Source organism: Mauremys mutica, chromosome 12, assembly GCF_020497125.1.
Source record: "Mauremys mutica isolate MM-2020 ecotype Southern chromosome 12, ASM2049712v1, whole genome shotgun sequence".
Classification (NCBI taxonomy): Eukaryota; Metazoa; Chordata; order Testudines; family Geoemydidae; genus Mauremys; species Mauremys mutica.
The window spans coordinates 21,126,108-21,248,003 of record NC_059083.1 but is presented as its reverse complement, the minus strand read 5'-3'; the positions used below and the strand labels follow the sequence as shown (position 1 = coordinate 21,248,003).

The window sequence follows — 121,896 nt, the reverse complement described above, 5'->3', positions numbered from 1 at the left end:
ACCTACAAGCTCTGTTTTAGACCCTGTTCCTGTCATCGAATAAACCTGTTTTACTGGCTGGCTGAGAGTCACGTCTGACTGCAAAGTGGGGGTGCAGGATCCTCTGGCTTCCCCAGGACCCCGCCTCAGTGGACTCGCTGTGGGAAGCGCACGGAGGGGCATATGCTGACTATGCCAAGGTCAGACTCAGGAGGTGAAGCCGTGTGAGCTTCTTGCCCTGGAGACAGTTGCTCCGAGGGAGCGGAGGCTCCCCAGAGTCCTGACTGGCTTTGTGGGGAGCAGTTCTAAAGCATTGCCTGGGGACTCCGTGACAAATTAAAAGTAAGAAATATACTCCTGTTACAAAAACAACCAGGAGTCCGGTGGTGCCTTAAAGACTAACAGATTTATTTGGGCATAAGCTTTCGTGGGTAAAAACCTCACTTCTTCAGATGCCTGGAGTGAAAGTTACAGATGCAGGCATTTTATAAAGACACATGAAGAGAAGGGAGTTACCTCACAAGTGGAGAACCAGTGCTGACAGGACCAATTCGATCAGGGTGGATGTGGTCCATTCCCAATAATAGATGAGGAGCTGTCAGTTCTAGGAAAGGCAAAGCTGCTTTTGTGATGAGCCAGCCACTCCCAGTCCCTATTCAAGCCCAAATTAATGGTGTTAAATTTGCAAATGAATTTTAGTTCTGCTGTTCCTCTCTGAAGTCTGTTTCTGAAGTTTTTTTTATTCAAGTGTAGCTACTTTTAAATCTGTTATAGAATGTCCAGGGAGATTGTAGTGTTCTCCGACTGGCTTTTGTCTGTTACCATTCCTGATGTTCGATTTGTGTCCATTTATTCTTTTACGTAGGGACTGTCTGGTTTGGCCAATGTACAAGGCAGAGGGGCATTGCTGACACATGATGGCATATATCACATTGATAGATGTGCAGGTGAATGAGCCTCTGATGGTGTGGTTGGGTCCTCTGATGGTGTCACTAGAGTAGATCTGGGGACAGAGGCGGCAACAAGGTTTGCTACAGGGATTAGTTCCTGAGTTAGTGTTTTTGTGGTGTGGCGTGTAGTTGCTGGTGAGTATTTGCTTCAGGTTGGGGGGCTGTCTGTAAGCGAGGACTGGCCTGTCTCCCAAGGTCTCTCACAGACCAGTACAGGACAGACAGTCCCAATTTTTGGGGCTTTTTCTTACATAGGCACCTATTACCACCCTCCCCCTCCTGATTTTTCACACTTGCTGTCTGGTCACCCTATCTCCTGGCAAGGATGAATTCCCAGCAGAGAGGCTGTGAAGGTTCCTTCCCGCTGGAAAGAGCAGGGTTGTACTCCGAGTAGAAGGGCTGAGGTGGTTGGTGTGGCAGATGGACAAACCCAGGTGTAGTGGAAGATGCTGGAGTGTGGTATGTGCTATATGTCATGGGATTATAAAGACTGTATGCACTGGAGTGATAACTAGCTTTGGGGCTGTTGTTATGGATTATTTGCATGATGCTTTTGTAAAGACGCTTTAACCAAACACAAGTTACAGGGCTCAACATGGGGTAAAACGCTGGCTCTGTCTTGAAAATGTCAGTGTTCCTGATATTCTTCCCGCTAAAAATAATCAGAATAGATATTTTTTTTTTAAGGAAAGGAAGGGGTTCTCTTTATACATCACAGAGATACAGTAAAGGGCACAAACAAGCTCTATTTTTTCCCCCTTTACAGATCACTTTTCAGTGCTGTTAAAACTTCGAGTTCCTGTGCGGGGCATTTTGCTTTCTCGCAGTATATCCATCCCGTTTGCTGCAGATCCAGCGTCTCTCTAAGCCGCAACTGACAATTCTGGCATAGTTATTGCTCAGATAAACACAGTCACCTTCTCCTTGGATTTCAAACCTGTAATGAGAGGCAACAATTATAATTGGTCAGGGGCTCCCCCTTGCCAATGCTGTTTCCTGAATGGCAGGACTTGGGGAGAGGGGGCAGGCCTCCTGGCTTCCTGCCCAGGGCAGGTGAAGTGTCCAGGGCTGAACACAGCTGCCTGGGCTCCCTGGGTAGCTCTTGCCACAGCCTAGGGCAGTGGTCTTCATATTGTGGGGCACACTCCTCCAAGGGGGGCACGGCGGAACAAGTGTAGCAGGGCCTGGGTCAGCTCCCATGAAGGGTGGGAAGGGAGTGACACGGAGCCCTGCTCTGCCCCCAGTTCTGCCATGGCCCTGCCCCAGCTGTGGCTCTGCTCCCACCCACATCTCCACTCCTGGCCATGGCCCCAGCTGCAGCTCTGGCCCTGTTCCTGGCCCCCAACCACGACTTCGGCTGCCGGGGGGGATGGACTGGGTAAGAGGGGGGTATGGCCAAAAAAAGTTTGGGGACCCCTGGCCTAGGATAACCGTATGTCCCGTTTCGGCTCTGGACGTCCCAACTTTTTTTTGGCAAAACTGGGCATTTGTCCCATTTGCTGTTGCCGATTGATCGTCAGTTTGCAAGAGCAAATGGGACAAATGCCCAGTTTTGGCAAAAAGGGGCTCAGAGGGGTGTGAGTGATGGGCTAGGGGGAGACAAACAACGAGGCTCGGGCTAGCCCTGTGTGGGGGAGGGAGGGCGAGTGACTCAGGCCAGCCCTGCGCAGGGGGAGGGGGGCAATCCGCTCACCCTATCACAGCTGGGCTCTGGCTTCCAGCATGGCCAGGAGGCAGGACCTCGGGGGAAGAGGCAGAGCAGGGCGGCAGGGCCCCAAGGGGCGAGGGAGAGGAGGAGCAGGGGCCAGGGCCAGAGTTCCGGGGCTCCTGCGGTGGACCCCAAATTGGCTGGGCCAGGACCCCTGGGCATGGCCCTGTCGGGCCATGTGTTAATCCACCACTGCAGGGAAGTGTTAGTCCCATTCTACCAGGCACAGCGGTCAGTGTTCACCGCTCCTTCAGACATTGGCAGGCACTCAGCCCAGAGCCCATGATTGGGATTTTCAAAAGAGCTCAGCTCCCACGTCGGCCTCGTCTGTACTGGGTTTCTTTGCACTGATGAAACTACGTCAGTGCAACAGCGCAGTGTAGATGCACTCTTCCCTTACTACGTGGATATAGTGACAAGGGTGCAAATTTCACTAGGGCAGGTAGGGCATTAGGACTTCAGATTTAAGACAGAGTCCCAGCTTAGACAGTCATTCTGGAATGCATTTTCTTACCATCTCTACTGCAGAAACACAAGAAAAAGGACTCACAGGTTGTTGAATTCAGTGCCATTGGGCCATTTCCAGGGCTGCTCTTCTTGATTTCTCCAGAGACCAATCCAGTGGTCAAAGAGGCCTTTATATCGTAACATGAAAACCTTTAGAAAAGCAATGAGAATACGTATAATAGTGTGGCAGTAACAGCACTATAGCAATGGCCCTACTAAATTCATGGTCCATGTCGGTCAATTTCAGTCATAGGATTTTCAAAATCGTAAATTTAATGATTTCACATATTTAAATCTGAAATGTCACGGTGTTGTAACTGTAGGGATCCTGATCCAAAAGGGAGTTGTCGGGGGGGGGGGGGTCACAAGGTTATTCTAGCAGGGTCGTGGTACTGCGCTGCTGCTGTTGGTGTGGTGCTGCCTTCAGAGCTGGAGAGTGGTGGCTGCTGGCCAGGAGCCCAGCTCTGAAGGCAGAGCAGCAGCAGCACAGAAGGATGGCATGGTATGGTACTTCCACCCTTACTTCTGCGCTACTGCCTGCAGAGCTGGGCCCTCCGTCAGCAGTCGCTGCTCTCTGGCAGCCCAGTATGAAAGCAGCAGCGCAGAAGTAAGGGTGGCAATACCACAACCCCCCTACAATAACCATGCGACCTCCCCATAACCCTTTTTTGGGTTGGGACCCCCAGTTTCAGAAACGCCCATCTCCTCTGTGAAATCTGGATAGTATAGGGTAAAAGCACACAAAAAAACCCAGATTTCACGGGGTAGACAAGATTTCATGGTCCATGATGCATTTTTCACAGCCATTAATTTGGTAATTCTCCTCTGTTCTGCCCAGGTAGAGGACTACCCATGGAAGGGAATTACGACTCCCAGAATGCCTCCCGGCCTTCTCTGTCTCCTCCTGTTGAGTGCTTGTTTTTGCTCCACAAGTCAGCATAGAAGGGGAGTTTTCCGGGCTGCAATTCATTTTGTCACCTCAGCGGTCAACTACGACGGAGAGTTCTAGAGGATGTTATACAAGTGCACGCAAATAACTTGTTTAAAAGATAAATAATTTTTCTACAGTGAAAAAATATTTATCATTGTATTCCTTTGTGAGGCGTTACAATGCAAGCATTTGAGTGTGTGACATTAATCTGCGGGAAATGTATCTGAACCAATTCGGTAACTGGTTCACTTGGAACTTGTTTGAACCATCATTCTAAATTAGTGACTGAAGCAGAGCCGAACTGGAGGGCGAGAAAATATTGATGAACCCTAACCAGAACTGAAACAAAATTTTTAATGGTTCAACTCCCTGGTTCTTTGAGCAAGGGACTCCAGAGCTATAGCCTCCACTCCACTGCAGGCCTAGGGTGGTACCTGGCTGTCTCCTTGTAACAGGTTCAGCACAATGTTGTTTTACGGTGAAAGTTGCCCTACCAACTCTAAGAGGCAAATTAATTCAGATGAGCTACTATCAGCAGGAGAAAATTAATTAGCCTCTTAGAGTTGGTATGGCTACTTCCACCTTTTCATGCTCTCTGTATGGATATATATCTCCTCACTATACGTTCCATTCTATGCAGCCAATGAAGTGAGCTGTAGCCCACAAAAGCTTAGCTCAAATACATTTGTTGGTCTCTAAGAGTACGTTGGATTGGCGGGTAGTGATTGATCTATCGGGGATTGATTTATCGCGTGTAGTGTAGACGTGACAAATTGATCCCTGATCACTCTCCTGTCGACTGCTGAAATCCAGCTCCGCGAGAGGCGGAAGCAAAGTCGACAGGGGAGCAGCAGCCATCGATCCCACACCACAAGGACGTGAAGTAAGTAATTTTGATTCGATCTAAGATACGTCGACTTCAGCTGCGCTATTCTCATAGCTGAAGTTGCGTATCTTAGGTAGACACCCCCACCCCTCCAAAGTAGACCAGGCCTAAGGTGCCACAAGTTCTCCTGTTCTTTTTGCAGATACAGACTAACACGGCTGCTACTCTGAAACCGGTCATTAATTCTATCTGGTGCCACTTGACTGCAATTACAAGGAATCTGCATCTCTTACCAGGTCCTGAAAAGTGTCAGTCACAGCCAGGGAGGCGTTAAGTGAAGAGCAGTGGTTCTGGCAGTAGGTCCAGTTCCCTTCGGTCGCTGAGAAATAGTAACACTTCCCCAGGTACCCGACCCAGCCGTCTGGGCAGTTGGGGGCGTCGGGTTCTTTGGCAGCCAGAGGTGAGTTAGATCTTCCCACTAAAATGGAGAAAGATATGGTAAGAGACTGTTCCTTTCCCCCCGTCTGTAGCTGCAGGGCCTGGGGGAACAAGGGAGACTCTGAGCCAATCCCCCCTCCTGAGTCATGTGGCTTTAAATTCAGCCTCACCACAGGATTATTGGTGTGGGTTTAACATTGACTAATACACCCCCTATCCCGCACCCCCCCACACACACACCCAGTCCTGGTTATCTCCCATGCACCCCCCAACCTACACCCCATCACAAACACCCACCCCAAACATACCCCCAGACCCTGCGTGATTGTCCTGGGGGAGCTGGTGCTTTGCCTTCCAAATGGGGCAGGGGACGTGGGAGCGCAATGCTGAAGTGGGGATGTAGAAGGTTAACTGGCATTAGGCTTACTGGTTAACCAGACCTTAACCATTAACCCCATTGGCCAGCCGGCCGTAGCAGCCCCTACTGCATTGGCACAGCCGGCCAGAGGGACCCCAGCCCCAGCGAGGTACCGGCTGCGGCAGGTGGGGCGGGCTGGAGTGTCCATGGCGGGTGGACTGGCAGGACTCCCAGCTGCGGCAGGCCAGAGCGGTCCCTGCCCCGGCCATGCCAGGCTGGCTTGAGCGGCCCTAGTCCTGTCAGGATAGCTTGAATGGCCCCAGGCCCCGGCTATGGCCACGGTGGGCGGGCAGGCGGGACCCCGGCAGGCCAGAGCGGTCCCCGGCCAGGGTGGGCAGGCTGGCGGGACCTTGGCATGGGAGGGGTGAAGCGGCCCCAGCCCCAGCTGTGCCATGCAGGCAGGGCCCCAACTTGTGCACTGGATGTGGTGAGCCATCTGGCGGGACTCTGTCTGTGGCGGCCCGGGGAAGCCCGAGCCATGGCCATGCCGGGGGGACCCCAGCCCTGCAGCCCCTGCTGCCTTCCCATCGGAGGGACCTCGGTTAACCGGTCAAATGATATAATTTTAATTGTTTAACCAGTTAACTTTTTAAACCAATATTTACATCCCTAGTCCCAACTACCCGCATCCCTCTCTGAATGCCAGGAGTGTGTGTTCATCTTCCACCCCACCCGATCCCGCGCTTCCATACAGAGCCGGCCCCACCACCTGATCCCAGATTGCTCTGCTCTCAACCCAGATTGGGGCACCTGCCCAGCGGGAGCCCCCTCGAGGGGAGGAGCACTGCACCCCATGGCCAGGGGGTCCAGGATCGGGCCCAGCTCTCACCTCCCGATGCAGGTCCCCTTGCGCAGGGTGGGCTGGGCAGCACTTCCCCATTCCCACAAGCCTGGCTGTGGGGTTGGTGCTCCCCAGCTGGAGTGCAGAGCCACCTCCCTGCCTGCTGCATCTTGTGCGCCCTGCTGACCGCTCTGCGCCCCTGCTCGCAGCACCGGGTCCGCCTCCCAGAGCTCCCCTCCTGTCTTGGTGTCCAACTCCTCCTGCCCCGCACTGCACCCCAGTTGCTTGGTCACCTCCCCAGTCCCTGACGCCTCACCTCTCTCATCGCTGCCAGCACTGGGGAGTCTCTGCCTCTCGTGGGCCTCCCCCGGGGGGCAGTGCCCTCCTCGCAGGAGCCTCCTGAGCTGATAGCATCTTACACCCACTTCGCTTTTATCTCTGTGCTGCTGTAACTGACTGCACAACGGGGAATCAGGCCCGGAGTCTGGTTAGTCAGGGCTGGGGACTCACCTCCAATAAAAACACTAGCGAGAATTGCTAGCACGAGGACTACGATGCACCCTTGATAAACTCTTTCTTTAGGGATCCTGTAGTTACCCAGCTGGAGATCTGAAAATACAGAGCCAGTTTTAGTCAGACTCCTTGGGTTTTGTTCTTGACATCTCAATGGGTTCAGTGGCTAAGGATCACGTAGGAGAAGGGGAGACTTTGTTAAAGATTCAGCATCCTCATCCCTTTGAAGTGTGAGTTCACAATAAACACTCCTGAGACCTCTCAGAGATCCTCCAGCAAAACCAGACTTGACACACCTGCTGTTCCTAAGCGTCTCTGACCGACCCTCCTTAGTTTGCTCTCAGTCAGGTCAGTTCTTGGACCCTCACCTTCACTGAAGCCTGTCAGCCCTTCACTCTTCGGGCTTGCGGTCACCTGGCTGTCTTCTCGGAGGCAGCCCGGTGCCGGCTGTCACCACCTTCTATCGCAGCCTTTCTGCCTCCTTTTCCTTCTCTGCTTCTTTCCTTCATAGTAGGCTTCTTTCCTCTATTGGGCACAGCTGTGGGCACCTGCCTCCATGACTGGCAGCTGTGTGGGGTTGTGATCAAGCTGCCTGTCTGTAGACCCCATTGCAGCATGTGAAGCCAAAAGGCCAACCCCACCCCCCAGATAACTCCCTCCAAATCCCTGGTCTGGCAACTTTATGGGGTGAGCTGCCCATCTTCTTCTCCATGGCTCAGGCTGCTGTGAGCCCATCCGGCCCACGCACCACTCAGCTCCTGATACCCATTTAAGGCCTCGGTCCCACTCTTCAAAGTGATTAATGAATCAAGCCCCAGCTACATTAAAGACTTAGAATTATGGTCGGTGAGCTGCCAAGACAGCCACACTCCTCTAGGACAATGCACAAATGTCACGAAGTCCAGGACAAAGTGGGTGAGAATGGGATAAAACATTGTCGGTCAAAGGGTCCTGACTGTGGAACTGACCAGCAGAGGTCAGTCAGGTGAATCCAGAATCTGACCATCCCTAGGAAACGCTACAAAACTTTCCTCTTTGAAAATGCCCTTCTGCCACAAGAATGACATTCACCAACCCAGACACCCCCTTCGATCCCTAAACCCCAGCTCATGGCCCCCTTCTACCCAGTAAACTGACCCAAACACCCCTTCGACCGCAAAACCCAAACCAACCTAAAAAGAAAACTCTGAAACAAATCCACTTTAAAAGAAAAGTAAAACCTTTAAACAAATCAATCCCCCTCAACAGAGTTTTGACCCCAACAAGGGAGATGAGGCCGAGATTCCATGCAATCTACTAGGGACTTCGCCATTGCTATCGATTTGATATGGAAGGTGCCCAGATACTATGGTGATGGGAGGCAGAATGAAACCCATGGGTAGCTTCGCCTTTCCCCTCATTCTTTAGCAGTAGGACCAGAAACGCCCTGCCAAGTCTAGTGAGTTTTAGTCCTTCAACTATTTTAGAGCATTCTAGGGTATTTTGGCTCACTGATGGCAGCAGATTTCTGGCTGTGGGTGGGGAGGATTCAGATCACTTTTCTTTACCTGGCTTGTATGCTTTCGTTTTGCTTGGTTTCAGAAAATTCTCCTTCTCTTCATCACACCTATCCAAGGCAGAAGAAAAAGACTGACATTAGTCATCCGACTGTTCCAGACTGTCATTCAGCCAAGGAGAAGGAAGGGGAAAGTTTGAAAACTGGGGTGCCACAAGTACTCCTGTTCTTTTAACAAAACCTCCCACTGCTGGTCGGGAATGGATATGATTTAATATTCCATGTGGAAAAACCTCCTCTACAGTAAGAGATCTCTGAGGCTGCAGCGCAAAGAGGCTGGAAATGGCAAAGTTATGGCTCAAAGGTTACTTCTAGGATCATAACCCTTCAGGATTGGATTATTGTCATGGGCAGAGCTGTCAATGTTGTTTCCCTGTGAAAACTTTCTAAAGAAATGCTTTCAAATGAAAATATTCAGTGAAAAGATTTGACTTTTCAATGAGAAATGAAATGAAAGGGTTAGAGCTTGGTGTGTTTTTCCCCACACTGAGCCTACCGCAGAAAAGCGTAGAGCAGGCAGTAAGATCATATAGCAAATCCTGATATGTAGGACAACAAAATTATGAGTGATTACCAGTCTCTATATATGCCACAGAGAAGGCTTTTGCTTGAGGAATAACTGTTTCTTATAAAAAAAGGGGGAAGTGGAGAGAATTGTCTATTAAAGTTAAAAACTTACAGGATGAAAGTTTTTTCTACACAATAAAGATATAATTGGGGGGGCGGGAGAGAAACAGCCACTCACCTGCTCTTGGTCTTGGGCCTTATGTTAGCCTAAAACAGAAAGGAAGAGAGAGATGCAGTTCTCATTCTACAGAAATATGCCAGGAGTGTAATACTGGCTTAGAACTGATCACCAGTTATGGGGCCTAGTCTATAGACACATGCACTTAATCCAGTTGATTTTACTTCCCACCGTTTGATTTTCTGGAGCACATCTGCGTTCAGACACTTCTTTTCGTGAGAAGTTCCCTATTTCCATTTTGCTTGTCACTTAAAAAAAACTGACCGAAACGTAACCTAAACAGGAAGCTTTTATTCCAGAAGAAGAGTGTCCACACACAGATTTGCACAACAGCCAATGGTGTGAATTAAAATCCAGTTAGTTATTTTGGTGCGTGTTTGAGTGAGGGCAATGGGGGAAGAGGAATACATTGCCTGGATTTTGCAGTTACTGGATACCAGACACTAGTGTAAAAATGTTGCCATTCCCTATTTCTGAATCCTGTTAATATTCCCATCCAAAAAGCTTTGTTGAATCATGTTTGTTAAGTGCTGTTTCAATCCAAAATCAAATAAAAACCCCAACCCCAAAGTTTAACAATTCAAACAATCCCATTCTAAGGGGATGTAAACAGTTCCCATCCTGGTGTTAATAGCTCACGTACATATAACACCGGAATAAACAGAGACATGCTCACTGAGCACACCCAACCAACCTTAACTCTGCCCTGGAAGAACTCGCCAGCAACTCTAAAGGGTACAAGCAGCCTAACCCATCATCCATCAAATGTCTGAGATTGGGGCGGGGGCCCTGCATAGGAGCGGTGGGTGGTGTCTGCTGGAGTCACGGACAAAATGGCTGCACACCATTTAAGGTTCCATATCTGAGATGCAGCCATTTTTATTTATTTACACATGGATTAGAGTTGGGTGAGTTAATATCTGTACTTGTGGGGGAACTGAGAATGCGATATGGGGCCCTTTCCCTTTCAGGAGGCACTGGCTCCCATCCTGGCTCGGGCAGGGGTGGGGAATGAGATATGGGGCCTTTCCTCTCTAGGGAGTGCCAGTGTAGCTGTCAGTTCTAGTTCAGCGTTAGTGTCTGTCTTCTTCATGTCTCCGATTTATTGTCTGTGAAGCTGCTGGGGCCCAGAGCTCTATCTGCTCTCATTTGCCGGTGTCCCCTCCAGTTTCAACTGAATGGGGGTTAATTCTTCCCAGGCCGGACTGCATGTCGCCATCTAAACCTATAGCTTGCAATATCCATTTCTGACTTCTCCTGTCACTATTGCCCATGGGTGCATTGCCCACTCACGGCACACAAGGCCAGTGCCCCCACGTGGGGGGGGGGGGGGGAAGAGTACACTTTACCGGGGCCTGGAGGCTCTGCGGGGCCCGGCCCAGGCTGCAACCCCCATTACCATGTGTGGGGGGAGGGGGCCTGTGTTACAAGTTTGCACTGGGCCTGAAAAAGTTATGCTTGGGTCCTGCCCAAGGTCAATGAGAACACAAGATGCACCACTGGGGATCTAGGCCCCAGACGGTCTGCTGGGGTAAACTGGCACAGCTCCATCAAAATCAATGAACTGCATCAATTTTATACCAGCAGAAAAACTGGCCCTTGGGACTCTGGATCTGCCCCCATCAAAGTGGGGTAATCCCACTGACTGTACCTGCCCCTGCCCTGGAGAAAAATTCTCCACAGGGCCTGATTCTGCGCTGCCCTGGATTGACAAAGTGTGAGGTTGGGGGGGTTGGTCCATCCCTGATTTCCAGGGCCCTGACCCAATTTCCTACCTTGTGATCCTGAGCAGCACCCTCCGCGCGAAGTACAGTGTGAGCTTTGTGAGCCTGGGACTCCCTGCAAACCGCACAGACTGGAATCTGATCCTCTTCACAGAAGAATCTGAACGCCTCCTTGTGTGTTTGACAAACTCCATCGTCTGTGGGTGGTGCTCCCGGGGCTGCGGAGTACAGCCCTTTGGCCTCTTGGGCAGCACATCCCAACTGCGCATTAGGGACTAGCTCCCTCTCCGAACATGCTCCCCTGCACTCAGGGCAGACGGGTTCACACTTGTCCCAGCACTGACTGATACAGACTCGGCAGAAGTTGTGGCCACAGTCTGTAATCACCGGGTCTGTAAAGTAATCCTGGCAGATCGAGCAAATAAATTGATCCAGGAGCCGTTTCACAGTTTCGGGCTCAATGGCGGCCATGGCTGCTCCAGCACAGACAGAAACGTTCTGCAGGCATCACAGGCTGAAAGCAAACGGGCCCGCCCGCTTCCGGCGCCTACAGCTCCGCCAGCCGCAGCCTGCTGCGGGGAGGGTTTGCGCTGAGCAGCCGCCTAATTACGCAGGCGCCATCCGGGAGCGAATTGCAGCGGGGGAGGGGGGGGGGGCAGATCAAATGTTACAATGAAGCGCTCAGACAAGCACAGGAATCCAGGGACTGCTGGGGAGCAGGAGGGTGATCAGGCGACCTGCCTCGGCTCTGCTCCTGGCTCTGACTCTCCTGCACGAGTTGTGGGGGAGGGCGCGAGCCGAGCGGGCGGGCAGTGGGGGGCAGGGAACCGGGGGGGAGGGGGAGCTCTCCGTAGGGAAGTGCTACTGACGTGCACTGAGCATGCTCGGTAACATCTGCTGAAGCCGCTGCCCTTCTCCGCCCTAGGATCCTGCTGACTGCTATTGACAGGGGTTAAAAAGGGGCGAATCGGAGCAGGGGGGTGGCCAGGCTCTGAGCAGGGGGCGGAAATGGGCTGATCGGGAGGGTCAAGCTGCTGGAGGCAGCATTAGAAGAGGGGCTAAGGGCAAAATCGGGACGGGGAGGAGGTGGAGTTCAGCTCGGAGTGAGGCCCGGTCAGAGGGCAAAACCCAGCCCGGGGTAAGAGTTACCCCAGTACACGGAGACACCGGTGCTTGCAAAAATGGTAGGGGGCGAACGGGCTTTTTTTCTTTCCCCTCTCACAGGCAGCACCTCTCAGCATCGGCTTCCCAGGGCTGGGGTCTTAAAGGCACAGGCATCAGTGCCTAGTCACTGCAGCTGCTCTTGGTCTGATCTAACCGACTGAGACTATGTCTACACTACAAAGTTCAAAGCGCTGCCTCGGGTGCCAGTGGTCCTGGTAATCCACCTCGAGGAGGGGACTAGCTCCGAGCACTGGGAGCCGAGTCTGTCCACACTAGCGCTTTAAAGCGCTCAAACTTGCTGTGCTCCAGGGCGGTGATTTTTCACATCCCTGAGCCAGCCAAGTCAGAGCGCTTTAACTTGCCAGTGTAGATAATCCCTGAGACTTAATTCACTGAAACATTTCACACAGATCCCCTCAGAAACAAAGAATCCTTTATCACTGGATCTGATTGCATATAGTCTCCGAGCAGTTTCCCAAGTTGTTTTACCTGCTGCTGCTGGGATTCCCTGTATTGCCTGAATTTTTAAATTTATTTTTTTTCTTCTCATTTTAGAGCTGACTGAATTTCTGACCTAGTGTCAAAACTTTGTTTGGAGTCAATCCACCAATGGGGATTGCATTTTTGCAACTATTGTGGGGACAGACTGGCAGTTAGTCAGGGATGTCGGGGGGGTGGGAAGAGCGGGGCTCTGTCTGTGGGGACAGACTGGCAGTTGGTCGGGGATGTGGGGGGGTCGGGAAGAGCAGGGCTCTGTCTGTGGGGACAGACTGGCAGTTAGTCAGGGATGTGGGGGGGTCGGGAAGAGCGGGGCTCTGTCTGTGGGGACAGACTGGCAGTTAGTCAGGGAGGGGGGGGGTCGGGAAGAGCGGGGCTCTGTCTGTGGGGACAGACTGGCAGTTGGTCGGGGATGTGGGGGGGTCGGGAAGAGCGGGGCTCAGTCTGGGGGGGACAGACTGGCAGTTAGTCAGGGATGTGGGGGGGTCGGGAAGAGCGGGGCTATGTCTGTGGGGACAGACTGGCAGTTAGTCAGGGATGTGGGGGGGTCGGGAAGAGCGGGGCTCTGTCTGGGGGGGACAGACTGGCAGTTAGTCAGGGATGTGGGGGGGTGGGAAGAGCGGGGCTCTGTCTGTGGGGGACAGACTGGCAGTTAGTCAGGGACGTGGGGGGGGTTGGGAAGAGCGGGGCTCTGTCTGTGGGGACAGACTGGCAGTTAGTCAGGGACGTGGAGGGGGGTTGGGAAGAGCGGGGCTCTGTCTGTGGGGGACAGACTGGCAGTTAGTCAGGGATGTGGGGGGGGTTGGGAAGAGTGGGGCTCTGTCTGTGGGGACAGACTGGCAGTTAGTCAGGGAGGTGGGGGAGTTGGGAGGAGCGGGGCTCTGTCTGTGGGGACAGACTGGCAGTTAGTCAGGGATGTGGGGGGGGTTGGGAAGAGCGAGGCTCTGTCTGTGGGGACAGACTGGCAGTTAGTCAGGGATGTGGGGGGTTGGGAAAAGCGGGGCTCTGTCTGTGGGGACAGTCTGGCAGTTAGTCAGGGATGTGGGGAGGGTTGGGAAGAGCGGGGCTCTGTCTCTGGGGACAGACTGGCAGTTAGTCAGGGACGTGGGGGGGTCGGGAAGAGCGGAGCTCTGTCTGTGGGGACAGACTGACAGTCAGCGATGTGGGGGGCTCGGGAAGAGCGGGGCTCTGTCTGGGGGGGGCAGACTGGCAGTTAGTCAGGGACGTGGGGGGGTCGGGAAGAGCGGGGCTCTGTCTGGGGGGGACAGACTGGCAGTTAGTCAGGGATGTGGGGGGTTGGGAAGAGCGGGGCTCTGTCTGTGGGGACAGACTGGCAGTTAGTCAGGGATGTGGTGGGGTCGGGAAGAGGGGGGCTCTGTCTGGGGGGGACAGACTGGCAGTTAGTCAGGGATGTGGAGGGGTTGGGAAGAGCGGGGCTCTGTCTGTGGGGACAGCCTGGCAGTTAGTCAGGGATGTAGGGGGGGGGGTTGGGAAGAGCGGGGCTCTGTCTCTGGGGACACACTGGCAGTTAGTCAGGGACGTGGGGGGGTCGGGAAGAGCGGGGCTCTGTCTGTGGGGACAGCCTGGCAGTTAGTCAGGGATGTGGGGGGGGGGGGGGTGTGACGCGCGGGGCTCTGTCTGTGGGGGACAGACTGGCAGTTAGTCAGGGATGGGGGGTTGGGAAGAGCGGGGCTCTGTCTGTGGGGACAGACTGGCAGTTAGTCATGGAGGTGGGGTGGGGGCTCGGGAAGAGCGGACCTCTGTCTGTGGGGGGGAAAGACTGGCAGTTAGTCAGGGTTGTGGGGGGGTTGGGAAGAGCGGGGCTCTGTCTGTGGGGAGAGACTGGCAGTTAGTCAGGGATGTGGGGGGGTTGGGAAGAACGGGGCTCTGTCTGTGGGGACAGACTGGCAGTTAGTCAGGGACGTGGGGGGGTCGGGAAGAGCGGGGCTCTGTCTGTGGGGGACAGACTGGCAGTTAGTCAGGGATGGGGGGTTGGGAAGAGCGGGGCTCTGTCTGTGGGGACAGACTGGCAGTTAGTCAGGGACGTGGGGGGGTCGGGAAGAGCGGGGCTCTGTCTGTGGGGGGGAAAGACTGGCAATTAGTCAGGGATGGGGGGGGTCGGGAAGAGCGGGACTCTGTCTGTGGGGGACAGACTGACATTCAGGGATGTGGGGGGGTCGGGAAGAGCGGGGCTCTGTCTGGGGGGGACAGACTGGCAGTTAGTCAGGGATTGGGGAGGGTCGGGAAGAGCGGGGCTCTGTCTGTGGGGACAGACTGGCAGTTAGTCAGGGACGTGCGGGGGTTGGGAAGAGTGGGGCTCTGTCTGTGGGGGACAGACTGGCAGTTAGTCAGGGATGGGGGGGTTGGGAAGAGCGGGGCTCTGTCTGTGGGGACAGACTGGCAGTTAGTCAGGGACGTGCGGGGGTTGGGAAGAGCGGGGCTCTGTCTGGGGGGGACAGACTGGCAGTTAGGGACACGGGGGGTCGGGAAGAGCGGGGCTCTGTCTGTGGGGGACAGACTGGCAGTTAGTCAGGGATGTGGGGGTGTTGGGAAGAGCGGGGCTCTGTCTGTGGGGGACAGACTGACAGTTAGTCAGGGATGTGGGGGGGTTGGGAAGAGCGGGGCTCTGTCTGTGGGGGACAGACTGACAGTTAGTCAGGGATGTGGGGGGGTCGGGAAGAGCGGGGCTCTGTCTGTGGGGGCAGACTGGCAGTTAGTCAGGGACGTGGGGGGGTCGGGAAGAGCGGGGCTCTGTGGGGGACAGACTGACAGTTAGTCAGGGATGTCGGGGGGGTGGGAAGAGCGGGGCTCTGTCTGTGGGGACAGACTGGCAGTTAGTCAGGGATGTGGGGGGTTGGGAAGAGCGGGGCTCTGTCTGTGGGGGACAGACTGGCAGTTAGTCAGGGATGTGGGGGGGTCGGGAAGAGCGGGGCTCTGTCTGTGGGGGCAAACTGGCAGTTAGTCAGGGACGTGGGGGGGTCGGGAAGAGCGGGGCTCTGTGGGGGACAGACTGACAGTTAGTCAGGGATGTCGTGGGGGGTGGGAAGAGCGGGGCTCTGTCTGTGGGGACACACTGGCAGTTAGTCAGGGATGGGGGGGTTGGGAAGAGCGGGGCTCTGTCTGTGGGGACAGACTGGGAGTTAGTCAGGGACGTGGGGGGGTCGGGAAGAGCGGGGCTCTGTCTGTGGGGACAGACTGGCAGTTAGTCAGGGACGTGGGGGGGTTGGGAAGAGCGGGGCTCTGTCTGTGGGGACAGACTGGCAGTTAGTCAGGGAGGGGGGGGGTTGGGAATAGCGGGGCTCTGTCTGGGGGGCCAGACAGACAGTCAGGGTTGTGTGGGGGGGGTTGGGAAGAGCGGGGCTCTGTCTGTGGGGACAGACTGGCAGTTAGTCAGGGATGGGGGGGTCGGGAAGAGCGGGGCTCTGTCTGTGGGGGTACAGACTGGCAGTTAGTCAGGGATGGGGGGGTTGGGAAGAGCGGGGCTCTGTCTGTGGGGGGACAGACTGGCAGTTAGTCAGGGATGGGGGGGTTGGGAAGAGCGGGGCTCTGTCTGTGGGGACAGACTGGCAGTTAGTCAGGGATGCGGGGGGAAGGTTGGGAAGAGCGGGGCTCTGTCTGTGGGGACAGACTGGCAGTTAGTCAGGGACGTGGCGGGGTTGGGAAGAGCGGGGCTCTGTCTGTGGGGACAGACTGGCAGTTAGTTTAGGGATCGGGGGAGGGTCGGGAAGAGCGGGGCTCTGTCTGTGGGGGGACAGACTGGCAGTTAGTCAGGGACGTGGGGGGGTTGGGAAGAGCGGGGCTCTGTCTGTGGGGACAGCCTGGCAGTTAGTCAGGGACATGGGAAGGGTCAGGAAGACCTGGGCTCTGCGGAGGACAGACTGTCGGGGACGCGGAGGGCAGGGGGTGACTCTGGCTCGGTCAGAGCCATTGGGCTGAGGGGGGCACAGGTTGGCACTTGGGCTCTCTGGATGAGGAAGGTTCTGGACCAGGATGAGCCATTTGGTGACTGGGAATTGGCCGGGGAGGGGTATGAAGGTTTTAGCAGCGCTGGGGCAGTGGATGGGGCTGGGGGTACGTGCGGGGATTGGCCTCAGGACTCGGAGGTGACGGAGTTTACAACATGCAGCAGGAAATCACAAAGCCCGGCCTGGCGTTATGGTAGCAGCTGAAAAGGCCGATGCAGTTCCTGGCGCCTTCCTCATGTTACCACCACAGCTCTGGGGCGTGTGGGAGTGTTACACAAACACACACACCAGATACCATGTCCCAGTTAAAGTGCCCCAGTTCACCCACGAAAACCCTTTTTGGGCCTCCAGGCCTTCTCCCATAGGGAACCTCACCGGGACCCCACTCTCTGTCCCTGGTCCTCACCCCTCTCTAGCTGGCTCTGGGGAGACCCTCACTCAGCCCTGGAGTAGGTCCGCAGCCCCTTTCCATCCATCCATCCTCTTTGCCCTAACCCAGCCCCCTACCCAGGCTCACTGGCATCCCAAGGACTGGCTGGGATCCCCAGGCTGGACTTGCATCCTCAAACCTAGCTGTGTTCATGGTCTTGATTCTTGTTACTGCTTTAAACTTACAAATCAAGCACCATCGCCCCCTCTGCTGTCTGAAAGTCTGAATTACTGTCTATTGCGTGTCCCCTGTTCTTGGTGCAATATCTCATTACAAAATAACATGGCGGGGGTCTCATTTCCTGGGCAGATCCCTCTCCCTCCAAGGGCTGTGCTGAACAGGGCTCGTCGTGCATCACAGCAGGGATCCCAGAACCTGATCACGGGAATAAGAGACAATAGAGCTCCCCATTGATAGACCAAAGTGCCCGAAGGTCAGGGGGCTCCGTTATTGTCATTAAAACAGTCTTTCCTTTGCAGTAAGAGGAGTTTAAACTCATTAACGGCCTTGTCCCGTGCATTGTGGGAAGCAAACCCACAGCACAGCAGTAAAATGCTCTGAAGCGCTGGAGGACACGTAACAGACGTGGGTGGGGTGCACGGCAGGACGTTTAGTATCAAGGGAAGAAAACACCCTTAGGAAAAGCCCCCTCCCCGCCTACCAGCTTCAACTTTCCAACTTCCTCACCTCAGCGGGTTTGAGTTCCCACCTCTTCCTGACCCCTCCCCCCAGACACCCCTGAATGCCTCCTTCTTGCCGACCCCCTGCCCTAAATGCCTCCCACCTGCTGCTCACTCCTGTCTGCCGCCTCCTGCCGTAAGGGCGAGGGGTGGGTGCTGGAGGGGGGCTCTGCCAGCTCTGAGGGGAGGAGAGTTTCAGCATCTTTATACACTTTCCTTCTAGTTACTGACAGTGTGTCTGTCACTGGTATCTCCCCTTCCCGATGTTTCCCAGTTCTGGTCTCCACCTGTGTCCCTTTTCCCATCGCGCTCTGCTCCCCCCCACCTCCTGGTGGCTCTGTTTAGTGCCTGCTCCCACCCATGCACTGAAAGCAGGTCCATCTCCCCCCAGCCGCACCCCTGCGGCCAGCCCAGAAACTGCCACCCTGAGACAGAGAGAGAAATTAAATCCAACAGCCCAGCCTAGAGGCCCCTTCGTTCACCCTGCCGTGGCTGGTGTGTGGCTCCAGCTCCTCCCAGGCCCCAGGCCTGCGGCCCAGCCCCACTCTGAAGCTCCCTCACTGACTCCCTCACACACTCTGCAACTTTTCTGGGAGGGGAGCCCTGGGGGGACCGTGGCCAAAGGTGTGGGGGAAGGGGTTGCTTTCTCCACCAGACTGCAGCAGCCTGAAGCAAGAGGAGCTCAGGTGTCCCAAGGTGAAGAACAGAATAACCGCTGGTGCTGCGCTTGTGAAACACAACAGCTCAGGTGTCATTAGGCCTGATATTTACACACCAGAGTCTGAATGAAGCTCTCGGGGGCCCGAGCAACCCCCTTGTCCAATGCTCTGTATTCACATAGTCCCTGAGGCTGATCAAAATGGCAGTCGAGGAGGCCCAGAGAATGACAGTTGTAACCCCATGTTAGACAGGAGAGAAGGGACGTGAACCAGGAAAGTGCAGGTTACTTTGGTCCCTGGTATATTTCTGGAGACCATCTGCATCTATTGGGTTTCTGGGACCTGGGCGGGCCCAATGCTAAAGGATTCCCCCCACCCCCAGCCTGAGGGGAGGATCTACAGGCCTCAGAACCCCAAGGTGACGCAAGGCCGCGTCTCCTGACTTGAAGCTGATCCAGGGGGTGGATGCAATGGAGGGAATTCCCGGGGAGCTGCGGGGGGAGGAGGGGGCGGGATGAACTTCCTCTCTGGGAGGAAAAGCCCCTCAGGCCGGCTTGATCCGTGAGGTGGGGTGGGGCAGCTTTGAGCTGGGCCAGCCTCACGTTCCCAGGCATGAGAGCCGGCCAGGGAGGATGCGGCTAGAAGCACTGGTGGAGTGTTGCCCCCTCCTGTCCCCCCACACACGGGGGAAGGGATGCGGAGCCCCGGGACTGGGCTCAGAACCGTAGGGGTTGGGAGCTCCCAGAGCCCGAGTGGGAGGGGTCCGGACTGGGGGAGGCGGCTCATTTGCACCCGGGGCTGCAGTGAAGCCCCTCGCACCTTTGGCCATGTCTGGGCGCCCCCGACTGGCTGGACGGAGCACGGGGAGGGGACAAGCTGCTGCCCCAGCCCAATTTCACCCATCAAACACAAGGGAAAACGTTTCTTAAAGGAGCCATGTCCTTTGGTTTGTGCCCCTGCCCAGCACTAAGGGGGCCCACAGCTGGTTTCTCCTCGCTGGAGGGGGAGACACCAGGGTGGGCTGAGAATGGCTGGCTCAGTCCTTGAGAAACCCCCCAGCCCAAACTCCCCCCAGCAGCCCTCTGGGACCAGCCGGGAAGCTGCCTGCCCATCTCCCCCCTGCTCCCTGCCGAGGCTGCCCACCCCTCCGCAGCTAGCCCAGAAGCTGCAGTGCCCTGGCTGCTGGCACCCCCAGCCCAGCTCCCTCTGCCCTGACTCACACCTGCCTGCTGTGGGAGCCCACTGGGAGCTTCAGCAGCTGCAGGGGAAACAGCTGATAGGTGGGGGCTTCCTGCCGAACAACTGATTGGCTGCTGCCGGCCAAAGAGCTGATGAGGGCTGCTGCGCATGCTAAATAGCTGATTGGAGGTTGCCAACAGCTGATCTCCCTGGTGGGTGCAGAGCACCCACTAATTTTTTTCTGTGGGTGCTCCAGCCCCAGAGCAGCCAGGGAGTCAGCGCCAATACCAACTGTGGTGCTGACAAACCAGCTAAAATGTGTATGATCCTTAGAGGCTTAACGAGACACTGCCATTGTAATCAGGACTATTCACTTGGGTGTGAGAGCTGGACCAACGACGCCGGGATTCCTTGAGCTGGTGCTCGTGGAATTCGGCTCACTGGATCATTAGCTTCCCTGATTGCTGTCAGGTACCGGCGGGTGATGCGACGAGGACGCTGATCCGGATGCGCAGTTACCTGCCGCCATGTGTATCATCTCCAGCCGCCTGCATTCGACTCCACTCCCATGGCTCCCAGTTCTGAGCAATATCGCTCCTCCTCATATCAGATGAGAGGCTGCCACTGGCAAGTTACTGGAGAAAGTACGTGCCAACCTAAGCCTGCCACTGCACAATGACCTTTATAAACCGTCACGTTGCCCATTATGGTCCCATCCGCCACGGCAGGATGTTAGGGTGGAAACACTCTGGCGAGAGGTACAGATATCTGTTATAATCCCCAACCAGTCCCTCATCGCCGACCCCACAATCTGCCCACCTGGGTTTGACCTGCCCCATCACCAATGGTCCCTGTGACAGATGCTGGACATCTCAAGGGGGGTTTCCATATGATCCGTTCATTTTATTTCCAGTATATTGGGTGACAGGCATCATCACTTCCACATGCAACGACTGTAGGGAAATGGCTGACATCTTGACTGAGGGCACTTGAGCCTAGTTGAAAGCAATGGGAGATGCGGCCATATTGATAACGGGCAATTTTCAAGGTTGATGCCAGCTATTGTGAGCTGATGGGAAACATTTGTTAAAAGCCCAAAATTTCACAACACTCACAATTCAATCATAAGAGTTGGCAAGTCTGTTACACAGACTTTCATTTTCTGATTCTCAGTATTTTGAGTTGCAACCAGGGGAAGGCTTATTTACTGGCCGAGTGAAACAAGTCTAACATTCAACTCAACACTCCCTCCTGCATTGCACTTAGTTTGGTGTTTGCACTGTTGTAGCTGGGTCCGTCCATAATAGAGGCCCAACTTCAATGTATACCTCTTATTAAGAAACACGGTAAAAGAACTAAAAAAGAGCCCCCGTGGCTTAACAACCATGTAAAAGGAGAGAGAGATAAAAAGACTTCCTCTAAAAAATGGAAGTCAAATCCTAGTGAGGCAAATAGAAAGGAGCACAATCACTGCCAAACTAAGTGCAAGGGTGTAATAAGAAAAGCCAAAGAGGAGTTTGAAGAACAGCTAGCCAAAAACTCCAAAGGTAATAACAAAACGTTTTTTAAGTACATCAGAAGCAGGAAGCCTGCTAAACAACCAGTGGGGCCCCTGGATGATCGAGATACCCTACCCCTCTGATACTAGAAATAGTCATGCTCTCATCGCAAATATCATGAATATTGTCTGATACTGGAAAGGAGAGTAAAAGGCATTCGCTCGGGCTTACACAATTTCTCTGGGTTGTCAGCTCTTACTTTGATGAATACTGCACACAGAGAACAGTAAAAAATAAGGAATCAAGCAACACAGACAGGAAACCAACCCACAAGCAAACACGTGACAACACTGAAATACGAAGGGAAGGAAAACATCAAGTGGTTGGTGATGGGTATTTTACATGAGGGTCTAGGACCCAGGCTGTGCAATGCAACAGAGCCCTGTAGAAACAGAGGGAGGTGGTGTGTGGGTGTGTGTGTGTGTGAGAGAGAGAGAGACCGACCAACTGACTAAAAAACTCAAGAGTAGAAGCCCTGGAGCACACTGACACAGGGCTTCGGAGTTTGCAGACAGATCCCTGCTTCAAAGAGCTTGCAGATAAGGTCTTCCTGCTCCAAAACACCTAAGCACCACACCTAGTGCTTGGTACCTACGAGTCAATGGGAGCCCTCCGAAGAGCTGGAACTACACCAGATCGCAAAGATGTGGACGTAATGGCTTCCAATACCTCTCCCCAAACAAATTCTAAAACTTCGTGACCATCACCTGTCTGGAACCCAACTCTAATTGAAAGGCCGAACAAATAAACAGCACCCGCGGTAAAGTTCCTCCAGTTTTAACAATTTCCCATGTATTCATTAGTAACATGGGATTTTTTTTTAAAAATCATGAGGATCACAGTTTTCAGCGTCTGCAACACTCCACAAGATTTCTGTTGTTCAAAGAATCTTTTTCTCTCTTACCTTAAGCCAGGAACACGTCCTGTGGAAACCAGGTTTGAGATGTAACCGTGCCAATGTCAGGAGCGAGGCCTCGCCACGTGCTTCTGCTCCAGGATTCATTCACCAAAGCCCCGATCCCGCAAAGGCCAGTGCACGGGAGCCCTGCACAGGCAGAGCTGTTGGTGGGATCAGGATCTAGGACAGAGTCAATAGCGTGAAAGCAGCTTCTTAAAGTGACACCAAGCAAAATACGATCACAGATTTCTGTTAACCGTGGCTTGCTGAGCTTTATCCATCAGATCACTCCCACGTAGCCACCCACCCCCCGCCCATACCCCAAAACGCCAGCAACTCGCCAGAAGTTTTGGCACCCCTGGCAAAGCCTGCTCCCCCCCACCCCACCACTCTCTGCTCTCATCCAGCCTAGCCTGGGGCTGGGACACCCCGAACTGGGACACAGCCTGCAGGGCTCCACTAATTAGGTGTGAGGCCCTGAATTCCCTCTTTGTCCCCCCTCCCCCCCCTCTCTCCCCAGTATCATGTTCTACTGCAGGGGGCTCAAGTTCCCGGCCCGTGAGCCTCCCCAATGTGGCCCGTGGGGCGCCAGCCATTTTGGGGCCGGGTCTCTCGCTTGGCCCCACCTGCTGCCCCCGGGCGCTGCCCCGCACAGGCTCTGCCGGCTCGCTCCATGGGTCTGCCAGCTCCGGGGCGGGGCTGGGCCTCCGTGTGCTGCCCCCACCCCGAGAGCCCCTGCGGCCAATGGGAAGCTGCAGGGCTGGGCCTGGGGCCAGCAGCGCGCGGAGGCCCCCAGACCCGCTCCGCCTTGGAGCCTCCGCCGCCCCCCCGGCCCCCTCCCAGAGCCCGCACCCCCACCCCCTCCCGCCCCCAAACCCGCTCCCAGAGCCTGCACCCCCACCCCCTCCCGCCCCAACCCCCCTCCAACCCCCTCCCAGAGCCTGCACCCCCCAACCCCCTGTGTCTGATCCTCCCTTGCATCTGTGTCAGGAACCACAGATCTCAGAGGGGTTCAGAGCGGTCGCTGTGTTAGTGTGTCCCAGCAAAAACAGCGCGGAGTCCTTGTGGCACCTTAGAGACCAACACGTTTATTGGGCAGAAGCTTTCGTGGGCTAAACCCCCTTCATCGGCTGCAGGGAGTGGAACATACAGGGGGGAGGTATAAACACACGGCACGTGAACAGGGGGGAGCTGCCGGATCGAGTGGGGGCTCAGTGCTAACGAGCCAATTCAATTAAGGTGGAAGTGGCCTGTTCTCAACAGTTGGCGAGACTCAAACGCTGCCCCCCGGGCGCTTAGGAGCTCGTCAGTCCGAACCCCCCACCCAGTGTCCTGCTAACGCAGCTGGAAGAGCCGCTGAAGGGGAGCAGAGGACTCCAGTCCTGGGCTCTGATTGGGGGAACCCTGGGGGGCCCGACGGGTCCCCAGCCTCTGTGCACCCCAAGCCAAGGGGCAGGACGTTGTCTGTGCAGCTGGGTCCTCCCTGCCCAGCTCTGCTTCCCCTGCGACACCTGCCCCTGGTCTCCTGGGAACCTCCCCCGCCTGGCGCCTGGTTTGCCCTCTGGGCTGCCCCCTCCAGCCCCCTCTCCCGCCAGGCCCTCCCCCCCCCGCTCTCCCCTCCCCCCAGCCACTTCAGCCAGGCTCCCCCCTGCTCCCCCCTCCCCCCAGCCAGATCCCTCCCCCCCTCCCTTCCCACCAGCCCCTTCAGCCAAGCTCCCCCCCTGCTCTCCCCTCCCCCAGCCCCTCCCCCAGTTGAGGGGTCTCTTCTGGCCCTCGGCAGGGTCCTTCCCACAGGGGGGCTCCCTCCTTCCTTGGTGGGACCCCCCAACACACTGCACACAGAATTGGCCTCCCAGGAGCACAGAGTCTGATCCTAGAGCGCCACACAGACCTCCACCGCCATAGAGCTACAGGTAGAGCGTCACCCCCCCCCCTTCACCCCAGTCCACCAGGGTCATAGAGATCGGGGGTGGGGGCTAGAGGAGCCGCACACTAACCCCAGCCCGGATGAACGGGCGGATTCTCTCCCCGGTGAAAGAGGCCGGCGGGAAAGTGACGATCGGGTCCCCGGTACCAGCATCGAAAAACGCCACCAGCCCCTGTTCATAGTCCAGATACACCCGGATCCTGCGGGGCGCCCGGCTCGGGGGGAAGGGGATGCTCTGCGCAGGGGATGTGAGAGCCCAGTACCGATCCTCACTGCACCACACAGCCCAGACCCCCTGCTCGGGGCTAAGGCTGATCCATCCCTTCCTGCTCACAGACTCTCTGGCCACCCCCACATCACAGACTCCCCCCCCTCCCCACCTCCACCTCCCAGTAGTGTCGGCCCGAGGTGAATCCCTCACAGCCCAGCACACAGGGCGAACTGTAAAATCTCTCAGGGTTCTTGGGCAGGTGCTGCCGTCTGAGTTCCCATCTCACACTTCTCCGATCCGCAGACAGGATGAGCTCGGGATGGGCCGTGTCTGGATCCAGAGTCACGTTCGCTGCAGAGAGAGAATCAGAGCGTGAGGGGCAGAGCTCAGCCCTCGGGGAGGGTCTGATCGTGTCAGTGACAGAACCTGCCCCAGCTGGGGGGTGAACCAGGCAACCTCCCCCCTCCCGGATTTACCCAGCTCTGCACGGGGAGCAGCGCTGAGATCTCAGCCACGGGCCGGGGGGATTCACACCCTGACAGAGCCAGTTCAGGGACAGAGCGAAAGGATCAGCTCAGCTGAGCCAGGCCCCAGACCCCGAGTCTGAGTCTCAGCGATTCCATCCTTGTGCTGGGGGGGAGACGAGGGGGGTCAGAGGGAGCTGGTTTTAAGCCACCTTTGTCCTTCCTTCAGTCTGCCTGGCCCCTCGCTCCAGGGGCCTCAGGGCTGCGAAGCAGAGAGCAGCCAGAGTGTGATGCCTCCTCTCTGTGCCCCCAGCAGAGCCGCCCCCTGGGGAAGGCGAATCGGGGCGACCGCGCCGGGCCCTGCGCTTTGGGGGCCCCGCGGGCTGGTGCGATTGGCTGGCGCGGTCGGTCCCAGAGGAGACGAATCCGTCACTTCCGCCCCAGACCCCGCACCCCCCTAGGGCCGGCCCTGGCCCCAGCCTGGCCCCAGCCCACTGCTACAATAACGGCTGGGGGCAGAGTTGCTGTGGAGCCCCTGTGCCAACTTCACACGGACGGGGGGGGAAATGGGGGGGGCTCCACTGCACCGGAGCTATTTTCTGGGGTCTGTTTCCAGCACATCAAGGCCCCTTTGCTCTGACAGAGCAGCACGAAAGGGCCTGACAGTCAGGCCCTGGAACCTTTCCCCACCTGCCCCCACCTCTCCCCACAGACGTGATCAGAGACCCTGGCAGCACAGGAGGCTCCCAGCAGATCACAGGGAATCCAACGTCCCCCTGTCCAATGATGCAACTCGTCACAGCCCGTCTCCTTGCAGAGCCCCCTCCCGCCTAGCGATCAGCCAGCTGAGCACTAGAAACCTGCTTTCATAGTAACCCCACCAGCCCCCCATGACTGTGTGTAGCTGCGGGTGGGTGAGGACACCGCACACTCACTGAATGGCTGCTCGGCTTGTGCTGGTCTATCGGGGACTTTCCAAACCCCGCACTGCTGGCCCCACGGCTAAGCAATGGCTAGTACAGTATTGCCGACGTCAAGGGATCAAATCTCATGAGACTGGCCCAACAATCAGGACATTTTAAAGGATTCTGTTGTGGTTTTTAGCTCAGTCTCTTGGTGTTTGAACCCCCCTGGCCCCTCCCCAGGGTTGTGCATGTGACAGTCAGTGCTGCCCACTCTCCCACCTGTCCTGGAGAAGGGGATTCTGGCTCCTGGTGCAGGAGCTCTCACCCCCCATCTGCCCATCTCCTGCCCAGCAATTAATCCTGTCCCCCAGCCCCCATCAGCTCTGTCCCCATCCAACCCCCTCAATTCAGCCCCCAGCCCCCATCATCACCCCCCATCAGTTCAGCACCCCGACCCCACCCCCCTCAGTTCATCCTCCCAGCACTCACCCTCTCTGCTCAGAACCCACCAGCAATACAGCCCCCAGCCCATCAGCCCCCCAATCACTTCAGGCCCCCTGCAGCCCCCAGGCCATAATAAAGCCTCACGGCCCCACCTCTGCTCCTCCCGGGGCTCTTCACCCTCCCTATGCCTGGGGGCAACAGTGGGGGCCCCTGTCCCACTTCCCAGGCTGGCAGGGGAGCAGCCGCACTGGGGTGGTGACAGCGGGAGCCCCAGCCGCGCCCAGGGCAGCTGACAGGATTTCTAAGTAAAATTCAGCCTCGTTTTTAGAGCTCTCAAATATCGGGATTTTTTATGAGCTACAGCTGAGAGTTCTAGCGCGAGATCATGAGTGAGGCTTAATTCTAAATTCTAAGAGAGAAAAGAATCGACTTTTCTGTTTTTAGGAAAGATCTGGGCAGCCACCAGGAATATGTTGCTCAGAAACAAAACCTGAACTATGGTGCTGCCAAGGAGCCACCATAATTCATAGGAAAGTTTTCACTCCCGCTTTGATCCCAGAAATTTGCCTTTGTCCAACCGCAGTCTAGACGACAGTGAGTCTAGAGGAAGAAAATGGGGGAAAAAGACGAAATATCAGGTTGTCGTGTTTAGGGATATATTCACATTGTTAATGTTCTAACACAAAAGCAAAATGAAAAGAAAACAAACTTTATGAAGTTCTAGTGAAGGAGGTTAAGTGCAATTCAGACCAATACAAACCGTTACACACCTCACTAAAAATAACCAGAAACATTAAAAACTAAGGACACAACCTAAGGTGACATGACAGACCCAGAGATGTTTTACCAGCAATTACACAGCTGTGGCTGGCCCATGGCAGCTGACTTGGGGTCGCAGGGCTCAGGCAATGGGGTTGTTTAATTGCGGGGTAGATGCTCAGGCTTGGGCAGAAGCATGGGCTTTGGGACCCTGTGACGGGAGAGGGTTGCAGAGCCCAGGCTCCAGCCCGAGCCCGAACCTCGTGAGCCAGAGTCAGTGGACACGGGCCAGTCACAGGTGTTTAACTTCTCTGAAACCAACACATCATTCACAGACAGACCAATACACAGAAACTTTGTCACTGATTAGCATTTAATCAACTTTAAATCTGCCCCTGAACCATTAGTACTTAGTAAAACTGGGGGTCTCATTCTCTCCAGCTCAGGAGGATAAAAGGTGGAGAATCTCTAAAGCAGGGGTGGGGAACCTACGGCTCATGGGCCAGATCCGGCCTGTTGCTAAATTTCATCCGGGCCGGCAGCCTCCCCCCGCAGAGTTGGAGCCCCGAGTACTGAAGCCCCGAGCCTCTGCGCAGAGCCGTGGGAACTAGGAGTGCGGCGGGTTCTGCAACACCCCCAGGTTTTGTGCGGGGTCCCAGCCGCTGGCCCTACGCCCAGGGTCCCAGCTGGCTGCTGGACCCCCGCCCAGGGCTCTGCCCCTGGCACCGCACGCGGGGTCCCGTCAGCTGGCCCTGCACCAGGGACTCTGCTCCCGCCCCCAGCTGTGGTCCCAGCCTCAGCCCTCTTACCCCTGTCGACATCTCGCCCCCCCTCCCGGAGCCACGGCCCAGTCTTGGCCCCAGTTCCGGGGAGAGGGGGCACAGACAGGGGTAAGGGGGGAGCCAGTAAAAAGTTTGGGGACCACTGGCTTTCAGCGCCCCCCACTGTAAAAATTGTTCCAGCGCCACTATCTCACAAAAGAAGGATAAGAGGAGATATGATTGCACTCTTTAAATATATCAGAGGGATAAATACCAGGGAAGGAGAGGAATTATTTCAGCTCAGTGCTAATGTGGACACGAGGACAAACGGATATAAATTGTCAGTCAGGAAATTTAGGCTTGAAATTAGACGAAGGTTTCTAACCATCAGAGGAGTGCAATTCTGGAACAGCCTACCGAGGGAAACAGTGGGGGCGAAGGACCTCCATGACTTTAAGATTAAGCTAGATAAGTTTATGGAGGAGATGCTATGATAGGATAACGGGCTTATCAATAGGTCAATTAAGTGCCACACTGGTAATTAGTACAATGGGTCAATGATAGGATATTGTTAGCCTTTTTCCAGAGGGTCTGGCTGGAGAGTCTTGCCCGCATGCTCGGGGTTCAGCTGATCGCCATATTGGGGTCGGGAAGGAATTTTCCTCCAGGGTAGATTGGCAGTGGCCCTGGAGGTTTTTCGCCTTCCTCCGAAGCATGGGGCAGGGGTCGCTTGCTTAAGGAGTGGGTGGATAGGCTTATGTGGCCTGCATCTTGCAGGAGGTCAGACTAGATGATCATAATGGTCCCTTCTGATCCTGAATTCTATGATTCTATGATTCTATGATCTCCACACCCACCGTGGGGCTGGACCGTGAGCACCACCTTGACCTGCTGCGAGGGGAAGCCCAGAGCCTTCATGTCCCCTGCCCTCCCGCAGGTGAGTGGCCCGTGATTGATTTTTTTCTGTGGCTCAATGGCCTGTGATAGAAAATAGCCCTGCTCTGAAGCAAGAGAGGGACTGTGGTGACACCAGAGGCCTTGCAGACAAACAATCCAAACAAACACACTCCAGAAACAGTGAATTCAGCAGGAAGCTGAAGCTCAGGTTAAGGTTCACAGCTGCTAGGAAAGGAAACCCCCAGGCAGAGGTGACAGTAAGCGGGTACGGGCCGGTACGGAGGACCAGTAAGAAAAAGTGCAGTAGCTACCGGCAAGAAAATGGAGCATTCTCTCCCTCTCTGACTCCACCTCCGGCTCCAGCAAAATTGAGGGTCCAGGAGCCCGGCTCCACGAATGTCTCCCCCCTGCTGCCCCCCTGCACCTCCCCTGAGTGTGCCCCGGCCCCCCTTTGCTGCCCCCATGCACCTCCCTGGGTCCCGGAGCAGAGCATTTGTCTCTCCCCATCCCCTGCAGCTCCATGCTGCCTGCCTGCATTAACTGGCACCACAGGGTCCTAGTGCCCCCTCCACTACTGCCAGGGCAGGCTGCCTTCCCCCTCGGACCCTTTCATTTTCCAGTGGGACCCTCCACCGGTACAGCCGCCCCCCTGCCCGCAGTCACTGCTCTTCCCCACGCTGGGCAAGGGGCAGCCCCAGTGAGGGGCAGCAGCAGGGGAGGAGGCGCACATGTGATGGCAGATTCCCCCCCCCCCCCGCCATGGCACCCACCACAGGGGAGGCGAGGGGGCTTCCTGGACTTGAGAGGGGCCCTAGGAGCATGTGCAGTGATGGGGGGGGGTGAGTGTGCTGCCGGGGTGGGGGAGAAGGGGGTCCCTACCCCAGAGCTCGCTGCTGCCAGCAGGGAGAGGGCTGGGGGGAATCATTCTCTCTCGCTCCAGTCCCAGGGGAGCCTGTCTGCACCCCAAACTCATCCCCAGCCTGGACCCACCCCAGAGCCCACACCCCCAGCCAGAGCCCTCATCCCCCCTGCACCTCAACCTTCTCTCCTAGCCCTGAGCCTCTCCAACACCCCAAACCCCTCATCTCAAGCCCCAGACAGAGCCCTCATCCCGCTGCACCCTAACCCTCTGCCTCAGCCCTGAGTCCCCTCCCACACCCCAAACCCCTCATCCCCAGCCACATCCCAAATCCACCCCGGCCTCACCCCACAGCCCCCACCCCTGCACCCCCTCACTCCACTACCCCTCTTATCTCCAAGCTCCCTCCCAGAGCCTGCACCCTGCACCCCAGTCCCCTACCCCAGCCCAGGGCCTGCACCCCAGACCTCCTCCCCCACCCAAACTCCCTCCCAGAGTCTTGGGCAGGTGGGGCATGGAGTTTAGGGGGGCAGAGTTTGGGCAGGGGCAGGTTCTGGGCACCACCCAAATTTCTACAAACCTGCCACCCCTGCCGGCAAGAGCTGGTGAGCCATACCGGGGTGGAGCGGCTTCCTGAGGCAGCAATTTAAAGGGCTGGAGCCCAGAGCCCCACTGCCGGAGCCCTGGGGTAGTGGTGGCAGGGCTCTGGTGGCTATTTAAAGGATTTGGGGCTCCCGCTGCCTCTACCACCCTGGGCTCCAGCAGCAGGGCTCCGGAGAAGATTTAAAGGACCCTGGAGGGTAGCGGCAGCCGGAGACCCAGGCCCTTTAAATCCCCCCATTTAAAATGCTCCTGAATCCCAGGGCTCCCAGCCACCTCTGCAGCTGGGAGCTCAGGGGGTGATTTAAAGACTGTTATCAGGCTCCCAGCTGCTGCTACCACAGCCCTAGCCCCGGGCCCTTTAAATACTGATTTAAAGGGCCTGGGGATTTAAAGGCTCCGCCTCTTCTGGTGGAGGCCACGCCCCTCCTCAGGATTCCAGAGTACCAGCAAGTCCTTTAAGTTACTTTCACCCCTACCCCCAGGGAGTCCGAATGCAGCCCCCTAACCCAGTGTGTGTGGGCCCTACTGAGAGCTGGGTAGGGAATTCATAGCTTCCAAATGATTAGCTGACTATCTCCATCCACAATCATTGTCCCCAAGAGATTTCCCCAGCTCTGTCTGTTATCAGTGTAACATAGGTGAGAAAATTCCCCAGGTGACTGGTTATTACCTTTGAATTTCTTCACTATGGTCTCCAGAGATACATTTGCTTGAGAAGATTCCCCGATTCTCCATTTCAGTTCAGAAGAAAAGGCCCCTGGGTTCTGAAACTTCTCCCTCTCGCATCTGAAGAACAACCCAGTGTTACTCGCTGTGGAGTTCGGTCATGTTTGTGTTTTACTAACATGTATTTTACTCTAGTGAATGGCTGTAGCTCAGCAGATCCTGGAGGTTAAATTCTCTGTTGCCCCAGGAACAGGTCCAATCCCAGCTGTGACACTACAAGCTTCCCCTTCATTCTGGTGAGACCGATAGGGGAAAACTGCATCCAGTTCTGGGGTCCCCATTTTAAAATGACAAGGAGTCCGCTGGCACCTTAAAGACTAACAGATTTATTTGAGCATAAGCTTTCGTGGGTAAAAACCCCACTTCTTCAGATGCCTGGAGTGAAAGTTACAGCTGCTGTGGGCATAAATACACTGGCACATGAAGAGAAGGGAGTTATCTCACAAGAGGAGAGCCAGTGTTCACAGGGCCAATTCGATCAGGGGGGATGTGCTCCACTCCCAATCACAGATGAGGAGGTGTCAATTCCAGGAGAGGAAATTTTAAAATGGACGTTGAAAAAGTGGAGCCGGTGCAGAGAAGACCCACAAATCTGATTTGAGGACTGGTGAAAATGCCTCACACTGAGAGAACCCTGGCACTTGAGTGTGGGGTATAAACACCGTCACGGGGAGAACAGACTTGGCACTAAAGGGCTCCTCAGTTTAGCAAACAAAGGCAGAACAAGGACCAATGGCTGGAAGCTAAAGGCAGAGAAATGCCCATGGGAATCAGACAGACATTGTTAGCAGTGCGGGTGCATTAACCATTGGCAGGAACTGCCAAGAGAAGTGGTGGATTCTTCATCTCCGGACAGGGCACCAGAACAGGGGGGCCGTGGCTCCATCACTTCTAAAAGTGGGCGAGCGCTGCTCTCTGCCTTGGTACCTAGGCCCGACCTGGGTGGGGTTTGGAGTCTATGACCTAGAAATGAAAAACTCGTTCTCCATCCCCGATCTCCTGAGGTCTCCGTTCCACCAGCCACACTACAAATAACACCCCTGTCTGTAGGTCAATCACTCTTTTCTCAGGCTGCTCTATTCTGGAGTCTGGTCACAATGACAACAGCCCCGAGATTAGATGTAACGGAGGGAGATTGGGAACCAGCCCCACACTCTGCACTGCTGGGCCGTGGGGAGCCAGGTCTCATGTCTAAAATCCCTTCCCTGCACTGGGAAGTGAAAGGGAGAGTGAGAAGGAGCCACCTACCTGCTCAAGGTGCCTTTGATGTCCTAGAGGGGAGAGAGAAAAGGAAATTCAGTCCCAGCTCTCACACTAAGGATCCCTCCTGCTCTGGAGGGGACTCACTTGGTCTTCACAGTTTGAGGTTCAAAGTGAAAATATTTATTTATTAACACAAACAAAAACTTTGAATGTGCTGCTTTTGCTCCTTTGGAAAAGTGCTGTAAGTTCAGGATCTGGGCCAGGAAGTTTATACATGGAGGCACACTAGCTCTCTGTGTAACAGCAGCTGAATAACCACCCGGCACATGGAATCAGAGGGCTCAGTCTTGTGATGAATGAGGTTTAATATCACTCTGGATACTGTGTTATCCATATCAATGTCTGATCACTTTTTGAGTTTTGCTAAATGCTTGGTCTCAATGACATCCGGTGGCAATGAGTTCCACAGTCTAACTACGTGATGTGTGAAAAAGTGTTAGTTGGATCAGTTTTGAATTTGTCACCTAATTTTATTGAGTATCAGAGGGGAGCTGTGTTAGTCCGGATCTGTAAAAGCAGCAAAGAGTCAAGAATTGGGTTTGTTTAATTTGGAAAAGAGAAGACTGAGAGGGGCATGATAGCAGTTTTCAGGGATCTAAAAGGTTGTGATAAGGAGGAGGGAGAAAACTTGTTCACCTTCCCCTCTAAGGATAGAACAAGAAGCAATGGGCTTAAACTGCTGCAAGGGAGGTTTAGGTTGGACATTAGGGAAAAGTTCCTAACTGTCAGGGTGGTTAAACACTGGAATAAAATGTCTAGGGAGGTTGTGGCATCTCCATCTCTGGAGATATTTAAGAGCAGGTTAGAGAAATGTCTCTCCAGGAAGGGGTAGACAGTGTTTGGTCCTGCCATGAGGGCAGGGGACTGGACTCGAGGACCTCTCAAGGTCCCTTCCAGTCCTAGAATCTATGAGTCCTGTGGCACCTTATAGACTAACAGACGTATTGGAGCACGAGCGTGTTAGTCTATAAGGTGCCACAGGACTCTTTGCTGCTAATTATATTGAATATCCCTTTGTTCTTGCATTAGGAGACAGAACAGAATTTGGAGTTGGCCATTTTTGGAGGAGTCGTCTCCCAGTAGAATTCAAAAGAAGAATCTTTTCATTTAGACTCGATCCAACGCTCATTGTACTCAAGAAGTACATTTCCATTGACTTTAATGGGCATTTTATCAAGCCCTTAAGGAAAAATAATGTATATTGTAGCAATACTGTATGTTCTGATCATTCACTCCTACACTTCAAAAGTGAAGAGTTAGGAGACTTTCTGCCCTGAGAAAGGTTCTGGGGTGTTTCTAACACCGTCTCACCTGCAGGAATTCACTCGCTGGCTGCTGGCACTTCTGCTCCATCTCACTGATCAGGGAACTGAAAGAGGATAGTTCCTCAGACAGTTTGGCAACATACTCAGCCCTCCCCTTTTCAATTTCCTTATTCAGCTCTTCCAGATGGGCCAGCAGGAGTCGCTCTTGTTCCTCCAGAAACTGGTGCAGTTGCTGAAATTCAGCCACAATCTTCTGCTTCTCAGTTTCCAGCTGTTTCTGAAACGAAGAGGTACGAACAGGGAAAGCTCAGGTCAAGAACAGGAACATGCAGTGAGTCATGGATTATTTTATAAAGCCTCATGTATGCACATGGGAGCATGTCATTGCAACCCCACAGAATTTAACTCCTGATATTTTATGGAGAACGTACTCCATGCTCAATAGACAGATGATTTTCCAGTGGATTTTCTAGAATCCTAACTGGTGTTTAGAATAGGAATATATCTTGCATTATTAGGATATTCTCTTATCAGTGGTGTCCAGAAAACCAGATCCTTCAAATAACAGGAAGGACAGCAGGTGTGGGATCCAGAACGGGACAGGCCAGGATTACTTCTGGGGAGCAAACAGTTGAACCCAAACAGTCTGTATTTCAAACTTATGCTGTGCTTCTGGGTGACACCCCAGACAACTTGGTGTCAGCTCTGCCTAGCCTGCTTGATGGCCCTTTAAGAACCATCAGCTGTACAACTGACCCATTGAGGGAAGGCAGACACACCTTGTGACTCAGCAAGGTATGCAGGGACCTGCCTATGGACAGAACTCCGAGGTTTTTCCAGGCCATGGGATGGACAGCTTGTCCTTGGGACAAAGAAAGCAGAGACCACATGGCAAATGACTAAAAAGCTGCTGCAGCTCCTCCATCTGGTCTTCAGTCCTGCTTCTTACCTCTGGAGGGACTTTGCTACAAACGGAAGCTCTCACAAAGGACTGATGGCTCATCCCAGCGGGGGATATACTCCAGAGACTTGCTTTTAACCTGCAATTTATTCTATCACTGCTACAAGCCTGAACCTTGAACTTTGCTAGTACTCTATGTAACTGACTCCATTTAACCAGTTCTAGCTCTCACCTATACATTTTTCCTTTTATGATTAAACCTTTAGATTCTAAAGCATTGGCAACAGTGTGATTTGTGGGTAAGATCTGATTTGTATATTGACCTGGGTCTGGGGCTTGGTCCTTTGGGATCGAGACAACCTTTTCTCTTGTACTGGAGTATCGGTTTTCATAACCGTTCATCCCCATAACGAGTGCCACCGGTGGTGATACTGGGAAACTGGAGTATCTAAGGGAATGCATCCGACGAAGTGGGTATCACCCACGAAAGCTCATGCTCCGATACGTCTGTTAGTCTATAAGGTGCCACAGGACTCTTTGCCGCTTTTACAGATCCAGACTAACACGGCTCCCCTCTGATACCTGGATTATTAAAACTCTTTCCTTAATGCTCCATTTTCCTGTTTATACTCGATTAAAGCAGAACAGTTTTTCTTTACAAGGAGAATAAAAAGCAATAATCTTTCACGGAAGGGAAGATGTTGCTCACTGTTCTCCTTCTGTTAGACTAAGCAGAGTATCAATAACGTCCCAGTGCACATTTGCCTCTGAGAAAGAACGGCACCTACCAGTAGTTCCTGGCTTGTTTTTTCCCCACTTGATTTATACGACTGAATATCGTCTCTCTCTTTCTTCAAACTCTCCAAATGGCTCCGAATTTGTTCCTAACAAAAGAAAAACTGGTCTAGATTTGGTTGCTTTTGGAGGATTTTCCCCCATTTTATTTATATTGTCAAGAATATTAAATGCATAATAAAATGGGCGAGTGCTCTAACCACACGACTGTACAGTCCTTCTCATGCTCGCGGTCTCTCTCTCCCCCGCAAATGACTCTCGAAGTATTTATCCCCAGTGAGGCAGCTTCAGCAGGAGAGATGGAGGGAGCCCCACCTCAGCACATCCCCTAGAGAGGTGGCAGATCCCTGTTCAAATCCCGGCTCCTCACCAGATGGAAGAGGGACTTGAACCTGTGATCGCCCATGTCCCAGGTGAGTGCTCTAAACACTGGGCTAAAAATGATGAGGGAAGTTTTCTGTGTGTAAACTTGCCTGAGGGCCCTAAGGCCACCTACCAGGCCAGGCCCCACACAGGAGTTAGGTGGCCTAAGGCTGATCTTCCCTGGGGCTCAGGTGGGAGACAGGCACCTAGCTGCCTTGAGCGAGGCAGCAGTGCACATGGGCAGAGGGAGTTTAGGCATCTCCAGGGCTCAGCAGGAGTTTTGTGAATTGCAGTGGAGGCTCCAACGGGGGTTTAGGCACCTAAGTAAATACTGTGAATCTAGGCCTCCCGGACAGGGAAACTGAGCTAAGGACGGGCTGGACGGAGGCTTCACTTCCTCAGTGCACAGGTGTTCACACTCCGCTCATGCTCACTGCGACTTTTCTGAGCAGTCTCCGAACCACATTGTCATGCAGGACATGTTTTGATATATCACCGGCCTTGGCATTTCTACATGGGCCTGAGAAATAATCTTCCCCCCTCCCCCTACGCATAACCAATTCCTGACCCCCCTGCTAAGCACTGGGATTGCCGGAGAATGTCGGGGAGAGTCAGTGAGAGGAGCCACTGGGATACAGTCCAAACAGAGCTAACCCATTGATACACAAACTGGGGGCATGTAGCATCTTCAATTCTTCCCAAAAAGTGCAGCTTGATCCTTGTACATTAATCACTGTGGTTACATCCATTACATTTTCGAGACTCCCTGCTATAAAGGCTATTTAACGTGGCTTGGGTTTTATTATGGAGAGGGAGCAAGGGGGGTGTTGCTGGCTGAGGAGGAAAAGATGGCAAGAAACAGACATAATTTTTCCCCAGTTCCCGAAGCTGGTGGGTTCTCCTCCCTGATCCTCCGCCTCCTTCCCCCCGGAAAACAGGACCCTGGATCTCCATTTTTAAAATATGGGCGCCCTGCCCCTGCTGCCGCAGCTTTCAAGCAATCTGCTGGAATGGGCCAGGCCCCCCAGCCATTGTCCATCCTGTATGAGAAGCAAACCCTGCTCCCCCCACCCTGCAAGGATTAAAAGGAAACTGTGTGAGCTGGAACGGGGGGAGTTTCCTGCCCCCCGCGGGGATTTTTCCCTGCACAGGGGATGCCCTCGCTCTAGGGCGCACAAGTCATACCCTGCTCTACACATCCTGGTGCTATTACAGCCATACAGCCCTGCTGGCGTGGGTGTAGTTACACCTCTATAACGGTGTATCGCCTAGTCCTGTATGGAAAGGGGAACAGGCCTTCCTGGCATCAGGCACCTTTATACCAGCACAACTTGTATCCGCACTGGGGCGGGGGGGTTGCTGACATAACTCTTTTGTTTAAAAAAAAAAATCTCCCCCCGTCCCCCAGCACAGGTCAGTACCAAAACTATATGCAGAGCAGGTCTTAAAAACGTGTCTCCTCAGCATCTCCCTGTATGAAATCCCTTGTTTCTCTACCTTGTGATTGTAGGAAGCTAGTTTTAGGACCTTGCTGGGTTTCTGTTCTCAGATGGCTGGTCTGATTGTTCCAGCCTGTCTGGCCTGGGATGCGGCCCACATGCAAACAGGACTAATTCTTACCTGGTAATCCTGGGCCGCCTCCTCGATAGGCAGCACGGGGTGGTCTCTGTGGCTGCGGGACTCTCTGCACACCACACAGATCGGGGTTTGATCCACTTCACAGAAGAGTTGCAGAAGCGCCTCATGTGTTTCACACACTTTCTTCCCTTTTGGCTCTGGGATATTTTTAGCTATTTCCACGACATTCCTCAGCTCCCGGTTGGGCTGGAACTCCCCTGCCTGGAAGGGGGCTCTGCACTGAGGGCAGGGATAAGGGGGGGAGGTTCTGGACTCCTGGCAGTACTGAGTGATGCAGGATCGGCAGAAATTGTGTCCACACTTGATGAGAATCACCGGGTCGTTAAAAGAAGCCAGGCAAACGGAACAGATCACAGCCTCCTGGAGATCTTTTACCCGGCTTCTCGCGGCCATGGCACCTGGGAGAAGAGAAAAATAAGTTTCACTTTCACTTCGCTCAGCAATGTGTCTATTCCCGACTGAAGCTGGTCTCCGCCCTTCCCGCAGCCTGCCGCAGTCTGCCGCAGCCTCCTGGCTCCTGGCTGATCTGTTGTGATGTGTTCGCTGGGCCCTGGGATCCTTCAGTTCTGGAAAGGAGAAAATATAAGGAGATAGGAGAGAGGTATATAAATAATGACTATATTGAACTCCTACATCAGTACAGATTAGACTTTAAACAAATATTTCCCCCTGCTGTCCTAAACAGCATTAAGTAAATCAAGTCACTGAGGAGATAAAAGCATTTCCAAATAAAAGCCAATCACAAAAACCCTCATTCCACGCCCACAAAAACTTTGTAGAGGCCAACAGTATTGGCAGAATTATGCCCAAAACTACGCCATTATACGGTACTTTCCTTCAGCCATCATAGTTAGAAATTATTTGTAAACATTTCAAAACAGGATCTGATGGGAATTAGAAATAGATCAGAGTTACAAAGTTAGTTAGATTGGACCGGAACTTTGCCAAAGTTCTGGTGTTCTCAGTCTAATCAGATCCATTTCTAATAGTACAAATAATAATTGTAATTGTATTATTACTGTATGTTGCAACATTTAAAAACTTCCTACGAGTTATCTAAACAATTAAATAAAAAATCCAGAACTACAGAGTGCCACATTAAATCAGCTTCTTAATTTATTTGAAACATTCAACTACATTCAGTATTGCCATTAGTATGCATTCAAAAATCATGAATAAGCCAAAAAAAAGAGATTAAAAAATACATTTAATTTTTTTTATTTGCCTTCTCGTTACTGAGCCGTTAGATAACACTCGTGTCATGTTTTCAGCAGAGGTGGTTGAAACAGAATTTCTGTTCCATGGGAAGTTCTGACATTTCAGAATTTATTTTGATTCTGAATCAGAATAAGAAAAAATTGAAATTTCCCATTAAATGAACATGTTGAAAAAAAATTCATTTTGGGTCAACCAACACATTTCATTTTGATGAAATCAAAATGTTCCATTCTGCTTTTGACTTAAAAATAAGATAAAATTTAAAAATGAAAAGATGTTTTGAAACAAAACTGTGAACCAACCCACTCTGAAATGTCAGAAGGAACATTTCAAAAATTTTTACCTGAAACTCAAAAAAGGGTCACACAAAAAGTGGAAAGTAGGTCAAATTATGAAGGATGAATATAAAAAAACACCACAAGCAGCATGTAGGGATAAAATCAGGAAGGCTCCGGCACAAAAGATTCTGGCAGAGCAGAGGGAGTCAGTGGAGGGGGGACAGACCCTCGGGGACGTGGGGGGCAGGGGGTGACTCTGGCTCGGTCAGAGCCATTGGGCTGAGGGGGGCACAGGTTGGCACTGGGGGTGTCTGGATGGGGAAGGTTCTGGACTAGGATGAGCCATTTGGTGACTGGGCAATGGCCGGGGAGGGGTAGGAGGGTTCTAGCAGTGCTGGGGCAGTGGATGGGGCCGGAGGGTACGTGTGGGGATTGGCCTCAGGACTCGGAGGTGACGGAGTTTACAACATGCAGCAGGAAATCCCAAAACCCGGCCTGGCGTTATGGTAGCAGCTGAAAAGGCCGATGCAGTTCCTGGCGCCTTCCTCTGAGCGTCCCCTGCCGGAGCAGGTAGGAATGTTGTCGGAGTCACTGTTAGTAGCAGTAGTTATTATTATGTACATGGTACAACCACAGCTCTGGGGCGTGTGGGAGTGTTACACAAACACACACACCAGATACCATGTCCCAGTTAAAGTGCCCCAGTGCACCCACCAAAACCCTTTTTGGGCTCCAGGCCTTGTCCCATAGGGAACCTCACCGGGACCCCACTCTCTGTCCCTGGTCCTCACCCCTCTCTAGCTGGCTCTGGAGAGACCCTCACTCAGCCCTGGAGTAGGTCCGCAGCCCCTTTCCATCCAGCCAGCCTCTCTGCCCTACCCCAGCCCCTACCCAGGCTCACTGGCATCCCAAGGACTAGCTGGGACCCCCAGGCTGGACTCGCATCTTCAAACCTAGCTGTGTTCATGGTCTTGATTCTTGTTACTGCTTTAAACTGTGCAAATCAAGCACAATCGCCCCCTCTGCCACCTGAAAGTCTGAATTACCGTCTATTGCGTGTCCACTATTCTTGGTGCAATATCTCATTGCAAAATAACATGGCGGGGGTCTCGTTTCCTGGGCAGATCCCTCTCCCCCCACGGGCTGTGCTGAACTGGGCTCGTAGCGCATCACAGCAGGGATCCCAGAGCCTGATCATGGGAATAAGAGAAAATAGAGCTCCCCATTTATAGACCAAAGTGCCCGAAGGTCAGGGGGCTCCGTCATTGTCATTAAAACAGTCTTTACTTTGCAGTAAGAGGAGTTTAAACTCATTAACGGCCTTGTCCCGTGCATCGTGGGAAGCAAACCCCCAGCACACCAGTAAAATGCTCTGAAGCGCTGGAGGACGCGTAACAGACGTGGGTGGGGTGCACGGCAGGACGCAGGGGCGGCTCTACCTTTTTGGCCGCCCCAAGCAGTCATGCGCGGGAGGCGCCCCCGAGCCGCAGGAGCAGCGGACCTCCCGGGGGCATGACTGCGGAGGGTCCGCTGGTCGTGCGGCTCGGCTGGACCTCCCGCAGCTGCGGGCGGTTCACAGGTCCGGCGGCTCCGGTTGAGCTGCCGCAGGCAAGCCTGCGGGAGGTCCAGCCGAGCCGCGGGACCAGCGGACCCTCCGCACTCATGCCTGCGGGAGGTCCACTGGAGCCGCGGGACGAGTGCCCCCTCTGCAGTCATGCCTGTGGCAGGTCCGGTCGTCCCGGGGCTCCGGTGGACCTCCCGCAGGCATGACTGCGGCAGGTCCGCCGGCCCAGCCTGCCGCCCCCCCGGGAAAGGGCCACCCCACGCGCGTGCTTGCCGCGCTGGAGTCTGGAGCCGGCCCTGCCAGGACGTTTAGTATCAAGGGAAGAAAACGCCCTTAGGAAAAGCCCCCTCCCCTCCTACCAGCTTCAACTTTCCAACTTCCTCACCTCTTCCTGCCCCCTCCCCCCAGACACCCCTGAATGCCTCCTTCTTGCCGACCCCCTGCCCTAAATGCCTCCCACCTGCTGCTCGCTCCTGTCTGCCGCCTCCTGCCGTAAGGGCGAGGGGTGGGTGCTGGAGGGGGGCTCTGCCAGCTCTGAGGGGAGGCGAGTTTCAGCATCTTTATACACTTTCCTTCTAGTTACTGACAGTGTGTCTGTCACTGGTATCTCCCCTTCCCGATGTTTCCCAGTTCTGGTCTCCACCTGTGTCCCTTTTCCCATCGTGCTCTGCTCCCCCCCACCTCCTGGTGGCTCTGTTTAGTGCCTGCTCCCCCCATGCACTGAAAGCAGATCCATCGCCCCCCAGCCGCACCCCTGCGGCCAGCCCAGAAACTGCCACCCTGAGACAGAGAGAGAAATTAAATCCAACAGCCCGGCCTAGGGGCCCCTTCGTTCATCCTGCCGTGGCTGCTGTGTCGCTCCAGCTCCTCCCAGGCCCCAGGCCTGCGGCCCAGCCCCGCTCTGAAGCTCCCTCACTGACTCCCTCACACACTCTGCAACTTTTCTGGGAGGGGAGCCCTGGGGGGACCATGGCCAAAGGTGGGGGGGGAGGAGTTGCTTCCTCCACCAGACTGCAGCAGCCTGAAGCAAGAGGAGCTCAGGTGGCCCAAGGTGAAGAACAGAAGAACCGCTGGTGCTGCGCTTGTGAAACACAACAGCTCAGGTGTCATTAGGCCTGATATTTATGCACCAGAGTCTGAATGAAGCGCTCAGGGGCACGAGCAACCCCATTGGCCAATGCTCTGTATTCACATAGTCCCTGGGGCTGATCAAAATGGCAGTCGAGGAGGCCCAGAAAATGACAGTTGTAACCCCATGTCAGACAGGAGAGAAGGGACGTGAACCAGGAAAGTGCAGGTTACTTTGGTCCCTGGTATATTTCTGGAGACCATCTGTCTCTATTGGGTTTCTGGGACCTGGGCGGGCCCAATGCTAAAGGATCCCCCCCCCCCCCCCCCAGCCTGAGGGGAGGCTCTACAGGCCTCAGAACCCCAAGGTGAAGCAAGGCCGCGTCTCCTGACTTGAAGCTGATCCAGGGGGTGGATGCAATGGAAGGAATTCCCGGGGAGCTGCGGGGGGAGGAAATCAATCCTTCCTGATGGGGGGGGGAGGAGGGGGCGGGATGAACTTCCTCTCTGGGAGGAAAAGCCCCTCAGGCAGGCTTGATCCGCGAGGTGGGGTGGGGCAGCTTTGAGCTGGGCCAGCCTCATGTTCCCAGGCATGAGAGCCGGCCAGGGAGGATGCGGCTAGAAGCACTGGTGGAGTGTTGCCCCCTCCTGCCCCCCACGCACGGGGGAAGGGATGCGGAGCCCCGGGACCGGGGTCAGAACCGTAGGGGTTGGGAGCTCCCAGAGCCCAAGTGGGAGGGGTCCGGGCTGGGGGAGGCGGCTCATTTGCACCCGGGGCTGCAGTGAAGCCCCTCGCACCTTTGGCCACGTCTGGGCGCCCCCGACTGGCTGGACGGAGCACGGGGAGGGGACAAGCTGCTGCCCCCAGCCCAATTTCACCCATCAGAAACAAGGGAAAACGTTCCTTAAAGGAGCCATGTCCTTTGGTTTGTGCCCCTGCCCAGCACTAAGGGGGTCCACAGCTGGTTTCTCCTGGCTGGAGGGGGAGCACAGGTCCTGGGGGAGACACCAGGGTGGGCTGAGAATGGCTCAGTCCTTGAGAAACCCCTCCAGCCCAAACTGCCCCCAGCAGCCCCCTGGGACCAGCCGAGAACCTGCCTGCCCATCTCCCCCCAGCCCCCTGCCGAGGCTGCCCACCCCTCCGCAGCTAGCCCAGAAGCTGCGGTGCCCTGGCTGCTGGCACCCCCAGCCCAGCTCCCTCTGCCCTGACTCACACCTGCCTGCTGTGGGAGCCCACTGGGAGCTTCAGCAGCTGCAGGGGAAACAGCTGATAGGTGGGGGCTTCCTGCCAAACAGCTGATTGGCTGCAGCCGGCCAAAGAGCTGATGAGGGCTGCTGCGCATGCTAAATAGATGGTTGGAGGTTGCCAACAGCTGATCTCCCTGGTGGGTGCAGAGCACCCACTAATTTTTTTCTGTGGGTGCTCCAGCCCCGGAGCAGCCAGGGAGTCAGCGCCAATACCAACTGTGGTGCTGACACACCAGCTAAAATGTGTACGATCCTTAGAGGCTTAACAAGAGACACTGCCATTGTAATCAGGCCTATTCACTTGGGTGTGAGAGCTGGACCAACGACATGGAAGTCACCGGGCTGCACATTGGGGTTGTCGGTGACAAGGCCGGGATTCCTTGAGCTGGTGCTCGTGGAATTCGGCTCACTGGTTGGATCATTAGCTTCCCTGATTGCTGTCAGGTACCGGCGGGTGATGCGATGAGGACGCTGATCCGGATGCGCAGTTACCTGCCGCCATGTGTATCATCTCCAGCCCCCTGCGTCCGACTCCACTCCCATGGCTCCCAGTTCTGAGCAATATCGCTCCTCCTCATATCAGATGAGAGGTCGCCACTGGTAAGTTACTGTAGAAAGTACGCGCCAGCCCAAGCCTGCCACTGCACAATGACCTTTATAAACCATCACGTTGCCCTTTATGGTCCCATCCGCCACGGCAGGATGTTAGGGTGGAAACACTCTGGCGAGAGGTACAGATATCTGTTATAATCCCCAACCAGTCCCTCATCGCCGACCCCACAATCTGCCCACCTGGGTTTGACCTGCCCACCTGGGTTTGACCTGCCCCGTGACAGATGCTGGACATTCCATATGAGCCGTTCATTTTATTTCCAGTATATTGGGTGACAGGCATCAGCACTTCCACATGCAAAGACTGTAGGGAAATGGCTGACATCTTGACTGAGGGCACTTGAGCCTAGTTCAAAGCAATGGGAGATGCGGCCATATTGATAAGGGGCAATTTTCAAGGTTGATGCCAGCTATTGTGAGCTGATGGGAAACATTTGTTAAAAGCCCAAAATTTCACAACACTCACAATTCAATCATAAGAGTTGGCAAGTCTGTTACACAGACTTTCATTTTCTGATTCTCAGTATTTTGAGTTGCAACCAGGGGAAGGCTTATTTACTGGCCGAGTGAAACAAGTCTAACATTCAACTCAACACTCCCTCCTGCATTGCACTTAGTTTGGTGTTTGCACTGTTGTAGCTGGGTCCGTCCAAGGATCTTAGAGTGACAAGGTGGGTGAGAGTTCTCGATACTTTAAATGACTGCTTCACGGAGCAGCTGGGACGGGAACCCACAAGGGGAGAGGCGACTCTAGATTTAATCCTGAGTGCAGCGCAGGAGCTGGTCCAAGAGGTAACTAGAACAGAACCGCTTGGAAATAGTGACCATAATACAATAGCATTCAACATCCCTGTGGTGGGAAGAACATCTCAACAGCCCAATACTGTGGCATTTAATTTCAAAAGGGGGAACTATTCAAAAAATGAGGGGGTTAGTTAAATAGAAGTTAAAAGGTACAGTGACTAAAGTGAAATCACTGCAAGCTGCATGGGCGCTTTTTAAAGACACCATAATAGAGGCCCAACTTCAATGTATACCTCTTATTAAGAAACACGGTAAAAGAACTAAAAAAGAGCCCCCGTGGCTTAACAACCATGTAAAAGGAGAGAGAGATAAAAAGACTTCCTCTAAAAAATGGAAGTCAAATCCTAGTGAGGCAAATAGAAAGGAGCACAATCACTGCCAAACTAAGTGCAAGGGTGTAATAAGAAAAGCCAAAGAGGAGTTTGAAGAACAGCTAGCCAAAAACTCCAAAGGTAATAACAAAATGTTTTTTAAGTACATCAGAAGCAGGAAGCCTGCTAAACAGCCAGTGGGGCCCCTGGATGATCGAGATACCCTACCCCTCTGATATTAGAAATAGTCACGCTCTCATCGCAAATATCATGAATATTGTCTGATACTGGAAAGGAGAGTAAAAGGCATTCGCCCAGGCTTACACAATTTCTCTGGGTTGTCAGCTCTTACTTTGATGAATACTGCACACAGAGAACAGTAAAAAATAAGGAATCAAGCAACACAGACAGGAAACCAACCCACAAGCAAACACGTGACAACACTGAAATACGAAGGGAAGGAAAACATCAAGTGGTTGGTGATGGGTATTTTACATGAGGGTCTAGGACCCAGGCTGTGCAATGCAACAGAGCCCTGTAGAAACAGAGGGAGGTGGTGTGTGTGTGTGTGTGTGTGTGAGAGAGAGAGACCGACCAACTGACTCAAAAACTCAAGAGTAGAAGCCCTGGAGCACATTGACACAGGGCTTCGGAGTTTGCAGACAGATCCCTGCTTCAAAGAGCTTGCAGATAAGGTCTTCCTGCTCCAAAACACCTAAGCACCACACTTAGTGCTTGGTACCTACGAGTCAATGGGAGCCCTCGGAAGAGCTGGAACTACACCAGATCACAAAGATGTGGCCATAATGGTTTCCAATACCTCTCCCCAAACAAATTCTAAAACTTCGTGGCCATCACCTGTCTGGAACCCAACTCTAATTGAAAGGCCGAAGAAATAAACAGCACCCGCGGTAAAGTTCCTCCAGTTTTAACAATTTCCCATGTATTCATTAGTAACACGGGATTTTTAAAAAAAAATCATGAGGATCATAGTTTTCAGCGTCTGCAACACTCCACAAGATTTTTGTTGTTCAAAGAATCCTTTTCTCTCTTACCTTAAGCCAGGAACACGTCCTGTGGAAACCAGGTTTGAGATGTAACCGTGCCAATGTCAGGAGCGAGGCCGAGCCACGTGCTTCTGCTCCAGGATTCATTCACCAAAGCCCCGATCCCACAAAGGCCAGTGCACGGGAGCCCTCCACAGGCAGAGCTGTTGGTGGGATCAGGATCTAGGACAGAGTCAATAGCGTGAAAGCAGCTTCTTAAAGTGACACCAAGCAAAATACGATCACAGATTTCTGTTAACCGTGGCTTGCTGAGCTTTATCCATCAGATCACTCCCATGTAGCCACATGCCCCAAAACGCCAGCAACTCGCCAGAAGTTTTGGCACCCCTGGCAAAGCCTGCTCCTCCCACCCCCCCACTCTCTGCTCTCATGCAGCCTAGCCTGGGGCTGGGACACCCCGAACTGGGACACAGCCTGCAGGGCTCCACTAATTAGGTGTGAGGCCCTGAATTCCCTCTTTGTCCCGCCCCCATCTCCCCCCAGTATCATGTTCTACTGAAGGGGTCTCAAGTTCCCGGCCCGCGAGCCTCCCCAATGTGGCCCGTGGGGCTCCAGCAGTTTTGGGGCCGGGTCTCTCGCCTGGCCCCACCTCCTGCCCCCGGGCGCTGCCCCGCACAGGGTCTGCCGGCTCGCTCCATGTGTCTGCCGGCTCCGGGGCGGGGCTGTGCCTCCGTGTGCTGCCCCCACCCCGAGCGACCCTGCGGCCAATGGGAAGCTGCAGGGCCGTGCTTGGGGGCAGCAGCACGCGGAGGCCCCCGGACCCGCTCCGCCTTGGAGCCCCAGGTAAGCGCCGCACCCTCCGGCCCCCTCCCAGAGCCTGCACCCTACCCCCTCCCGCCCCCAACCCCCTCCTATAGCCTGCACCCCCATCCCCTGGCCCACAGATCAGTGTCTGATCCTCCCTTGCGTCTGTGTCAGGAACCAGAGATCTCAAAGGGTTTCAGAGCAGTAGACGTGTTAGTGTGTCCCAGGAAAAACAGCGCGGAGTCCTCATGGCACCTTAGAGACCAACACGTTTATTGGGCAGAAGCTTTCGTGGGCTAAACCCCCTTCATCGGCGGCACGGAGTGGAACATACAGGGGGGAGGTATAAACACACGGCACGTGAACAGAGGGGAGCTGCCGGACCGAGTGGGGGCTCAGTGCTCACGAGCCAATTCAATTAAGGTGGAAGTGGCCTGTTCTCAACAGTTGGCGAGACTCAAACGCTGCCCCCCGGGCGCTTAGGAGCTCGTCAGTCCGAACCCGCCACCCAGTGTCCTGCTAACGCAGCTGGAAGAGCTGCTGGAGGGGAGCAGAGGACTCCAGTCCTGGGCTCTGATTGGGGGAACCCTGGGGGGCCCGACGGGTCCCCAGCCTCTGTGCGCCCCAAGCCAAGGGGCAGGACGTTGTCTGTGCAGCTGGGTCCTCCCTGCCCAGCTCTGCTTCCCCTGCGACACCTGCCCCTGGTCTCCTGGGAACCTCTCCCGCCTGGCGCCTGGTTTGCCCTCTGGTCTGTCCCCTCCAGCCCCCTCTTCCGCCAGGCCTCCCCCCTGCTCTCCCCTCCCCACAGCCCCTTCAGCCAGGCTCCCCCTCTTCACAGTTGGGGGGTCTCTCCCTGGCTCTCGGCTGGGTCCATCCTGTTGCTGGCTCAAAGAGCCCGAGGTGGAGCAACAGCAGGTTCGTTGCCCGGTGTGCGTCGCACTAATTATCACACCAGGGTGGAGAAGCAAAAACCAGGTTTATTTGAGCCCAAATATGGTGCCAGGGAGAAAAGCATTCTCAAATCCTGCACACCCGCTCGCAGGCGGGGTCCCAGCATTTATACCCCCCTTGTTTGTGTAAGCCTTTTGTTCGGTTTTCCCCCTCACCCCTCCCTTCCCAGCAGCAGTTACATTAGGCATTACATTCCAGCAACTAAAGAGTTAACTTTTCACTTTCCCTTAAAAATCACTTGCTCTCCCCTTAAATCACTTGCTTTTTCCTTCAGCAGCCACTTACCAATTCAAATCACCATTTCAAATATCCTTCTGAGTATTTGAAATTTCCATGCTTATACTCACTTACTCCTCTTTCCACTACACCCTCAAAAGTTTCCAACCTGTTTTCCCATCTCTCTGTTGCCTGCCCGCCTGGGCCCGATCCTGCTTTTCTTGCTGAACCATTCCTATCCTGGACACAAACTTATTCCACTACCAGTTTAGCTAGGAGGGTGGGCTTCACAACTAGCCCCCACCCTTCTGGTCTTTTCCCTAAAACATTTTACTCCCAAAACTACTTGTGTCCTCCCTAGTAAGGCTTGCCACCTGGCAAAAATACATGGCCATTGGGTAAAGGCCATTTACTTAACACACAATCCAAACTCCTAAAGGGGGTCTACCCAGAGACCCACCCATTTGTCTGCTGACACTTAAATAGAAAAGAAAATTACAGTCTAAGCCAGATTTTTCCACTTCTATTACATTGTCCATTACAGGGGGGGGCGGGACAGAAAGATCTCAATACAACCTCAGAGCTTCATCGCACACATGGCTTCCACCCTGAGGAATTACGAACGAGAAGTTCAGTTCCGCCCACACACCTAACGCCCAAATGAACAGAGCAGAAAAACAACAGTAACCGGTTAAACAGAACAGAGCCAAAACTAGATAGTGTTTCCTTATTCTATTAGGGCTCACCTTTAACCATACAATCCTTATCATATAACACCAACAATACCAAACAAAGCAAACATAAAATGACAAGGGTAAAACAGATAGATGGTGTAAATTCTGCAGGGCTCCCCCATTCTCTATTGCTCACCAAACTGTGACAAATTTCTGTTACCAATTATTCCTCATGTCAGGTGATCAAACTGACATTGCAGGACGGGGTGGGGGGGTGGATAGAGAAAGCACACCATATAACCAAATTTTAAAGCTTCATTAAAAATAATAAAACAACAATGGTGAGTGTTGGGAACACTCCCACATCACTCAGGAAAAATATGAATGCCCCAAGCCTTAAGCCACTTTAATACTTACACATGTCCAGACTGGCATGTCTGTGTATAATGTTCAGAAAAGGGAAATAGGTGGACGGGAGATTATCCTGTATACAGCTTGTCCAGAATTTCCAACATGCTTCCGCTCTCGGGATGGCTGTTCTTTTACACCCTGGACTCTCCTGCGGCGTCTCTTTCAGAGATTCCAGTTCAGGTCAGCTGCCTGTGGCTTTCCCAGTGTCACCGAGCCATACCAGCTACAGGGTTGCAGAAGCACACTGTTGGATCTCACTGGAGAATTAAGCTTTGCAAATGCAATCTCAGTTCTGTAACTTGTACTGCCTTTGGTTTGCCTCTGTCTCTATTTTCCACAACCAGCTGGGGCTGAAAGCAGTTTTACTTAGCATAGTCTGTGCAGGTTCTTGACCTTGTACGCAGAGCAGCTCTCTCTTCATCTCTGGGGTTAGCCGAGTTTCAAATTAACCCGTTCCTAGACAAATTGCTCACACTGTGTCAGAGGCTTTTCTTTGTGATTAAAAGCTCCTCTGAGATATATGATCTTATCTAGATTGAAGATACCTTCTAATGGGCACTGTTTAGATGGATTTTCACGCATGTGAAGATTCCAATTCTCTAAATACCTGCAGGTTTTAGGACCATAATGTACGTACATGTACTATGCTGGGGTACCCTTAGGGGGTGAGGTAGAATTTTTAGACTGTCCTTTACCCATTTTCCACGTACACACACACACAGAGGGTACCCTGTCCGCGCTAGCAGCTCATAAACTAAGGATCTCTCCCTACAAGACACTCACACAGGAGAGACTAACGAGGATGACTGACTCTCCTACACTTCCCTTCAGCAAAGAGCGTCGGCTAGTGTGATGGAATAGGGGCTGTCTGTGTGGTTGATAGGTGAGAGCAGGGACTGTCTGTGTGCTTGGTAGGCAGAGACAGGTCTGCAGCTGTAACATGAGCCTGGCCTGGGGGAGGGGAGGTCTCACCTCTGGCTGTAGCTAGACAAAGGGAGGGGGGAAGTGGAATCAGTCTTCGGTTGGGAGCTGGGAGGTGGGTTTCAGGGGATCCTAGGCTGGGATCCAAGCACCCTGAACCCCCCAGAAAGGCCAGATTGAGGGGTCCTGGCTCTGAACCCAAGCTGGGCTGTATCCTGTGTTCCTGTTGTTCAATAAACCTTCTGTTTTACTCGCTGGCTGAGAGTCACTGTGAGCCCAGGAAGAGGGGTGCAGGGCCGGACTCCCCCACACTCCGTGACAGCTAGTCTCTGGGAGACACAGCGCCGCATACTCTGATTGCATCCAGTGAGATGATCAGACTGTCAGTAGCCCACACGGAAAGGAAGTGGGGGGGAGGGAAGATGGGTTCACACATTCCTAGACCCAGGCAGCTTCCTTGCCGGACGATGCCAGGCTGAGTCAGCCCACCGTGGGTCGGATCTCCTAAAGATCCACTAGTTACTGGGCTTGCGTTAGAATACTCCTGATCATTAGCAATCGCTTCACAGGGCAGTCTGGGCGTCTTCCAGTAACGAACACTCACACAGGTATACACACACACACACACCAAGGCCATTGTTTAGACAGACATTCCCATGGACAGTTCTCCTCCCAGTGCAGCTCTGGGGCATATGATGAGGGATTTTTACAAGAGCTCTACATACAAACAGCTTCAGAAGCTACCCATTCGCTGACAAAACAGGAGTAATTGAAGGATCATGTTGTAATTAAGTGATCCTTCCGGTGGCCACCTTTCCTGGCTCTCTAACTGATACTGAGGCCAGTCTACTGTACAAAATCTTTTCAGTTTACTCTTAGTCATTGGATCCAAACCAAATACCTTCCAATTTGCTAGAATGCATTCTAGGGGCGTACACCTTGCCCTACTAACCTTACCCTGTCCTTGCCCCATACCATGGGCTTGCCCTTGACCCACTATAGGACGCTCTCTCGTCTAGTGGGAATTACAACGGCTGGGCGTCCCCAGCCTCAGGCAAAAGTCCACACCACTGTTCCTACCTTATCCACGAGACCGGTTCCCCACCGTCGCCCGCAGCTGCTTCTCCACTATCTGAGTGCGTTGCACCGTTGTGTCCTCCAAGGTCAGCCTGACGCGTCTCTGCCGAGGCCCCCGGTAAAGGCACCGGTGCGCGCTGGGCGTCGGCTGTGACCATCGTCCACCGGCCATTGGAGGAGTCCGGGCAAGGCACAATTTTGCCTCGAGCCCACCCAGGGACGCCAAAACTGTTGCTGGCTCAAAGAGCCCGAGGCGGAGCAACAGCAGGGTTCGTTGCCCGGTGTGCGTCGCACTAATTAACACACCAGGGTGGAGAAGCAAAAACCAGGTTTATTTGAGCCCAAATATGGTGCCAGGGAGACATAGCAATCTCAAATCCTGCACACCCGCGCGCAGGCGGGATCCCAGCATTTATACCCCCCTTGTTTGTGTAAGCCTTTTGTTCGGTTTTCCCCCTCACCCCTCCCTTCCCAGCAGCAGCTACATTAGGCATTACATTTCAGTGTGTTAGAAAAGGTTCTCATCCACAAGCTTATCTCTGGCCTTCACAGAACAGCACAGACACATGAAGCCTTTTCTCCCCCTCTCTCCCGCCTTCTCACTACTATTGCTAGTTTAAGCGGAACTGCAGCTGTCTGCTAAAAAGCTGACTCTTACAAATTCTGCTTCTAGGCTGTTAGCATGCAGACTGGTTAAAGTTCACAGCATGTAAGAACTTTGATTCACTTCAGGCCCAAAGTCACAACTTTGGTTTACTCAGGCCTAGTGACACCAACAATCCCACAGGGGGGCTCCCTCCTTCCTTGGTGGTACCCCACCCCCGCACTCCACACAGAGTCGGCCTCCCAGGAGCATAGAGATTGATCCTAGAGCACCACACAGACCTCCACCGCCACAGAGCTATGGGTACAGCGTCACCCCCCTTCAGCCCGGTCTGCATGGGGGGAGACTGGCTGAGTCCTCCAGGCCATAGAGATCAGGGAGTGGGGGCTAGAGGAGCCGCACACGAGCCCTAACCCGGAAGAACGGGCGGATTCTCTCCCCGGCGAAAGAGGCCGGCGGGAAAGTGACAATTGGGTCCCCCCGACCAGCATCGAAAAACGCCACCCGCCCCCCTTCATAGTCCAGATGCACCCAGATCCTGCGGGCTGCCCAGCTCGGGGACAAGGGGATGCGCTGCACAGGGGACGTGAGAGCCTGGTACTGATCCTCCCAGCACCGCAGAGCCCAGATCCCCTGCTCAGGGGTAAGGCGGATCCGTCCCTTCCTGCTCACAGACTCTCTGGCCACCCCCACAACACAGAGTCCCCCCGACTCCACCTCCACCTCCATCTCCACCTCCACCTCCCAGTAGTGTCGGCCAGAGGTGAATCCCTCGCAGCCCAGCACATAGGGCTCATTGTCAAATCTCTCAGGGTTGTCGGGCAGATCCTGCCGTGTGTGTCCCTCTCTCACACTTCTCCGATCCGCAGACAGGATGAGTTGGGGATGGGCCGTGTCTGGATCCAGGGTCACGTTCGCTGCAGAGAGAGAATCAGAGCATGAGGGGCAGAGCTCAGCCCTGGGGCAGGGTCTGATCGTGTCAGTGACAGAACCTGCCCCAGCTGGGGAGTGAACCAGGCAACCTCCCCCCTCCCGGATTTACCCAGCTCTGCACGGGGAGCAGCGCTGAGATCTCAGCCATGGGCCGGGGGGATTCACACCCTGACAGAGCCAGTTCAGGGACAGAGCGAAAGGATCAGCTCGGCTGAGCCAGGCCCCAGACCCCGAGTCTGAGTCTCAGTGATTCCATCCTTGTGCTGGGGGCGAAGACGAGGGGGGTCAGAGGGAGCTGGTTTTAAGCCACCTTTGTCCTTCCGTTAGTCTGCCTGGCCCCTCGCTCCAGGGGCCTCAGGGCTGCGAAGCAGAGAGCAGCCAGAGTGTGATGCCTCCTGTCTGTGCCCCCAGCAGAGCCGCCCCCTGGGGAGGGCGAATCGGGGCGACCGCGCCGGGCCCTGCACTTTGGGGGGCCCCGCGGGCTGGTGCTATTGGCTGGCGCAGTCAGTCCCAGAAGAGACGAATCCGTCACTTCCGCCCCAGACCCCCCTAGGGCCGGCCCAGGCCCCCAGCATGGCCCCAGCCCACTGCTACAATAACGGCTGGGGGCAGAGTTGCTGTGGAGCCCCTGTGCCAACTTCACACGGACGGGGGGGGGGGGGGCTCCCTGGCACCGGAGCTATTTTCTGGGGTCTGTTTCCAGGCACATCAAGGCCCCTTTGCTCTGACAGAGCAGCACGAAAGGGCCTGACAGTCAGGCCCTGGAACCTTTCCCCACCTGCCCCCACCTCTCCCCACAGATGTGATCAGAGACCCTGGCAGCACAGGAGGCTCCCAGCACATCACAGGGAATCCAGGATCCCCCTGTCCAATGATGCAACTCGTCACAGCCCGTCTCCTTGCAGAGCCCCCTCCTGCCTAGCGAGCAGCCAGCTGAGCACTAGAAACCTGCTTTCATAGTAACCCCACCGGCCCCCATGACTGTGTGTAGCTGCGGGTGGGTGAGGACACCGCACACTCACTGAATGGCTGCTCGGCTTGTGCTGCTCTATCGGGGACTTTCCAAACCCCGCACTGCTGGCCCCACGGCTACGCAATGGCTAATGCAGTATTGCCGACTTCAAGGGATCAAATCTCATGAGACTGGCCCAACAATCAGGACATTTTAAAGGATTCTGTTGTGGGTTTTAGCTCAGTCTCTTGGTGTTTGAACCCCCCTGGCCCCTCCCCAGGGCTGCGCATGTGACAGTCAGTGCTGCCCACTCTCCCACATGTCCTGGAGAAGGGGATTCTGGCTCCTGGTGCAGGAGCTCTCACCCCCCATCTGCCCATCTCCTGCCCAGCAATTAATCCTGTCCCCCAGCCCCCATCAGCTCTGTCCCCATCCAACCCCCTCAATTCAGTCCCCCAGCCCCCACCATCACCCCCCATCAGTTCAGCACCCCTCCCCCACCGCCCTCAGTTCACCCCCCAGCACTCACCCTCTGCTCAGACCCCACCAGCAATACAGCCCCCCCAGCCCATCAGCCCCCCAATCACTTCAGCCCCCCTGCAACCCCCAGGCCATAATAAAGCCTCACAGCCCCACCTCTGCTCCTCCTGGGGTTCTTCACCCTGCCTAGGCCTGGGGGCTACAGTGGGGGCCCCTCTCCCACTTCCCAGGCTGGCAGGGGAGCAGCCGCACTGGGGTGGGGACAGCGGGAGTCCCCAGTAAATTTCTAAGTAAAATTCAACCTCGTTTTTAGAGTTCTCAAATGTTGGGATTTTTTTTCAGCCACGGCTCTATGGTGAGATCATGAGTGAGGCTTAATTTTACTCAGAAATCGCATCTCTCACGATTCATTCATGAGAGTTGGCCTGTCTGCGAACAGGTGATGTCTACCGAACCCCTTCTGACATTTTTAACATTTTTTCTTTTGACCTATAGAGATAAAACAGAAATGTCTATTTTTGTATGTTGAATTTTCCCATTCTTCACTGTACCACTTGTGCATTTGCTAATAATAATAATATTGCCAGGGGATATGATGTATGTGCATAAAGAGTTCTGAAAACGAGGTGAATGTTCCTCTCTGACTTTCCAAAAGGCTCATTTTTAAACTCTGAGCTCTCTATGGAGATACACTGCTCGCCCCCTCTCCCGCAGCCCAGCCCATCTGGGTAACACAACCACTTGTTACAAATTCTAAATTCAAACAGAGAAAAGAATCGACTTTTCTGTTTTTAGGAAAGATCTGGGCAGCCACCAGTAATATGTTGCTCAGCTCCTGTCAAATGCAAAATTGAAACAAAACCTGAACTATGGTGCTGCCAAGGAGCCACCATAATTCACAGGAAAGTTTTCACTCCCCCTTTGATACGAGAAATTTACCTTTGTCCAACCGCTGTCTAGATGACAGTGAGTCTAGAGGAAGAAATGGGTGAAAAAGACGAAATGTCAGGTTGTCGTGTTTAGGGATATATTCACATTGTTAATGTTCTAACACAAAAGCAAAATGAAAAGAAAACAAACTTTATGAAGTTCTAGTGAAGGAGGTTAAGTGCAATTCAGACCAGTACAAACCATTCCACACCTCACTAAAAATAACCCCAAACATTAAAAACTAAGGACACGACCTAAGGTTACATGACAGACCCAGAGATGTTTTACCAGCAATTACACACCTGTGGCTGGCCCATGACAGCTGACGTGGGGTCGCAGGGCTGGGGCAATGGGTCCGTTTAACTGTGGGGTAGATGCTGGGGCTTGGGCAGAGGCCTGGGCTGTGGGACCCTGTGACGGGAGAGGGTCGCAGAGCCCAGGCTCCAGCCCGAGCCCGAACCTCGTGAGCTGGAGTCAGCAGACACAGGTCAGTCACAGGTGTTTAATTGCTGCGTAGAGAAACCCTCTGAAACCAACACATCATTCACAGACAGACCCATAGACAGACACTTTATCTCCAGCTCAGGAGGATAAAAGGTGGAGAATCTCTAAATCAGGGGTGGGGAACCTTCGGCCAGCAGGCCAGATCTGGCCTATTGCTAAATTTCATCTGGTCCGCAGCATGCCCTCCACCCACCCACCCACCGCAGGGTTGGAGCTGCAAGTACTGAAGCCCCAAGCCTCTGTGCAGAGCTACAGGAACTAAGAGTGCGGAGGGTGCTGGACCCCTGCCCGTGGCTCTAGGCCTGCCACCGCAGACAGGATCCCGTCAGCTGGCCCTGCACCAGGGACTCTGCTCCCACCCCCAGCTGTGGTCCCAGCCTCAGCCCCCTTACCCCTGTTGACATCTTGCCGCCACTCCCGGAGCCACACCCCAGTCTTGGTCCCAGCTCCGGGGAGAGGGGGGCAGCCAGGGGTAAGGGGGGGGGGTGCCAGGGAACGTTTGGGACCACTGGCTTTCAGCACTCCCACTGCAAAAATTGTTCCAGTGCCACTGCCCGCGGGGCTGGAGCTGCGAGCACCAGCTCTGCCTGCTGCGGGGGGAAGCCCCAAGCCTCCTCACCCCCTCTCTGTCTCCGCATGAATGAGTGAGTGACCCGCGATTGATTTTTTTCTGTGGGTCAATGGCCCGTGATAGAAAAAGGTTCCCCAGCCCTGCTCTGAAGCAACAGAGGGGCTGTGGTGACACCGGAGGCCTTGCACACAAAAAATCCAAACAAACACACTCCAGAAACAGTGAATTCAGCAGGAAGCTCAAGCTCAGGTTAACGTTCATAGCTGCTAGGAAAGGAAACCCCCAGGGAGTCCGAATGCAGCCCCCTAACCCAGTGTCTGTGGGCCCTACTGAGAGCTGGGTAGGGAATTCATAGCTTCCAAATGATTAGCTGACTATCTCCATCCACAATCATTGTCCCTAAGAGATTTCCCCAGCTCTGTCAGTTATCAGAGTAACATAGGTGAGAAAATCCCCCAGGTGACTGGTTATTACCTTTGAATTTCTTCACTATGGTCTCCAGAGATGCATTTCTTTGAGAAGATTCCCAGAGTCTCCATTTCAGTTCAGAAAAAAAGGCTGCTGGGTTCTGAAACTTCTCCCTCCTGCATCTGAAGAACAACCCAGTGTTACTCGCTGTGGAGTTCGTTCATGTTTGTGTTTTACTAACATGTATTTTACTCTAGTGAATGGCTGTAGCTCAGCAGACCCTGGAGGTTAAATTCTCTATTGCCCCAGGAATAGGTCCAATACCAGCTTGGACACTACAAGTTTCCCCTTCATTCTGGTGAGACCGATACTGGAAAACTGCATCCAGTTCTGGGGTCCCCAGTTTAAAATGGACGTTGAAAAAGTGGAGCCGGTGCAGAGAAGACCCACAAATCTGATGTGAGGGCTGGTGAAAATGCCTTGTCCTGAGAGATCCCTGGCACTTGAGTGTGGGGTACAAACACCGTCATGGGGAGAACAGACTTGGCACTAAAGGGCTCCTCAGTTTAGCAAACAAAGGCAGAACAAGGACCAATGGCTGGAAGCTGAAGGCAGAGAAATGCCCATGGGAATCAGACAGACATTGTTAGCAGTGCGGGTGCATTAACCATTGGCAGAAACTGCCCAGGGAAGTGGTGGATTCTCCATTTCTGGACAGAGGCCCCAGAACAGGGGGACAGCTCTGCTCTCTCCCTTTGCACCTGCCTTAAAGACGAGTGCTGGGGAAAGGGGGCAGAGAGGAGCGAGCAGGGGGCAGGTTCTCGGGGGAAGAGGCGGAGCAGGGGTGGGGCCATGGTTCGGGTAGTGGCCCCCCCACTTCTAGGCAGCCTCAGGTGTTACTGTCTGTTGATGTCGGTAAATCAGGACTGACTGGCTTTCTGGAAGGTGCTTTAGTCAACACACGTTAGGATTTAGTCAAATACAAGTTACTGGGGAGAACACATGAATAATGGTGTGCAATTTAAGGACCTGGGATAGATAGGCACAGACTCCATGGGTGCTCCCACAGGGAGGCTCCCTCATTCCTTGGTGGGACTCCCCTGACTCCACACATCAGATCAGCTTCCCCCTCTACCCCCCAGTGCCTCCCGCCTGCTAGCTGGCCCTGCCTCCCAGCACCTCCCACCCACTGGGGATCAGCTGTTCAGCAGCAGGCAGGATGCCCTGGGGGTGAGGGGGTGGAGGAAGGGCAGGAAGAGGCTGGGCAGGCCAGGAAGAGGCGGGGTGGGAAGGGGTGGGAAGAGGTGGAGTGGGGGCAGGGCCCGGGGCCAAGCAGGGGTCTAACACCCCCGGGGGAATAAGAAAGTCGGAGGCTGTGCTGTGATATACAGGAGATCAAATGTGATGATCTCACGGTCCTTTCTGGCCTTCAACTTTATGCATTTATGAAACTCGGTAATATCATGTGGCAATGAGTTCCACAGGTTAATAATGAATTGTGTAGGGAAAAAAAGTATTTCCTTTTCTCAGCTTTACACTAGTTGCCTTTCAGCTGCACTGAACGTCCCCTCGGTCTTGTACTGTGAGTGTGGGAAGCAGGATCCCCTGGCTTATATCCCGTACACCACTGAAGGGAGATAATTAGCGACAATCCTTGTGGTGATGTAGATGCCCATTGTACCAGGACCTGGAGTGAGACCCACTATCCCATTTCAAAGATAATTTATGTTCTTATTTAGCTCTTTGGATACATACAATGGTCAGTCCACTAGCTCCGGGGTTCTCAGCTTACAAGGCCAGTGTGTGTCCCCCCCGCACTGGGGGACGGCAAACGACTGAATGAACCTGCACTGCCCAGGGAGCCGGGAGCAGTGGGAGTCGGTGCAGTTCTGGGGGCAGGGCTGGAGCTGGGGGGAACTGGCTGGCGCCTTCTATTGCTGGTTCGTCAATGGCTGGGGGATGAGCCATGTAACACGGCCGGGCGGGTCCCTGCCCGTAGGTGTCTGTGTCAGCGCAGGGCCTGTCAGGCTTGTAGCTCGACATCAGCATCACGGGGCGAGAGGCAGCCCCGGCTGGGGATCTGGAGGGCTCAGCAGTGCCACAGGCCAGGCTGCGCCCCGGGACCCCGTCGCACTGATGTAAATCTCCCTTGTGGAAATTAAACCGATTCCTCCTTGTTCTGCCCTCAGGGGACGTGAGGAACAACTGGTCACTGCTCTCTGCAGAACAGCCTCAGACAGATCTGGAGACTGTTATCAGGCCCTGCCTCAGTCTCCTCTTCTCTAGACTGAACACACCCATTTATTTCAACCTTCCTCACAGCTCGTCCAGTCTAAACCTCGGGTCACTTCTGTTGCTCTGCTCTGAACTCTCCCCAATTTGTCCACATCCTTCTCACAGTGCGTTGCCCAAAACTGGACACAGTTTTCCAGCTGAGGCCTCCCCGTGGCAAGAAGGGGGGAACAACGTCCTCCTGTGTCTGACACTGACACTCCTGTTAATACACCTGTGCTGGGTGTTCACCCCACATCAGCCCCCGGAAAGGGAGAAGGAAGCAGAGAACGAGGAGATTGGGGAGACAGGCCACACATGGGGGGTTCAGGCCAGAGCAGTGACCCCTGGTTGGACGATGAAGCTCAGCTGAGCAGGTGGGGGCTGGGCTAGTGCAAAGCCAGGCAGGTGGCAGCAGAAATGGCTGCAGTGAGGAGTCTGCAGCCCCCCTGTGCACTCGACAGGGCAGGAGGGACCCAGGCAGAGAACAGGCTGCTGGGAGCTGGGCCTGGGGGAGGGAGTGTTAGACTCACAGGGCCAGAGGGAGCTGCCAGGGTCACCTGGTCTAACCCCCGTCAGAGAGCAGGGGGGAGACGAAGGCCTGTGGGAGGGGAGTGGGGAGCAGCCCAGGGAGGGAGCAGACGTTGCCTGCATGTGGCAGGGTCCCTGGGCTGGAGCCTGGAGCAGTGGGCGGCTCGAGCTCCCCACCCAGCCCCGGCTGGAGCGGCATTGCCTAGGCAGTGGGGCCAGCGAGACTCTGCCCCCCAGCAGGGGAACCATCCAGTGACCTGGCTGGGGGCTGAGTCACGCAGAGGAAGCTGCAGCTCCTGGGGGGAGAGATGAGGCTGCAGAGTGAGTGAGAGACAACGGGGGGGAGACGCCAGGGGAGGGGTTGGCCCTGGAAGAGCTAATCCCCAGAGCAGCCAGGAGGGGGCAGCACCTGCGGTGAATACAGCAACCTGGGACAGCGTCCCACAGTGACATCTGCCTTTTTCACAAGAGCGTCACCCTGCCGCCTCCTTCACTGTGTGACCCACTGCAACCCCCAGAGCTTTTCCCGCAGTCCTGCTGCCTCCCCAGTGATTCCCCAGTTCCTAGTTGTAGGTTTGATTTTTCCTTCCAATGTGCAGCACTTTGTCTTTATTGACTGTCCCCTTCAATCGATTTTAATCCTTCCTCCCTCCGCCCTGTGTCTCTTGTGTCTGTTTAGACTGTAACCTCCCTGGGGCAGGGACTGTCTCTGTCTGTGTCTGTGCAGCACCCGGCACAACGGGGCCCTGGTTTTGCCTTGAGCCTCCAGGCACTGCCATAGCGCTACTGATAACAGCACGTTATAAACTCCTCAGAGCAGGGAACGTCTCTTCCATCGTATCTCCTGCCACGCCCAGCACACGGCTAGAGCTCACTGCACAATTAGAAACAATTAATAAACAGCCCATTGAACAGTCATCAGATGCAGGGCCGGCTCTAGGTTTTTTGCAGCCCCAAGCAAACCCCCTCCCCTCTTTTGTGGCTTTTACATGTTTGCACTGTGCAGTGTTTTTTGTTTTGTTTTTTTGACTGTTTAAAATAAAAAATATGAAAACAGAATTTGACCAGCAAAGTGATGCAGAACAGAACCAGAGACATAGCCGAGTGTGAGGGGGCTGAAGAGGGGAGGGGGTGCAGATACGGGGGACGACAGGAATGCAGGAGGGGGTGAAGGGGATGGGGGTACTGAAGGGAGAATGAGGCAATGCAGGGAAATGAGGGGAAATTTATGGGGTGGATGGGAACAGGGAAACCGAGGGGGGGGCACCATGAAGGAAAGGGGGGATGAGGGGAGGCTGAGAGCAAGAGCAGACTGGCTGGGGAAGGGAGAGAAACAGAGTGGGAACCGAGGAGAATGAGAGGGCGAGATACAAGGGCAGCTCCCCCACCCATGGGGCAGGAGTGGGCGAGGGGCTGCCCCACGCAGCAGCCAGAGGGGAATTCTTTAACCACAAACAGTCAATGAAGCTTTGAGGCTTCCACCTAAGGGCTCAGAAACTACAAGACAAATATCCAGCGTGTGCACACACGCACACACAGAGCTCCCAATTTATTATTTTCAGACACACTCATGATTTAGGGGTCTGTCTCCTGCGTGTTTGGGGCTGCAGGGCCCGGGCTGGCTCCCCCCGCCCCGCACACACCTGGAGATGGCGGCAGCTTTCCTGGGCCCCGGGTGGGAATCGCAGCCAGATCTGCTGGGAGCAGCCTGGGGCCAAACCCTCCCCCTGCAGCCCGGGGGTGCCGGGGGGGGCGGGGGCGGGTCTCTCTCACCTTCCCTCCAAGCAGGGCCCCCCCGGGGCAGGGCAGGGGCTGGCCGGGAAGGGGCCCTGGCTGGATTGGGGGCTCTGCCCTGGGAGAGGCTCCTGGGGAGCAGCGGGAAGGGGCCTGCTGGAGATTCCCCTCTCCCGGCTGCAGCCAGGGCTCCGGGCTCCCAGCACCAGCCGCCCCCCGGGGCTCGGGGATCTCGCCAGGAGCCTGGGAGCCAGAGTCCCCACAGCGGCTGCGAGTCACTTCCTGCTGCCGGGCCTGAGCCCAGCTCCTCCTGGGTCCTAGCGGTACAATGCCGCCCCTGGAAATGTGCCACCCCAAGCAGGTGCTTGCTTTGCTGGTGCCTAGAGCCAGTCCTGATCAGATGGCCCTGACTTTCCATCCCTACCAACCTAGGTGGAGTTTGGAGTCTGACTTAGAAATGAAAAACTCGTTCTCCATCCCCGATCCCCTGAGGCCTCCAGTCCACCACTTACACTACAAATCAATACATTGTCTGTAGGTCAATCACTCTTTTCTCAGGCTGCTCTATTCTGGAGTCTGGTCACAATGACAACAGCCTCAAGATTAAATTTAACAGCGGGAGATTGGGAACCAGCCCCACACTCTGCACTGCTGGGCCGTGGGGAGCCAGGTCTCATGTCCAAAATCCCTTCCCTGCACTGGGAAGCGAAAGGGAGAGTGAGAAGGAGCCACCTACCTGCTCAAGGTGCCTTTGATGTCCTAGAGGGGAGAGAGAAAAGGAAATTCAGTCCCAGCTCTCACACTAAGGATCCCTCCTGCTCTGGAGGGGACTCACTTGGTCTTCACAGTTTGAAGTTCAAAGTGAAAATATTTATTAACATAAACAAAAACTTTGAACGTGCTGCCTTTGCTCTTTCGGAGAAGTGCTCTGACTGCAGGAGCTGGGCCCAGCAACTTTGTATAAGGAGGCACACGGGCTCTTTGTGTAACAGCATCTGAATAACCACCTGGCACATGGAATCAGAGGGCTCAGTCTTGTGATGAATGAGGTTTAATATCACTCTGGATCCATATCAGTGTCTGATCACTTTTTGAGTTTTGCTAAATGCTTGGTCTCAATGACATCCAGTGGCAATGAGTTCCACAGTCTAACTACGTGATGTGTGAAAAAGTGTTAGTTGGATCAGTTTTGAATTTGTCACCTTCTAATTTTATTGAGTATCAGAGGGGTAGCCGTGTTAGTCTATAAGGTGCCACAGGACTCTTTGCTGGTAATTATATTGAATGTCCCTTTGTTCTTGCATTAGGAGACAGGGAGAACAGTCTGGAGTTGGCCATTTTTGGAGGAGTCGTCTCCCAGTAGAATTCAAAAGAAGAATTTCTTTTCATTTAGGCTCGATCCAATGCTCATTGTACTCAGGAAGTACATTTCCATTGACTTTACTGGACATTTTATTAAGCCCTTAAGGAAAAAATTGTATTTTAGCAATACTGTATGTTCTGACCTTTCACTCCTACACTCCAAAAGTGAAGGGTTAGGAGACTTTCTTGCCCTGTGAAAGGTTCCAGGGTGTTTCTAACACCGTCTCACCTGCAGGAATTCACTCGCTGGCTGCTGGCACTTCTGCTCCATCTCACTGATCAGGGAACTGAAAGAGGATAATTCCTCAGATAGTTTGGCAACATACTCAGCCCTCCCCTTTTCAATTTCCTTATTCAGCTCTTCCAGCTGGGCCAGCAGGAGTCGCTCTTGTTCCTCCAGAAACTGGCGCAGTTGCTGAAATTCAGCCACAATCTTTTGCCTCCCAGTTTTGAGCTGTTTCTGAAATGAAGAGATACAAACAGAGAAAGCTCAGGTCAAGAACAGGAACACGGAGTGAGTTATGGGACATTTTATAAAGCCTCATGTATGCACACGGGAGCATGTCATTGCAACCCCATAGAATTTAACTCTGGATATTTTATGGAGAACAAACTCTGTGCTCAGTAGACAGATGATTTTCCATGGATTTTCAAGAATCCTAACTGGTGTTTAGAATAGGAGTGTATCTTGTATTATTATTATTATTAGGATATTCGATTATCAATGGCATCTAGAAAACCTGATCCTTTAAATAACAGGAAGGACAGCAGGTGTGGGATCCAGAATTGGACAGGCAAGGATTACTTCTGGGGAGCAAACAGTAGAACCCAAACTTGGAAGCGCTAGACTTAAACTGGGGAAGAGATTCTCCCCACAAAATACACCTAGACGAATAGGGCCGTGTTTCTAAAACAGGCTTTAAAATCAGAGCCCCAACAATTGCTCTGATGAGTTTTGAATGCACAGTTTAGGATACAAACATTTGGTTACATCATAAATCTCCAATTTTATCCAGACAGGGATTCTGAGCACAAATTAGGTTGCTGGCAAGACACCTATTTGCATGTGCAAATCAAGTTTGCAGGGCACTTAGAAACATGCGCCCCCCTGGTTCGTCTCACGCAGACAGAAAGCAGGAGACCAGAAGTCCAAAGTGCAGGCAATGCGATGTTTGCTGGGATTAGTTCCAAGCAAGGACATCCAGAGCTCTACACGCCAGCAGAGCCTTCACCCCGCGTCCCCCTTCCCCGGTTCCGACGCCGCAGAGCGTTCACCCCGCGTCCCCCTTCCCCGGCGCCGCAGAGCCTTCACCCCGCGTCCCCCTTCCCCGGCTCCGATGCTGCAGAGCCTTCACCCTGCGTCCCCCTTCCCCGGCTCCGACGCCGCAGAGCGTTCACCCCGCGTCCCCCTTCCCCGGCGCCGCAGAGCCTTCACCCCGCGACCCCGTTTCCCGGCTCCAATGCTGCAGAGCCTTCACCCTGCGTCCCCCTTCCCCGGCTCCGACGCCGCAGAGCCTTCACCCCGCGTCCCCCTTCCCCGGCGCCGCAGAGCCTTCACCCCGCGTCCCCTTCCCCGGCTCCGATGCTGCAGAGCCTTCACCCCGCGTCCCCGTGACATTATTGACAGAATCTGTAACCTTATAGATCATTGTTGCAACCGAAGTCCTGTAGTGGCACCAAATCTTGTACAAAGGTGTTTAAGACAAGGTTCTGGTTTGCTGGTTAGGATTATGCTGGCTGTATGTGTGTATCAGTTTTGTAGTTGAAGCTATGAATATTGGCTCTGTACTGTCTGTATTTCAAACTTATGCTCTGCTTCTGGGTGACAGCCCAGACAGCTCTGCCTAGCCTGCTTGATGGCCCTTTAAGGACCATCAGCTACACAAGTGACCCATTGAGGGAAGGCAGACACACCTTGTGACTCAGCAAGGCAGGCAGGGACCTGCCTATGGACAGAACTCTGAGGTTTTCCCAGGCCATGGGATGGACAGCTTGTCCTTGGGACAAAGAAAGCAGAGACCACATGGCAAGAGAGACTATAAAAAGCTGCTGAGCTCCTCCATCTGGTCTTCAGTCCTGCTTCTTGCCTCTGGAGGGACTTTGCTACAAACAGAAGCTCTCACAAAGGACTAAATGACCCATCCCAGCTGGGGATGTTCCAGAGACTTGATTTGAACCTGCAGTTTGTTCCATCACTGCTACAAGCCTGAACCAAGAACTTTATCACTGGATGTAATTGATTCCATTTAACCAATTCTAGCTCTCCTATCTTTTTCCTTTTATGAATAAACCTTTAGATTGGCAACAGCGTGATTTGTGGGTAAGGTCTGATTTGTATATTGACCTGGGTCTGGGGCTTGGTCCTTTGGGATTGAAAGAACCTTTTCTCTTTTACTGGAGTATCGGTTTTCATAACCGTTCATCCCCATAACGAGTGCCACCGGTGGTGATACTGGGAAACTGGAGTGTCTAAGGGAATTGCCTGTGTGACTTGTGGTTAGCCAGTGAGGTAAAACCAAAGTCCTCTCTGTCTGGCTGGTCTGATTTGCCTTAGAGGTGGAAAAACCCCAGACTTGGGCTGTAACTGCCCTGCTCCAAGCAATTTGTCCTGAATTGTCACTCTCAGTTGGGTCCCACCAGAACCAGCATCGTTACACCCCCCTTCCCAGCTCCGACACCACAGAGCCTTGCCTGTGTCCCCGTTCCCCGTTTCCTCCTTCTTAGCATGTCCAAATATACCTGCAGTGCGCGCCCCTAGTCACACCCCTTACAACTTATGGTCCTGTTCCGTTCTGGAGGGTCGGGAGTCTGGGGGCCTCATCCCACCTCCTCTGTATCCCACGGGAATGGGGAGGAGTGAGGTTGTGTCCTGGCCAAGGCCAGACTTTTCTTTGGCTTTTAGTGTTTCTTACGCCTCTCCCCATTCCCCTTTGCCCCTCCTAACTGGTTGCTTGACCTTGGCTTGAGAGAGGAGCCAGGGAGCCGTCCAGTGTGTGTCCTCATATATACAAAAATTATTACAGGTCATGTTAAAAACACTTATATAATACATAGGTTGGGGAAAGAGTGTCTGTACATCTGGGTATAGTGCTTAGATTATCCACAAATATAGTTTAAAAAAGTCACTTTACTTTTTCTAACAAACCCATCTGGCCAGGCAGAAGCCACACACCGTGTCTTTGTTCTTCACACATATTAGTAAGGATGTCAGAGCATCAAAAGTCAAACCCAAAATTTGATCTCAGGTTAACAAACAGGATTATATGCTAATGGTTATATCTGTTGAAAGTAAAGCCAAAGAATGGGGGAGAAATTTGCAAAAAAAATTCAAATTTCAAAGTTGTTTCCATTTTTCAGTGTTCAAAATGGGACTTTTAATTTGTTTTAAAAATATCATGAAATAACTTGAAAAAAAATCACATTTCCCCTTTTTTCTAAATGTAGGAAAATAATGTCCATTTCCACCACCACCCCATTGTTCCTTTTATTCCATTCTCTCTGGAACTCTTCAAAAGTTCTCCCATTTTAGAAAAATTGGCAAAAAGGAACATCTGGGAGAAACAACCTGGAAACTACTCATGTTATTGTATCAGTGGCAAAAGGGAGGAAATGGGGAAACAAAGGGATAAAAAACATTTGAAATTTAAAAAAAAAATTCAGCTTTGTAAAACCCAAAATGAAAACTTCAGTTTGAAATGAAAATAAACATTTTTGTTCATTCTGAAATTTCCTGTCAAAAAACTTTATTTGCAAAAGACATTTTCCCATGGAAAAGAGTTTTTTTCTACTAAATCCCATTTTCCTACAAGACATTTTTGTGCTTGATTTTCAATCAGCTCTAGTTGAAAGACTAAAGGAGAAACTAATGTTAGCTAAACGAGGTACATTCACATTATCAATGAAAATATCTGGATTATTAAAACTCTTTCCTTAATGCTCCATTTTCCTGTTTATACTCGATTAAAGCAGAACAGTTTTTCTTTACAAGGAGAATAAATAAGCAATAATCTTTCATGGAAGGGAAGATGTTGCTCACTGTTCTTCTTCCGTTAGACTAAGCAGAGTATCAATAACGTCCCAGTGCACACATTTGCCTCTGAGTAAGAACGGCACCTACCAGTAGTTTCTGGCTTGTATTTTCCCCCCTCGATTTATACGACAGAATCTTGTCTCTCTCTTTTTTCAAACTCTCCAAACGGCTCCGAATTTGTTCCTAACAAAAGAAAAACGGGTTTAGTTTCGGTTGCTTTGAGGGTTTTTCCTCCTACTTTATTTATGTTTTCAAGAATATTAAATGCATAATAAAATGGGTGGGTGCTCTAGCCACATGACTGTACAGTCCTTCTCATGCTTGGTCTCTCTCTCCTCCCTCTCCAAATGACTCTCGCTGTTCAAATCCCTTCTCCTCATCAGGTGGAAGAGGGACTCGAACCTGCAGCCTCCCATATCCCAGGTGAGTGTTCTAAACACTGGGCTAAAGGGAGAGCTCTGTGTGTGAACTCACCCAAGGGGTCTGAGGCCGCCTACCAGATTAGGCCCCACATAGGAGTTAGGTGACCTAAGGCTGCTCATTCCTGGGGCTTAAGAAGGAGACAGGCATCAAGATGCCTTGAGCGAGGCAGCAGTGCGCATGGACAGAGGCAGAAACACGGGTGCTGAGGGAACTAGTTACTGAAAACACAGACGCCGAGGGAGTTTAGGCACCGACAGGGCTCACCAGGAGTTCTGTGAATTGCAGTGGAGGCTCCAACTGGGGTTTAGGCACCTAAGTAAATACTGTGAATCTAGGCCCATGTCTACACTACAGGGCTAGGTGGAATGTAGCCGCGTTAGGTCGATTTTATAATGAATGCGCCTACACAAGCAACCCAGTTCCGTCAGCCTAAAGGGCTCTTGAAATCGACTGCTGTACTCCTCCCTGACGAGAAGAGTAGTGCTAAAATCGACCTTGCTGATGCAAATTGACGTTATTGGCCTCCGGGAGCTATCCCAGAGTGCTCCTTTGTGACTGCTCTGGACAGCGCTTTCAACTCCGATGCTCTAGCCAGGTACACAGGAAAAGCCCTGGGAAATTTTGAATTTCATTTCATGTTTGGTCAGCGTGGTGAGCTCAGCAGCACAGGTGACCATGCAGTCCCAGAATCGCAAACAAGCTCCAGCATGGAGCGAACGGGAGACACTGGATCTGATTGCTGTACGGGGAGAAGAATCTGTGCAGGCAGAAGTTCGCTCAAAAAGAAGTAATGCTAATATATAGTAACTCCTCACTTAGTCATCCCGGTTAACGTTGTTTCGTTGTTGCTGAATAATTAGGGAACATGCTCGTTTAAAGTTGTGCAATGCTCCCATCTAAAGTCATTTAGTAGCCGCCTGCTTTGTCCAATGCTTGCAGGAAGAGCAGCCCATTGGAGCTAGCTGGTGGGGGCTTGGAACCAGGGCGGACCAGCAGCCCACCCATTAGCTCCCTGTGCTGCAACTGCCCGACAGGGCTATCAATCTGCAGTTCAGCTGTCCCTCCCCCACTGCCTTGGAGCTGCTCCCAGAGACTCCTGCTTTCTGTGCGGGGGGAGGGGGGGAAGGGAGGCAGCTAATGTCAGGGTGTCCCCCTCCCCCCTGTTCCTGCACCTTACTTACCCCTTCTCCATACAGAGAAGGGAGGGGGCACAGATGGAGACACACAGAGATCTTGGGGCAGCAGCTGCTGTCTCAACTTCAATGCACTTAAGAGTGGGTCAGCTTACTTAAAGGGGCAGTGTGCATCTCTCTCTCTCCCCCACACAAGGTGTGTGTCTGTCTGCTATGCTGTCTCCCCTCCCTCCTGTTCGTGCTGCCTTGTGCGAGAGGCTACATCAGGGCCACCCAGAGGATTCCGGGGGCCTGGGGTCTTCGGCAGTGGGGGGCCCTTTCGTTCTGGGACCCGCCACCGAAGTGCCCTGAAGACCCGCGGTGGGGGCCTCCCTGCCGCCAAATTACCACCGAAGCGGGACCCGCTGCCAAAGTGCAGCCCAGTCTTCGGTGGTAATTCGGCGGCGGGGGGCCCCCACCGCGGGTCTCCGGGGCACTTTGGCGCCGGGTCCCGGAACGAAAGGGCCCCCCCGCCGCTGAATTACCGCCGAAGACCGAGCTGCATGTCGGCGGCGGGTCCCGCTTCGGCGGTAATTCGCCAGTGGGGGGTCCTTCCGCCCCAAAGCGTAAGGACCCCCCGCCGGCGAAGACTGGGAGCGGAAAAAGCTCCTGGGCCCGGCAGCTGGGGGGGTCCCCCTCTTTCCCTTTGGGAAATACGGTCACCCAAACTTTGGGGTGACACTAAATGACCGTTGTTTGGCTTGGGGAGACGGTGGGAGGGGGCTGGGGATCTTTTCCGTCCCTGATTTCCATGATGTGACACGAGCCCTTCCGGAATTTCCTACCTCGAAACCCTGCGATGCCTCCTCGATGGGCACCACGCAGTGAGACCTGTGACCCTGGGAGACTCTGCAAATCACGCAGATCGGCCTGTGATCCTCTTTGCAAAACAGGTTCAAACGCGCCCTGTGCGTCTCGCACAGCCTGTCCCGTGCCCGCCTGCCCCGCAGCTGGACACGCCGCCGCTCGATGAGTAAATCCGCCGCGTTCCTCAGCTGCCGGTTGGGCCGCAGCCGGATCTCGGGACACGCCGCCTGGCACTGCGGGCAGGGGAAGCGGTCCCGGAACCGCCCCCAGCACCGCGTGATGCAGGCCCGGCAGAAGTTGTGCCCGCAGTGGATGATCACCGGCTCCTCGAAATAACCCCGGCAGAGCCAGCAACGAAACTCCGCCTCGAGACCGTCCGGAGACTCCTCAGCGGCCGCCAGGACAGGGCCGGGCCGGACCCGCCGCCCTCTCAACAGCCCCCTGCTCATGTTCTGACGCTCTTAGCCCTGGGCTACGGGGAGGGGGCGGGGAATCGATCTAAGAGACTCAACTTCCGCTTCCGCCTCCCCCTCTTCCGGGTGAAGCTCCAGAGTCCGGGGCAGAGCGATCGGGGATCGATTTATCCCCGTCTATGCTAGACGCGATACATCGATCCCCGATAGCTCGATCGCTCCCCAGCCCGCAGGGTCCGACTGGTGTGTGAGAAGGGTTTTGCCCGAGCGGTGGGGCGGCAGCAGAGCCCTAGAACAGGCGGCAGCCGGTGTATAAAACCCTGACATCACGTGAGATCAGCCTGCCGGGCCGGCTCCTCGGTGCTGCCCTTCCCCGGAACCAGCCGAGCCCACTGGTTCCGAGAGCAGGCGAGAGACCCAGCCAGCATCGAACCCAGTGGTTCTCCATCAGGGGCACGTGGGGTACCCCTAGGGGTACACAGGGGTCTTCCGGGGGTACATCAACTCATCTAGAGTTTTGCTCATTTTACAACAGGCGAAGTCAGTACAAACTAAAATTTCATACAATGGCTTGTTTATACTGCTCTGTATACTATCCTCTTTAGTGTACATACAATATTTATATCCCAATTTATGTAGTCTATAATTATATGGTAAAAATGAGAATGTAAGCAATTTATTTCAGTAATACTGTGGCTGCGACACTTGTATTTTTACGTCCGATTTCGTAAGCAAGTGGTTTTTAATGAGGTGAAACTTTGGGGGACATAAGACAAATCAGACTCCTGAAAGGGAGACGGTCGTCTGGAAGAACGTAGCAGTATTGCCAACACCAGATGTTCAAAAATGGTGAGTCAGGCTCACCAGAAATCAGGATATTGGCTTTAAAATCATGAGATGAGGTAAAAATAATGGCTTTGGTGTTCTTTTTATTGGCCTTCTGCTTTTTGAGCCTTTAGGGTGCACCAAGGACACATTTTGAAGCTTTCTATGCAGCCATGAGGGCTAGAAACTTATTTTTTCTTTAAGCGCAAAGGCTGAAATCATCACATACCCACTAGACTCCAGGTTCTGGGGCTTGAAGGAAAACAATCATCATCATGAGACGCGTGACAAATCATGAGAGTTGGCAACAATGGTGCAGTTTCAGTCACTCTGAAACTATTCATGATTTTGACTTGATTGGGATCAGCCAAGGAAAATTTTTTCCAGCACCAAGAATGCATCTGTATATCTGTGTCTTTAATCCAGTGGTTGGGGCACTTGGCTGTTTTGTGGGAAATCCATGGTTAAATCCCCACTCTGGAGCAGGGACTTGAATTCAGATCTCCCCCCACCAGACTCTTGATTTCTCCTGTTGAAGCTCTTCCGTGTCTTAGAAAAACTGAACTATTCATTGGGCCAGAGAGCAGGACTCCACAGCCTGGGGAATGAGATGATCATTGGCACTCATCTGGGTCGTAGGAGCTGTGCATTCAAAATCTTCTCTTTGCCTGATTCCGAGGAGGGATCTCAAGCCACATCTCCTACCTCATACATGAGTGCTTTAATCATTTCAATCATTCGCTCTCTCTGACTCAATGAATATGTAAGTGAAAAGTGAGCTAAAGGTTAAACACACCCACACATGAAGTTTGCGGGTCTGAAATGAGCTTTTCCACGTTGTGTACACATTCCAAAGATTTTCTGGACTAAACCAAATATTCCCCCTGATTTTTTGATTTGCTGGCTGAATGGAAAAATCAATCATTCACCCAGCACTACTAAGGGATAGAGTTTCAAACTAGAGTCTTATGCTTAGCTCATCTGCAGCACTTATTCCAAACTACTTCCAGATATCCAAAAGGATATGTCATAGAGACAATCTGCGGTGTAAACTAGTTAGTGTCCTATTTACCATGTCAAATTAAACAGAACTATAGGGGGCACTTGGATATAATCAACAAGGCAACAGTGGATAACAATTACAGTAAAAACCAGGCTGGACATTTTATAGTAATTAAATGCTTCCTCCCCCATTAAGATTGCATAGCTAAATGCTCAAAACTCAGGAAATGAAAGTGTTAAGGCTCAGTGTATAACCTTAACTCTGCCCTTTTGTGCATATGTGTTATGATACCACCTTTAATCACGCTCTGTCCCTGTGCATCTGCACTGCTCTCAGGGGTCGCCATCATGTACAGATGACCTGGGACAAATGAAGTGAGTGTACTGGTGGCAAAATACGGTGAGCCCAACTGACTGGGCCTTAGGGTTTGTAAAGTCTTATGTCAGGATTGTGAAGGAGCCTTAGAAAGGATTTTCATCCTCTCTGCACAAAGTCTCCCTCAACAGGAAGTTTCAGATTGCGAATAGCCTCATTAAACTGCTGCCAGTCCATAATAATTAAGCTTGGCAAAATTCATTTTTTTAAATAATTTTGATGGATAATATCAATGTTTAATTTAAAGCATTTTTTTCTATTTTTATTGATTTTAAATTTTCAGTTGCAGAAAATTCTATGGTGTGTCAGACAATTATTTCATGACAGCAAACATTGCTATTCAAAAAGGTAAAGCTTTATAACCGTTACAACACAAGCTGTGCACATCACACGTCAAACTATACAATGGAAATATCCTTAAATCAAACGCTAAGATGTTCTCCAGCAGCAGTTTTCTTACTTTTCCTATCTGTAAATTTCAGTTATTGATTGGTTTTTCCATCGGTTTGTGTGTATAGGGTGAAACCGATGTTTACTGACATTTACCAATTAAAAATCTAATCCTTCCAAGCTTAATCCTAGTCAAGTTTTTCTCACTGTGAATAATTTTTATGTAATGCAGTGAATAAAATTACTCAGAGCTGGATTGAGCTATTGACTCTTATGGAGAGAGACATAAGGAGTAAATGGAGAAGAAGAATGAGAAAGAAGCAGCTATATAATGGGTACACAGCAGGCTAGATCGGAGGCTCTGAAACTCGTGACTAGCGTTGGGAAAGTCATTTGCAGTGTTAGTGTAGCCATCTTGGTCCCAGGATATTCAAGAGCTCGAAAGCTTGTCTCTCTCACCAACAGCAGTAGGTCCAATAAAAGATATCACCTCACCCGCTTTGTCTCCCTTGGGAAGGCTAGGCCAGGGGTAGGCAACCTATGGCAGAGGTGCCGAAGGCAGCACACGAGCTGCTTTTCAGTGGCACTCACACTGCCAGGATCCTAAACTAAACTCTTGTTGTATATAAAGTAAATAAGATTTTTAAAATGTTTAAGAAGCTTCATTAAAAAAAAAATCAATTAAAATGCAGAGCCCCCCCGGCCTGGTGGCCAGGACCCGGGCAAAGAGAGTGCCCCTGAAAATCAGCTCACGTGCTGCCTCTGGCACATGTGCCATGGGTTGCCGACCCCTGGACTAGACAGACTAGACTCTTTCCTAGGCTGGGCCCAATCCTTTCCCCTGGTACAGTCCTTGCTAGTTCCAGCAGGCATCCCAGGTGGTCCTGCTCCAACCCCTTTTAAATCTTTAGCATAAGGCAGGAGTCCTTTGTCTGTGCTTGGGCCCCACCACTGCCTCATCAATAGAAAGGAACAAGGATTCAGATGGATTCCAGTATCATGTGATGTGGTCACATGTCTCTGAAACCCCTAGTCTCCACTCTTCCTGGGTTGGCCCACAGGTACACAGCAGGGCTTCCAGGTAAATAACCCATTTACAACCAACTGTCCTAGTCAATGGGAGCCATTGAGATTCTAAACCACCATTAATGGCACACATTTTGCATAATTACAATAGGAGCTCAGAGTTATACTTCATAGTTCTAGCATCAGATACAAGAATGATACATGCATACAAACAGGATGAATATATTCAATAGGTCAGTGGTCCCCAACCTTTTCGTCTGGCAGGTGCCAGTCGAAGAACCGTGGCAGCGGTTGAGCATCCGCCGAAATGCCGCTGAATTTTGGCGGATGCTCAACTGCCGGCCAGGATGTGGCGCCTGCGGGCAGTGCACTGGGGACCCCTGCAATAGGTTATAACCTCTGTAATGATACCTTACAAGAGACCTTTTGAATAAAGCATATTCCAGTTACATCATAGACACACTCATAAGCATAGTCCCATAAAACACATGGAGTGCAACGTCACAGCATCTATACTACACTTTTTTTTTTTTTTTTTGAAGAAAAGGAAGAGGGTCTATTTATACATCATAGAGATACAGTAAAGGGCACAACCAAGCTCTATTTTTTCCCCCTTTACGGGTCCTTTTCAGTGCTGTTAAAAATTGGAGTTCCTGTGCGGGGCATTTTGCTTTCTTGCAGTATATCCATCCCATTTGCTGCAGATCCAGTGTCTCTCTAAGCCACAGCCAACAATTCTGGCATAGTTATTGTTCAGATAAACACAGTCACCTTCTCCTTGGATTTCAAACCTGTAATGAGAGGCAACAATTATAATTAGTCAGGGGCTCCCCTTGACAATTCTATTTCCTGATGGCATGACGGGGGCTGGGGGGGAGGAGACAGTCCCCTTGCCCCCCTATCCAGGGCAGGTGAAGTATCCACGGCTCAACACAGCTGTCTGGGCTCCCTGGGTAGCTCTTGCCACAGCTTAGGGCAGTGGTCTTCATATTGTGGGGCACACTCCTCCAAGGGGGGCACAGAGGAACGAGTGTAGTGGGGTCTGGGTCAGCTCCCATGAAGGCTGGGGAGGGAGTGACACCAAGCCCTGCGGCTCTGCCCCCAGTTCTGCCCTGGCCCTGCCCCAGCTGTGGCTCTGCTCCCAGCCACATCTCCGCTTCTGGCCACGGCCTCAGCTCCAGCTCTGGCCCTGTTCCTGGCCCCCAACCACAGCTATGGCTGCCGGGGGGGGATGGACCGGGTAAGAGGGGGGTATGACCAAAAAAGTTTGGGGACCCCTGGCCTAGGATAAACCGTATGTCCCGTTTCGGCTCTGGACGTCCCAACTTTTTATTTTTTGGGGGCAAATCTGGGCATTTGTCCCATTTGCTCTTCCAACTGATTGTCAGTTTGCAAGAGCAAATGGGACAAATGCCCGGTTTTGCCAAAAAGGGGCTTGGCAGGGTGTGAGTGATGGGCTACGGGGAGACAAGCAGCGAGGCTCGGGCTAGCCCTGTGTGGGGGAGGGAGGGTGAGTGACTCAGGCCAGCTCTGCGCAGGGGGAGGGGGGCAATCCGCTCACCCTATCACAGCTGGGCTCTGGCTTCCAGCGTGGCCAGGAGGCAGGACCTCGGGGGAAGAGGCAGAGCAGAGCGACAGGGCCCCAGGGGGCGCGGGAGAGGAGAAGCAGGGGTCAGGGCCAGAGTTCCGGGGCTCCTGCAGGGGACCCCAAATTGGCTGGGCTGGGGCCCCTGGGCACGGCCCTGTCGGGCCATGTGTTAATCCACCACTGCAGGGAAGTGTTAGCCCCATTCTACCAGGCACAGCGGTCAGTGTTCACCGCTCCTTCAGACACTGGCAGGCACTCGGCCCAGAGCCCATGGACCGGATCTTCAAAAGAGCTCAGCTCCCACGTCGGCCTCGTCTGTACTGGGTTTCTTTGCACTGGTGTAGTTACATCAGTGCAACCTCCCACTGTAGATTCACCCTTCCCTTACTACGTGGATATAGTGACAAGGATGCAAAGTTCACTAGGGCAGATAGGGCATTAGGACCTCAGATTTAAGACAGAGTCCCAGCTTAGACAGTCATTCTGGAATGCATTTTCTTACCATCTCTACCGCAGAAACACAAGAAAAAGGACTCACAGGTTGTTGAATTCAGTGCCATTGGGCCATTTCCAAGGCTGTCCGTCTTGATTCCTCCAGAGACCAATCCAGTGGTCAAGGATGCCTTTATATCGTAACATGAAAACCTTTAGAAAAGCAATGAGAATACATATAATAGTGTGGCAGTAACAGCACTATAGCTACAGCCCTACCAAATTCACCATCCATTTTGGTCAACGTCAGTCATAGGATTTTAAAAGTCGTAAATTTAATGATTTCACATATTTAAATCTGAACTGGCACAGTGCTGTAACCGTAGGGATCCTGACCCAAAAGGGGATGGGGGGGGGGTCACAAGGTTATTCTAGTGGGGTTACGGTATTGTCACCCTTACTTCTGTGCTGCTGTTGTTGGTGGCGGTGCTGCCTTCAGAGCCGGGCATCTGGAGAGCGGTGGCTGCTGGCCAGGAGCCCAGTTCTGAAGGCAGAGCCGCCACCAGCAGCAGCACAGAAGTAAGGATGGCATGGTATGCTATTGCCACCCTTACTTCTGTGCTGCTGCCTGCAGAGCTGGGCCCTCAGTCAGCAGTCACTGCTCTCTGGCAGCCCAGCATGAAAGCAGCAGCACAGAAGTAAGAGTGGCAATACCACAATCCCCCTACAATAACCATGCGACCTCCCCATAACCCTTTTTTGGGTTGGGACCCCCAGTTTGAGAAACGCCAGTCTCCTCTGTGAAATCTGGATAGGATAGGGTAAAAGCACACAGAAAAACAGATTTCACGGGGTAGACAAGATTTCATGGTCCATGATGCATTTTTCACAGCCACGAATTTGGTAATTCTCCTGCCTGTTCTGCCCAGGTAGAGGACTGCCCATGGAAGGGAATTACGACTCCCAGAATGCCTCCTGCCCTTCTCCATCTCCTCCTGTTGAGTGCTTGTTTTTGCTGCGGTCGGCATAGAATGGGGTGTTTTCTGGGCTGCAATTCATTTTGTCACCTCAGCGGTCAACTATGACAGACAGTTCTAGAGGATGTGGTACTAGTGCATGCAAATAACATCTTTAAAAGATAAATACTTTTTCTATAGTGAAAAATATTTATCACTGTATTCTTCTGTGAGGCATTACAATGCAAGCATTTGAGTGTGTGACATTAATCTGCGGGAAATGTATCTGAACCAGTTCAAACAAGTTCAAAGAGAACCAGTTACTGAACCATCGTTCTAAATTAGTGACTGAAGCAGAGCCGAACTGGAGGGCGAGGAAATATTGATGAACCCTAACCAGAACTGAAACAAAATTTTTAAGGGTTCAGCTCCCTGGTTCATTGAGCGAAGGACTCCAGAGCTATAGCCTCCACTCCACTGCAGGCCCAGGGTGGTACCCGGCTGTCTCCTTTTAACAGGTTCAGCACAATGTTGTTTTACAGTGTGGACTGAGAGCCCCAAACTCTGCTTGTGTAACTGACTGAGCCAATCCTCCTTCCTCTCTGTGCAACAGGATACTCCAGAGAGCATTGCTCCACATGCTGCTACTGCTGACCTGTGTCTGTTCCCTGCTGAGCCACCCTGGGAAAGCAGCCTGGATTTCCACAGACTGCCCAGATGCCAATCCGGTTAGGTGGCGTAGGAGCACAAACACTGATGACACACGATCACAGTGTGGGACAAAATGTTGCTGTGTGGACACGACTCAGACTGGGTCTGTTGTAAAGGAGTCTGAGGGGGGCATTAAAACTATACAGCTCGACTTGCAGCGTGGACCTCTGTGTGCGCTGCCATTACATGGGGCACTGGGCATTGGATCTGGTGGGGTGGAGCCTTGGCATTATTCTTACTCCCCTCACTGTTGCTAATATACAGCTCTTCCGTAACTCCTTCTGGTGCCACTTGACTGCAATTACAAGGAATCTGCATCCCTTACCAGGTCCTGAAAGGTGTCAATCACAGCCAGGGAGGCACCGAGTGCAGAGCAGTTCTTCTGGCTGTAGGTCCAGTTCCCTTCAGTCTCTGAGAAATAGTAACACTTCCCCAGGAACCCGACCCAGCCATCGGGGCAGTTGGGTCCTTTCGCAGCCAGAAGTGAGTTAGATCTTCCCACTAAAATGGAGAAAGATATGGTAAGAGACTGTTCCTTTCCCCTGTCTGTACCTGCAGGGCCTGGGGGGAACAAGGGAGACTCTGAGCCAATCCCCCCTCCTGAGTCGTGTGGCTTTAAATTCAGCCTCACCACAGGATTATTGGTGTGGGTTTAACATTGACTAATACACCCCCTATCCCGCACCCCCCCACACACACCCAGTCCCGGTTATCTCCCATGCACCCCCAACCTACACCCCATCACAAACACTCACCCCAAACATACCCCCAGGCCCTGCGCAATTGTCCTGGGGGAGCTGGTGCTTTGCTTTCCAAATGGGGCAGGGGACGTGGGAGAGCAACACTGAAGTCCCAACTGGGGATGTAGAAGGTTAACGGGCATTAGGCTTACTGGTTAACCAGACCTTAACCATTAACCCCAGTGGCCAGCCGGCCGTAGCAGCCCCTACTGCACTGGGACAGCCAGCCAGAGGGACCCCAGCCCCAGCGAGGTACCGGCTGTGAGACCCCGGCTGCGGCAGGTGGGGTGGGCTGGTGTCCACAGCGAGTGGGCCGGCAGGACCCTCAGCTGTGGCAGGCCAGAGGCCATGCCGGGCTGGCTCGAGCGGCCCTAGTCCTGCCAGGACAGCTTGAGCGACCCCAAGCCTCAGTTATGGCCATGGTGGGCAGGCAGGCGGGACCCCAGCAGGCCAGAGCGGTCCCTGGCCAGGGTGGGCTGGCGGGACCTCAGGCTGGGAGGGATGGAGTGGCCCCAGCCCCAGCTGCACCGGGCAGGCAGTGCCCCAACTTGTGCCCTGGATGTGGTGACCCATCCAGAAGGACTCTGTCCGCAGCAACCTGGGGAAGCCTAAGCCAGATGAACCCCCACGTTGGGGGGACCCCAGCCCTGCACCCCCTGCTGCCTTCCCATCGGAGGGACCTCGGTTAACCGGTCAAACAATATAATTTGAATCGTTTAACCAGTTAACTTTTAAACTGGTATTTACATCCCTCTCTCAATGCCGGGTGTGTGTGTGTGTTCATCTTCCACCCCACCCGATCCCGTGCTTCCGTACAGAGCCGGCCCCACTACCTGAACTCAGATCACTCTGCTCTCAACCCAGATCGGAGCACTTGCCCAGCGGGAGTCCCCTCGAGGGGAGGAGCACTGCACCCCACGGCCAGGGGGTCCAGGATCGGGCCCAGCTCTCACCTCCGATATAGGTCCCCTTGCAAAGGGCAGGCTGGGCAGCACTTCCCCATTCCCGCCAGCATGGCTGTGGGGTTGGTGCTCCCCAGCTGGAGTGCAGAGCCACCTCCCCGCCTGCTGCATCTTGTGCACCCTGCTGACCACTCTGTGCCCCTGCTCGCAGCACCGTGTCCGCCTCCCGAAGCTCCCTCCTATCTTGGTGTCCAACTCCTCCTGCCCCGCACAGCACCCCAGTTGCTTGGTCACCTCCCCAGTCCCTGACGCCTCACCTCTCTCATCACTGCCAGCACTGGGGAGTCTCTGCCTCTCATGGGCCTCCCCAAGGGGGCAGTGCCCTCCTCGCAGGAGCCTCCTGAGCTGATAACAGCAAAGTGGGTGTAAGATGCTATCTCTGTGCACAACTGACTGCACAACGGGGAATCAGGCCCGGGGTCTGGTTAGTCAGGTCTGGGGACTCACCTCCAATAAAAAAACTAGCGGGAATTGCTACCGCAAGGACTACGATGCACCCTTGATAAACTCTTTCTTTAGGGATCCTGTAGTTACCCAGCTGGAGATCTGAAAAGACAGAGCCGGTTTTAGTCAGACTCCTTGGTTTTTGTTCTTGACATCTCAATGGGTTCAGTGGCTAAGGATCACGCAGGAGAAGGGAAGACTTTGGCTGTGGGTGGGGAGGATTCAGGAGATCATTTTTCTTTACCTGGCTTGTATGCTTTCGTTTGGCTCGGTTTCAAAAAATTCTCCTTCTCTTCTTCACACCTATCCAAGGCAGAGGAAAAAGATTGATGTTATTCACCTGACTGTTCCAGACGGTCATTCAGCCAAGGAGAAGGAAGGGGAAAGTTTGGGAACTGGGGTTACAACAAAACCTCCCACCGCTGGTCGGGAATGGATATGATTTAATATTCCATGTGGAAAAACCTCCTCTACAGTAAGAGATCACTGAGGCTGCAGCGCAAAGAGGCTGGAAATGGCAAAGTTATGGCTCAAAGGTTACTTCTAGGATCGTAACCCTTCAGGTTTGGATTATTGTCACAGGCAGAGGTGTCAATGTTGTTTCCCTGTGAAAACTGTCTAAAGAAATGCTTTCAAATGAAAACGTTCAGTGAAAAGATTTGATTTTTCAATGAGAAATGTGAGATGAAAGGAAAGGGTTAGAGCTTGGTGTGTTTTTCCCCCACACTGAGCCTGCAGCAGAAAAGTGTACAGCAGGCAGTAAGATCATATAGCAAACCCTGATATGTAGGAAAACAAAATTATGAGTGATTACCAGTCTCTATATATGCCACAGAGAAGGCTTTTGCTTCAGGAATAATTGTTTCTTATATGAAAATGAGGAAGTGGAGGGAATTGTCTATTAAAGTTAAAAACTGAGAGGATGAAAGTTTTTTCTACACAATAAAGATTTAATTGGGGGGGCGGGAGAGAAACAGCCACTCACGTGCTCTGGGTCTTGGGCCTTTTGGTAGCCTAAAACAGAAAGGAAGAGAGACATGGAGTTCTCATTCTACAGAAATATGCCAGGAGTGTAATACTGGCTTAGAAATGATGAAACACACATGCACTTACTCCAGTTGATTTTAATTCCCACCGTTTGATTTTCTGGAGCACATCTGCGTTCAGACACCTTTTCATGAGAAGTTCCCTATTTCCATTTTGCTTGTCACTTAAAAAAAACTGACCGAAACGTAATCTAAACAGGAAGCTTTTATTCCAAAAGAAGAGTGTCCACACACAGATTTGCACAACAGCCAATGGTGTGAATTAAAATCCAGTTAGTTATTTTGGTGCGTGTTTGAGTGAGGGCAATGGGGGAAGAGGAATACATTGCCTGGATTTTGCAGTTACTGGATACCAGACACTAGTGTAAAAATGTTGCCATTCTCTATTTCTGAATCCCGTTAATATTCCCACCCAAAAAGCTTTGCTGAATCATGTTTGTTAAGTGCTGTTTCAATCCAAAATCAAATCAAAACCCCAACCCCAAAGTTTAACAATTCAAACAATCACATTCTAAGGGGATGTAAACAATTCCCATCCTGGTGTTAATAGCTCATGTACATGTAACACCGGAATAAACAGAGACATGCTCACTGAGCACACCCAACCAACCTTAACTCTGCCCTGGAAGAACACGCCAGCAACTCTAAAGGGTACAAGCAGCCTAACCCATTATCCATCAAATGTCTGAGATTGGGGCGGGGACCCTGCATAGGAGCGGTGGGTGGTGTCTGCTGGAGTCACGGACAGTGGGGGACCCACACTGGCGGTGATTTCCTTCTAGAACTTTAAAATAAACAGATTAACAAAACACATGCACTATTACATATACTACTAAGTATGTAAACAACAAGATATTGGACATTGAAGAACACTTTGTATGCATTTGACCAGACATACTTGGCAACGTCCTTGCCCATCCCCTCCCAGTGGAAGGACTTTCCCAACCTGTCTTTGCTCTGTTTACCCCAGAATGCCCACTGGGATGTCAGGGGCCAAGCTTAAGAGCTTGTCCCGGTACTTAGTTGGAACTATCAACTGTTTTTGAGGATGCTGGCCTTCCTGGTGTTTACCAGAAAGAATTTTCTTATATAAAAGTCCTTGTTCTTTAACAAACCAGTTTTGGTTAGATGAGTTGAGAGGCCGTGGATTGCTCCGTGCCGCCGCCCAAGCTTTCTTAAGGCTGTCATCAGCTTCCTGCTCAGTCTGGAACTGTTCCCTTGAGGCTGGAGACACCAGTTCCTCCGTAGACTGTGGACTTGGTCCCTCTGGAAGCGATGTAGGTGATGAGGTTGTTTCCGTTGACTGTGGACCGCTCTCCGCTGGTGCACAAGGTGATATTTTAGGCTCTGGCTGAGCCTCTTGGGTAGGGCTGTCTGCTGCTTCTGCCAGTTCAGGCCCACTGGCGATAATTTTGCCGCTGGTTGCTCTTCCAGTTCCGGTTCTGGGACTGGAGGTACTATGGCTGCTGTAGTTGTTGGCATGGGATCCGGTTCCACCACCTTGGTCTGGGTCTCTGGTAACACAGATAGGGTCCTGGTGGACGGCTCAGGAACAGGGATGGGAGCGGAAGCTTGTTTGGTCTGGTTGCCGGTGACCACTCCCCCCCTCTTGGCCAGCTGCACATGGTTGGCCAAGTCTTCCCCCAGTAGCATGGGGATGGAATAATTGTCATAGACAGCAAAAGTCCACTTTCCTGACCAGTCCTTGTACTGGTCTTCAGGGATGCTGTACCCATGGCAGGTCCTTTTAAAATTTTTCAAGAAGGCCTCAATGTCCTCACCTGCCATGTAGGTGGGAAATTTCTTGGGATGGGGAACAGTGCCTGGAGAAGGATTGCTAGGGTTGGCTGAAACATGTGGGTTAGCTTTTGCTAATTCCAGGGCCTGCTGGTGGGCCTCCCTCTGGAGCTCCAACACCCTCCTGTGGTTAGCCTCTTGCTTCTCCATCTCTCTTCTGTGGTCAGCCTCTCTGGCTTGTTGCTTCTCCATGTCTTTCTTGTGGTCAGCTGTTTGACTGGTACTCATGTCTTTGTGCTTTCTGGTGCTGGCCACACCCCTCTGCAGTCAGTGAACTGTGTTGCTTGGTTCACAAATTGCTACCCTTTCTATTCCCGGTTGAATAAAATTAAAAAAAAAACACTTTTAATTTGCAAATGTAGTGCTGTTTGTTTGCTGGCTCACAAGAAACTAGAAAATCTGGTTTGGTAACTTGTCTCTTGCAAACTGTTAATTACCCTCCAGCTAAACCCAGCTGGAAATCCTTTTTAACAAACCTCCTAGAAAAACTTACACCTCTTCCCTAGCTGTTTTTTAAAGCAGCCAAAAAGAAAAAGAAAAAAAAAGAAAAAAAAGTCTTCTTCTAACAAAGCCAGTTAGAAAACCTTACACCTCCTTTTCCTCAAGCTGCTTGTCCAAGCAACCAGAAAGAAAAACTCCTTCCAGCAAAGCCTGTTGGAAAACTTTATTTCCTCCAGCTTAACCCAGCTGAAAACTGCTTCCAACAATACCTTGTCAGAAACTGAATACTTTTAACCCCCCCCCCTTCTCTCAGGTTGCTTTCCTGCTCTAGAAGAAGAGAATAGCTCTTTTCAGCTTAGCCCAGCTGAAAAAAACTCCTTCTAACAATACCTTGTTAGAAAACCTTGTTTGTTTGCCTTCAGGGTATTTATCCCTCCTAACCTGCATTCCTTCTTTAGGAGAAGAGAATAGCTCTCAATGGCTCTCTGGTTCAAGTCACCACTGCTCACCATGTCATAGGTTTCTCCCCCACTTGGAGCTTTTGGGTTCACAAGATGGACTCCCCTAAACTAAAATCCTAGTTTAGATCTGATACGCTGCCACCAGTCAGTTTTCTAAGTGTCTGACACACTGCCTGTTCCCCCAACTTTCCCTGAGGAACACAGATTTAATCTCCCTGACTCTTTACACACAGGGAAGCAGCCCACTTCCCCCCTCCCTCTCTCCTAGCCACTCTGGAGAGATACACACCGATTCAACTTTTTGAATCAAACCCAGGAGGAACTCACTCTTCCCCACTCCCCCTCCCCTGAATTTCCACAAGAGAAGGAATTAACCAAGTCCAAAGAAAGAAAAGAGTTTATTAAAAGAACAAAAAGAAAGTACACTATCTCTGTAACACCAGGATGGAACAATGCACAAGGTCTAACTTATAACCTGGAGAGATTTCCCCCTCCCCCTTTCTTTCTCAGTAAAAGCAAAGTAACAGCACTAGAAATAAAGAGATTCCTTCAGCAAACACACAATTGCAAATGTAGAAATCAAATTATAAGACTAATTTGCCTTTCTAATACTTACTATACTGGATAGTAGGAAATACTCCAGGAGAACTTGGAGACATGTCTGGCCTCTCTTAGATCTAAAGAGAGCACGAACACTTAAAACAAAGAACACAGACAAAGCCTTCCCTCCACAGAGATTTGAAATTATCTTGTCCCTGATTGGTCCTCTGGTCAGGTGTTCCTCAGGTACTGCTTGTTAACCCTTTACAGGTAAAAGAGACCTTAACCCTTAACTAACTGTTTATGACACATGCTCACTGAGCACACCCAACCAACCTTAACTCTGCCCTGGAAGAACACGCCAGCAACTCTAAACGGTACAAGCAGCCTAACCCATTATCCATCAAATGTCTGAGATTGGGGCGGGGGCCCTGCATAGGAGCGGTGGGTGGTGTCTGCTGGAGTCACGGACAAAACGGACACACCGTTTAAGGTTCCATATCTGAGATGCAGCCATTTTTATTTATTTACACATGGATTAGAGTTGGGTGAGTTATTCTCAATTCCCCCACAGGTACAGATATTGTGATATGGGGCCTGTTCCCTTTCAGGAGGCACTGGCTCCCATCCTGGCTCGGGGCAGGGGTGGGGAATGAGATATGGGAGTGCCAGTGTAGCTGTCAGTTTTAGTTCAACGTTAGTGTCTGTCTTCTTCATGTCTCCGATTTATTGTCTGTGAAGCTGCTGGGGCCCAGAGCTCCATCTGCTCTCATCTGCCGGTGTCCCCTCCGGTTTCAACTGAATGGGGGTTAATTCTTCCCTAGCCGGCCTGCATGTCGCCATTTAAACCTATAGCTTGCAATATCCATTTCTGACTTCTCCTGTCACTATTGCCCGTGGGTGCATTGCCCACTCACGGCACACAAGGCCAATGCCCCCACATGGGGGAGGGGGGAAGAGTACACTTTACCGGGGCCTGGAGGCCCTGTGGGGCCCGGCCCAGGCTGCAACCCCCATTACCATGTGTGGAGGGAGGGGGCCTGTGTTACAAGTTTGTTCTAGGCCCAAAAAAACGTTATGTTTGGGTAGGGTGACCAGACAGCAAATGTGAAAAATCGGGACAGGGGCTGGGGAGTAATAGGAGCCTATATAAGAATAAGATCCAAAAATCGATTATCTGGTCACTCTATGCTTGGGTCATGCCCAAGGTCAATGAGAACACAAGATGCACCACTGGGGATCTAGGCCCCAGACGGTCTGCTGTGTAACTCCATCAAAGTCAATGTACTGCATCAATTTTATACCAGCAGAAAAACTGGCCCTTCGGACTCTGGGTCTGCCCCCATCAAGGTGGGATAATCCCACTGACTGTAGCTGCCCTGGACAACAATTCTCCATAGGGCCTGATTCTGCATTGCTTTGGATTGACAAAGTGTGAGGTTGGGGGGGTTGGTCCATCCCTGATTTCCAGGGCCCTGACCCAATTTCCTACCTTGTGATCCTGAGCAGCATCCTCCGCGCGAAGTACCGTGTGATCTTTGTGAGCCTGGGACTCTGTGCAAACCGCACCCTTGTGTGATTGACAGACTCCATCGCCTGTGGCTGGTGCTCCCGGGGCTGCGGAGTACAGCCCTTTGGCCTTTCGGACAGCGCTCCGCAGCTGCACGTTGGGGACTAGCTCCCTCTCCGAACATGCTTCCCTGCACTCGGGGCAGACGGGTTCACACTTGTCCCAGTACCGATTGATACAGACTCGGCAGAAGTTGTGGCCACAATTTGTAATCACCGGGTCTGTAAGGTAATCCTGGCAGATCGAGCAAATAAATTCATCCAGGAGCCGTTTCACAGTTTCGGGCTCAATGGCGGCCATGGCTGCTCCAGCACAGACAGAAACAGTTTGCGGGCATCACAGGCTGAAAGCAAACGGGCCCACCCGCTGCCGGTGCACTGACAGATCCGCCAGCCGCAGCCTGCTGGGGAGAGGGGTTTGCGCAGAGCAGCTGCCTCATTACGCACGCGCCATCCGGGAGCGAACTGCAGCGGGGGGAGGGCAGATCAAAGGTTACAACGAAGCGCTCAGACAAGCACAGGAATCCAGTGACTGCTGGGGAGCAGGAAGGTGATCGGGAGACCTGCCTCGGCTCTGCCCCTGGCTCTGCCCCTGCCTCTGCCTCTCCTGCACGAGTTGGGGGGGGAGGGCGGGAGCCGAGCGAGCGGGCAGTGGGGGGCATGGAACCGGGGGAGGGGGCGGGGGCTGCTCTCCGTAGGGAAGTGCTACTGACGTGCACTGAGCATGCTCGGTGACATCTGCTGAAGCCGCTGCCCTTCTCCCTGCCCTAGGGTTCTGCTGACTGCTATTGACAGGGGTTAAAAAGGGGCAAAGGGGCGATTCGGAGCAGGGGGGTGGCCAGGCTCGGAGCAGGGGCCGGAAATGGGCTGGTCGGGAGGGTGAAGCAGCTGGAGGCAGCATTAGAAGAGGGGCTAAGGGCAAAACCAGAACTGGGGGCCGGGGGGAGGAGGTGGAGTTCAGCTCGGAGTGAGGCCCGGTCAGAGGGCAAAACCCGGCCCGGGGTAAGAGTCACCCCAGCACACGGAGACACCAGTGCTTGCAAAAATGGTGGCGGGCAAACGGGCTTTTTTCTTTCCCCTCTCACAGGCAGCACCTCTCAGCATCGGCTTCCCAGGGCTGGACTCTTAGGGTATGGCTACACTGGCGATTTGCAGCGCTGGAAAGCCTCCACCAGCGCTGCAATTAGTAAGTGGCCACACCTGCAGGGCACTTCCAGCGCTGCAACTCCCTGGCTGCAGCGCTGGCCGTACACCTCACTCAGCATGGGGAATAAGGATTCCAGCGCTGGTGCTGCAGCGCTGGTCATCAAGTGTGGCCACACACCAGCGCTGTGATTGGCCTCCAGGGAATAAGGTGTATCCCAGAATGCTTTTATAAATTACTCTCTTTGTTTTGTTATGCAGCCTTTCTTTGTTTTGTTGTGAACGAGCTCCGATCGGAGCTCCGTTCTGTACCTGGCTGTAAACAATCAAATGAGAGGCAGGCAGGGAGGGAGAGTGAATGAAACAGAACGGAGCCGTTTGAACTGCTTATCTAAAAAACAAACACTGATCACAGCAAACAGGAGCTATCTATACCTGGCTGTGAACGATCAAATGAGAGGCAGGCAGGAAGAGTGAATGAAACAGAACGGAGCCGATCGCTCCGTTGAACTGCTAATCTAAAAAAACAAACACTGATCACAGCAAACAGGCAGGCTGTTTGCAATTAGAGTTAAGACTAAGGGCTCATGAACATTTTGTGATTTTTCCAATCCAGGAAGCTAACACTCAGTGTTGGCTCCAAAAATCCACTCTCTCTATCTTCCCCACTCCCTGTCACAGTACACCACCCTCCACCCCCCTCTTTTGAAAAGCACGTTGGTGCACTTGAATGCTGGGATAGCTGCCCATAATGCAGCACTCCCAACAGCGCTGCAAATGCTCCAAATGTGGCCACACACCAGCGCTGGTAGCTGTGAGTGTGGCCACACACCAGCGCTGCTCCTACACAGCTGGATGACCAGCGCTGCAAACTACCAGCGCTGCAAACCGTAAGTGTAGCCATACCCTTAAAGGCACAGGCATCAGTGCCTAGTCACTGCAGCTGCTCTTGGTCTGATCTAACCGACTGAGACTATGTCTACACTACAAAGTTCAAAGCGCTGCCTCGGGTGCCAGTGCTCCTGGTAATCCACCTCGAGGAGGGGACTAGCTCCGAGCACTGGGAGCCGAGCCTGGCCACACTAGCGCTTTAAAGCGCTCAAACTTGCTGTGCTCGGGTGGGGGGGGGTTGTTCACATCCCTGAGCCAGCAAGTCAGAGCACTTTAACTTCCCAGTGTAGATAATCCCTGAGACTTAATTCAGTGAAACATTTTACACAGATCCCCTCAGAAACAAAGAATCCTTGATCACTGGATCTGATTGCACAGAGTCTCGGAGCAGTTTCCCAAGTTGTCTTACCTGCTGCTGCTGCTGGGATTCCCTGAATTTTTAAATTTAATTTTTTCTTCTCATTTTAGAGCTGACTGAATTTCTGGCCTAGTGTCAAAACTTTGTTTGGAGTCAATCCACCAATGGGGATTGCATTTTTGCAACTGTTATTTTGCCTCTCAAAACAGCTGGGAAACGGGGTATGAATGTCACCCTCCAAGAGAGCCGGGGCAGTTACAGAAAGGCTACGAACAGACTGGCAGTTAGTCAGGGATGTGGGGGGGGGGTCGGGAAGAGCGGGGCTCTGTCTGGGGGGAGACAGACTGGCAGTTAGTCAGGGATGTGGGGGGGTCGGGAAGAGCGGGGCTCTGTCTGTGGGGACAGCCTGGCAGTTAGTCAGGGATGTGGAGGGGTGGGGAAGAGTGGGGCTCTGTCTCTGGGGACAGACTGGCAGTTAGTCAGGGATGTGGGGGGGTCAGGAAGAGCGGGGCTCTGTCTGTGGGGGATAGACTGGCAGTTAGTCAGGGATGTGGGGGGTTGGGAAGAGCGGGGCTCTGTCTATGGGGACAGACTGGCAGTTAGTCAGGGATGTGGGGGGCTCAGGAAGAGCGGGGCTCTGTCTGTGGGGGATAGACTGGCAGTTAGTCAGGGATGGGGGGGGTTGGGAAGAGTGGGGCTCTGTATGTGGGGACAGACTGGCAGTTAGTCAGGGACGTGGGGGGGTCGGGAAGAGCGGGGCTCTGTCTGTGGGGACAGACTGGCAGTTAGTCAGGGATGTGGGGGGGGGTGTCGGCAAGAGCGGGGCTCTGTCTGTGGGGACAGACTGGAAGTTAGTCAGGGATGTGGGGGGGGGTGTCCGCAAGAGCGTGGCTCTGTCTGTGGGGACAGACTGGCAGTTAGTCAGGGATGTGGGGGGGTTGGGAAGAGCGGGGCTCTGTCTGTGGGGGATAGACTGGCAGTTAGTCAGGGACGTGGGGGGGTGGGGAAGAGCGGGGCTCTCTCTGTGGGGACAGACTGGCAGTTAGTCAGGGATGTGGGGGGGTTGGGAAGAGCGGGGCTCTGTCTGTGGGGGGACAGACTGGCAGTTAGGGATGTGGGGGGGTCGGGAAGAGCGGGGCTCTGTCTGTGGGGACAGACTGGCAGTTAGTCAGGGATGTGTGGGGGTTGGGAAGAGCGGGGCTCTATCTCTGGGGACAGACTGGCAGTTAGTCAGGGATGTGGGGGGGTCAGGAAGAGCGGGGCTCTGTCTGTGGGGGATAGACTGGCAGTTAGTCAGGGATGTGGGGGGGTTGGGAAGAGCGGGCTCTGTCTGTGGGGACAGACTGGCAGTTAGTCAGGGATGTGGGGGGCTCAGGAAGAGCGGGGCTCTGTCTGTGGGGGATAGACTGGCAGTTAGTCAGGGATGTGGGGGGGTTGGGAAGAGCGGGGCTCTGTCTGGTGGGGACAGACTGGCAGTTAGTCAGGGATGGGGGGGGTTGGGAAGAGTGGGGCTCTGTATGTGGGGACAGACTGGCAGTTAGTCAGGGACGTGGGGGGGTCGGGAAGAGCGGGGCTCTGTCTGTGGGGACAGACTGGCAGTTAGTCAGGGATGTGGGGGGGGGTGTCGGCAAGAGCGGGGCTCTGTCTGTGGGGACAGACTGGAAGTTAGTCAGGGATGTGGGGGGGAGTGTCGGCAAGAGCGGGGCTCTGTCTGTGGGGACAGACTGGCAGTTAGTCATGGAGGTGGAGGGGGGTTGGGAAGAGCGGGGCTCTGTCTGTGGGGGACAGACTGGCAGTTAGTCAGGGATGTGGGGGGGTCGGGAAGAGCGGGGCTCTGTCTGTGGGGGACAGACTGCCAGTTAGTCAGGGACGTGGGGGGGTGGGGAAGAGCGGGGCTCTGTCTGTGGGGACAGACTGGCAGTTAGTCAGGGATGTCGGGGGTCGGGAAGAGCGGGGCTCTGTCTGGGGGGGGACAGACTGGCAGTTAGTCAGGGATGTGGGGGGGTCGGGAAGAGCGGGGCTCTGTCTGTGGGGACAGACTGGCAGTTAGTCAGGGATGTGGGGGGGTCAGGAAGAGCGGGGCTCTGTCTGTGGGGGATAGACTGGAAGTTAGTCAGGGATGTGGGGGGTTGGGAAGAGCGGGGCTCTGTCTGTGGGGGGACAGACTGGCAGTTAGGGATGTGGGGGGGTCGGGAAGAGCGGGGCTCTGTCTGTGGGGACAGACAGGCAATTAGTCAGGGAAGTGGGGGGGCTGGGAAGAGCGGGGCTCTGTCTCTGGGGACAGACTGGCAGTTAGTCAGGGATGTGGGGGGGTCAGGAAGAGCGGGGCTCTGTCTGTGGTGGATAGACTGGCAGTTCGTAAGGGATGTCGGGGGGTTGGGAAGAGCGGGGCTCTGTCTGTGGGGACAGACTGGCAGTTAGTCAGGGATGTGGGGGGCTCAGGAAGAGCGGGGCTCTGTCTGTGGGGGAAAGACTGGCAGTCAGAAAGGCAGGTGGGGGGCGAGGGGAAGAGCGGGGCGCTGTCGGGGGGGTACAGACTGGCAGTTAGTCAGGGATGGGGGGGTTGGGAAGAGTGGGGCTCTGTATGTGGGGACAGACTGGCAGTTAGTCAGGGACGTGGGGGGGTCGGGAAGAGCGGGGCTCTGTCTGTGGGGACAGACTGGCAGTTAGTCAGGGATGTGGGGGGGGGTGTCGGCAAGAGCGGGGCTCTGTCTGTGGGGACAGACTGGAAGTTAGTCAGGGATGTGGGGGGGGGTGTCGGCAAGAGCGGGGCTCTGTCTGTGGGGACAGACAGGCAGTTAGTCAGGGAGGTGGGGGGGTTGGGAAGAGCGGGGCTCTGTCTGTGGGGAGAGACTGGCAGTTAGGGACGTGGGGGGGTTGGGAAGAGCGGGGCTCTGTCTGTGGGGACAGACTGGCAGTTAGTCAGGGATGTGGGGGGGTTGGGAAGAGCGTGGCTCTGTCTGTGGGGACAGACTGGCAGTTTGTCAGGGATGTGGGGGGGTTGGGAAGAGCGGGGCTCTGTCTGTGGGGACAGACTGGCAGTTAGTCAGGGATGTGGGGGGGTTGGGTAGAGCGGGGCTCTGTCTGTGGGGATAGACTGGCAGTTAGTCAGGGACGTGCGGGGCTCGGGAAGAGCGGGGCTCTGTCTGTGGGGACAGTCTGGCAGTTAGTCAGGGATGTGGGGGGGTTGGGAAGAGCGGGGCTCTGTCTGTGGGGACAGACTGGCAGTTAGTCAGGGATGTGGGGGTGGGGTCGGGAAGAGCGGGGCTCTGTCTGTGGGGACAGACTGGCAGTTAGTCAGGGATGTGGGGGGGTTGGGAAGAGCGGGGCTCTGTCTGAGGGGACAGTCTGGCAGTTAGTCAGGGATGTGGGGGGGTGGGGAAGAATGGGGCTCTGTCTGTGGGGACAGACTGGCAGTTAGTCTGGGACGTGGGGGGGTCGGGAAGAGCAGGGCTCTGTCTGTGGGGACAGACTGGCAGTTAGTCAGGGATGTGGTGGGGTTGGGAAGAGCGGGGCTCTGTCTGTGGGGACAGTCTGGCAGTTAGTCAGGGATGTGGGGGGGTTGGGAAGAATGGGGCTCTGTCTGTGGGGACAGACTGGCAGTTAGTCAGGGATGTGGGGGGGGTCGGGAAGAGCGGGGCTCTGTCTGTGGGGGACAGACTGGCAGTTAGTTGGGGATGTGTGGGGGGTTGGGAAGAGCGGGGCTCTGTCTGTGGGGACAGACTGGCAGTTAGTCAGGGATGTGGGGGGGTTGGGAAGAGCGGGGCTCTGTCTGTGGGGACAGACTGGCAGTTAGTCAGGGACGTGGAGGGGGGTTGGGAAGAGCGGGGCTCTGTCTGTGGGGACAGACTGGCAGTTAGTCAGGGATGTGGGGGGGTTGGGAAGAGCGGGGCTCTGTCTGTGGGGACAGACTGGCAGTTAGTCAGGGATGTGGCGGGGTCGGGAAGAGCGGGGCTCTGTCTGTGGGGGACAGACTGGCAGTTAGTCAGGGACGTGGGGGGGTCAGGAAGAGCGGGGCTCTGTGTGCGGGGACAGACTAGAAGTTAGTCAGGGATGTGGGGGGGTTGGGAAGAGCGGGGCTCTGTCTGTGGGGACAGACTGGCAGTTAGTCAGGGATGTGGGGGGGTTGGGAAGAGCGGGGTTCTGTCTGTGGGGACAGACTGGAAGTTAGTCAGGGACGTGTGGGGGGGTTGGGAAGAGCGGGGCTCTGTCTGTGGGGACAGACTGGCAGTTAGTCAGGGACGTGCGGGGGTCGGGAAGAGCGGGGCTCTGTCTGTGGGGACAGACTGGCAGTTAGTCAGGGATGGGGGGGGGGGCTCGGGAAGAGCGGGCCCTGTCTGTGGGGGACAGACTGGCTGTAAGTTGGGGATGTGGGGGGGGGGGGTTGGGAAGAGCGGGGCTCTGTCTGTGGGGACAGAATGGCAGTTAGTCAGGGATTGGGGGGGGTCGGGAAGAGCGGGGCTCTGTCTGTGGGGACAGTCTGGCAGTTAGTCAGGGATGTGGGGGGTTTGGGAAGAGCGGGGCTCTGTCTGTGGGGACAGACTGGCAGTTAGTCAGGGATGTGGGGGGGTTGGGAAGAATGGGGCTCTGTCTGTGGGGACAGACTGGCAGTTAGTCAGGGATGTGGGGGGGGTCGGGAAGAGCGGGGCTCTGTCTGTGGGGGACAGACTGGCAGTTAGTTGGGGATGTGTGGGGGGGTTGGGAAGAGCGGGGCTCTGTCTGTGGGGACAGACTGGCAGTTAGTCAGGGATGTCGGGGGGTTGGGAAGAATGGGGCTCTGTCTGTGGGGACAGACTGGCAGTTAGTCAGGGACGTGGGGGGGTCGGGAAGAGCAGGGCTCTGTCTGTGGGGACAGACTGGCAGTTAGTCAGGGATGTGGTGGGGTTGGGAAGAGCGGGGCTCTGTCTGTGGGGACAGTCTGGCAGTTAGTCAGGGATGTGGGGGGGTTGGGAATTATGGGGCTCTGTCTGTGGGGACAGACTGGCAGTTATTCACGGATGTGGGGGGGGTCGGGAAGAGCGGGGCTCTGTCTGTGGGGGACAGACTGGCAGTTAGTTGGGGATGTGTGGGGGGGTTGGGAAGAGCGGGGCTCTGTCTGTGGGGACAGACTGGCAGTTAGTCAGGGATGTGGGGGGGTTGGGAAGAGCGGGGCTCTGTCTGTGGGGACAGACTGGCAGAAAGTCAGGGACGTGGAGGGGGGTTGGGAAGAGCGGGGCTCTGTCAGGGGGGACAGACTGGCTGATAGTCAGGGATGTGGGGGGTTGGGAAGAGCGGGGCTCTGTCTGTGGGGACAGACTGGCAGTTAGTCAGGGATGTGGGGGGGTCGGCAAGAGCGGGGCTCTGTCTGTGGGGACAGACTGGCAGTTAGTCAGGGATGTGGGGGGGTCGGGAAGAGCGGGGCTCTGTCTGTGGGGACAGACTGGCAGTTAGTCAGGGACGTGGGGGGGTCAGGAAGAGCGGGGCTCTGTGTGCGGGGACAGACTAGCAGTTAGTCAGGGAGGTGGGGGGGTTGGGAAGAGCGGGGCTCTGTCTGTGGGGACAGACTGGCAGTTAGTCAGGGATGTGGGGGGGTTGGGAAGAGCGGGGTTCTGTCTGTGGGGACAGACTGGCAGTTAGTCAGGGACGTGTGGGGGGGTTGGGAAGAGCGGGGCTCTGTCTGTGGGGACAGACTGGCAGTTAGTCAGGGACGTGCGGGGGTCGGGAAGAGCGGGGCTCTGTCTGTGGGGACAGTCTGGCAGTTAGTCAGGGATGTGGGGGGGTTGGGAAGAGCGGGGCTCTGTCTGTGGGGAAAGACTGGCAGTTAGTCAGGGACATGGCGGGGGTTGGGAAGAGTGGGGCTCTGTCTGTGGGGACAGACTGGCAGTTAGTCAGGGATGGGGGGGGGGGCTCGGGAAGAGCGGGGCTCTGTCTGTGGGGACAGACTGGCAGTTAGTCAGGGACATGGCGGGGGTTGGGAAGAGTGGGGCTCTGTCTGTGGGGACAGACTGGCAGTTAGTCAGGGACATGGCGGGGGTTGGGAAGAGTGGGGCTCTGTCTGTGGGGAAAGACTGGCAGTTAGTCAGGGACATGGCGGGGGTTGGGAAGAGTGGGGCTCTGTCTGTGGGGACAGACTGGCAGTTAGTCAGGGATGGGGGGGGGTCTCGGGAAGAGCGGGGCTCTGTCTGTGGGGGACAGACTGGCTGTAAGTTGGGGATGTGGGGGGGGGGTTGGGAAGAGCGGGGCTCTGTCTGTGGGGACAGACTGGCAGTTAGTCAGGGATGTGGGGGGGTCGGGAAGAGCGGGGCTCTGTCTGTGGGGACAGTCTGGCAGTTAGTCAGGGATGTGGGGGGGTTGGGAAGAGCGGGGCTCTGTCTGTGGGGACAGACAGGCAGATAGTCAGTGACGCGGTGAGGGGTGGGGAAGAGCGGGGCTCTGTCTGTGGGGACAGACTGGCAGTTAGGGACGTGGGGGGGTTGGGAAGTGTGGGGCTCTGTCTGTGGGGACAGACTGGCAGTTAGTCAGGGACGTGGCGGTGTTGGGAAGAGCGGGGCTCTGTCTGTGGGGGAGAGACTGGCAGTTAGTCAGGGATGTGGGGGGGGGGGTTGGGAAGAGCGGGGCTCTGTCTGTGGGGACAGACTGGCAGTTAGTCAGGGATGTGGGGGGGTCGAGAAGAGCGGGGCTCCGTCTGTGGGGACAGACTGGCAGTTAGGGAGGTGGGGGGGTCGGGAAGAGCGGGGCTCTGTCTGTGGGGACAGACTGGCAGTTAGTCAGGGATGTGGGGGGGTTGGGAAGAGCGGGGCTCTGTCTGTGGGGACAGACTGGCAGTTAGGTACGTGGGGGGGTCGTGAAGACCGGGGCTTTGTCTGTGGGGACAGACTGGCAGTTAGTCAGGGATGTGGGTGGGTCGGGAAGAGCGGGGCTCTGTCTGTGGGGGACAGAATGGAAGTTAGACAGGGATGTGGGGGGGTCGGGAAGAGCAGGGCTCTGTCTGTGGGGACAGACTGGCAGTTAGTCAGGGATTGGGGGGGTCGGGAAGAGCGGGGCTCTGTCGGTGGGGGACAGACTGGCAGTTAGTCAGGGATGTGGGGGGGTCGGGACGAGCAGGGCTCTGTCTGTGGGGACAGACTGGCAGTTAGTCAGGGATTGGGGGGGTTGGGAAGAGCGGGGCTCTGTCTGTGGGGGACAGACTGGCAGTTAGTCAGGGATGTGGGGGGGTCGGGAAGTGCGGGGCTCTGTCTGTGGGGGACAGATTGGCAGTTAGTCAGGGATGTGGGGGGGTTGGGAGGAGCAGGGCTCTGTCTGTGGGGACAGACTGGCAGTTAGTCAGGGACGTGGGGGGGTTGGGAAGAGCGGGGCTCTGTCTGTGGGGGACAGATTGGCAGTTAGTCAGGGATGTGGGGGGGTTGGGAAGAGCGGGGCTCTGTCTGTGGGGACAGACTGGTAGTTAGTCAGGGACGTGGGGGGGTTGGGAAGAGCAGGGCTCTGTCTGTGGGGACAGACTGGCAGTTAGTCAGGGACGTGGGGGGGTTGGGAAGAGCGGGGCTCTGTCTGTGGGGACAGACTGGCAGTTAGTCAGGGACGTGGGGGGGTTGGGAAGAGCGGGGCTCTGTCTGTGGGGGACAGACTGGCAGTTAGTCAGGGATGTGGGGGGTTCGGGAAGAGCGGGGCTCTGTCTGTGGGGACAGACTGGCAGTTAGTCAGGGACGTGGGGGGGTTGGGAAGAGCGGGGCTCTGTCTGTGGGGACAGACTGGCAGTTAGTCAGGGATGTGGGGAGGGTCAGGAAGACCTGGGCTCTGTGGAGGACAGACTCTCGGGGACGTGGAGGGTAGGGGGTGACTCTGGCTCGGTCAGAGCCATTGGGCTGAGGGGGGCACAGGTTGGCACTCGGGGTGTCTGGACAGGGAAGGTTCTGGACTAGGATGAGCCATTTGGTGACTGGGAAATGGCCGGGGAGGGGTAGGAAGGTTCTAGCAGCGCTGGGGCAGTGGATGGGGTCGGGGGGTACGTGTGGGGATTGGCCTCAGGACTCGTAGGTGACGGAGTTTACACCATGCAGCAGGAAATCACAAAGCCCGGCCTGGCGTTATGGTAGCAGCTGAAAAGGCCGATTCAGTTCCTGGCGCCTTCCTCTGAGCGTCCCCTCCCGCAGCAGGTAGGAATGTTGTCGGAGTCACTGTTAGTAGCAGTAGTTATTATTATGTACATGTTACAACCACAGCTCTGGGGCGTGTGGGAGTGTTACACAAATACACACACCAGATACCCTGGCCCAGTTAAAGTGCCCCAGTGCAGCCACCAAAACCCTTTTTGGGCCTCCAGGCCTTGTCCCATAGGGAGCCTCACCGGGACCCCACTCTCTGTCCCTGGTCCTCACCCCTCTCTAGCTGGCTCTGGAGAGACCCTCACTCAGCCCTGGAGTAGGTCCGCAGCCCCTTTCCATCCAGCCAGCCTCTTTGCCCTACCCCAGCCCCTACCCAGGCTCACTGGCATCCCAAGGACTAGCTGGGACCCCCAGGCTGGACTCGCATCTTCAACCCTAGCTGTGTTCATGGTCTTGATTCTTGTTACTGCTTTAAACTGTGCAAATCAAGCACAATCGCCCCCTCTGCTGCCTGAAAGTCTGAATTGCCGTCTATTGCGTGTCGGCTATTCTTGGTGCAATATCTCATTGCAAAATAACATGGCGGGGGTCTCATTTCCTGGGCAGATCCCGCTCCCCCAAAGGCTGGGCTGAACAGGGCTCGTAGTGCATCACAGCAGGGATCCCAGAGTCTGATCACGGGAATAAGAGAAAATAGAGCTCCCCATTTATAGACCAAAGTGCCCGAAGGTCAGGGGGCTCTGTTATTGTTGTGTATTTGGTTGTCATGGTTTTGTTGCTATGGCAACTGAGTTAGATTATTATGGGTTGGCTCAACCGGTTTCCACCGGCTGAGGAGCTCTCTGTATATATGTAAATAAAATGGAGGTTTTGGTTAGCTGCCTGCTCTCTGGCCTCAAGTGATTGTTTCCTACACCGGCTGCCCCAAGGATATAACAGTTATTGCCATTAAAACAGTCTTTGCTTTGCAGTAAGAGGCGTTTGGCTGAGGCTCCCACCTCGGCCCATCCAGCAGCGCCCCGGAGAGCTCCGGCGGGGCCCCTGAGCCCCGCCGCTCCGAGCCGCGTGGAGAGGGGGCGGGGCTGCGAGCTCCGGGCTGAGCGGAGGGAGCTGAGCTCAGCGTGGCGCTCCCAGCCCCGCCCCCTCCCCACGCGGGTCTGAGCGGGGCGGGGCTCAGGCCCCGCCGGAGAGGCGCTGCCGCTGTCGAGCGAAGCGCCTGGGTGCGCTGAGGCTCCGGGTGACGGGGGTGCCAGTGGTAAGGGGCCGGGGGGTTGGCTAAGGGGCAGGGAGGTCCGGGGCCTGGGAGGGGCAGAGGTTGGGGGCCATTCAGGAGACAGGGAATGGGGGCGGGGTTTGGATTGTGGGCGTTGGGGGGGGTGTCTGTCAAAACTCAGCGGGGGGGGTGGATAGGGGTCGGGGCAGACAAGGAGCAGGGGTGGGGTCCCAGGGTGATGGTGGTGGGGGTCTCTGGGGGATGGTGAGGGGACAAAGAGCAGGATGGGTTGGGAATTCTGAGGGGGACAGTTGGGGGGCAGGAAGTGGGTGGGGGTCAGATAGGGGGCAGGGCCAGGCTGTTTAGGAGGCGCAGCCTTCCCTGTGTCGGGGACTCGAACCCCAACAGCAAAGTTCGTTGTCTGACCGCAGAGAGACAGGCAACACCAGCAAGGTCCAAAACGAAAGCTCTTTATTGACAAGTGCACGTGTCAGTAAAGAACTACTCGTATCCGAAGAGAACCAGCCCCCTTTACAGCTTAGTACTAGCCTATATAAACAGTTTTATTACGTCATAAATTATTCACTTCACACAACACATATCCCACCCCCCTTTGGTTAGTAACAAACCCTAATAACAAAGCACATCTATCTTTCTTTATAATGTAAGCAAGTTGTGATGCCCCAGCAACTTTCTTATCAGCATAGTTGGCAAGCACCAGACACTGGAAGACAGGAGTTAACGCAGCTGGTAACTTGAGGAATGCACCTCCCTTTCTTATCTCACTTTTTCCCAGGGCTTTATGAAACATGCTGACTTCAGTCAGATTGGCATAACTGGTTTTTGTGCTACATCTTTATTCAGGCCTAACACCTACCCTGAAGCTCATTCAGCAGTTTGATGCTTGCAGAAGAGCCAAGCTGTGAGCTTCTCCATTAGGGCCACCGTCCCTGTCACTTCTCAAATGCCAACTTATAGTCTACATTGAATTCAGTGCCATAGGGAGATTCGTGTCAGGGGAGGGCAGCTTCATTTAAAATTAGCCACAGGGGGAGGGATCACATGAGAAGAGCAATATCCTACACCACCTACCTCCTTCCCAACCTACCAAGGGAGACACCCACCCTACATTTCCTGAGGCTCCAGAGGGGTTAATTCAGTGGTTCTCAAACTTTTGTACTGGTGACCCCTTTCACATAGCAGACCTGTGAGTGTGACCCCCCCTTATAAATTAAAAACACTTTTTTATATATTTAACACTGTTATAAATGCTGGAGGCAAAGCAGGGTTTGAAGTGGAGGCTGACAGCTCATGACCCCCAGTAATAACCTCATGACCCCCTTAGGGGTCCCGACCCCCACTTTGAGAACCCCTGGGTTAATTTAATTTTAGCACCCTGTGTCCATTCACATGCATGTGCTATTTTGAGCATTTCAGTTTTCACAATATAGGCTCATCCCAGATTTGGAACAAGCTCAAATGCTCAGTTCGTGGAGTATGTACACAAGATATACTAAAGACAAACGCACAGTAACCGTCTCCAGTTTGTGAGGGACCACATGGAGTCAGTCTCTAGGAAACAGATAAATACATGGAGATTAAATCCATTAATGGCTATTAGCCAGGATGGGTAAGAATGGTGTCCCTAGCCTCTGTTCGTCAGGGGATGGAGATGGATGGCAGGAGAGAGATCACTTGATCATTGCCTGTTAGGTTCACTCCCTCTGGGGCACTTGGCATTGGCCGTTGTCAGTAGACAGAATACTGGGCTGGATGGACCTTTGGTTTGACCCAGTATGGCTGTTCTTATATTCTAACCTAAATGAACCCAAAGTTATGGAGACAGATATGAGTCAAGGAAGCCAGCAGAGTATCAGAAACCTGGAAAAATCTCTCGCTGGATGGGCTTCAGGCATTTGGTCACAAGCTGAGGTGGTTCAAAAAGTTTTGGATTTTTTTTAAGCAGAATTTTTTAATTGTTTCTTTAAACAATCAAACACAGCAAGCAGCAGATATTTGGCCACACACTTCTGAAACCCCAAACCATGTTCAGGTTTTGGCAGACTAATTTCAGCTTTTCAATTAAAAAAACCACAACAAATTTTGAAGGAAAGCAGACATTGTCCATGATTTTTTTCTGCTTTTTAAAAAAACCCTAGTTTTCGATCCAGAAACAGTTTTGACGGCACATATTTGTCCAATCCTTTTAATGTGCTTTAGTGCCTTTTAGCACTAGCTGATGCTGAGAACCAGTGATACCTTGTAAAGAAGTTTTCTCAAAACTGGGTTTGTGCCGAGATGAAGAAGGTTTATTTTTCCCAGGGCCGCCTGTGGGGGGGGAGCAAGTGCGGCAATTTGCGCCGGGCCCCGCAGCCCCCCTCCCCACGAGAATATAGTATTGCAATTTTTTATGGAAGGGGCCCCTGAAATTGCTTTGCCCCAGCCCCCCTGAATTCTCTGGGCGGCTCTGGTCCTAGCTCTCAGCCCCCCCTGCTCTAATCTCTAGACCCCACTTCTCTCCCAAAGCTGAGGAGAGAACCCAGGAGTTCTGGCTCTCAGCTCCCTTCCTCTAACCACTAGATCAGAAAAAAATAAACACCTAAAACTGAATACAGGGCGATGTCAAATACTTCCCAGCAAATGGTTAAAACCATTGTTAATATACTAGATTCGGATATTTCTTTATGGCTTTGAGGCAAGAAAATTCATCGAGTCTTGCTTTTTCCAGATTGAAATACCAAGGGTAAGGGACAAATGTTCAGAAATGGAGACCCAAAATCTATGGGGAAAAACATACAATTTGTGTTCCCAATTTCCACAATTGTGAGCGCAGTTTGTCATTTGATTGGCCATAAATGCACAGAATTTGCAAATTTTAAGGCTGGCTGAGCTCTCAGACAACTACTGGAGAAGGTTTTGTTCTGCTAGGTTTGGGGGGAAAAAAAGGACTTTTAAAACATTTATTTTCTGCTAATTTTTTTTCCTTCTGGTTGCTTCTGTCCTTTTTTAAAACAAATTTCAAAATAGAAAAAGTTCATTTTTGAAACATTTTTTGGGGGCAGGAAAATCCAAAATAAGCAATGGCAGGACGCTCCCCAATGACAAACAAACAAAATCACCAACATGATTTTTTTTGTTTGTTTCAAAAAATGTAACATTTTGGAGAAAAATCCCAACATTTTTGCGAAAAACTTTCCTTTTTCTTCCCCAGAAACTGTCCCCAGTTTACACTTTGTGCCTAATTGACTTAAGTTAAATCAGTGTCTACACCGCAAAGCCTGTCAGTCTAGCTTGTCCGGCAGGGTTCTCTCGTGTAGACGCAGGTTACGCTGACACCAGGAGCTTTCCGGACCGGACAGCACAGCAAACGCCACCTCCCGAAAAGATGTTAGTGAACCCGCCAGCTGCGCTCCTCTGTCGACACCCCCATGTCTACATTGGGGGTTTTACCAGCACAGCCATGGCGCTGGGGGGAGGGTGTTTTCACACCCTGATCAACACAGTAATACCCAGAGAAGTTTTAAGCATAGATCAAGCTTCACACCAGTTACTCCTAAGCCAGAACAAAGAGCATCCACACAGGGGTTGCAATGGTTTTACTTCACCACGTAAAAAACAATTTAGGTCTTGTCTACACTAGGAAGTTGAACTGCTTTAGCTCATCCCATCTAGCTATCCCCCTGCAGTGTGGAGGCAGCTATGTTGGCTCCTGTACCACTCTAGCTATTCCCACAGGGGAAGGGGAATAAGCTAGACTAGTATAAGGCCCATTTACACCAGTATAACTGTTTGCACAGAGGGGGCTGTGCTGGTTTCCCTGTATTGGTGAAAATGGCACAGCCCGTTTTTTCTCCTGCTGGTTGCCATGGGCCGGGGTGTTTTCACTTATAACCCATGTGGCCGCGCAGGGTTCTCGTGAGAATCACACCAGGTCACGTGCCGGAGAAGGGACGGAGGGATGTGTGGCTTGCCAGCAGGGCGGGTAAGGAGTGGTTACAGGGGTGGGAGGATGGGGGTCCAAGGCCTGGGGGTGCCTGAGAGAGGAAGAAGAGGGTCAGGCTGGTAGGGGTGAGGGGCAATGGCTGGGTTTGTTTGCTTTTTTTTGCCTCTCGGATGTGGCGACCCTACCTAACTAGCATTGTTAGCCCAGTACGATGCTCAAGCGTAGACGGAAACCCATGTGCTCGCTGTAGCCCAGCTCTGGGCCTGGGACTTCGGCTTTTGACATCATGGCCCTAATAGTCAATTGCTGCTGCCTCGGCGTCTGCCAGGGCTCTGAGGCTGCAACCGCCCGACTTTAACTTCTCAATGAGGCCCTGGAGTTCTCCCGCGGCCAGGAATCTCGTGCCAGCCTCGCCTCCCAGGCTCATTGTGGGTAGCATGTGCTGAACGACCTCTCCGAGGCTGTTGGCCAGCTCCTCATAGATCAGCAGGTCCTCGGTGAGCCTCTTAGCCACGCAGACCTTCCCTGCTAGCCCGTTCATGAAGGTAACACATTTCCTCAGCCCGTCCTGCAGGGTGACGATCTCCTCCTGTAACACGGCCAATGCCCGTTGCTCTGCATCGATCTGAGCCAGTCGTGGCTCGTTGGCCGCGATCTCGGCCTCCACCTGCCGCTCCTGCTCTTCATACCTGCAGACTTCTGCTGAGTACCTGGACGCTTCGTTTGTGTGTCGATTAACAGCATCTTGGGCCTCATGTGCGGCTTTTTCAGCAGCATCTAAAGCTACCTGCCCACAGCCGACCAAGACGGAGCCTGGTGAAACCGAATATAATTAGTTGTGGGATACTGATTATTACTGGTATTAAACTATTGCTTGGAGGCCCTGACAGAGACCCCATCACGCCAGGCCCTGCACACATGGCCTTCCCCCCGCCACCGACAGAGATCGGGTCTGCCCATCACGCCAGGCCCTGCACAGACCCCTCCCGACCAAGTCTGGAGCCCTGTCCGTTTGGGCTGCGTAGATTACGCCCCCCCCAACAATGCTCAGGACCCCTATCATGCCAGGTGCTGCATGGATCCCCCAACAAGATCGGGGCCCAGCGCTGCATATGGGGGGGGCCCTTCCCTTGGGGCGGGGGGTTGCAGACCCCTCCAACAGCCTGTGGGGAGGCAGACATTAACCCAGGACTCACCCCCCAGCCACTTGCAATCCCAGGGCCCCTCCCAGCAGCCCCAGCCCGGGGCCTCCTTCCCTTTGGGCTCTGCTGCTCCTCACACATGGCCTGGGCTCGTGCCCTCTCCAGTGACCCACAAAGCCCCTTCCCCGCTCACACCTCCAGAGGAGGGGGCAGCATGGCCAGGTATCCAGCCAGAGCCCAGAGGGGCATCTCCTGTGTGCTCCCCCTGTCAGGGCACCAGGGCACAGCGGCTTCCACAGCCTGGCTGCTGCTCTGGGCAGTGGAGGGCGCCACACCCAGACCCCGAATGGGATCAAGGCCCCGTTGGGCCAGTGCTGCCCAGATGCCAGGCCAAGGCGCTGATGGGCTAAACAGGAATAAATGGCCTGGGATTTGAGAGGACCAGCATAGGCGGCAGGTTTGTATAATTTTTGGTGGGGCCCAAAATGGTGGTGCGCTCCCGCCCTGTAAGCCGATATAAAATGAAGCTACAACGCGTCAGCGCCACAAGATTACAAGGGTCAATTAAAAGTGGAAAGTCAGAAGCAGCACTTGCCTACTTCAATATACAGTATTATATTTTGTTGCACCTGTTGTGATGAAGTGGGAATGTTCTTAATATTTTCTCTGAATACTGTGTGGGTGCCTCAGTTTCCCCTGCAAGATGCCAACTGAAGGTGTTGGGGACAAAGAGATCAGGTGGCCTCCTTGTCCGGAAGAGACACAGAAGCCAGAGGAGGGAGTGTCAGTTTGGAGCTAGCTGGGGAAATGGGGAGAGACCCAGAACTTGGTTCTGGGCTCCCCACCCCGCAAGATGGACCTGACAGAGGGGTTCTGTTTTCTGTACCAACAAGCTCTGTTTAAACTGTGTTCCTGTCATCTAATAAACCTTCTGTTTTACAGTCTGGCTGAGAGTCACATCTGACTGCGGAGTTGGGGTGCAGGGACCTCTGGCTGCCCCAGGACCCCGCCTGGGCAGACTCACTGCGGAAAGCGCATGGTGTGGAAGGGCTGAATGCTCTGAGGTCAGACCCAGGAAGGTGTAAGCTTCTTGCCCTGGAGACAGTCTGCTCAGAGAGGAGGCTCCCCCAGAGTCCTAACTGGCTTTGAAGGAGTGGTTCCAGAGCATCCCAGCATCCCCTTCCACACCATGCACTTCCCAGAAGTCCGCACAGGCACTAACACTCCCTCCTCTGGCCTTTGTCAAGAAGGCTAACAGCATTTTGGGCTGTATAAGTAGGGGCATTGCCAGCAGATCGAGGGACATGATCATTCTCCTCTATTCAACATTGGTGAGGCCTCATCTAGAGTACTACGTGCAGTTTTGGGCCCCACATTGCAAGAAGGATGTGGAAAATTGGAAAATCCAGCGGAGGGCAACAAAAATGATTAGGGGGCTGGAGCACATGACTTCTGAGGAGAGGCTGAGGGAACTGGGATGGTTTAGTCTGCAGAAGAGAAGAATGAGGGAGGATTTGATAGCTGCTTTCAACTACCTGATAGGTGGTTCCAAAGAGGATGGATCTAGACTGTTCTCAGTGGTAGCAGAGGACAGAACAAGGAGTAATGGTCTCAAGTTGCAGTGGGGGAGGTTTAGGTTGGATATTAAGAAAAACTTTTTCACTAGGAGGGTGGTGAAGCACTGGAATGGGTTACCTAGGGAGGTGGTGGAATCTCCATCCTTAGAGGTTTTTAAGGCCCGGCTTGACAAAGCCCTGGCTGGGATGATTTAGTTGGGAATTGGTCCTGCTTTCAGCAGGGGGTTGGACTAGATGACCTCCTGAGGCCCCTTCCAACCCTGATATTCTATGATACTCTAAACTGACCACCAAATTTAAGTTGCGTGTTTTTCCGGTCAGGTGAGGACTCTGGGGCAGGGCTGGGGATAAGGAACTTGGGGTGCAGACAGGCTGCCCCAGGGCTAGGGCCAAAGAGGACTCCCCTCCACCCTCCCTGGCAGCAGCAAGCTCCAGGGGAGGGACCCCTCCTCTGCCCCCCAGTCACTGCACATGCTCCTAGGTCCCTCTCAGGTCCAGAAAGCCCACTCGGCTCCCCTATGGTGGGTACCGAGGGGGGAGGTTGCCATCACGTATGGCCTCCCCTGCTGCCACCCCTCACCATAGCCTCACTGGGGATGGGGCTGCCCCTTGCCCAGCATGGTGCAGGAGTGGGGACTGCAGGGTGGTAGCTGGGGAGGGGCACAGTATCACAAAATTCACCCAAGCCCCAGCTGCACAGGGCTAGGAAGCTCCCCTCCCCAGTGGTGTAGCCAGGTTCTAACATCAGGGGGAGCGAACACGTAAAAAAAAGATGCCAGCCAACATATCCAATTACTAATCAGGTAGTTCTATAACAGGCTATAACAGGCTGCCCTGGACCCCATCACCCCCTGAAGCACAAGGTAGGGGTAGGCACCACCATGTTGTGCAACAAACACTTGACAAAATTACTGGACTTAGTGATGGACAATGCGGGCAGGTGGGTATTATGTCATTCAGTCATTCAACCCATAAAATTGCACACATTTTGCCTCAGTGAAATTAAATATCCAGAGAATTACTGGGCCTGTGATGATGATGACCAGGGCTTGCTCACCTGTGGCTCGGGCTCCCCCTCCCTGTGCTGTGGAGGCACAGCCAGGCAAGTCTGCATCTGCAGGCAGGCACCCTGCCTCATGTGCAGCTCCCGTGGGCCCTGATAGCCACTAGACCGGGAGCCTCCCGGCCAATGGAATGGGCTGGGCTGGGGGGCGGAAGGCAAAGGGGGAGATTGTAGGGAGCTTTGGAGGAGGGGAGGCAGTGGGCTGGCACAAAGGGGAGGGCTCTCTGGAGAGGAGTGACAGGGGCACAGGCCAGGGGTCATTGGGAGTCTCTCGAGGGGGCAGAGGGTTTTTATACCAGCCCCGGGGTGCCCATTGCTGCTCCTTTCCCCGCCCACGGCTCCATCTGTCTGTCCCCACAACCCCCCAGCTGTGTCCGTCTGTCTGTCCTCACAACTCCCCTGGCTGTGTCCTGGTGTGTGTCTGTCCCACAACCCCCTGGCTGTGTCCTTGTGTCTGTCTGTCCCACAACCCCCAGCTGTGTCTGGCTGGCTGCCCCCACCACCCCTGGCTCTGTCTGTCTGTCCCACAACCACCCAGCTGTGTCTGTTTGTCCCCACCAATGCGCCCCCCCCCCGACTGTGTCTTTGTGTCTGTCTGTCCCCACCACCCCCGGCTGTGTGTGTCTGTGCCACAACCCCAGCTGTGTCTGTCTGGCTGCCCCCACCACCCCTGGCTGTGTCTGTCTGTCCCCCCCGCTGTGTGTGTCTGTCCCACAACCCCCTGGTTGTGTCCTGGTGTCTGTCTGTCCCACAACCCCCCGGCTGTGTCTGGCTGGCTGCCCCCACCACCCCCCGGCTGTGTCTGGCTGGCTGCCCCCACCACCCCCAGCTGTGTCTGTCTGTCCCGCTGTGTGTGTCTGTCCCACAACGCCCTGGCTGTGTCTGGCTGGCTGCCCCCACCACCCCCAGCTGTGTCTGTCTGTCCCCCCCCCCCCGCTGTGTGTGTCTGTCCCACAACCCCCTGGCTGTGTCTGTTTGTCCCCACCAACCCCCCTCCCCGGCTGTGTCTGTGTGTCTGGCTGCCCCCACAGCTCACCGGCTGAGTCTGTCTGACAGGGACAGACGCTGCTGCTGCTCTGCTCAGGGCTCAGACGCCGGTGGCTCGCTCCCCCTCCCTGCTGTGAGGCGTGGCCAGGCAGCTCAGGCACCGCCCCCCGGCAACTCCCATTGGCTGGGGTTCCCGGCCAATGGGCTGTGAGCCCAGTTGCTGTTGGGGCCTCTCCCGGGAGCTGCCGCTGCGGTGAGAGCGCCCGGCATTGCGACGCGGGGACTCCCAAAGCACAGGGCCTAGGGCCCAAACATTGGTGGAGCTGGGTCCACCTTTAGGATTATTGGTGGGGCCTGGGCTCCATGGGCCCATAGAACTTGCCGCCTATGTCCCTACTCCCCTCCCAGAGCCAGGGATAGAACCCAGGACTCCTGGCTCCCAGCCCCCCGCTGCTCTAACCACTAGACTCCACTTCTTCTTGGTGCCCCTACAAGCGCTGTGCCATCGGCTGGTTCCCATCCCCAAGGTGGGGTGGGGCTGGACAGGACTCACCCGTCATTCTCTGACCCAGCGGCCTTGGGCTGCTCGTCTCTCTGCAGTCGAGCCAGGGCCACTTTACGAGACACCAGCCCTGCAACGGCACAAATGTAGAGCTATGGCCCAGAGATGCAGCCACCTCTGGGGTGGGGTGGCGGGGAACAGCCCCACAGGGATGCCGTATGGGGACGGCTTGCCTGGTGCAGAGATGCAGCCACCTCTGGGGTGGGGCAGCTGGGAACATCCCCACAGGGATGCTGCAGGGGATGGCCCATCTGGCGCTGAAATGCAGCCAGCTCTGGGGCAGGGTGGCTGGCAACAGCCGCACAGTAACTCCGCTCAAAAGTTTGGGACAGGAAGTGAAGGGGGATCATGTACTCCGTTGAGACCCACAGAAGATATGATCCGGGACACTGGGCTGGATGGGCCCATAGGTCTGCCCTGGGGCAGGCAGGATACCGGGGTAGATGGGCCCCGTCGGTCGGATTCAGTGCTCCGGTTCGTCCCTCTCACCTTGGATGGTGTCAACTCTCTTGGCGGCGAAGGTGACTTGGTTTCCCAGCCCCGCCAGGTTCAATGCAGCTGCCTTCAACTCCGCCTCCTGCCCCCCAACCTGCTGGTGGAGCCTGGGGTCAGGACGAGACTGAGGGTCAGAGGGCATGACCTCCACACCCCGACCACACACCTCACGTCCCACACGTTGGGCCTGTGACCCCAGAACTGGAGGATGAGGGGACAGACAGGGTCGTGACCTCAATCACGCCAGCCCCAGGGGCTGATGGTCCACAGATGCCAAAACACTGCAGCAAAGGATTCTGGGTAGCGGGGGTGTGGCGGGAGCCGCTGATTATAAGTTCATGCTAATGGAGGGACAAGATCAGAGCCAGAGATCCTGGGTGGGGCCAGATCGGAGCCGGCGCCCCCTAGAGAGGAAAGGGCTCTAGTCCCCAGGGCCCCCGTGTTTGTCTGTAGAGCGCCCCCGAGAGGTACCTGCTCACGATCTCCACAAGACCCCACAAGGAGCCCTCGGCTGCTTCCGCCCGGCGCTGGAGACGCTGCCCTGAGTCCTCCTGGTGAGACAGCTCGGCCCGGAGCCTCTGTAAGGGAGCAGAGTGCCCGTGTCAGTGCCAGTTCCAGCCAGTGCCCGCCCCGGGTGCCATCCCTTGCCCCCTCTGAGCCAGCCAGTGCCTGTCCCGGGGCTGGATGGGAAGTGGTGCCCCCTAGAGGGGACAGGCCCCTGCCCCATTCCCCGCCCCCCTGAGCCAGCCAGTGCCTGCCCTGGGGCCGGATGGCAGCCAGTGCCCCCGAGAGGGGAAAGGCCCCATGCCCCATTCCCCACCCCCTTGAGCCAGGATCAAAACTTGTTGTTCACTCGTTCCATATCGGCCTCAGCTGTCTTGTCCTGAAGACTGTGAAGCAGCAGCGCCACCTTCTGGTCCCTCGACTCCACTTCGCCCTGCAGCTCTGAGACCTAGACAGAGAGTGGGGGATAGAGCTACTCCGGGGCGGATTCTACGCATTCGCGGACGTGCCCAATCCCTCGGTCTCGCACAATTGTGTAGTTTCCCGCATAACAAACGTTTTGCCTAAGAAGTGCTGCGGTTCTGCCTTTTGCCCACCAGAGGGCGCTGTGGCACCAGAACAGCCGGCTGCTTTCCTGGGACTTTGGAAGTGGAAGGCAGCTGGGCGAAAGTGCCCATGAAATGGTTGAGTTCATGATTGTAAGGAACGGTAGGAGGGAGAACAGCACAATACAGACAATGGATTTCAAGATGGCAGATTTCGGCAAACTCAGGGAGTTGGTATGTAAGATCCCACGGGAAGCAAGTCTAAGGGGAAAAACAATTGAAGACAGTTGGCAGTTTTTTCAAAGACGGGAGGTCTGGCAAGAGACCCCCCTGGCTTACCCAGGAGACCTTCAATGATCTCAAACTCTGAAAAGAGTCCTACAAAAAGTGGAAATTCGGTCAAATTACAAAGGCTGAATATAAACAAATAGCACACATCTGTTGGGACAAAATTAGAAAGGCCGAGGCACAAAACGAGATCAAACTAGCTGGAGACATAAAGGGTAACAAGAAAACATTCCAGAAATATATTAGAAGCAAGAGGAGACCAAGGACAGCGCAGGCCCGTTACTCAGTGAAGGGGGAAAGACGACAGCAGAAAATGTGGAAATGGCCGAGGTGTCCTATGACATCTTTGTTTCGGTTTTCACTGAGAAGGTTGGTGGTGATTGGACACTAACATAGTGAATGTCAGTGAAAACAGGGTAGGATCAGGGGCTAAAATAGGGAAAGAACAAGTTAAAAATTACTTAGAGAAATTAGATGCCTTCAAGTCACCAGGGCCTGATGAAATGCCTCCTACTCCAGGAGCTGACTGAGGAGATATCTGAGCCATTAGCGATTATCTTCGACAAGTCATGGAAGACAAGAGAGATTCCAGAAGACTGGAAAAGGGCAAATCTAGTGCCCATCTATGAAAAGAGAAGTAAGGACAACCCAGGAATTACAGCTTAACTCTGTACCTGGAAAGATAATGGAGCAACTAACTAAGCAACCAATTTGCAAACACCTAGAAGATAGTAAGGTGATAAGTCACAGTCAGCCTGGGTTTGTCAAGAACAAATCGTGTCAAACCAACCTGATGGCTTGTTACCCTGTCAAAGAAAGTTTGTGGATGGGGGGAAGTGGTAGACAGGGAATATCATTAGTAAGGCTTTTGATACGGTCTCGCAGGACCTTCTCATACACAAACTACAGAAATGCAACCTAGATGGAGCTACTAATAATGTGGGTGCAGAACTGGTTGGAAAACTGCTCCCAGAGAGGAGTTTACAGTGGTTCAGTCAGGCTGGAAGGGCATCACGAGTGGGGTCTGCAGGGATCAGCTCTGGGTCCGGTTCTGTTCAATGTCTTCATCAACGATTTAGATCATGGCATAGAGAGCGCCCTTATCAAGTTTGCAGATGATACCAAGCTGGGAGAGGTTGGAGGACAGGATAAGAATTCAAAATGGTCTGGACAAACTGGAAAAATAGTCTGAGGAAAATAGGATGAAGTTTAATAAGGACAAATGCAAAGTGCTCCACGTAGGAAGGAACAATCAGTTGCATGCATACAAAGACTGTCAGGAAGGAGAACTGCGGAAAGGGATCTGGGGGTCATAGTGGATCACATGCTAAATATGAGTCAACAGTGTAACACTATTGCAAAAAAAGCAAACATCCTTCTGGGATGTATTAGCAGGAGTGTTGTAAGCAAGACACGAGAAGTAAGTCCTCCGCTTTACTCTGCGCTGATCAGTCCTCAGCTGGAGTATCTGTGTCCAGTTCTGGGCATCACATTTCAGGAAGGATGTGGACAAATTGCAGAACGTCCAGAGAAGAGCAACAAAAATGACGAAAGGTCTAGAAAACATGAGCTATGAGGGAAGATTGAAAACACTGGGTGTGTTTAGTCTGGAGAAGAGAAGCCTGAGAAGGGACATGAGAACAGTTTTCAAGTATGTAAAAGGTTGTTGCAAGGAGGAGGGAGAAGAATTGTTCTTCTTAACCTCTGATGACAGGACAAGAAGCAATGGGCTTAAATTGCAGCAAGGGAGGTTTAGGTTGGACGTTAGGAAAAACTGTCAGGGTGGTGAAGCACTGGACTAAATTGCCGAGGGAGGTTGTGGAATCTCCATCATTGGGGACTGTTAAGAGCAGGTTGGACAAACACCTGCCAGGGATGGTCTAGATGCTGCTTGGTCCTGGCCTGAGGGCAGGGACGGGACTAGGTGACTTCTCAAGGTCCCGTCCACTCCTGATTCTACGCTGCGTCCTAGCGCCACTGCGCCCTCTGGTGGGCAAAAGTCAGAACTGCAGCACTTCTTAGGCAAAATGTATTTTATGTGGGAAAATACAAAATTCGATGCCCAGTTCTGCAGAACCCCCCGGGGAGAGTTCACCACAGCACCCTGCCCGCGGAGCCAGGTCAGGACAGAGCGGGGCACACGGGGCTACTGGGGGGGTGTCGCACACTGGGGTTCAGAATGGCTAGTGGGGGGAACAGACTGGGGCATGGGGTGACAGTGTTGAGCCTGGGAGCTGCAGAGACCCATGGGGCTGCGGGGTGCAGGGACATAAGGCAGATGATCATGTGCCTGATTGAACGGGAGAGGCTTGGGGTCAGCCAGGGTCTGCATGGGGGAGAGTTCCCAACACCCTAACAATCCTGCCCCCCCCAAAGAAAAACCTCCCACCCACACCCAACACCCTCCAGGCTCCTTCCCTCTCCCTCAGCTCCTCCGTTACCCCTGACTCCCCCAGGCCTTTGCCCTGCTTCCGACGGGTGCAGGACATACAGCTCTGTAGTGTCATTTAGATGAATTACACAAAGTTGCGTAGTAATACGCCTCGTAAGGAAACCACTTGTCAAAAAATATTACCAGCATCGTTTTTTGTTGGGTCTGTATTGTTACCGACATACTCGCTGACAGATCGTTTGAAATAAATCACCAAAATAACTGTAACTGGCATGATTCTATTGTGTTATTTTGACAAATCAAATATGCAGAAGTTTGGCGAGTTTTCAAATATTGTGTGCAGAATTTTAATTTTTTTGGCACAGAATTCCCCCAGCATAGAACCCAGGAGTCCGGGCTCCCAGCCCCCTGCTCCCAGCACTAGACCCCGCTCCCCTCCAGCAGGCCCTCACCTTCCTCTGGAGCAGGTTGGTGGCGTCCGCGTGGCCGAGCTCCTGGGATCTGAGCTGCACCATGAGGGCAAAGACCTTCTCCCGCCAGCGGCTCAGCAGGGACTGGCTCTTCTGGGCCGGCTCGGGCTGCAGGGGGTCACAGGGCTGGAGGGAGACACATGAGGATGGGGGCTTCCTGCCTCCAGGGGGCACCATCCTGCGGCCGTTCCTACCTGAGCTGCTCCAGCAGGCTCTGGTGCTCCCGTCCCCTCGCCTCCAGCTCCTGCTCCAGCTGCAGGGCCCGCTGCCGCAGGGAGCCGACTTCAGCCCCATGGGCCTGGCAGAGACGGGAGAGCTGGGGGGAGAGAGGGGACCTGGGTGGGAAGAGAACCCAGGAGTCCTGACTCCCAGTCCCCCCTGCTCTAACCCACCAAACCCCACTCCCCGCCCAGAGCCAGGGATAGGACCCAGGAGTCCTGGCTCCCAGCCCCCCCTGCTCTAACCCACCAGACCCCACTCCCCTCCCAGAGCTGGGATAGAACCCAGGAGTCCTGGCTCCCGGCCCCCACTCACCTCAGCCTGGTGCTCTGCCAGCACCCCCTGCAGACGCTCTGTCGCCCTCTGGGTCTGAGCCTTCCCTTCCTCCAGCGCCGCCTGCAGCTCCCCCCGAGCGACCGCCAGCTCCTGCTGGTGCTGCTCAAAGGCCACCTCCAGCTCCGCCCTCAAGGCGTCGGCTTCTGCTTGGCCACGCCTCCTCTGCTCCTCTAGCTCCGCCCTCAGGGCATTAGTTTCTGCTTGGCCACACCTCCTCAGCTCTTCCAACTCCGCCTTCAGGGCAGTAACTTCTGCCTGGCCATGCCTCTTCTGCTCCTCTAGCTCCGCCCTCAGGGCTTCACCCACAGCCTGGCTCCTCCCCCTCAGCTGCTCCAGCTCCCCCTGCAGGCAGGCCACGGTGCTCTCCCTGGCGGCCACCGTGGCCTCCTGCTGGAGGGCAGCAGCTCGGAGCCCAGCTAGCTCCGCCCCCTGCTGTCCACTTGTGCAGCTCATCTCTGAGGCGCTGGTTCTCCTGCCTCAGCTCCTTGAGCTCCTGGGGCTGCCAACAGGGCGGCCTGGCCCTCCAGGACACCGCTCCAGAAGCAGCCAGGGGCGGCGCCGACCGGCTCTGGAAATGGGAGGGAGGGATCAGCCCCCTAGGACCTATGGGAGAAATGACAAGGAATGGGACCCAGGTGTCCAGGATGGTAATGCATGGGGCTCATCTCTAGGGTGCTGGAGATGGGGAATGGGACCCAGGCGTCCGGGATGGCAATGCATGGGACTCATCCTCAGGGTGCTGGAGATGGGGAATGGGACCCAGGCGTCTGGGATAGCAATGCATGGGGCTCATCCCTAGGGTGCTGGAGATGGGGAATGGGACCCAGGCACCCAGTATGGCAATGCATGGGGCTCATCCCTAGGGTGCTGGGGATGGGGAATGGGACCCAGGCATCCGGGATGGCAATGCATGAGGCTCATCCCTAGGGTGCTGGAGATGGGGAATGGGACCCAGGCACCCAGTATGGCAATGCATGGGGCTCATCCCTAGGGTGCTGGAGATGAGGAATGGGACCCAGGCATCCGGGATGGCAATGCATGGGGCTCATCCCTAGGGTGCTGGGGATGGGGAATGGGACCCAGGCATCCGGGATGGCAATGCATAGGGCTCATCCCTAGGGTGCTGGAGATGGGGAATGGGACCCAGGCATCCGGGATGGCAATACATGGGGCTCGCCCCTATGGGGAGGAAGACCGGGATGGGGAATGGGACCCAGGTGTCCGGGATGGCAATGCATGGGGCTTGTCCCTAAGGTGCTGGAGATGGGGAATGGGACCCAGGCATCTGGGACGGCAGCGCGTGGTGCTGAGCTGAGGGGACTCTCAGAGCTGTGGATGTTACCAGCAGGTCTGGGGGCTCCGAAGGCGGCCGGTGGGTCCAGGTGACCTCTGGACTCTTCCCTCTTGTCCATTGTCCCGGGGGCGGCCGGACGACTCCCCGTCCCTAGAGGGGAACAGACGGGCTCGTCTCTCTGCCCCGGCCACGTGCCCACCAGGCGGCTGCCGCAGCCTGGGGATTTATGATCGACCCGCTGATAACATCCCGAGCTGCTCCTTCCCCCATTCCCGTCCCACACTCGGCCCCCACAGCCCCCCCCCCCGGTGCGGGGCACGCCGGGAGTCTGGTCCCCCCCCGCGCGGGGCACCCCGGGAGTCTGGTTCCCCCCCACACGCGCGGGGCACGCCGGGAGTCTGGTTCCCCCCCACACGCGCGGGGCACGCCGGGAGTCTGGTTCTCCCCCCCCGCGCGGGGCACGCCGGGAGTCTGGCTCCCCCCCCCGCGCGGGGCACGCCGGGAGTCTGGTCCCGGGTGCCCACCTGTCCGCACCCGGCACACTCCAGCTCCCCCCGCCGGGCTGCGGGGAAACCTCGCGAGACCAACAGCCTCCCCTCGCGCCACGGGCCCGCGGAAACCCGAACTAGCCAATCAGCGGGCAGAGGGGCGGGGTCATAGCGAGGCACGTCCCTTTCCCCTAACTAACCAATCCGCGCCGAGGGGAGGAGTCAGCGGGGGAATATACGCCCTCAGGCAGGAGTGACCAATCAACGGGGAGAACGGGAGCCAGCGTCTCCGCCCCCAGGCAGTGCTGACCAATCACAGCTGTAGGGGGCCAGGGCGGGGAGGATTAAGGGGCGCTGGAGGCCGGGCTCCGGGATCCTTCCCGCGAGCCTGGGAGCGCCTGTATGTGCTGATAAGCAACGCTAGTGCTTAGCTGCATTGACCCATTGGGTTTGTCTACATGGAGACCCGCTCCGGATTCATTAAACCAGATTAATCCTCTATGTGGATGCCCTTAATGCAGAGGGAATGGTTTGTTCCGGTTTAGTTTAATTCTATGTTAATTTCCGCTCAGAGTTAAACTAAAATGGAATAGGGTAAGGATGTCCACATGGGTGGGTGGGTGGGGGGTTAATCTGGGTTAACTAATCCAGTTTCAGCAGAGAATCCGACATGCAACGCAGTCCCTGGAGGTGCTGAGCTGTATCCAAAGCAGATGAAACACCACATGGAGGAGCCCTTCGACCAGTACAAGGACGAGTGGATTTCTAGCTGCGCTGCATTTCTGCTGCGATTCTTTCCTGCTGTTCTCTCTGTGGGGCCGACTCAGTAAAGCTCTGCTTGCAGTGAACCCAGGCGTCCGGTGATTCTTCCCCCTGCACCTCAGCTGGGTCAAAACTGTCACAGCCCCTCTGCAGACCCACCAGCCGGCCGGGCTCGGGGCGAGGCCAGTAGCCAGCGCCTGGATTCACTCCTGTTAGCTTGTGACGCCCGCTGGTGTCTAAACCATCCCCTCTGGTTGCTCCTCCCTTAAACCTCATCCCTCAGGGGGCTCATGGCCCACGGAGACCCAGCTTCAAACCCTCCCCTGGCCCAGATCCAGACCCCTGAGGGGTTCGTCCTTGTAGGCTGGAGGCCTGTGTGTCTCCCCGCCAGAGCAGGGGCAGCCTGGATGGGGCACAGTGTCCCCCTCCTGTTGCACACCCAGCCCCCTTTCCACAGCCCACTCAATCCTTGGCTGCTCTGGGGGGGCTGCCAGCCGAGGGGCCCGGTTCTGGTCAGTGCCCTCGGCTGGTAGAGTTTGAGTCGTACGGGTGCTGCCTTCCATGGAGCCAGCCCAGCCCCACTTCACATGGGAGACAACCAGTGACCAGACCCAGCAGCACCAACCTGGGCTGGATGGGAGCCGGTGCCCCCCAGAGGGGAAAGGCCCCTGCCCCATTCCCTGCCCCCCTGAGCCAGCCAGTCCCTGCCCTGGGGCCGGATGGGAGCCGGCGCCCCGAGGGGACAGGCCCCATGTCCCATTCTCTAAAACCAGTAAAAGCCCAGACGCACAACAGAACTCTCTACACATGTAACACAAAGCCAGACGGTCTAGATGGTGCTTGGTCCTGTCATGATTCTGTGCTTCTGATTTGTTTTCTCCTGCCTGTTACCCCGGCCTCTGGCCCTGCAGCCGGCAGGAAGCTCAGACACACGCTGGAGCATCTTGCCTAGCTGCAGCCGACCTCTCTTCTGGGCAGATCCCGCTCTGCGGGGCCACCTCTGCCTCGGGCTCCTAGCTCATCGTGGCAGGAGAGATCCCAGCGCCCGCTCACGGGAATAAGAGAAATTAAAGTTCCCACTGTATAGACAGAACTGCCCGAAGGTCAGGGGGCTCCGTTATTGTCATTAAAGCAGCTTTTATTTTGCAGTAAAAAGAGTTTAACTCATTAACAGCCGTGCACTAGTGCATGGGACACAAACCCGCATCACAGCAGGAAAATGTGGGGGGGGGCGGCAGGAGAGGAGCAGGATGTTTATTATCACAGGAAGGAAACAGCCTTAGGAAAAGCCCCCCCGCCGAACTTGAACTTTCCAACTTCTTCGCATAGCAGGCCCGAGTTCCCAGGCTTAGCACTGTGCTGAGTGCCAGTTCCTTTGGGCATTAGCAGGACACCCCCCCAGGTGCAGATCTACACAGGGGACGGGGCTCGTTCATCCAGCCGGGCTGCAGAGATGGAGGGTGCCAGAGTGTGGCTGGGCTCCGGCAGCTGCTGTCAAACTGCCCCCTGGGGCTCTGGCCCCACAACGACGCCAGGTCAAGAGTGCCCGGCCTACGAGTTAAACCTGGCAGGCAATGGGTGTAAACTGCTGCCCCCACCAACTGCCCCGGGATCAGAGAGCCAAGCTCGGTTGTTTCCGTCTTGGGCATCATGACTAATAAGAACGGTTCTGCAGAGCAAATCTTGTCCTCGCTGATCCCCATGCAGCCCACATCCCCTCCCTATCCCACCTCCAGTAACCTCTGCCCCACCCCCCGACGGCCCCCATGTAGCCCCCATCCTGGCAACTCTTGTCCCTGCTCCCAGTGACCCCCTCACTCTAACCCACTGGACCCCACTCCTACAGCTGGGGATGGAACCCAGGAGTCCTGGCTCCCAGTCTCCCCTGCTCTAACCCACTAGACCTCACTCCCCTCCCAGAGCCGAGGAGAGAACCCAGGAGTCCTGGCTCCCAGCTCCCTTCTTCTAACCACTAGATCAGAAAAATGAAACACCTAAGACTGAATCCAGGGCTATGTCAAAATACTTCTCAGCAAATTGCTAAAACAGTATTTCAGATATTAGACTCAGATATTTCTTCACAGCTTTGAGGCAAGAAAATTCATCGACTCTTGCTTTTTCCAGACTGAAATACCAAGGGTAAGTAAGGGACAAATGTTCAGAAAAATAGACCCAAAATCTATGGAGAAAAACGGACAATTTGCATTCATAATTTCTGCAATTGTGAGTAGTTTTCCATTTGATTGGCCATAAATACACATAATCTGCCAATTTTAGGGCTGCCTGAACTCAAACAAATTCTGGAGAAGGTTTAATTCTGCTGGGTTTGAAAACAAACCGACTTTAAAAAAATGTATTTTCTACTGAATTTGTTGGCTTTTTTGGTTTTTTTTTTAAAAACTAACACATTTTTAGCAAAAATGTTGGGATTTTTCTCCAAAACTTTCCTTTTTTCCCCTCAGAAAGTGGCCAGATGTTTCCAAACCAAAACTGGTTCCCAGACTTACACTTTGCATCTAATTGTCTTAAACTAAATTGCAGAGACAGTCAGTGTAGCAAGCCCGGCAGGGTTCCCTCGTGTAGACGCAGCTCACGCCAACACCAGGAGCTTTTCGGATGGTACAACAAACACCACCTCCCGAAAAGATGTCAGTGAACCCGCCGGAAGCACTCCTCTGTCGACACAGTTGTGTCTGCATTGGGGGTTTTACCAGCACAGCCTAGCTACCCCCTGCAGTGTGGAGGCAGCTCTACTGGCATGTCGGTGCCTGTTCCCACAGGGGAAGGGGACTAAGCTAAACCAGTAAAGGCCCCTTCACACCAGTATAACTGTTTGCACACAGGGGGCTGTGCAGGTTTCTCCGTGTCAGTTAACATGGCACAGCCCTGGCTGGGGTTGGCACCTGGCCGGTTTTTCTCCTGCTGGTTGCCATGCGCCAGGGGTGTTTTCACTTATAATCTGCGTGGCCGCGCAGGGATCTTGGGAGGAGTGAGCCGGGTCACGTGGTGGAGGAGGGAGGGCGGGACGCCAGGCTCACCAGCAGGGAGAGTACAGAGGTGCAGAGATGGGGGTTTGAGCCCCAGGGGTTACCTGAGAGAGGAAGCAGAGGGTCAGGATGGTGGAGGTGAGGGGCAAAGGCTATTTTGGGTGGGGGGTTGGATCTTGGAGGTGGCAGCCCAACTAACCAGCCTTGTAGCCCGGTACGATTCTCAAGCGTAGAGGGAAACCCATGCGCTCACCGCAGCCCAGCCTGGGCCTTCAGCCTTTGAAATCGTGGCCTTAAAACTCAATTGCTGCTGCCTCGGCGTCTGCCAGGGCTCTGAGGCTGCAACCGCCCGACTTTAACTTCTCAATGAGGCCCTGGAGTTCTCCCGCGGCCAGGAATCTCGTGCCAGCCTCGCCTCCCGGGCTCATTAGGGGCAGCACCTGCTGGACGACCTCTCCGAGGATGTTGGCCAGCTCCTCGTAGATCAGCAGGTGCTCGGTGAGCCTTTTAGCCACGCGGACCCTCCCCGCTAGCCCGTTCATGAAGGTAACACATTTCCTCAGCCCGTCCTGCAGGGTGATGATCTCCCCCTGTAGCACGGCCAACGCCTGTCGCTCCGCGTCGATCTGAGCCAGTCGCTGGTTATTGGCCGCGATCTCGGCCTCCACCTGCCGCTCCTGCTCCTCGTACCTGCAGACTTCTACTGAGTAGCTGAACACTTCGTTCGCGTGTCGATTAACGGCATCCTGGGCCTCGCCTGCGGCTTTCTCAGCGGCATCCAAAGCTACCTGCCCACAGCCGACCATGATGGAGCCTGGTGAAACCAACTATCATTAGTTATATGATTATTATTGTTTGTATTACACTAGTGCTTAGAGGCCTCGACCAAGATTGGGTCCTCCCATCACGCCGGGCCCTGCATAGACCTTCCCCCAACCAAGATCAGGGCCCTCATTGCACTGGGTGCTGCTCAGATCCCCTCAACTGAGCTCAGGGCCCAAGCACTGCATATGTGGAGGGGGGTCCCTTAGCTGGTAGCTAATTGCACCACCCCCTTGCTGTGGGGTGCAGACCCCTCCAACAGCCTGTGGGGAGGCAGCATTCACCCAGGACTCACCCCCCAGCCCCTCCCAGCAGCCCCAGCCCGGGGCCTCCTTCCCTTTGGGCTCTGCTGCGCCTCACACGCGGCCTGGGCTCGTGCCCTCTCCAGTGACCCACGCAGCCCCTTCCCCGCCCCAGAGGAGGGGGCAGCAGGACTGGGTATCCAGCCAGTGCCCTGCGGGGGAGTCTCCTGTGTGCTCAAAATAAGGCAAACAAAAATTTAAAAAAAAATAAACAAAAGAGTTAAACATTTAAATAAGCAAATTATTACCCTATTTAAAACTTAATAAAAAGGGATTAAAATGTATATTAATATTTGCCAAATTTGTTGTATTAATTTAGCAACTCAAGGCACTTTTCATTAAACGTTATTTTAAAACTTTGCTGTATGGAAATCAGGAAAGCCCGTGTTTCAAAGATTAGTCCGTGGTTAGGCTTAGAAGCAGAGTCTACATTTTTGTTGCTTGGCAACCATATCTTTAAAGTTAGGAGTAATTCCAGCTGTTGCATTTCTGATGGGTTAAAATAATTAATTTACTGGATTTATTTAAAGTATTTACCTTGTTTTCTCTTTGTTTGTTGTTTTGTTTTTAATTGCTTTATTTTTTGGAGATTTTTATAACTATTAACTTTTAAAACAAAGAGAGAGAGTAGAAGTGAGGAGAGGCGGGGGAAGAGGGAGTGAAGAACAACCTAGGCAGGTAGCGAGCCAAGAGAGATGAACTCTTTAAGGTATCTTAAAGTACAGGCAGCAGCAGTGAGTTTAGCAAACTGAGAAAGGATATAAAGGAAAACGTAACCAGTATGTAAACATATTTGAGAAAGAAGGTTCTATTTTTAGCTCTGAGCAAGGAGTTTGGATCCAGGGGTTAAAGCAATTGGGACCCTGCACCCCTGGTTTTTATCCTGGCTCTGAGAGAAGAGTGGGGGTCGTTACCTGCTCTTGTAAAACCTGAATTTGTTCCCCCAGTGTCTGTTGTTTTTGTTTGCCCCATATGGTTTTTCATTTTGAAATTCTTTTTTATTCACTGCCCTGCGATCAAGTCACAGCTCCTGTCTCCTAACGTGCTCTCTGAATTGTTCCGTTCTTTCTTTCATTTCATTTACCAGTCCAGTGAAAAGATTGTTTGCTACGTCTCCCTCCTGGACACTTACTTTTCCCATTCTGACAGGCACCCGGCTAGGTCCCGGTTTAGGTCTTACCAGAACCCGGCTTTTATTGTCAGCTGCTGGTTGCACTGCAGTGGCCCCCAATTCATTTTTTAATTTGCCAGGGCCACCTTTTTCCATGTCTGGCCCCATTCTTCAGGCACAGGGTGGCTGCCTGAAGCCTGCTGTTGATCACCAATATTTATAACAGCAGACAGCACATGTATTTTTTGTAGGTTCCTTACAGCTGTTCCAATGTTTTATTCTGTTTCTGTGCTTGCTGTCGCTGCCCTGCTCCATGCCTCAGTTTCCGCATCTGTACAACATGGATAATGACGCCCCCCCCTCCCCCGTCCTTTGTGAGTCGTCTCTGGAGAAAAGAAAATTTTGGTCTCAATGTCCTGATCAGTCCTTACCATTTATGCTGAAGCTGCAAGCCGGGCTGGGGAAGCTGCCAATGTACTTCATACAGAACAAAACATCCCCTGAGAGAGAATCAGACCCACTGCCCCAGAGGGGAAAGGCCCCGTGCCCCATTCCCTGCACCCCTGAGCCAGCCTTTCTCCCTCCCTGGGGCTGGATCGGAGCTGGTGCCTCCTAAAGGGGAAAGGCCTTTTCCCCAGCCCCTTTATGCTAGCTAGTTTCTTGCTGGTTCTCCATGCTCAGTAGGGACTGGGAGAGCAGGAACTACTAGAAAGGGGATGGAGTGGACCCATCTGTGACACTCTTTACCTCGGGGGAACACCCTACACCCCCATGTTCATCTTTATAAAATGATTGTGGGGGTGTATCCAATGCAAAATTTGTCATGTCCGGTGTCTTCGGAAGGCGCATGATGCACTGAGCATGGTTGTTATAGTAATTGTTACAGTGAGGTTATAGTGAGGTTATAGGTTACAATTTCATGTATATAGTTATGAGGCTGAAAATGTGTTCTCATGGCTTAAAGCAAACCCAGGCAAAACTCTCCAGGAACAGAGAGGCAGTTCACACCTCATCAGGGCATGGATGGGACAAGCCCAGCCCAGCCTCACAGGAACAATGGACAGTGGCTCACGCAGCAACAAAAGAATCTGTTAGACCCTCGAGTGAGTCACCTCCTTCCTTTGGGCAGTCTGGGACTGCGACAAGGTGATGCTCACCTGACTCTGAAGGGGGGTGGCAAAGCCAGGAGGGAAGAAAGGACACGATAAAAGGGAGAGATGTTTGCCAGGCTCACTCTCTTCCATCTCCGTCTACAGACACCACCACCAAGCAACTGAAGCGCTGATCACAGGGGAGCGTCTGGCTGAAGGGCAACCAGCCTGTGGTGAGAAGCACAGGGCTTGTCTTCACTACCCACCCGGATCGGCGGTAGAAAATCGATCTCTCGGGGATCGATTTATCGCGTCTCGTCGGGACGCAATAATCGATCCCCGAATTGACGCGCGTACTCCACCAGCCCAGGTAGGAGTAAGCGCCGTCGACGGGGGAGCCGTGGCAGTCGATTTGCCGCCATCCTCACAGCAGGGTAAGTCGGATCAGATACGTCAAATTCAGCTACGCTATTCCCGTAGCTGAATTTGTGCATCTGAAATCGATCCCCCCCATCCCCCACGTAGTGTAGATGTAGCCTAAGTGTGTAAGGGCACTGAAAGTGTTAAGATCAGCTTAGAATGCATTTTGCTTTTATTTCATTTGACCAAATCTGACTTCTTGTGCTTTGACTTATAATCACTTAAAATCTATCTTTGTAGTTAATAAATTTGTTTGTTTATTTTACCTGAAGCCGTGCGTTTGGTTTGAATCGTGTCAGAGATGTCCCTTGAGATAACAAGTCTGGTGCATATCAATTTCTTTATTAAATTGATGAACTCATATAACCCTGCAGTGTCCAGCGGGCATAACTGGCCACTGCAAGACGGAGGTTCCTAGGGTTGTGTCTGGGACCAGAGAGATTGGCTAGTGTCATTCGGTTGCACAATCCAAGGAGCAGCTGACATGCCAGAGACTGTGCGTGAACAGCCCAGGAGTGGGGGTTCTCACAGCAGAGCAGGGTCAGGCTGGCTCCCAGAGACAAGGATTGGCATCACCTAGCAGATCCCCGGTCCAGATAACATCAGAGGGGAAGGTCACACCATCCTATGGTGTCAAGCAGATGGACGGACTCTCCAAGTCCTAAATCCCTGGTAGCAACTGCAAAGTGTGTGCGATAAGGCACCATGAGGCTGTAATGTACAAACAGCACAAGCCACTCACCAGCAATTGTCCCCACGATAGGAATAAACATCAGCCCGATGCCAATATCTCGTGTCAGTCGGTTGCGCTCTGCTTCCTCTCGTTGTCTCTGCAGCTCGGCCTGCATTTCTCCGAGCTGCCTGTTGGCCCTTTCCAGCATCTCTCTGGCCTCTCTTTCCGACCCGCGGCAGGAGTCCAGCTGGATCCTTAAGCGCTTGAGGGTCCCTTTCTTTTCCTCTTGCTCGTCCTGCAGGCTTTTCTTCTTCGCTACTAGCTCCTCGGTTCTGGAATCTACCGTCTTCAGCTGCCTTCCCAGCTCCTCATCTGCTGCTGACATCTCTCGGGAAGCTGCCTGGATTCGTTCCCGGATTTTCCCGTGTGCATTCGGATCTGCCTCAGCTTCAAGTAGGTGTTGGGTGAAACACACCAGCTCCCTCATCCCTGCCTCAAAACGGTCCCGGACGACCATCTTATAACCCTCATCTCGTCCAGAGCAAGTGGAAAGAGCCATGGGGAGCTGCCACGAGATGACGTCCTGCCTGCAAGAACAAAATAAGTCTGAGATGTTGGGTCCAGCTGTTAGCAGAGGCCAGCTGTTATCCAGTCTGTGCACTGTTACACCTGGGCAAGTACAGAACAACTCCACTGGTGCAGCAGGATCGCTCCAGATTCATACCAGGATCACTGAGACCAGAATCCAGCCCTGACTCCATTGATGGCAACAGGGTCACTGAGATCAGAACTGACTCTGGCTCCATTGATGTCAGTGGGGTCACTCCAGATTCACACCCAGGTCACTGAGATCAGAATCTGGCCCTTTATGTTATTCCTCACAAACGGAAAAGTTCTGTGGCACCATCAGGTCTGGAGGATCTTCAACTAGACAGACTGATTCCTTCCCTGCATTGCAAGTCCGGGTCTAACCTTCCCCCTGCTGTTCTGAAATCCAAGGCGCATCAGCTCGAGGAAGCAGCGTCAGGTCTGTAATGTAAACGTTTTCAGTAGGAAAGGGCCTCACATAATCACAGGACAAAGGAGGGCCCTGGTTCCCCGCCATGTTCCTAGTTTAATATGGAGGTGACTCTCCGTGTCACCAGCTCTTGCGTGCCTTGCAACTACTGGAGAATGTGATTTTTTTAGACCCATCTCTCCCTGCCTTCGACTGCCTTCCCCGCGCCACAGGGGTTTTCGGGTACAGGTGGGGCAGGGAGCAGATCCCTGCCTCAGGTTGGGGGTGGAACCTGGGGGCAGATCTGGGTCTGTACTGATGTAGGGCAGGGGCAGATGCGAGGGCTGGTGCCAGCAATCAGTTTTGATGTGGCAGCTTGACACACTCTGCAATTACCCATAGGTCAGCCAACCGGATGATGGCACCATTGGCATTTTCCAGCATAACCGCACCCCAGCTCCGCTCTGCCCATCGCCCCAGGAGAAGGGAACATGCGGACACCCTTAATGATAGGTCTCCCAGCTAGAAAGGAACGAAATGGGAATGGTGGGGGAAAGGAGTTGATGGATGGGGTAGGTGCATAGAGCCCAACGTGGGTGGCAAAGGGGGCCTACAGACCCCATGCCAAGGTGGGAATGGGGGACTCTGGGATTGGTGGAAAGGAGACACACCGAGCCCCTGGCATGGGTACTCCTAGGGGAATTCTGTGCCAAACAGTTAAAAATTCTGCACACAATCATTTAAAATTCTGCATAATTCATCTGTCAAAATAACAGAATATAATCACGTCAGGTGCAATTATTTTGGTAAATCATTTCAAAACAGCTGTCAGCAGGTCTATGTAACAATCCAGACAAGAAAAAAAATTCCCCCAGGAGTAGAGAGTTCAGGAAACCCCTGCGACAACCCAGTGCCTGTTTCTCTGTTATGCTTTTCTGGGCATCTCAGTCTGGGTGCGTCACATGTGCCAGATGGGCACATCTGTGGGGAAAATGCTGCCCCTTTGGTCTGTTAGTCGAATCTCTTTTTTTCAGCCTGTCCCTGCAGGGTTACCATATAGAGGTTCCCAAAGAGAGGGCACTGCAGGAGAAAGAGAGTCTAGAGAGTGGGTATGGATGTGGGGTGCTGGAGGGGTATTTGCTCCAGAAGGGAGGACTGCACGGGGCCCCCCAATGCAGACATCCGCATCCCCTCCCCCCAGAGCCCAAGGGATCCAGCGGCAGACACAGGCTGATGCTGTTCAGATGGGGCTGGATG

At 54.0% G+C, this 121,896-nt stretch overlaps 4 protein-coding genes and 1 pseudogene across 7 annotated transcripts; all 5 read right to left on the bottom strand.

The window, feature by feature from the left end:
- Nucleotides 1-660: 660 nt before the first annotated feature.
- LOC123344897 (C-type lectin domain family 2 member D-like) lies at nt 661-83,957 on the bottom strand. Of its 4 annotated transcripts, XR_006572672.1 has the most exons (8): nt 83,407-83,957; nt 78,615-78,643; nt 77,874-77,932; nt 77,633-77,731; nt 75,809-75,984; nt 73,923-74,029; nt 71,560-72,587; nt 70,667-71,308 (listed from the first exon to the last, which is right to left on the bottom strand). XR_006572672.1 is itself a non-coding variant. In XM_044981397.1 (7 exons), the coding sequence occupies exons 1-7, from the start codon at nt 83,782-83,784 to the stop codon at nt 1,713-1,715; spliced, it is 1,011 nt and encodes a 336-aa protein (XP_044837332.1). In that variant the 5' UTR covers nt 83,785-83,935; the 3' UTR covers nt 661-1,712. The 4 variants fall into 4 exon arrangements, 3 of the variants coding, with proteins under 3 accessions (XP_044837332.1, XP_044837331.1, XP_044837333.1); XM_044981397.1 differs by lacking the exons at nt 70,667-71,308; nt 71,560-72,587; nt 73,923-74,029; ... (2 more) ...; nt 77,874-77,932; nt 78,615-78,643 and adding exons at nt 661-1,866; nt 3,188-3,294; nt 5,195-5,379; ... (1 more) ...; nt 8,599-8,657; nt 9,352-9,380 and having other exon boundaries at nt 83,407-83,935; XM_044981396.1 differs by lacking the exons at nt 70,667-71,308; nt 71,560-72,587; nt 73,923-74,029; ... (3 more) ...; nt 78,615-78,643; nt 83,407-83,957 and adding exons at nt 663-1,866; nt 3,188-3,294; nt 5,195-5,379; ... (2 more) ...; nt 9,352-9,380; nt 11,127-12,519.
- Nucleotides 23,870-45,383, bottom strand: LOC123344862 (annotated as a pseudogene).
- LOC123344844 (zinc finger protein RFP-like) lies at nt 50,547-68,255 on the bottom strand. Its single transcript, XM_044981333.1, has 7 exons — nt 67,743-68,255; nt 65,450-65,545; nt 61,562-61,792; nt 60,707-60,729; nt 55,501-55,616; nt 53,961-53,993; nt 50,547-51,573 (listed from the first exon to the last, which is right to left on the bottom strand). The coding sequence occupies exons 1-7, from the start codon at nt 68,211-68,213 to the stop codon at nt 51,044-51,046; spliced, it is 1,500 nt and encodes a 499-aa protein (XP_044837268.1). The 5' UTR covers nt 68,214-68,255; the 3' UTR covers nt 50,547-51,043.
- Nucleotides 83,958-99,404: 15,447 nt separating the features above from the next.
- Nucleotides 99,405-109,722, bottom strand: LOC123346616 (coiled-coil alpha-helical rod protein 1-like). Its single transcript, XM_044984093.1, has 8 exons — nt 109,672-109,722; nt 109,120-109,453; nt 105,780-105,890; nt 105,410-105,516; nt 104,933-105,045; nt 104,435-104,513; nt 100,450-100,519; nt 99,405-99,899 (listed from the first exon to the last, which is right to left on the bottom strand). Exons 2-8 carry the CDS (start codon nt 109,429-109,431, stop codon nt 99,405-99,407), a joined length of 1,287 nt encoding a protein of 428 aa, XP_044840028.1. The 5' UTR covers nt 109,432-109,453; nt 109,672-109,722.
- Nucleotides 109,723-114,467: 4,745 nt separating this feature from the next.
- Nucleotides 114,468-120,163, bottom strand: LOC123344901. The gene is made up of 2 exons (XM_044981402.1): nt 119,712-120,163; nt 114,468-116,037 (listed from the first exon to the last, which is right to left on the bottom strand). Exons 1-2 carry the CDS (start codon nt 120,157-120,159, stop codon nt 115,517-115,519), a joined length of 969 nt encoding a protein of 322 aa, XP_044837337.1. The 5' UTR covers nt 120,160-120,163; the 3' UTR covers nt 114,468-115,516.
- Nucleotides 120,164-121,896: the final 1,733 nt, after the last annotated feature.

Coding starts and splice junctions, on each gene's coding strand:
- LOC123344844 (XM_044981333.1), bottom strand. CDS start 68,213: ATGAGCAGGGGGCTGTTGAGAGGGCGGCGGGTCCGGCCCGGCCCTGTC. Junction 65,546..67,742: donor AGGCATCGCAGGGTTTCGAG/GTAGGAAATTCC, acceptor TTCTTTTGTTAG/GAACAAATTCGGAGCCGTTT. Junction 60,730..61,561: donor CAGCGAGTGAATTCCTGCAG/GTGAGACGGTGT, acceptor TCTCCCCTCTAG/GACATCAAAGGCACCTTGAG.
- LOC123344901 (XM_044981402.1), bottom strand. CDS start 120,159: ATGGTCGTCCGGGACCGTTTTGAGGCAGGGATGAGGGAGCTGGTGTGT. Junction 116,038..119,711: donor TATCGTGGGGACAATTGCTG/GTGAGTGGCTTG, acceptor TGGTTTCACCAG/GCTCCATCATGGTCGGCTGT.
- LOC123344897 (XM_044981396.1), bottom strand. CDS start 11,546: ATGGCCGCCATTGAGCCCGAAACTGTGAAACGGCTCCTGGATCAATTT. Junction 8,658..9,351: donor AGGCCCAAGACCAAGAGCAG/GTGAGTGGCTGT, acceptor TGCCTTGGATAG/GTGTGATGAAGAGAAGGAGA. Junction 5,380..7,048: donor CGCTAGTGTTTTTATTGGAG/GTGAGTCCCCAG, acceptor TCTCCATTTTAG/TGGGAAGATCTAACTCACCT.
- LOC123346616 (XM_044984093.1), bottom strand. CDS start 109,431: ATGGGGCTGAAGTCGGCTCCCTGCGGCAGCGGGCCCTGCAGCTGGAGC. Junction 105,891..109,119: donor CCAACCTGCTCCAGAGGAAG/GTGAGGGCCTGC, acceptor CTCTCTGTCTAG/GTCTCAGAGCTGCAGGGCGA. Junction 100,520..104,434: donor GCTGGGTCAGAGAATGACGG/GTGAGTCCTGTC, acceptor GTGCCCTGACAG/GGGGAGCACACAGGAGATGC.